The sequence below is a fragment of the Schistosoma haematobium genome, chromosome 2 (genome assembly GCF_000699445.3).
Source record: "Schistosoma haematobium chromosome 2, whole genome shotgun sequence".
Taxonomy (NCBI): Eukaryota; Metazoa; Platyhelminthes; class Trematoda; order Strigeidida; family Schistosomatidae; genus Schistosoma; species Schistosoma haematobium.
The window spans coordinates 16,112,758-16,219,795 of record NC_067197.1 but is presented as its reverse complement, the minus strand read 5'-3'; the positions used below and the strand labels follow the sequence as shown (position 1 = coordinate 16,219,795).

The 107,038-nt window shown below is 34.8% G+C and overlaps 4 protein-coding genes across 4 annotated transcripts; 2 read left to right on the top strand and 2 right to left on the bottom strand.

The window, feature by feature from the left end:
• Positions 1-434: 434 nt before the first annotated feature.
• On the top strand, positions 435-29,449 carry MS3_00010768 (uncharacterized protein; the record flags this gene model as incomplete). The annotated part of the gene is made up of 13 exons (XM_051219164.1): positions 435-447; positions 1,864-2,418; positions 4,468-4,536; positions 8,216-8,302; positions 10,175-10,293; positions 13,746-13,823; positions 14,943-15,039; positions 17,145-17,262; positions 19,268-19,375; positions 21,938-22,045; positions 24,354-24,487; positions 26,620-26,718; positions 29,337-29,449. The coding sequence occupies 13 exons, from the start codon at positions 435-437 to the stop codon at positions 29,447-29,449; spliced, it is 1,698 nt and encodes a 565-aa protein (XP_051067623.1).
• Positions 29,450-30,238: 789 nt separating this feature from the next.
• MS3_00006321 (uncharacterized protein) lies at positions 30,239-36,691 on the bottom strand. Its single transcript, XM_051214450.1, has 2 exons — positions 33,329-36,691; positions 30,239-33,289 (listed from the first exon to the last, which is right to left on the bottom strand). Exon 2 carries the CDS (start codon positions 31,901-31,903, stop codon positions 31,298-31,300), a length of 606 nt encoding a protein of 201 aa, XP_051067622.1. The 5' UTR covers positions 31,904-33,289; positions 33,329-36,691; the 3' UTR covers positions 30,239-31,297.
• Positions 36,692-41,035: 4,344 nt separating this feature from the next.
• PAST1 (Dynamin) lies at positions 41,036-70,947 on the top strand (the record flags this gene model as incomplete). Its single annotated transcript, XM_012937469.2, has 5 exons — positions 41,036-41,748; positions 47,898-48,188; positions 49,910-50,191; positions 65,982-66,140; positions 70,663-70,947. Exons 1-5 carry the CDS (start codon positions 41,131-41,133, stop codon positions 70,945-70,947), a joined length of 1,635 nt encoding a protein of 544 aa, XP_012792923.1. The 5' UTR covers positions 41,036-41,130.
• Positions 70,948-73,616: 2,669 nt separating this feature from the next.
• On the bottom strand, positions 73,617-93,792 carry TMX1 (Thioredoxin- transmembrane protein 1). Its single transcript, XM_051214449.1, has 7 exons — positions 93,631-93,792; positions 86,867-87,025; positions 81,005-81,133; positions 80,909-80,954; positions 80,759-80,857; positions 80,624-80,710; positions 73,617-77,949 (listed from the first exon to the last, which is right to left on the bottom strand). The coding sequence occupies exons 1-7, from the start codon at positions 93,750-93,752 to the stop codon at positions 77,821-77,823; spliced, it is 771 nt and encodes a 256-aa protein (XP_051067621.1). The 5' UTR covers positions 93,753-93,792; the 3' UTR covers positions 73,617-77,820.
• Positions 93,793-107,038: the final 13,246 nt, after the last annotated feature.

Genomic DNA, 107,038 nt, shown 5'->3' with positions numbered 1-107,038 from the left:
TACGTCAACAACAAAATTAAACAAGAGTGAAGAGGGTGGACAGCCATTAAGACTGTATCGAAGTGATACGCATATTATGCACATATATCAATAATAGACTGATCGATTGCAGTCCTAAACATCGATGGGAAATTTCAAACAAATAATACCAAGTGAATTTAATGTACGTATTGTTTTTTGCTCAATCAAATATCGTATTCCAACCAACAAATAAAGTATTCATTCTACTACATTCAGATGCTTGTATTTCTTTTTTTACATGAAATTATGTACATCAATGCTTTGTGTTTCTGCGTACAAATTAGGATTCCACATCAGTACTTTAATTTAGTACTTACAACATATAGAGTTGTTGTTTCGGTTTATTCAGCTGCAATTATTTTTATTTCAAATGTCAGTTTAATAAACTGAAAGGGGTCATAGTCGGTTTCCAGATGATTGATACATGTGAGTAAACAAATTACTGAGTAGCATTTGTTTGCACATCACTTCATAAGATTTCATCAAATCACAAAATGAACTTTTTTTCGAAATAATAGATGTGTTCAATAAAAAATTTAGTATCGTTGTCGGCTCAGTCATTCAATGTTGCAAAGTAAAAATGTGTTCATTCATGATGCTGTTTGTAGACAGACTAGGTTTGATGTAGTTGTAGTTGTAGTACATTTTTTCAAAAATCAAAATCGGTAGAGTCACAAAGCGAAGGAATTTGTTAACATAGTTGTCAAATGCTATTTGATCTTCGCTCTTTTGTTAACTTGAAATTAATTGTCATATATATTTTCACCCTAAAAAGGAAATCAAATTTGTTAGATTATAACCGACTGAGAATAAACTGTTAAAATACCATATAACCCTGTTTATTAAATAGCATTTGCAAATCATTTTCGAAATTTTAGTCTGTCATATTCTCATTCTTTAAACCAAACTGCTTGATTTTATGACAATAATGAGCTTTAAAGAACATCTCTTTCATAAGTTATAAAAGAATATTTATTTTTTAAAACTAAATTGTTGGGTTGATCCAGAAAATTGCTTGCAAAAGACAAGCAAGTATCAGGAAACAGTAAGAAACGTTTCATTCAATCGGCGTTCACTTGAAGTCTTAGCCAAAAATATCAAGGAAGCGAAACGTCACATTCAGAGGCTCTGATTGGTTGGCTGCTACACTGCTACTATGTTTAGTAACATTCCAGAATCTTCTAGCAACTCAAGAAAATTTAAAATATTATAAAAACCCTGTATTTTCTATATTAAAATGAACCTTGGAGTAAACTACTTCTCGCATACTTTGAATCTTCTCTCTCGTGTTTAGTTCCAGTTTGGGGGTTACAGAATAGCTTAGGAAACGAATATAGCGTTCAAATCCGCGAGACTTATCATAGATATTCAATACTTTTTTTGAGTAATATAAAAATTGGATTACTGATCTGTTTGAAATTCCATAATGAGGACAAAACAAACCGAGAATAATCATGTTTCAATTTTATTTGAGTGCCAAGGTTATTTATTATCATTGGATCAAATAATATAAATTCTTGCATAGAAATAATTTAGCTTTGTTATCAATTTCCTTTTATTCTTTTCCATATTCTTTTTTTGATAACGTTCCAATACTCTAATATTTATGTTAACTTTAAAACTACTAAATTTGACATTTGTCCTTTCATAAACAAACAACTGTTGACTTTGTACGAACCAATGAAAATCGAGTTGTCAATATAGATGACCTTAATTTGTTTTAAATTATACAAAGAAAAGAATGTGAAAGATTTGATTTTCATAAAATAGAAACAAAAAATAATCAAGGATATATTATTTGAAACGTATCATATTTATTTTGCATTTGTTCATACTTTATAGTTGTAATTGATACGTACATGTTAGTACCGAAATTGACTGACACTGATGAACTACAAATAAATCACCTTAGTAAAATTAAAAAATATAAAAGTGATAATATTTTCACATTGTTTCAATCACCTCATGAAAGAATATTTCCAACTGATTATGATTATTCTCCAAGAAGAAATATGAAAAAGTTTGTTCCAAAATATTTACAACAACGAGCTTATAATTCTAAAAATCAAAATCGACGTCGAACAAGACGTAAACATTTAAGGAAGACTGATTGTGACGAAGATATAGTTCATTATAATGATGACGAAAAGGAGTATGACTATGACGATGAAATTGAAGATGTTGATGATATTGATCGCAGCAGTGAAAATCTAAGTAAACATAATTTTGTCATCAAAGAACAAAATTATGTAAAGAAGAGATCTATCATGCCTTCACATAATTATGCAGATATAAAAGATATTTTAACTTATCAGAATACATCAGATAGTTGTATATTTTATTTAACGTTTAATTCCAATAAATTAATTGGACCATTTATATTTCATCCGTATTTGAGTAAGTTCATTTAGTTTCATTAAGTTTAAAAAAAGTATTACTTCGAACATTTATGTGAATTTCAATCTCATGACGGTTTTAACAATAAGCTTAAATATAAAATGTATGGATGAACAAATAACAGTAAACTATTCATACCTCTAAAAAAAGCTCATTGTTATTAAACATTTATATGATGATTACAATGTTTACAATTTTAAGCCATTGGACCAAACTATACCGTATATAAAATTTGAATTCAATAACTCTCGATATAACATATCAATTATACTGACTCCCGTTTGTCATCTCCTCAAAAGCACTCAAACCAAAAGATCATAGCTTTCAATTACCATTTCAAGGAATCTATTTCTTTTAAGCACATTCTACTAATCAGCATATTATCATTCAGGCAAATTATTGCGGTTACGTTCTCATTTTAAAATCGATTTAGGTATTAGCTAAGTAAAATTAAATAATTAATTAATTTGTGTTTAGTGATTTATTACCAAGTTTTAAATGGTTGAACGCAGACTGCTCCATTCAATCGAAAATCATTTATCACACAATAGTGTTGTGTAATCCACTCTAAACCCATCACATTTTAAAGGAAAAAAAATGACAAACTTTAAGCTGTACGATATTTTATCTTTTTTTTTTAAAAAGAATAAATGTAAATGAAAAGATCATATAATCTGAAAATGTTGTTTTTTGGCTCATAAACGTTATGTCATAATGAAGTCTCAATAGGGACTTGAAATATTAATGAAAAAGACATTGTTATTACTTCTCGCCAGATAAAACGACATGAAACGTTGGGATCTAGATATGGGTATGTACAACTCGACGCTAATAAAAAAATTTGGTCGGACGTCGATTTAATAACCATAATAATTCTATTGAATTGTCTACAGACTATTGTTTCCTTGTACTTGAGAATATTTTCAGGTCAAAACAATAAAAAAAATTAACATTTATTTCTTTATTTTTAATATATATATATATATATATATATATATATATATATATATATATATATATATATATAATACTCGTACAGTGGATTCTGGTTACTGATACATTAACTCAACGGGCAAAACAGGGAAAGAAGCTGCCGAATCGATGACTAATAAGAGCTGAACGTTAACTTAAAGTTATTAGTGCTGAAACAGATTCCGATATTAATGAGGGACAGTAAGTCGTAACAATAATTATCTCTCAAAATTAGCATAAGTATAATAAGTTATCGCTGTTTACATAGAAGGGTATTTGTAGTTTGGCATTTCAGATAAATCAGTTTCAATTCAACTTAGAAACGAATAAATAAAGACACAATTACTTCAAGCTTAAGTGTAGTGATTTGAAAAACCCTCTTATATTGCATATAGAATTCTGTATAAGTAACAACAATCACTTTAATGTACGAGCCACCAAAAATTAAAGCTTTGTTGATTATTTTTTAACACAAAGTGACATTATCTGAAAGAACAACAATGGGTAATTATTTCGTCATGATTTCAAACGCCTAATCAGTACGTAGTCATAGTTACATATGAAATTGAACATAAACCTTTCAGACATGGGAATAAATATGATATACTTAGATTAATGAGTCATGAAAACAATAATGAATATTTCTTCACATATCAATAAATACCCAGTTTTTAGAAGTAATATTAATGCTTCATAGAATCAATTTTTTCATAAGAACAAATTGTGACAAACTATGACAATAATTCTGGTGTATTTTTGACCTGAGTTTTTCGGTAAACTCTTAGAATTAAACTTTTTATTGTCATAACCTAGCACCAACAGTAAAGTATGATTTCTATTCAAAAAAATATAACCATAAAAGTAGCCAGTGATTATTAGATTTTGACCATAAATGTAAAAAAGAGAATTTACTGGAAAAATGCCTTTATTAAAATTGTTTTATGTTTTAGTCGAACTTTCAGTGCTTAGTATATCCACAAAATAATATTATAGTGTTTCATGATTTTACGTTTATGCTTTATTGATTAATTTTAATAATTCTATCATTTTGTTATATACTTTATTGTTTCTAATTAGATCAAGAACAAGATAAATACACAGATATATTTATACAAAGTGGAAAAATAAATGCCTTTAATCCTAAAGGTAAGTATTAGGATATATATATATATAGGTAGATAGATAGATAGATAGATAGATAGATAGATAGATAGATAGATAGATAGATAGATAGATAGATAGATAGATAGATAGATAGATAGATAGATAGATAGATAGATAGATAGATAGATAGATAGATAGATAGATAGATAGATAGATAGATAGATAGATAGATAGATAGATAGATAGATAGATAGATAGATAGATAGATAGATAGATAAAATATTAAAATGTACTCTTCTTTAAATTAGAAAAGTCCTTGCTTTCTACCCAAACATATCAGATATAAATAATATATAGTAATTCATAAGTCAGAATAATGGTAGTCTGACAGATGCTTCATTTATGGTAAGATGATTACTTCAATTTCATAATCGTTAGTATTGAAATAGTCACAATTTTGACAGAATTTATTATTTGTCGTAAATAGAAATGAACCTAAAGCGGGTACTTTTATGTGTTTATTTAATTACAATCTTTTTTACTAAATGTCACAAATCACATGATACTGGTTTATATGACTTGACGAAACGAAACAATTAACGGAAGATTATTTACACTACAAAATGAAAACACTTTAAGAATGACTAAAAACTAGGAGACCTTGAGAACTTGATTTGTTCTAATGTCGGACCTTCAGTAATGCTTACTCTTGAGATTGCATTGTATAACATAAGATTCTGAATAATATAGAGGAGAAAGTTAGTTTAACTTCATGCAACATTAGATACAACAGTTTGTATAAGTACTAAAATGTATTGTGTCACACATGATTCGAATCGATTAACCATATATTATTATTATTACTAATACCTTTATTTAGTATTATATTTTTTGGAACAATATACAATTGTCAGCACTGAGTATTTTAACAAGTCTTTTTACGAAATAAATAAATAAAAAAGAAAAAGAGGGAATAAGATCGATAACTGCATATACATCGACATAAATAGTGTAGATAAACTACTTGGAACATGTTTAAGAATACAAGTTGCTGGCTTGGTCGACTCTAAAGACCTGTTCGCCACAGTATATTTACTAGATAACGTATTTTAAAACTTTTATATATCTGCTTAATTGCATGAATTATACTATATTGACGTTCCGTTCTACTGGAAGATATACAAGGAGAAAAGTATGAACGAAGTGTATGGTTCTTATGTAATAAAATAACACCTGTTAGGAGTGTGCAAGATTTTAGATATCTATCCACAACCATACTAATAATAACCTCAAAAGATTTCTTACATACCCTGTTAACTGCCTTCAGCGCTCTCCACAATACAACAAAGTCTTCTCTTAAAAGCCCAGGGAAGAATAATGGAGAACAGTAAAAAATAATAGGTAATATTCGAGAATTAACAACTTGTAAGAGTAAACGTTGAGTAATCCTAAAAGCATGTAGCCAGTTTATGTAGTACGTCAGACGGAAAAAATTTACACCAAGTTAATTGACATTCGGCATTGTGTTTATCAAAGAATATCCGTTAGTACAAGCTTCCTGGTATTGCAACAGGGTATTTAGGTGCTGCACATGTACCAGGTTAAAGTTAAAAGATTGACATTTAGACAGGTTAATTGTGAGACCATTAACAACACACCACCATTCAATACGAGACAAGAACTCATTCATTTCAAGGGGAAGTAATGAGATAAAACTCGGCATACATACAGTAAAATCGTCCACATACTTAACAAAAGTGTTTTCTGTGGAAGATGGCAGTTCATGCAGAAAAAAAGAGAAGAGGACAAGAGGGAGGGCAGCCGTTTGTGGTACATCTTCATGAGACAGTAGAGATGTCACACAATTTCCTCCAAGCACAGTGTACTCATCTCTTCCAGTGAGGTAGGAACATAACCAATTGGTTATTCAGCTGTCGATGATGCCGCTGATTAACTTGATAAGTAAAATTTTTCTTGGAATAAGATCAAAAGCAGAAGTATAATCTAATAAAGCTCACCGAACATACTTCTTACCCTTTTCTAAGCTAAACATTATATTATTATGCAGAAAAATAGCAGTATCTAAGGTGCTTCTTTTTCATTTGTAAGCAAACTACACGGATAAATATGCTCTTTTATGGCGGGTTGAAGTGAGAGAAGTAATAGTTTTTCCGTTGTTTCAAGAAATAGTAAAGTTTTTGCTATGATTCTAAATATTATATTCTTATTGGCATCTTTTCCTCTGTTCTTGAATTTCAGTCATTGGCTTGCCTTCTTTGTCTTTAATCGGTCTCTCTAGCTTACTATATTTTCCTGCCAGCTTCTTCATCGTATCATTCAGTTGTCTGATATTTCTTTCTCTTGCAGCTTTATCCACTGTCTTATAAAAAACAGTCAGAGTTAATAAACGAATAAACACCAAGGTAGAAATGTTAATCAAAAAGAATGAGATAAACAACTACTCTTCAAACTTGTGGATAAAGGAAGCACGATATCGGATGACCGATGTACAAAGGACTTATTTAAGTCATATTCAGATGGTTATCGCTTTTACTATGTCTCTCACCTGTAAGCTCCTTAAATAGCTTCCACATACTTGAAAAGTTTGTACAAGATAGGAGCTTATGAGTAAACATTGACTTCAGACGTCTACTTTCTATGTTTAATAGACCATTTAACTTTCGAACTTCAAAGGAGTTTTTCCCCTTGTACATTATTTCTTTCACCCTCCGTAATCGGTTTAGTTGTGGAAATGTATGTCGATTAAAATGGTCACAGTGAGACAATAAATATTAAAACAGAATTTATAATAACTAATGATAACATCAACGGCGTTTTCCAACGAGTCATCTGTAAATCATCCCTAGTTAGTTGTGGAAAACATGTTTTTCAGACTTTGGATATTTTCTTCTGTGTAATTCCTGTAATTGACTTTCTTTGTCTTATGTGAGGGTGTACTCTTTCAAAAACCGTCGATTATGAAATATTTCAGTAGCAGAGAAAACCATAAAAAACATACTGTTTTTCTGATAATAGAAATAATATTATATGTATATAATTTCTTTTAATAACAATCCATCTAATCTTCAATTTATCCGTAATTATCAAGCCGAACATTGTTAACGGCACTTACTCTTTTTCTAGTGCTAATTAAATACTCAATGTCATCTATAATCACATTTTGAAAAATCTATCACAGAACTAACACATCTAGCCTGTTATGAAGTAGCTCTCACTTATTAATAACCTATTAGCTAAAAATTTCGGAAAAATTGTGATTTTGTCCTATTTTTGGATCTATTTTATTCTTTATATAGTACATCCTAAAAATATTTGAGCGTGACCCTGACAAACTTTGATTCAAATTTTGTGCCGTAAAAAAATCTACAATAGATTTCACTTGTTTTCAGATATATGGTCGTTAAACGATGATAGAGACAATGAGAAACATCCCTTTGGTAAACATTTCAAATTTCAAAACTCTTCTTTCGTGTTTATTATCATGAAGAACCATACTTTTGATAACCTTGATAATGTTCACTATACTTATATATTATACACTGACCTAATCACGACAACTGGTTTTGATAGAACGGATTCGATTTTCTATCATCTAAGTGAATTCACAATTGGTCTGCTTTTGAAAAAAAGTTATTTATATTTAAGATTCCCATATATATATATTTTTCCTTTTTCACTGTAACATCATCTATCTATTCAGATCTTTTAAACATGAGGAACCATCGTGAAATTCCGGTGAATAAAATACAAATTACTGATCAAATTCTTGATGCTGCTTATGATTTAGGTATGTGTAAATTAATTACTGATGATATAAAAATATACTCAAGGTATTGATGATCTAACATTGTTTTGTAAATATGTAATTGTTATGTATTAAACATAATACATATTCATTTTGGTATTTATTAATATTCAGTTACTAGCAGTTTAAAAATCCCAATAGTTAAATAGCCTTTTAGTTGCATATATATTCTAATATTCACCAATAGAATATATTCCAGTATGTGCTTGTGAAGGTTGTTGGTTTTCGTTGAAATCATGAATTGATCTAAATTAGGTAACCATTGAAAAATTAGAGCACTGGACGGCTATTTCGTTATAGTATGAGAGTCTTCAGAAGTGCATATCCACGACCGTACAATCAGGAATCGAAATCAGGACCTTCCGTCTTACGCGCGAAAGTTTAACGTTTAGACCACTAAAACGGGACCCAGTGGTACTCACATTTAACTCCAATCAGCACACGATATTGCGTAACCATCGTAAATTATCTTCGATGAGTATCTTCCCCACATTCAACACAACTGATCTCTACTAAGTATCTAGTGTTTTTTATCCTTAATAAAACCGTATGTGTTGAATTATCACTATGAAGCATATAATTCTTGGTAAGCGTGAAACAATCATTCCTAAATCCTGAAAGCGTTGAAAAACCTTAGACTAATATAATTTAAAATTAATGAAGATGAGTTAGTACGTACAATTAGAATTTAGCTGTTCTATGGTCTAATTATTTCTCTTAGCTCTTTAATAGAACAATTCTTTACATGATCATAAATGTTACAACGACTTAATGAAGATAAGCTAATGTGTTCCTGATAAAAGGTTTTACTGCATAAAAAAGGATAAATCCTTTTGTATAGTCCACAATGTAATTAATCATATCAAAATATTTCTAAGAAAAATAACATGGTGATTTTTAATGATTGATGGCTTAGTAAACATAAAAATCACGAAAGATAACTCAGTGCTGTTATTTATCATTTACATATTTCTAAAATATAATTAAACTAAATATTGTCTCAGTTTTAATTCATTTCAATAGTTGAGATCATGAGTCAGTTGAAGCAAGATCATCATGGAAAATCTGGAAGCACTGGATAGCAGTGCGCATCCACGACCCCGACTCGCGGGATTCGAACCCAGGACCTATCAGTCTTGCGCGCGAGCGTTTAACCACTTGACCACAAAACATTACTTTCATCTATTTAAAATGTAAAAGCAATAATATCTACTTGTAAATGGGGTATCAGTTAGAAGTATTCAATATACTTGAAAGATTTTTATTTTAATAACTATACTTTAACTAAAGTTTTCATTTAACTTAACTATAGTTGAAATCATTATGGTTTCAGAAAAAAATTTTTTAATACATTTTAATGGAATTACTTACATATCTGTTTGATATGATGGAAAGAAAAGTCAATTTTTGATTGAATTACTCATTATGAGTTTTATTCAACATGACATCCGTTTTGATTCAACGTGTGGATCATTCAGTGTAGTATTTGATTTGTTTTCCCAGGATGATATTTTCTTCTGTATAATAAACGATATTCTTGTATTCACTTGACATGAACTATGCTCAGCCTGTGACTTGTTATATATGTGATTTCATCCTAAATATTAACCAAAATGGGTGTACGATCAATATATAAATGAGTGTATTTTAGACTATTGTGATTCATTCATTATTATCATCATCATAGTGTTTTGGGACTAATAAATCTTCACTTATACCAGTCTTGTGTTCTTACTTTCGCATCGTGGGAATTGCCGAGGTCCCTCGTTCCGAGTATAAGTGATCAGTGTTTTTCCGGCATAGCAATCACCGACGACCGAATATAACACCGTTCTACTAATTTTCTACTTTCAGAACGTTTTATACTTGATGAAACTAGAAGAATTCATTATCCTATAAACCATCCTTATGTTGACCATAATTTAACACAAATAATCAATGATTTAATTGGTAATACACAATTTACTATTACAGTAAGTTATATAATGAAACTTTATTTTTGATTTTTTGATACATTGATATCTTATGAACTGATAAATATTGAGAAGTTAACAAAGTATTCTAGTAATTTATTGATGCCTACTGAGTTTTAATTGACCCTAACAATTAGCTATAGTACTTAAATAAGTCTAAGGTTATTGATAAGTAAATATCTGTGTTTTTCGCTTCTTTTTTTTCCTTTGTGCTTATCCTTCGATGGAAGCAATTTGTAAATATGGTCAAAATAATCCGAAAAAAGTAGTAACTTCATCTCTTCGATTCAAATTGTTCTAACTAATCTATTAAGAAAAGTGAAATCTCAAAAGAATTTTTATTTTTGGAAAAACTAACGAAATATAATTTTTCGATATTTTTATTTGTAACTAAGTTAACAGAGTGATATTAATAGTTGAGATCATGAGTCAATTGAAGCTAGACCAACGTATGCTTATTAGTGACTGGCTTCCAGAGGTATATCCTGGAATTCTAGTGGGAAGCAGTGACCAGTGGAGTTCAACCGGGTTTGTTGTGAGATAGTAACTCACTGATGACAATGGTGGATGTGTCGCTCAATTTCATGGATTAGTTGAAGTTAGACATTAACACCGTTGGATGTCGGCTCAGTGATCTAGTGGTTAAGCGCTCACGCGCAAGACTGATAGGTCCTGGGTTCGAATCCCGCGAGGCGGGGTAGTGGATGTGCACTGTTGAGGGGTCCAAAAATAAGACGAAATGGCCGTCCAGTGTTTCCATGTTTTTCATGGTGGTTTAGCTTCAACTGACTCATGATCTCAACTACTGAAATTACTACAGTCTCCACAAAACTCCTTCACATTGATATCAATAACTGACTCTAACTCAATTTATTGAGTTTGAAATTTGCAAGTTGAAGTCATGTTTACTTCATGATGACTAGAGTTTATTTGCTTAAGTCATGTAAATTGAAAATTCTGTCAAGTTCTTATTGTACTTTTCTGAGAGGCTTTGTCTGAGTGAAGCATAATAACAATGAAAAAAAATTACGTGTAATCAATTTATTAGTTGAATTTACTCAGTTACGTTTAGTCAATTACAAACGTAATATAACATGAGTTACCCAAAAAATAACCAAATTAAATTGTTGGTTGACGAGGTTTGTGAAGACTATTTGGGTTTGAAAATGATTTTCGTCAAACAGTCAAATCACTTGAAAAACTAGTCAAAACATGAGGGTAATAGACAGTTATTTTGCCAAAGATCTAACCTACGAAAGTCAAATTTATCCCGTTGTCTTTAGATAGATGTGTTGGATTTCAATGATCTACTTTTCCAACTTTAGTTAATTCATGATATAACGTATTAGCCTTCTAATCTCACATACAAGTGAATCCCTTACTTTTAAAATTGTTAAACTCCATTGTTAGCAACTTCTTACCAAAGCACGAAGAATCTATCTAGGAGCTAGTCTTTGGTAAGTGTATAATCCCCTGTTTGACTGACTTACACTGACTGTTCCAGTCCAGTCATAGTTTTCCTTATAGACTGACGTCAAATGAAGTATCCAAGCACGGTTGCAGGGATAATATAATGAATAATTCCAACTTGGGACAATATATCTGTCAAGTGCTTTGTGGTTTCCGGTGTCTCTGAAGCTGATATCAGTACACTGAGGAAATTATATTCTAATTAACAAGTATATATATATATATATATATATATATATATATATATATATATATATATATATATATATATATATATATATATATATACTAAACTGGAATAAAGCTAACGTTAAATTTCTCAAGTCTACTTAGATACCAATTGAAATAAAACCGATAACGAATGGATCATATTGAACTAAAGTACATAGATTATGAAATATTGGTAAAAAATAAGTTGTTTTTACGCTAGTCAATTCCGTTTCTTTGACCAACTGTATTTACTTTCATTTATATTTCACGTTAAAAAGTAATTTTATTGATTAACAGAACCGTTTCATTTCGAATGTCAGCATTAAAACTCATTAAGGTTCCTTCTGTCTGTTACAAACACTTTAATAAATAATTATGAAATTGATTTCAAATATTCAATAACACTGAGATTCAATAACACTAAAATAATAGTGATATAGACAAAAGAGCGTTGATAGTTTGAGTTTAAAATCTTCTAAAATAATAAACCGATGGAAATTTGTGTAAGATTAACATTCTTGTATAAAGTTTGGGCATCGAATTTACAAAAGAAGAATTACTTTTAGAAAATTATCATTCATAATTGAAATATAAGAATTTCCAAGTAAATAAACATTAGGATTAGTCGGTTAGATATTTTCTTCTAAAATAAAATTCGTTGAAGGTATACTATATTGCTAAATTGTGAAAAACACCAAAATGTAAAATTTTTATGCTCTTTATTACTCATTTGAGTTTACCAGCCATGCAAGAATTTGTCAGTAATGAGATTTGAATGGTTATTTCATGTACTTACTGACGTTTTCAGGGTTTTCATGTGATAGTCTGTTTTCGCAACAAATTTCATTCGTTCATTAGATTATGATTTCTCTGAGTACTTTGATGAATGATAAACATTGTTCTAAGCGATTTTCTAATGGTGTTCAATGATTTTATTCAAATTGTCTCAAAGGTCGACAAAATTGCATTATGTGACAATGATTTAAGAACTGTTTACATGAAAATACCGAACTCTTCAACGGATTTATACAGTATGAAAGTGCCTATTATTTTTTAAGTCAATGAAGGCATGGTTCAGTTGTAAGTTCACTAGAAAAAAAATAATAAAAAACGATAGATTCTGAATCAGGTGGAGTAAGCGATTTGTGCGATTTAGAGGTCGTGCCATATCATTCTCCCTGTAGGATAGCAAAAAAACATTTTCCTATCAATCCTAGACAACTACAGTTCAAAATGAAGGTATTTTGTTCTCATAGGTGTTCAAAAGATGGATGATAACTGCCAGTGTATTTCGAACTTCGCATAAAGAGAATAAAAGTTGCTATTTTGGCCCCGATTGACTCGGTGGTATATAATAATTTGACCGTAATTTTTCACCAATACACTCGTTCTGTTTCATATGGTAACGTGCCTCAGAAATATTTTTAATGGAGCAGGACCATTACCACTTTGTCTTCCTTTACATCCTAAGTATTTTTATTATTTCAAAATATTTTAAAATCCAGGAATCTATATTTTCTTCTTGAATCATATCTTTTACGCCTAATGTTTTCTGCGAACACTGATTCTTTTAAAGCTTATACCAATCCGATATATTTCTGTGCTGATATAGTGTGGCAATTTGAACTAATCCACATGTATCCTCGGTTCTATAATGTTAGTGGCTGAAGTGGAACAGGAAACTTATATCTTACTGCGTTGTTTCAACAAATGTTTTTTAAATATTTCTGTTATATTTCACATCACAAAGACTTCATTTATTGCATTTACAGGCTACACCAGTGGTACAAAACGAATTATTTGTAAAAAATTCAAAAAGTTATAAAAAGCAAATAACCAGTCTTTATCGTGTAGGTCCATATTAAAATAAATGATTTATCCTTTTATTTGAATTCTCATGATCAGTTTTTACATGAAAGAAATAAAGGTTTACAATAGTTAATGTCGTTGGTGCCTAATAGAGAAAACGATAGTGAAGATTTGCAGTTTTTAGTGTTACGCTTTATGATGTTCAACCTGGAAGTGTATTGTATGTAAAACTGTGCTATTTGATGTTGTTTTTCCTGTGTACAGTTCCATCCTAGGTCATTTAATTAAATTTGATTTTTCTGGTGCGTGTTTTACTATAAAGCTAGATATCTTTTTCAATACTGCATAGATTTTGGAATTAAAAGTATTTTCAAGTAATGTACAAGAGGTTCATTAAAACTGCTGAATTTGCTACCATTATCACTCATCAAAATAACAAATAATCTTCGTAGTTTACATTTATGCACATCAATAAAGATATACTCCCAACTGACGTATATACATGATTGTATCTGCATTGAAATTGATTGAATAACAAATAAAATTATTTTCCTACTATTACTCCAAATGATGACAAATACTTTTAGTCTTGGAAATATATTTTTACTGTAAATGGATCAGATATAATCGAATGTGATTAAAAATTAATGATATATGAGTTCGATTCGATCTTCATTTTAATTTTATAGAGAAGATATATCCAAATATAGCTAAATATTTTGACTTATTATCCAACAACATAGTCATTTTATGATTAACATCAAAGCTTAACTTATCAAACACGACAGGACTATAATTTGTGGACAATCCAATCAGATATAAGATAACGAGTCTTAGATTTTGGTGCGAAATTCATTCGTACATTTGGCTAAAAAGTGTTTTGCCATTTCAGCTGATGTCAATGTGTGATAAAAACGCTAAATTTAATCCCTAACACTAACCATCTACTGTAAATCATAATTCCAATTCCTTACACTGGTTTATAATCTTCATTTTGTCCTAGTGAGTAAGTGAACATTCTCAGGGTCATTTTAGCGTCGCTCAAAGGTCTTACATAAATTACCGTCTAGCCTCTTATTATTACAAATAATTTCTTTTAAGAATTGTGTTGAATTAATTTTTCTTGTGAAAAATATGTGCATAAAATTACTCTTGTTTAGGTTATAGATGAATTACGTGAACAAATAAATGAATTGAAGGAAGAGAATAAAAATTTACGTGCACAGTTAGAAGAATACAAAAATTGGGCTGATAAAAGTGTGTTCTCTATAATTTCAACTATTCGAATATAATTATTATTTTTTTGAAGGGGAAGGTGCATAATTCATTTCATGTAAATGTTTGTTGTGACACAATTTTATTATTAACTAGGATCCCTTAAAATTGATTAATTTCATATATTTCTGAAAAGAAAAGTAACGACTTTGAATATCGATTAAGCAGGTTTTGATCAGCTAATGATCTTTTAATATCAGATGGGTTTTGTGGATATTATAGTAATTGCAATGGTTAGGATCATGAGTCAATTGAAGCTAGACCACCATGGAAAACCTGAAAGCACTGGACGGCCGTTTCGTCCTATTGTGGGACTCCTCAGCAGTGAGCATCTTTTGTTAGACAATTATAACTGAATGTGTCACAATAAAACTGATTGTTATATTTGGTTACAAATATGAATCCTATAACCAAATGAACTAGAATTTGCAGACTTGGTATGGACTTCTGGTTGATATAAGTGAAATAGTAATATAGTTGACGAAATATAAATTTTGATAAAATTAGTTTTGTTATGTTCTGTCAAAATCACTGTTCTCCAATCGATAGGTTTAAAGTGTTATCTACGATAACATAAGTATGTAACTATGAATATTTTTCTCATTAATTAGAGATACTTTGATGACACAGATTAATTTTTGCTAATATTATAGTCATTGAATGGTGAGTTACAAGCATGTTCTCTTAATTTTAGTTCTATTATTTCTTTGTAAATTTTGTGTGAGATGACCATTCAATTTTTAATATTAAATAAGCCAGCGATGTTCGGGAGTTTCTGTTAATTGAATGGGCGGCTGTTGTGAATATTTGACACGATATGTGTACGCTGCGTGGGATGAGCTAAACTAGCATGTTCGTAAAAGATAGATTTGTATAATTTCAGATATTTGAAATAAAATTTTCAGTATGAATTGCACTCTTATACAACATTCGCTCACCAAATGAATGGAAGCTTCCCGAAAGTGTTTGGATATTGTGCATCTATTGGACACTAAAAACCAGACGGATAACCTAACATATAATTCCGCACTCAGATAACATTTGTTTGGTTTGATCAATCTTGAAAATAATAATCTTAACAGATGAATTCATGAGTCAAGTAAAGCTAGACCACCGTTGAAAATCTGGGAGCGCGGAACCGAAGGTTATGGATTCAAGTCCCGCGTCATGGATCGTGGATGCACTCGGTTGAAGAGACACACAGTAGGAAGAAACGGTCATTCAGTGCTTTCACGTTTTCAATGGTGGTCTAGCTTGGATCGGCTAACAAATTCAACGTTTTAAATCGCTACAATCTCCATAAATCTCCATCCTGAAAATACTAATCACTAAATTGGTCGGTATTTAAACTCAAATTCAATTATTCTCCCAAGTTTTTATCAATACATTTTCTTGGCAAGACTTCCGTTGGCAATGTAAAAACGTTTATGACTGTTTCATCTACATATTAGCTCGTGGATTACTTATGTCAACGTATTGTAGTTTATCAGTTATCCGATCAATATAGTTTGTATAGTTCCTCTTCTGTCATTAAAAGTCTTTCAATCGTTCGGCATTCGGAATTACTTTACGCTAATCAAAATACAACGTGACAATAAGCTGGGGCACAAGTATCCTTTACTCTCATCAAAGAGTGATACTTAGTTTTATTTTAAGTAACTAAATCAATAAAAGTTTATTAGACTTCAAAAATACGATTCAAAAAAGAACATTTGTCTTGGAATGCATTATATCTGTTTAAGTGTTCTATGAAAAATATATCCTATTTTATTTATTTCCTACACTTTGTCTTATTTTATGTGCTGATGTTATAATTCTTAATTCTAGTTGGTTTAGAACTTTCTCTATGAAAAATTTTAGTTTTACAGTCCATAGATAACAAGCAAACTATAGATATCTCTTAGTTCCCCGAACTTGGATCACTTCCACTAACATTTTTTACAAACATATTCATTATCTTTATCAAATTGCTGCTATATAACTTCAAGGAATTTGTAACTAAACTTAATAGAATGGACGTTATCTACTAGTCAATTTATAATGATATATATATAGTCATTCATTTAAGATTACAAATCTTGTTACAGACCGTGAAAACCAATATATTGAAGGTCCGGATGAAAAAGTCAATGAATCGACATTTACATGGCATGCAAAATTAAACGCTCTTTTAGATCAATATAGAGCAGAAAATGAAATTCTTAAGTAAGTTAGTTATTGATGTTTTACTTTTATCATCTCATTTTTACTATAGTTTAGTTAATAATTTTAATAACTATGATAATAGACTTTTCGTTCACTGAATCTATACACTAAATTAATAACTAAGTTTAGAAACTGATCTATATTAACATTATTATCCAAGAATCTGAGCTATGATAAAAGAGATTTATTTTATAGACACATTTTGTAGGGTGATGTATTCTTATCCTAATAGTGGAAAATATGTTAAACTTTACTTATTATATGATCTGTTAGGTAAACGTATCCAATATCTCTTATCCCATATATGTAAATAAATATATAGTTATGAATTGTTCTGAAGCAGCTAATCAGCACTGTTTTCAAAAATGAGATACTATCAAGTACTTGTTTACTTTTATTATAAATCATATTCAATTATTTACCAGAGTTCCTAAATATTTTAAGTGAAAGCGACAATATTAGTGAAACGTATTTGAATGTTTAAGTGTTGACTATCACATATAACTGAATGATTCGATTCATCCTGCTAATTACTACTATTAGCAACTGTATATTGACTAGTAAATCTTTTTGAACATTTATAGATGTTCAGTCAGTTATGGATAATAAGATAAGCTAAGTGCTCAACGTGACTATACTAATGATAAACTACATTTCGACAGAATTAGTATTCGACCTTTTTCATCAATCATTTTTTTAAAATGTTTGTCTTGTGTCGTAGAAATATGTAAAAACATATCTCTTATGATTCATTAGGACGATTACCTTGTGTTAAGGATGCAGAGGAATATACCAATAATTATCGTGTTAAGTCTAATGGTGACCTTGGACGTTAAATGGACATTTCCTATTGGTCGATATTTACTTCACTTGTCAAATATTGTTTTCTATTTTATGGTACGATGTGGTCTGGTTGGTTGGTATATAAATAGAGTGTGTCTGAAATATAGTGATTCATGTCTCAGAGGCTGTGACTTGTGTTCTGGATTCAACCGGCTGGGCTAGACAGGGAAGCAGGGCCAATCAGAACTGTAGGTCGTTCTTACGTGCTTTACGCGTCTTTGGCCCGGTCGATAATACGCTGCTCTCTAATCTTTCAGTCAATGACACAACAATTGGCACGGGGTATAGATCGATTCAAGTTCAAGTCACAACACCTTGTTATTAAGATTTTTTTGAATATAAGTTAAATTTATTTGAACAACTATTCTCAGGAACATAAAACAATTTAATTCGTATTCATTTGGATTATTCCGTTGTTGATACTTTGAGTGAATTCAATCAGTTCAAACCATCGTAAATCAAAATCCATATTTGATGCACAAGTGAATAGCTATTTGTACTTAATAAATAAGTTGATAATCCGTTAGTACTTGAAGCTGACGATAGCAAGTTCAAATCCTAGAGTGAATATCTACTCTAAGCTGCAAGTACATCTAACTGATGAGTCCAAAATAGAAATAAACACATATCTTCGATTACATTGCTAGACGAAATTTCATATAAGAAAGTTATGATATTTATTAAATCATCTGACAGTTAATTATTCAAGCAGAATATTTTAACTTTTTAATCAAGCTCTTCAGTGTACAAATCATTAGGTGGAAGTTTTGAAGTATGATTGATGATAAGTTCATATTAACTTTAAATGTACATTATAACCGTAAAGTAAGATCTTCATGATTATCACAATTTTCGATTAATTAATTATTAACAAGATCAATGAAATGTTTGTTCATTTCTTGAATTAACTTAATGGCGGCAAAATATTCGCTATCAATTTATTTAATAAATATTCTGTCTTATTATCTCAATGAAACGTATCAATTATTGTTGTTTTCTTTCCAACTGTCTGCTCACCAAACGAAAACAGATCGTTGGTTAATTTTATTTCATTGAAATTATTAAATTAAACCTTATAATTGTCTAAACGGATTAAACTAATTGTTTTTTCTTCTTGAATATCATAGAAACTTTATTCTTTTTTTTATTTTCTCATTCCAAGATCTCATAATTACACTCTTAATCAATCTCAGCAAGCATTATATCAAGACCAAGAGTTAATGCAACAACAGAACAATAAATTGAAACAACAAGTAGATGAACTTAAAAGGTATCTCTTTAATAAAGTGAATATTATAAAATAAGTTTAAGTTGAAGCATCTTTATCTTTATCTTTTAGTCTAGATAGTCAATGAGTATTTATATATTATAAAGCCTGTATATTATTAATACGATCTTTAAAAGTTTGCATTGGATGAATATAATGAAAGTTTTTTGAATGAATCGAAATAATTGTTCTTAAGCTTATTTATATTTTAATAATTGAATTCATGAGTCAATCTAAGCTAGACCACCACTGAAAACCTGAAAGTACTGGACGGACGTTTCGTCCTAATAAAGGATTCCTCAGTAGCGCACAACCACGATCAGCACGCGCGACTGGGACCCATAACTATCGGTCTCGTGCGCGAACACTTAATCTCTAGACCACATAGCTGCCATCGAACGGTATTATTGTCTAACTTCAATCGATCCATGATCTTGCGCGACCCTTCATCCATTGTTTGAAGCGTAAAACTGTCTCCACCAGGCACTCATTGGACTTCACTAATCACGACTTCTCACTAGGACTTCAGTTAATCCATCTTAACGCCATTCACCAGGGAGCACATGATTATCATCAGAATGGGGATTCGCGGATAGTGCATTGATCTTAGCAGTTGAATTCATGAGTCGATCTAATTTAGATCAACATTGAAAAACCGGAAACTCTGGACGGCTGAGGAGCCCTATACTAAGACTAAATCTGTACAAATCCCCATTCCTATTTATATTTGCGAGTAATGTAATGCATTTTAGAGAGTAGAGTATAAGACAAAACAATTTTGTATTGAGTATTATTCTATATGTATAACTGGAACCATAGACTGAAGGTAAATCTATCTTGAGCTTATCTAATGTGTTTATTTAAAAAGGGAAATATTCTATAAATTGTGTTGACTGATTTATCTCTTGAATTGATATGAATAGTGTGATCAATTGACTACTATCGACAAATTGAATCATTGTTACAATGCTCCACTGAACGGATGTCAAAAGATGGAATAACTTGTCAGCAAGAATTGAACCATTTTATTTAACAAAGTTATACACTTATACACAAAATATTTTATCAAGCTTACTAGTTATCCGCTATATCGTAAAGCAAGTACGAATGTACACAATTGGCCATGAACATGTGTCAGCTATAAAAGCATTGGGTTTACCTATACGATGACGTGATATTTTTTTCGATTTAACTGGTCATCATTAAATGAGACAATAAAAATTTAGATCATTTTAAATAAGAAATCAAATCAATTTTTGATCTTATTTCAGTAATACACTTTAACACTTGTAATACTGTTAAGATTCTTAATAACTTAATTGCAAGTCACTTTCGCGTTAATCCTTTGCCAATGATAATAAAATGAAACGTATGAATAAGTTTTACTTCAAAATTAAGTCATTCTTAATGATGAAACAAACGCTTCAGATTCTGTATCACAGAATTTTTTAAATGTATGCGGAGTTATCCATCGTTTGTCACATTTGATTTTTACAGATTATTTTCAGTTTCCATGATGGACATTTTTGTACATGATCTAAAGCATTCAGTTTTACTAGATCTCAGATGAAGTATGTTACTTATCCATACAGTTAGTACACTACTAAACAACATCTTGTAGGGACTGTGTGCTATTTTATGTTGCTCATGAACTAATATTGCAGAATATAGGAAGCTAAAACAATTCTAATCAACATTTCTCATAGTGAAATCTACATATATATTGGAAGAATTTATTCGAAATAAGAACCATAACATACGTATGAATAACAATAGATATCAAACTAGTAGTCTGAAATTATATTACACTAAATATAGTTTACTATAATCAGTTACAAAACAACTTAATAACTGAACGAATGTTAACTGTACACTATTTAAAGTTCTTTGTACTGAACCAAACTGATTAATAATTATTTTATCTGAGATGACTGATATTCACTTCCAATTATATTATAAGTTATATCCGATAAGCTAGCATTTCAACTTTGATAAAGAAGTACTAAAGTTTTAAATTATCTAATCACCATAAGCAATATTTGGAAAGAATAAAATTAAGTATGAATTTATTATTTATTTGAACACATAAATATTGGTACAAGAGGGCACCAAATATATATGCCCCACACCATATTTGTGTGTGTGGGCTGTGATACTGCCCGGGCGCCCAGACCGAAGCAGGTGGTTTTCTTAGGGGGTCACACCCGGAGCCTTTGACCTGAAGGTCTGATCCACAAGGCAGTGAAGCATCGTAAGGAGATGCAGTCCCATGGAAGCCAGTGACCAACGATTGGTTCATACGCCATTTGTTCCTTCAGGATACTGGAGCCCATGTGCACCATGAATTTATTAGAAATATTTTTTTAATGAAACATTCAAAAATATAGATAATCTACTCATCTTATCAAATAAATATTGGAATTATATCATCACATATATACTTCAATGATAATTACTAATTAAATAATGATAACAACATCGATGACATTATAGTTCATTATAAATAGTTTTGATAATATTTAATTATTTCATTCATTATTATGCATTTATTCGAATGAAATTCAGATCACAGAATCTTATCTTAGCCAGATCTCAGTCGGTATTACGTGAAGAAAGAGAACGTATGAATAGAGAACAAGAAGAACTTAGTCGAGAGTTAGCAAATGTAAAAAAGTAATTTGAAAACTAGTTCAGCTTGGTTATATATATGTATATATATATTTCTGTATATCATTAATAAACCATGATTTGTTTATTTAAACACATAAATATTGGTACAAGGAAGCACCATATACATATGCGCCACACAATAACAATGAGGTCAGTAGCAGTTATCATTAATTTGTGCGAGGGCTGTGATACTGCTCGGGTGCCCAAACCAAAGCAGGTGGTTTTCTTAGGAGGTCACACCCCGAACCTTTGACCAAAAGGTCTCATCCACAAGGCAGTGGAGCAATATCATGCAGTTCTATGGTAGTCAGTGATCAATAATTGGTTCATACACCATTTGTTCCCCTAGAATACTGGAGCCCATGTGCACCATTGGTTTTGAATCGGGGTTTTCCAACTCCCCTAGGTAAACTCTCCGTGTCCACCAACCCGGTTGAAGCGCAGGACATTCGCTTTTCGTCCTCTCAATTTCGTAAACAACACCCGTGGTGCTAGAAGGCAGAGAGTAGGACTTCCGTGGCAGTGGTTGTATGCAAGTGGTCATGTGAGAGCATTTCGAGAGGGAGAACGAACTTTCCCCACTCTCGGCCGTACCAGAGCATAAACCATGTACACTTGTTTGAAATTTTATCTCAAGGATATCAAGCAGAAAGCGAAAATCATATCGTCAAGACTTACTCAACATATAAGTACATTACATCAAGTTGTACCATCACTTCTTTCACGTTTAGAACAATAAAATCGGATGGCTTTACAAGATAGAGTTCGAGAAGCTAGTTAATATTCAACACTTGAAAAAAGGTATCAAACTCCACTGATGAATAGGTGCATCATTTTAATCTTCTCTATTCAAAATGTTTAAATAATGGAATTCTAATTGGTTTTATAAAAACAAAAATGTATTTTTAGTTGACTTAAGAAGTCTATCTTGATTGTCTTACTATAAATCGCTTTTAATTTCTCCCTTGGAAACGAAAAATTTAGTTTTCCAAACTCTATCAAGGTTATGCCTTTTGATTATCCTGTGGGATAATTAATTTATACATGGACGATGAAACTAACTAAATCCTCTAACGACTTTGTAAAGTAGAAGTTTTACACCGATCATCAGATAGACCACAAATCAGATTTTGAAATTGTCATTCACTCGGTAAAAACTAATATTCGTAAAGAATTTCATTTTTCTTAAGCAATCTAACTATACAACTTAAAAAGGACATTTACTTATAACTTAGAAATTTGTTCATAAAATTTAACAAAGTGAGATTATTTATTTCAGATCCAGTTCTACTCACGGGCATCGTGATTACTGATGACTGTGAGGGATAACGAAGATATATTTAAGTACGATTCAAAATGTGAATCGCTAGAAACCTAATTCATTGATTTAAATGTATCTTGCTAACAGCCGAACATGAAAGTCTCGGGTCTAAATCATTTACGTAATGTAGATCTGTACTAACGATAATTTCAAAACAAGCAGAAAACAGATGTAGAATTCTTAGTTTTCCGTGATTACCTACCTGAAGTAAGCTATCTTTAAACCGGAATGAAGTTTAAAATTTACGTGTTGTAAACAAACATTAGCGCTAAATTAGATGATTAGCCGCATACTTACCGATCCAGTATAGATTTTTAGATATTAATAAATAAGATCCATTTCTTTTTGTGATAAATGTCATTTTACTAACCAGCTTAAGCTTATGAAAAAGCAGTAAAGAATAAAGCCTAAAAGAATATTTGTACTCATAATTATAATGGTTTTGGCTATCTACACTTTGTCAGTCTTTTGATGGAGACTGATGGTATCCACTGAAAAACAGTACCTTTCTGACAGTTATTAGAATAAGCTATGCTGTTTACAAACTTACTAGCATACATCCATTCATATTTGTACACTGAAACAGGTTCTCTTAATTGAAATATTCATAACTTTTCTGTTTATCAAATACTTTAGAGTTTGGGTTTTAAAATATTTATCATGACGCCTTATATGGGGAACCATTATACACCAAATTTTTGCAAAGAATCTTATTTGCGAGTATTTATTTTAACTACTAAACAGTATATTAGCAAATGCATTATAACTGTTAACGAGGGCATAATACTGCGAATAACAACCGCACGTGTTTGCCAAAAAGTTTGACTAGGTAACAAATCCAAAAGCATCAAACAGGTATGTCCTTCGACTTTACATTTCATGCATCAAAAACGTAGTAACTGAACGGGTTGATCAAACTGTTCAATATTCTCAATATGAGACATTGGATTTTGTTAGTGGTTTTATCTGTCAACTCTTTTTTCTTTCTAGAAAACTGGCTCAGTCACCAACCCAATGTCCCATCCATCAAGGACATCGACGGTCCAATATACCAGTTCCAAACAATGATATTTATTCTGTTCATGATTGTCCAAAACATCCTATACTCAGCAAACAAGATGGAGGTATGTATATTCGTCTATAAACAAAAAGTCAGTTACCAATACATTATTAATCATGAGAAGTAGCCATTGACTATTTGAACTTATGCAAACTGCTACAACGTTTACTAGAATTACCTACCATAAAATTTAATGCTAAACTTTGTGGAAACCAACAAATTAGGGAATTTTAAATCCATATATTCTCCCTTATGTTTCCCAGCTACGTTGGATTTCTTTTGAAATTAAACCAATATTTTAACAGTGTTTAGATAAGTATTTTATGATAGGATGAAGCTGACAAGTTCGACCGACAATCCGGCAAATTAGGAATTTTTGAAACTTTTATTAACAATAGAAGACTGAGATAACATCCTACCTGAACATTTAGTCTTTTTCCAAGCAATATCCATTATACTGTACAGCTTAAAAGGCCAACACCAATTAGATATCGTTTACCCTGAATGGTTTCTTAGGAAATAATTTCTGATTACTATTAAAAAAGGCTGAATATTTTTTAAAATTGTAAAGTTCATATTTTCGAATATAATAGTCAACTTAGGCATACACAATGAGCTAAAACCTCTTACTATAACCTAGAAATGTACAATATTGTGTTTAGCATAGGAGTCAAAAATTAAACAATATACAATTAAAAATCGTATTTATACTTTTCTATATAAAGAATTATAAACTATATTTAGTATAATTCACTTGATATTGTTTTACTTGAATCTTCCCATTGATGTTTTAGGACTGAAATTGATCAGTCTCTTATTGGCATATGTGCATACTGTGCGTATGCCAATAAGAGACTGATCAATTTCAGTCCTAAAACATCAATGGGAAGATTCAAGTAAAACAATATCAAGTGAATTAAACTTCAACCCATTGCACAAGCAAGTGGCTATCAGGACTCAGTAGCTAAGTGGATAACGCGATGGCGTTTGAAGCGAACGGTACTGAGTTCGAGTCCCAGAGTGAACATCAACTCTGAGATGCAGGTACATCCAGCTGACGAGTCCCAAACGGGACGAAACGCGCGTCCTGGATTCCACTGCTAGCCACTATCCATCTTTGCTTATATTTAGTATAACCTATATTCTTCTACCCTACTAAGGCTAGTACCAAATGTGAATAGTTATCTGTACCATAATGTAGTTTTGGAAGAGAGAGGTAAACTAATGCCGAGGCTCAATAAAGATGGTATATCTCAATTCATTGACAGCCAGTTCATCAACAGCCAAATTTTGTTGAATAAAATGATACTGCATTTAAATCTCTGTTATTTATGAAACACAACTGTTGAAAGTGATTATTTATATGTGAAAAAGTTAATTAAGCGACTCCTAGCACCAAAACACCTGAAGGAACCTTCTTCATAAGATGAACATATTAAGTAAATAAGATTTTATGTTTAAAGATATAGTATAGATAAAATGAAATTAGGATGGTCGAATAAATACCAGGTGCTTGTAAAAACAAATAATGTCGAACGAATTGGTATAGGCAAATGTTGAACTTTCATGCTTATCCATTGCAAGATATTCATATGAAATGTTATATGATTTATCTAAAATTGCTGATCTGAATAATGGAATAAATAAGTTGGCAGTTTAATGATTATACTCATGGAATGGCCTCCGAAATCCCTGCAGAATAGACTTCAAAAGACAATCACTGACCAGTTCAGCTTTTGAATAAATAATGAAGACGTAAGGCCAGTATTAAGGTACAAAATATTCAGTCAAAAGATATTAATTGAGAGTTACGTGTCATTTGACAAATAAATTGCCAAAAATGAAAATAAACCTCACAAAGCAATCAATAACTGGTCAGTCAATCGTTGTGACACCTAAAAGTTTGGATGAAATCCTTAGTACTAAACTCACTGTTCAACTCAGTCATATTTATAATTAATTTAAATTTTAATAGAATTAGCAACTTCATTTTTTCTTACATTGTCGCCTGTTTGTACGAAATATAGAACTCAGATAAACAACACAACCTTGGTGAACATGAAATATTTTAGCAGACTGAAATTATCCACTCAATACAGTTCATGATTCCCATATGTTTCATTACAAAACCATAGTTTTTCAGTCATATAAAGGACTGTGGCTTTATCATTTTTTGTTTTACGCTTTTTCTTCCAGAACCAACCAGAATGAAAAGAGTTCGTATCTGTTCTGCTGCACATTCATCTAGATTACCAAGATTGAATATCCCTGGTCAGACAGTTAATGTACCAATAAGTAAGTAGAAGTTGCTTTAAACAGTCTTTTGAAAGGTATCGACTATTTCTTTTAGCATTGAGATCCTATGATCTCGTACATGGTTAGATCCACTAATTTCAGTGTTTTAAACATTTATTTTTAAATATTATGTTGTGAAGACGATTATCAAAAGTATATGCCCTGGTTAGAAATTAATCTCATTTCTTTATGTGAGGATTAAGTAGATCAAAAGAAAAAATCTTCAATCAAAAGTTTCTTGATATTTATATCGATGTTATCAAGGTAGTTTCACTGATATGTCTTTGAATACACAGCTCGAATTTTCCCGTGGTTTAGACTTCAACAGACCTTCCCATTTGCCCTAGATCACTTCTATACAAAAGGTTACAAAATCTGATCTTAAATCACTGAGATGACCCGTTACCATTAGATTTAGAAAGAGAAGGATGTGACCTGCACCTGATCTAATTAGACAGTTTGGAATTCATCGTTTTTTGAACCACTCAGACGCATGTTAAACCACCATTATTTGATCATTGTGTCTTTACTCTTCTCTATGTGCAATGTTGATACTGCTAGTGTTATGAATGTTTGTTACGAAATGAGACCAATATAATTCGATGCAAACAAAGATGAGGGACTGTATTCGGAGACTTCTTTTTGCACTAAACACTGAGCAGAATGATATCAAAATATACAATGTGGTATGTTATCTTAAAAGTTCGATCAATAAGTAAATCGAATTGATAGTACTTAACAGTAATTAGTCAATAATTTAATGTTAGAATGTAATTAAAAAGGATAACAGATTGCCTATCTCAACTAACAGATGTAAACAAATGTGAATCAATAACCACAACTGGTTGTAAATCGATCGATTACGTGTTATTTGGCTACTTATTGAAGTATGAATTTCGTTACTTTCAATAATGGTTATCTTGGCTTCATAACAAGTTCTACTGACAGCTTACTTAAGACTTTGTTCTAATGTAAAAGCCATTAGATCTACCTCTAAATATTATGATGTGATATCTTTCTAGTGTCTTTTATTTGGTTTATGGATTACAATAAATGTTCATAAATCAGTCTCCGACTGATTAGCTTTAATCCAATCCATAAATCAATTGTGCAAACATGGCCAACCCAGTTCAGTGTATGCACAATCAAATATCGTTTGCATTGAATAGTATGTGTAGTGGTTTTCCATACGAGCTAACTATAAATTCAGGGTTTGATCAAACGCTTCTCTTTTTTAACAGATAAGTACACTATCCTTATTTATTTTAACACATAAATATTGGTACAAGGAGGCACCATATACATATGCGCCACACAAATCTCATTCGATATGTGTGAGGGCTGTGATACTGCTCGGGTGCCCAAACCAAAGCAGGTGGTTTTCTTAGGAGGTCACACCCCGAACCTTTGACCAAAAGGTCTCATCCACAAGGCAGTGGAGCAATATCATGCAGTTCTATGGTAGTCAGTGATCAATAATTGGTTCATACACCATTTGTTCCCCTAGAATACTGGAGCCCATGTGCACCATTGGTTTTGAATCGGGGTTTTCCAACTCCCCTAGGTAAACTCTCCGTGTCCACCAACCCGGTTGAAGCGCAGGACATTCGCTTTTCGTCCTCTCAATTTCGTAAACAACACCCGTGGTGCTAGAAGGCAGAGAGTAGGACTTCCGTGGCAGTGGTTGTATGCAAGTGGTCATGTGAGAGCATTCCGAGAGGGAGAACGGACTCTCGCCACTCTCGGCCGTACCAGTGCATTTGGGAGCACACTATCCTAGTTTTCATATAAAAGACTAAGGGAATTTTGCTGACCAGTAAGTTATCCGGGTCTTCGGGTTTGGAACATCTAGTTATGAAGAATAGAAATTCCAAAAGACCCAGCATCAAAAATATTATTTCAAACTCATTAGCAGAGATGTCGGTTTTCAAGACAAGGATAAAAACAGTAAATCAAAAAAGTCCACTTAACTGGTTAGCAGAATCATCGAGACCGTGAATTATGCTTTCATAGCGTGAGTTAGCCAAACCACAAGATTTACTCAACTGAAATAGTCATTGAATGGTAACTACATAAACACTTGAGAGCCTGATCCATAACTCCAAGCCACAATCTTAAGAGAACTCAACTCTTTATCCCACCATTACTCTTCTGTTTTAATATATCGTTTTCTATATATTTTGTTATGACGCTATCCAAATTTGTCTCTAAATAGTATACAGGTTTTCAAATTGACTTTGCCATCTGCCGAATTACTGAGAACCAGACTAGACTAGACACCCAATTTTTTTTGAATTCCCAGCATTATAACTCCAAAATCCCACACATAAACTGGGTCAAGAGCTTCGGTTCTCAGATGAAAAATACATTGAGATATACGGAAAGTTTGAGTTGAAGATTTCTCTCGTTTCTGTTTCACATTATCCTCACAAACTATCTTACTGAATGTTTATATCTGTTTAGTCCTACAGCGTCATAAGATTGCGAAACATAGCCTAATAATTAGCCCACACTTTTTATCGAACCTATTTGGCAATGACAATCAACGTCTTATATTTGTACATACTGTCTACTAACCAAGATGTTTTCAACGTGATTACCATATGTTCTTTTTTTAGAGCGATCTAAGAAGCCAGAGACTCAAACAAATTATATTTTAAGAAGTGCAGCTTACGCAAAACAAAACGTGAACAGACAAACAATACATCAGACGACAAAACCATCAAAATAATTTGTTTCTGTTGTACTTTTCACATGATAATAAAACACATCACAGATGAATTCTCCATTTTTTTTAACCGTTAGAAGACAATTGACTAATCATTTTAATAGGTTTACCACAGGATAATATAAAGTGATTTATGCTTGAAATAGTAAACTGGATCTACAGGACAGTTATCAAATTGGTACATTATGACAGCAACGTAACAATCAGGTACATGCTTGAATATGATGCTTTAGGCTTCAGTTGCAAAGTCTTAATATGGATGTAGACTGAACAAGTTCGAATCACATAGTTCGATTATTAAGTAGGCAAATTGATGCTATTTTTAAGACTAAGATTATGTACTTACTAAATTAATTGTCTTAAGAAAAAACTGATGCCTAAACAAGCAAATATTAATAAACCGAACAACTAACTTGACCCCTGGCACAATGAAACAAGAGCACGGAAACAACTTCATTTCATGAAAGGAGTTGTAAGGCGAAGTCAGTGACTAACTTATGAATTTACCTTTAGAGTATCATGATTTATTTTTAGCGATAGTGAGACTATTATTTGTCACAATGAGATCAAGCAAGACAGTAAGAATACAAACCTTATTGGGTTCAGCAATTTCTGAGAAATCTCTCTTAAAGCTAAATAAATGTGATGTAATCCATCAGGTATAACTAGGGTGAAGCGACGTTGTTTGAAAACTCAATTATTAATAAACGGTAGGTAGATATTTACCGCCTATATATATATATATATATATATATATATATATATATATATATATATATATATATATATATATATATATATATATAATATGAAAGCGAAATTCCTCCTTTTTACGCATCATCATACTCTAGATTCAGAATGTCATAAATAAGAACACTTCATACAAACAAACTTAATGTCCACATGAAAGTTACCCTGCTTTTAAAAATATAATGCTGAAGAAACACTCAATAGACATGTGGTTTTCGTATAGCTTAAATACTCTTAACGTAAAACATGCTAAGCCCAACCCCGTCTTGCGTGCTTCCATAATACAGCCATATCACTAATGACCTAAAACAATGAGTCACAGGTCTGAACCCTACTTCTTTTCAAACCACATTTTATATTTAGGTTTTTACGGGCGTAAATGCTACTCCTTCGGCTATCCTGTAATACTACTTTTTTACGTTCTTTGCACTGTACTGATATACTATGGCTGGTGCTACGTTATTTTTAACTGATTGGGAAAAACTGACAGGATAGGTTGGTACTTACATTGAAAGGGTGAGTGGAAATCTAATAAGTGACGATAGTGTACAGAATCTGTGGCTTTGAACAAATTCACTTAATATTCATTTCATATTGATTACCCTGCATTTTCTCTCATAGAGACCAAATGGATGATTTGTTGACAAACTCTAATCCCTCTAACTTTGGATTAACTGGCAAACATCCGAATCATTTTATGAATGCGAAAAAGTATAGGGTTCCAATAGTTGAAGATTTTACATGACATGTCTCTTTTCGAACCATACCCTCCGTGTTTATTCTTCTCGATACAGTTGGTGTTTTTACTGTTTATCTTTTTTGCTATTTATGTTAGTAAGTTTTCAGTATGCTGATGGCCTCTTGGACCGAGGCACAATTGTACTACGTCCTATGTTCATGATCACTGACAGAAGGCCACACTGAATTTCACGATTAAAGATGCACTAAAAAAGATCACATACAGATCTTATCATCCTTCGAACAGACTAATTCAAAGAACACATCAAGTATTGTTATTTATTCCATAGCTATTTTTGTGCAAGGGCTTTACCACCACTAACATCTGCATCCAAATAAAAACTTATAGTTAGGTCGACAGCCTTATATCAAAAAATCTAGCAAGGTATTTAACTGTACAATAAAATCATTACACCAAGTACGTTTACTCAGAGAATTACTAGACAGAAAGTAATTGGTCCACTTGTCGTTAGTGTCAAATGAATCATCAAAAACTTGTTTAAAGTGGAATAATCTGATTGCATCGCACTCATCAGCCAACATATTTTTAAAGGAATTTATTACATTCAGGATGTTTTGAATTGAGACAACTTTAGGAAGGCGACTGTTTAGGACGTAATGGTTTATAACGGCTTCGGCAAATGAATTTAGAGCAGAAAATAGATGATCCGTTGAATGATTAAATTTGTCTCTGGCATCGAATGATTTTTCTTGGTATTTGCCAACAGCTAATTTCATGGAAATACTTAAGCGTGTTTCAATGAGTTCGTTTAGAATCGGAAACGAAAAACACGGTTGGACATCAACTAGCAGACTATTTTCTTTACGACTTTCATATAAGTGTTTGCAAGACTTCGTGAATGAAATAAATGCGGAATCCCATTCTTGAACAGCGTTGGATATAATTTGCATGTGATCAGCATATCCGCAGGAGTTATCTGAAGTACATAAAATCAATGTAAAGAACATGAAAAGCTCGAGAGACTATAATGGTATAAAAGTAGGCGATTGAGTCAAATAGTATAATATAAGAACTAAAAACCAATGTTATTTCCTTATTTGATCCTAAATTTTTGGATAAGTGGTTTCAGTAGTTGAAAATTACTAAGTGTAAATATTATTTAACCAAATGAGAGGTATGTAGTTTCTTGAGGTACTCAATATGAGGGAAGAATACGAAGAATTACTGATATTTACACATCATAGGGAAGCATAGGTCGCTTAAGAAATCGGCATTCTAGACTGAAAGGGAAGATAAGACCAAAAAAGAACACATGGACAGGAAAATTGAATGTTATAAATTGAGACTTTAAGCAAACCGAAATATTCAGTTACCATGGTTTGTAAGTGCTTGTATATATTGGTGTAAAATATGGCTTACTGTCCTAGGTACAATTTAATTTTGAGGGTTTACTCATCAGTTATTTTTTACAGTTAAATGGTAGCACTGGCATTAGAAGAAATTATTTTAAAAAAGCCAGGCTCTTCGGTGAGCTATGAATTTCGTAAAGAATATTTAACTTGTTCGAGTTACTTGACAGACATTTTATGTTTAACAAGTAGTTGTTTGCCAAAATACGATTATTCGAAACACATTTTTTGAGTAATTGTTACTTATCCCTAACCTAAAACTTAAGAACACCTCAAAAGCGTTTAAAAACCCCTAAAAACGTTTTCACATGCACAGATTTGTTCAGTGATTGAATTACAAACCATTGGAGCTCTCCAATATGCTACATTACGTTGGTTCTGTTTAATGATATATTGCAGTCTAAATTGGATTTCAATACTTCTACAAGAACCAAGGATCCATTGTTCAAGCCGATAAACACGGGACGGGATCAAGTATCGAAATTAACGGTAAATCAAACGAATTGTACAAAAATGATGTTACTTTTTGTCAGTATTCGTCAAATCCAAATACCTTAATATAATTTCTGCACTGCATGGTACTTTATATACTGTAATTAATATCCTGTTGACTTTCGGATCATATTCTTGACAAAAAAATTTAATACGATTCTCTTAAATAGAGAGTTATCAGCTAGATAGAATAGATACAAACCTTGAGGCATACGACTTGAAACATTCAGCCTTTGGTAGGTTTGTATCTAGCCTGAAGGTACCTTGTAAGCTGCGTGGGTGGGGAGCAGAGAATCTGGAAAATAAAATAACAACAGAAGTGAGTCGACAGCTCAGGAGGTATATAGCATGCACTTACACTTAACATTGAAAGCAATCGCTAACCATTAGAATTAATAAGCTGATAGTTGAAACTAGAGGTTGATAGCTGGAGGCTTCGAATGAGTTACAGAACTGCAGCGGTTTGCGTACAATCAGATGGTAGTATAGGTGCTAGGGGAGGATGCTAAATAGAACACAAAGTGCACTTACATCCAGTAAGAAAAGCAATAGACAGCAATCAGCAACTAAACAAGCTTTAAATTAAGACAATCTGGAAATCGAATTGGAACCAGATAATTTAATCTGCAACTTTAACATCAAACTGCAATCCAACCTTTGAAGACATTCAATGAACAAACCATCGTTTAGTGTTTATTGAGTTCCATTTTCTCAATTTGGCATTAAATAATATATTATAGTAAGTGAATAAATGAGTGTTTAGTGTTTACGGAGATGTTTTTAGTGCTTTTGAAAAAAAAAACAAGCATTTACCACTTACTAGGTTCTTTCAGGCTTTGTTACTAGACATAATTTATTACTTGCAACTCTTGTCACAACTTAGGAGCGGCCAAACCAAAAAGTAGCATCAGTCCTTAAAGGTCGCTAACTTCTGGCCTGAGCCATGTTGATAGATACAGACTTGGTTGGGGTCCGCGCGACCATAGTAACCAGACGTTAGAGACTGCATGACATGGATCAGAACCGATCACAATATCGTAGGTGTACACACTCTTTGTCTTCCCCTAAACCCGATCCCACTTGATGGAGAAACTCTCGAAGAATTAGAAACTTTTATGTACCTAGACATTACCATCGATGAACAAGAAGTTGATGCAGATGTAACGGCAAGAGTTGGCAGAGCAAAGGCCATTTTTCTACGGTTAAGATGAAACTCAAAACAACTGTTAACCAATATCAGTCACGGACCCGTAAACACACCATTCTAACAATAGCAAGTAATTCTTATATATTTTGTATAACTTCTTTGTGTTCTATTAACTCATCTTTGTATACGTTTAGGAGCATTAAATAAGTCAAGATATTCTCATATTTGTACTGGTCCGCCGCATATCGAATTGCAATACAGCTCAATAACAGGGATGTTGTTACGTATGTGGTAGGTCATTGGGTAATGAATTTTCGACTAGGACCTCTTTAGATAACTTATCTAAGCTTTTCTAGCAGGTTCAAGGGGCTGTCGTCTCATTCCAAAATATCATCGTAAATGGACAGACTGCATCTGCTGATCGTTTATGGAGATCACTATAACTTCCAACATCGAGGTTTTTTCTGACCAAGAAATGCCTTAAATGACAATAAATGACATTACGGATCTCTATAGAACTCTTAATCGTTTTCCCAACGTTAATCATGAAGGCAGATGCTCCGAAAATCCTCAAACAAACTCGTAACGAGAAAGGTCCTCATCGAGACCACGAGGAACAGATAATCCTGAGTGCATGTGCACCAAAATACCTATGGTAAATCCTCTAAACATTCTGAGAATTTCTGCAGTTTTGTCAACCCCAAACCTTCCGGGAAACATTTTAACCGCCACACGATAACAGCGGCTGTGACTGATGAATTTAGTCGTTTGCTATACATCACTGATGGGCTTTGTCATGAATAAACATTCAACCTATACTTTCAACACACACTCGATAAGTACCCTGAGCATTACAAAACACAACTGAAACTACCGTGTGTGATCATAAATGTTACATACCACTTCACGACTACAGGACCACCTGGATTTTCGAAAGCGCACGGACTAACTCCCAAAGTGCTAAGATTTGCAATAAACAAATTCGAGCATTTGGTAGACTTGTTAAGTACCTTATCATCAAACAGTCCATAGGCATCACCCTTGGATATAGTCCCTTGAAAAGACAAGTGATTAGCATCCAACTGGTGATTATCGGTGAATCAGAATGAGAACGACACTTATTCACAATTCCCTACCACTTATTCACGACCTCATAGCTAGCTTAAAACGTACGTCTGTCTTTTTGAAAATCGACTTGGTTTACGTCTCATCATATGGCTTATATTTAAGCACTTTACTAGTCGAACAGTCCATACTAGAATCGTAAATGTCGCTATGTTTTCTGGGTTTTTCTGTTGATTCCTTATCTTATTCGAAATTTTCTTATCTGTAGACTCATCTAAATCTTCAGAGTAACATATCGTCTGTGTATTCACATCACGCTGATGATAGACGTGTTTGATACTCTTCACAGTATTAGAGGTTGTCTCTAGTTGGTTATTTGCTATAACTCGATCATGTGATCCCAACTCTCCGTCTTCTTACACGACGCTGGCAAGGGTGTTGTCTCTGAGTGGCTCTTACGTTTTACATGGAATGAACGAACTAATATTTTCACTTGAATTTATTAACTGTTTAGCATCGTTACAACAGCTAAATTTAAACAAAAGGGAGCATGTTGACTCATCCAACTTTTTTCTATAGCGAACGAATTGGCAGCTGAAGTTCAGCACAGCACTTTCGAGGACTAATATTCCTTAGCTTGGTGGGGTGTGCGGTCAGTGCCATTGTAGGCGACCACATTGTAGGAAGACACTAGTCTTTTCGTTGCTTCGTCAGCCACGAACCGAATGATTCATTCGGTTTTAGTGAAATGTTTGGGGTTTTTATTATTATTTAAAGCCCGTATGTGCGTGGAGGATGCTAACTGATTAAGATTATTGTTAATTTCAGCAGGTGAGTTTCCTATCTGCCTTGTATCGCCACTATAGAAATCAGTATTTTGGTGTCAGAATATTAAACGCCGCAGTTTGTGAGATTTCTATTTTGTGAAATTTCGGGGAAATCCTCAAAGTCAAATGACCTTCACCCAGGTTAAAGGGAAATTTTGGGGTTTTGGTATCATTTCCACAAAAGTTTCTATAGCGGCTTCCCCGAAATTGGTCTTACTGTTGACCAAACGCACAAAAAGATGGACGGAATGCCACTCGAAAAATCGAGTAGTGATATCTGTAGATAAGAGGCACAGAGTTCAGAAGATGAATGTTTGACTTTGCCAAGTACTGATTCGTCAGATATAGGGACTACAGATTTCGACCTTTTGGTTGGTTCAGAAATCAGCGATATTTCCTATTTACTGGGGTTGTCAGCCATAATTAAAAGCTGGGCGAGTATAGAGTTTGTCTAAATAAACCGAATAAATGAGTACATAGTCGTCGTTAAGTATTAACTGGCTTAGTACTAAAATCAGTAACTGTGGTAAGCAGAGAGGCTTTAGAGACCGGAGGTTTAGATATTAAGTGATGTGTCTGATGTAAATTAAGTATTTGTATTTTAATTAGCCTGACCAGGAGATGAAAACTGACAAAGGTTAAATGATATGGTCTTTTATAGAATATTTACAAAGGTCAGTTCACGATAGATATGTATTAACTTCATGACAAAAGTTTCAGAAGGAAACTTAATCTGCTATACAATATAGTGTCATAACCTTAGTACAACACCCTCTAAAAATTGACTAGCCTTAAACATATCTGTATCACATAAGGTGTTCCCACTTACAGTGTTCGCGCCAGGTTATTAAGCACTTGAAGGTCAAACAGTCCAAATGGTTCAATTCTATCGACCGTGAAACGAAGTAGAATGCTTTAAATTTGACTGATTTTCTCAATCTTTTCATGCAAATATCACAAACCCGCTTATGTTCATATTCATTTAGAATATTTTGAAAATTACTCAGTATACTTGAAGGAATTGTGGTGGACCAAACAATATATGAACTCAAATGCTCAAAGCCCTGTAGTTTTCCAGGCTCCAAAACGTCGACATGAAAAATGTAACAAGAAATTTTCCAGTCGGCACATGTTGATGTCAACCGTAGCTGGCAAACATTGCCGTCTGCTTTATATCACCGATGTGGTGACGTAAGTTTGCTATTTCATCTACACTGACGAAACAGTAGGAGCTCTTCCCGCAATTTTTAACGACCACCTGCATGAACCAGTTATCAACTCAAAGGTGACAAACGGGAAGTTCATTGCTACATGCGGTAAACTATATGTTTATTTCAACATGTCTTTTCGCAAACTCATTCATTGGTTTTTCGTTGTTACGAGTGTTTCTATGTCAACGATTGGTATGGATCTACTACAACATCATAATCTACTCACCATTACGTAAAAATGAAGGTTAGTAGACAGCAATACGGCAATTATGTGTTTTTGGAAATTTATTTTCTGGCTGTTGGACATCTCCAGTCACTAATAAACACAAAGTCGACCCATTCTATCAACGGATGCTGGATAGGTATCCCGAACTACCAAAATCGCTGCGCGTAACCTGCAATCTTACAAATCACATCACCACAACAGGACTACCCGCATTTTTGAAGAACCGCTGAATATCTCTCGAAAAGCTATGGTAGGCCATTAAGGAATTTCATCACATAATAAACGCAAGAATTATTCGGCCACTGAACAGCCCAAGCGTGTCTCTATTCTATATGGCCCCCAAATGGACAGCAATGATTGTTGACCAACTAGTGTATATTGGTCACTGAATACGAAAACCATTCCACATAGTTTCTGTTCACTCCCAATTAAAGATTTGATAGCTATCTTTAAAGGCACAGCTGTTTTTCCGAAAGTTGATCTAGTTGGACCATATAACCGTACTCCTATGGCTTCATACGTTACCTTTAGAACCGTTATCGTCACTTTCTTCGGACTCACGAATTTTTGCGCATGCCTTCCGCTCAAATATGTGCTACAAAAACTTTCCAGAGATTCGTCGACGACGTCTTTAGAGGTTTCAACGTCGTACGTGCATATGTAGATGGCTACCTGATCAAAAGTCCGGACTGGGAGCCTCAGCACAAGCACCGGAACCCTGTTTTCGGACGACCCAAAAAAATACGACATTGATCCGAGCATCCAGATTGCAACTGACGTCATGGACATTTTCCGGCGTGCTAATGAAGCTCAAGATATCCACTTACTGCAAAGCAAAGCGGTGACCATTCTGGATTATCCTAAACCAGCCACAGTTAAGGAACTAAGTGTGTTCGTCGGCCAGTTGAGTTCTTTTCAACGGTTCACGTCAATTCGCGCGTCTAACATGAGACCCTTAAAAGATCATATTCGTGGAAATGCGAAATTCATCGATTCGAACGAAAGCATATGGGAGCATTCTTCACTTTTAAAGGAATTATCACAAAAGCAACGATGCTCCCACGCACTTCATCAAAGCATCTATTAGTGACGCTGTAGACACATCTGACTAGGCAATAGGAATATTCTTACAACAATAGGTGAACAACACCTGGCAACTTTTCACATTTTCCTGAAGACGATTACAAAACACTGGATCGATGGTTGGAACTTTTGTCACGGAACTCCTAGCCATGTGTTGTGCTGTACGACACTTTCAACACTCTGTGAAAGGCCGAAAATACGCTCTGTTTCCCGATCATAAATCTATTAGGCTTTCTCTTGACTCTTCCAACAAGTACTCTCCTCGAGAGTCTCGACACCTGGACCACGTTTCGCTGTTGACTGGAGGTACAACAGATTTCTGAGGCACATAATGTGCTGACAGATGCCTTGTCCAGTGCAATCTCCTTGAACAGTTTCCAAGTTTTTGAACTTCTTAAACTCGTCCAGCTTCAAGAGTAAGACGCTGAACATCAGCAAGAATTATCTTCAATCACACTTAAACTACTGATCGAACAGGTGGAAATGGATCAGGAAACTTTGCCATGTGACAGATTTACGAGTGAGGATTGCCCAATCGTGTCGAAGTATTATCGACGTAGCGTCTTCAATACTTTTCTTAGGTAAGCATCCAGCTCATCTAAGGACGATATTATTGTCCTGGGAATAATAAATAAACGAGGGAATGGGCACACTCCTGAATAAAGTGCCAAATCCTAAAGCGATTGGACAGAGCATGCATTCCTTAGGCTCTTTCACAACTCTGCATGCTCGTTTCAACTATGTTCATCCCGATGTCTTAGGACCCTCACTAAATTCAGATAGATACTCCTCTCTATTAGCGTGTGTGACCCATGAGCAGTACCCATCAAAGGCATAACCGCCGAAACATTAGCTAGCGCCGTCGTCGAACAATTGTTAGAAAACTTCTGTTACCCTACGACCACCACTACAGGCTATTGGTGCTAGATCGAATCTGAACTTTTTCGTTGTTTCACTACACTCCTAGAGATCGCAAGATTCCGAAAAACCTCCTATCACCCACGAGCTAACAGTGCAGTGGACAGGCTCTATTGACAGTAGAAAGACTCACTTCCGGATGTCAACGTACCACAATGATCTGACGCTCTCTCCACTGATACTCTCAAGGAAGTGAAAACCGGCGTTTGATATACTGCAGCACAAGTCGTCTACGGAATGACACTCAGCTTTTTCAATGATTTTGGGTTTAAGCTCTTACATGGCTAGGCTTCAAAACACTATACGTTCATTTAAGCCTGTTTCCACTCGACTGCGCCCAACTTACGTCTTCACCAACTTAACTCGCTAAAAAAGCACTAACATGATTGAATTTACTGTACATTATTAGTTTTGGGGTTGAGCCTTCGTAACCCTAAGTTATGTATAGATTTTCAAAAGCGGTTTTTCTTCAGTTCGCTTTTGGTATGACCGTTGTTCTTGTCTGTAATGTACCTGTTCTGTCATTCGAATGGAGAATATTTAAGTGAACCTTAGTCCAGTAGTTTATTCAGAGCAAAATACGCCTGACCATGTTTCTCCTCAAAATATCTCGTATCTTCCTTAGGCGACTATTATAACTGTCAGCCAGTTTCGTCTGACAACTCGTCCTTCACATCCGTTCAACTCCCAACCTCGACTATCCTCAGTCGCTTCAAAAATTTAAAGTTTCTCATTTACGATGACTTTTTATTTCTACCCTTGCAAACCTCATTTGATACGTTCAAAAAGATTTATACTGACTATGGAACGCATACTGAGTCATGGAAGTTCGATGAATATTAAGAAGGTCATTTTCACGACACTTTCAGACAATACTTGTCTACCATTGCGCTATATATCTTGAGAATATCTTGTTGCACTAAACACGCAATATTGAATGAAGTAAATACCATCTATCCATCAAATTAGTTATCTATCTACACTGTACACTTTAGAGATTCATTTTCTGTCCTATTTTGTGTAATTTGTGGACATTATTGGTACTCACCATATCTTATAATGACTTTATCCTTTTAGGGTTTCCTGTGATCTCGGTAGTTTTCTTTATTGTGGCCTTCATTCTGATGTTATTTAGGTCGGACGATGTTACCGACGGGCTCACCACTTTGGTTGCGCGAAATCCGATTCCACTTAAATCTCATGATTATCGTTATTGAAATATATATTGCCAATTCCCGTACATAATCATCGACTTAAATGTTGCTAGTGAATAACGGAATTATATAACCCAAATACGGGAATAGCTTTTTGAATATATATATTTTCTACACTCATTGATCTGGACAGATAGTCAGAGAGACGGAGCGAGGGTGGCAAAGAAAAGGAAGAGAAGCAAAACGACGCGCGGTGGAAAAGTTATATTAGCCAACTTGCTTTTTTTATCAAGCGTTAATCAATATTTATAGTCGCACAAAAATAAGCTACAGACATGTGATGGGTAGGATGAGACGTACACACACATGCACTTATATAAATACATTCAGGGTTGATAGGTGAATAACTAATAAGTTCAACACGTGACTCAACAAGAAAGGGTAAATTGACCTGTTCAGAAGCTGGAATAAGTTATGTGGACTTAACATAGTAACTGACTATACAGTTCAAACATATGTTTAAAATAGCCCTTAATCTGACACAGGATCAAGCCCTAGTACATAGTGTTAACGAATCCCATTAATGAGATCCAGTGGCTAGTTATGTTTAATCAAGATAGGTATCTAATTGTGGTTTCGTTTTTGTGTAGTGAATGACAACCTTGAGGCTCTCTGGAGTACGATCACCATTTAAATTCCGCGATGTTAAGCGCTTTAAAGAATTCCAGGCCGAAGGATCAAGAGGTTTATGCCAATGTGATTGACGGGCTTAGTAAATTGTACTTTAAAAAACTTCTTCCACTCGAAACCTTGTACAAATTCCATGATTTCCACTCACCTCCACTTGAAAAAAGCGATTTCGAGTCGAAGCCAATGGTTTTGCTTATTGGTCAGTATTCTACTGGAAAAACAACTTTTATACGTTACCTAATTGGTGAGGATTTCCCTGGCATCCGAATAGGTCCCGAACCAACTACAGATAGTTTCATAGCTGTCATGAACGATTCAAGAAGCGGGATTATTCCTGGGAATGCTCTTGTAATGGATTATTCAAAGCAATTTCGACCTCTTTCTAAATTTGGAAATGGTTTTTTAAATCGTTTTCAGTGTGCACACATGCCAAATGGTGTTTTGGATGGAATAACGTTTATTGATACACCTGGTATTTTGAGTGGCGAGAAGCAACGTGTCGATCGTGGTTACGACTTCTCAGGTGTTATTGAGTGGTTCGCAGAGCGCGCAGATAGAATCATCTTGCTTTTTGACGCTCATAAACTGGATATATCGGACGAATTCCGGCGGGTCATCGAAGTTTTAAAGGTATGGTTTTCTGATATTTTGGTAAAGCTAGCTTTTTTTGTCGTTGCACTTATACTCATGTATTATTCTTCCCGAAATCTCCCCAGAATCTTGCAGAACCAAAGTGGTCAGCTAAATACTTAATTTCGAGATAAGTGCTTGTTGTTCATGCTAGGATTTGTGTCCCCATTTTTATTCTGAACGACCGCTTTCAATGTTAAGTGGTCACTTTTTTAAAAAGTTACGAAATTCGCGAATATGTCAGAAGAGTGTACTTTGTTACATCGGATCTTACTCTACCAATAGGAACCCTTCATGAGTTACTTGTATGTATGTCAAAGTTAGGCTGTTGATATTAGAATAAAACTACTGTTTTCAATCCCTCAGTGAACAGTAGCGATGTGTGAGCCTTATGTGAAAATGGTTGTTACGGTGAAATCTGATTAGATTTGTAACATTTTGGAGTAAAAAGACATGAACCCCTAGTATTGTTGTTTTTGACTTTATGTTAGATTACGAGCACTCTACTCATATGACTTATGTATATATGAAATTTGATCATACGTAATCTTGATGCTCAAATCCAACTTTGAATTTCAAAAACCTTTAATTAGACATTATGGCGTCCCAGCTCCATAGTATGGTTTCCGTCTTGCTTACATCTTGTTGCTTTTAGTCACTTAGTTTTTGAATGCTAATTATATTAACTTGTGTTTTGAGAAAAAAACTAAGTTGGATACACTCACTTATGTATTTTTACATTTGTTTCTGTTTAGTTGGTAATGAAAAGCTTCATCGGGGCTACAAATTATCCAAAGCTAGTAGTTTGCAAGACAAATAAATTTTAGTCCACTTAACGTAGATGTATTCATTCCTCTATCTTTTTTAAAAAATTTAATGGTTTCAGCTTTAAAAAATTCAAACTGTTTTCGGAAATGCATGACTCTAAACTATCGATGTGTTTTTTATTTATCAATAAACTTTTATCTCTTGATCAGACTAGCTACGATAATATAACGATTATTTTTTAGCTAAAGACACAATTGTGTTCTGAGGCATTACTGTGCCTATCGCAAATAATTTAAACCACTACGCAGGATAATTATAATCTATAGCTAGGTGACGTTTGTTCTTAAAGTTTGAACCCGGAACGGGTCACTAGTTCATTTGTCTTCAAGTTTTACTCCTCTCTATTTTCATCTCTTCTAATTATTGATTACTTTTGGTTTTTTTCAACATTCTAGTATATAGTCCCCCTTCCGAGATTCCATATTTACTATTATTCATATGAGATATTTTTGAAACATCAAGTCATGTATTTAAAAGACCTTAATATGTACTATGTCCTTACGCAAGCGACTTTTAACGACGACCAACATACAGAGCATGGTATTACAACAAAGTTAATTCATCCTTTGATCACTGGTTATATAACCATGTTGTTTACAAACCGGAAACCCGGTTAAAATTGATGTGATCTTGTTTGGCCATCAGCACTTATTATAGTCTGTGAATGTGGGAATTCCGTGTTGATTTGACAGGTCTGGTATTAAACAACCAAAAGCGGTTGATATGAGATATATAATTCAAGTTATCGATAGTCAGTTGAATTTTTGCTCTTTTGCAAATGTTTATGAACTCAGACTTAAATTTCTCCGCTTCATTTTTAAGTACCTACGAATTTTTTCACTACTATAATTGTATGCTTTGTCGGAGAGTTCTAATGGCACCGAATATAAATATATTTTGGTTTAGATAACTTTACGGAATCTGTATCAACTAATATTGCATAAAATTCTCCACATTCTATGATAATAGCTTTAAACATACGTTATTTTATTGAAAAAAAGGTGTTACATAGAACTGAACATAATGAAGTGCACCATGCAAGCTGAAATAGCGATGCAGCGAATAGATGAGAAAAAATCATATAGAATAAGACAACCAGAATAAGAGCCGTTCGATAAATTAGCTTAGGATGCTAATAGTTTGGGAATCTTTCATGTCTTGAACTTTTTTTAAAAAATTCTGACCATCTGTTCCCATTTTCAATAAAGTGTTTTAGTTTTTCAGGTATTCATTTTAATTCATTCATGACCCAATAAATACACATAAAAAAACTTGTCTCGTTTTCCTGTCACTCTTTTCTCCCCTTCATTTACATTCTCTAACCATCTATTCAACGGTTTCAGAGTGAATTCATCCAGTGATTTTAATTCTTTTTGTACATCATTATTGACAGAAAATTTCATTTTGATTGAAGCACATTACGTCTAATTTGTTTATTTCTGATGATTCATTTTCTTTTACTTTTTTAAAGAAATGTTTTGACATTTAATATGTCGAGGGTTGGTTAGTTCAAAATAAATCAACATAATAAATAAAAGGAATTGATTTTTGTGCCTATTTGGTTACTGTTATTACCGACATGTATTTTATACGAATTAATTATATATTTCCATATATGTTGGTTAGTTATTCGAAATTAGTGTGTTTTAAGCGTTCATTTCATACGATCCTATTATTTCTAATCTAAATTTATCTTAACTCTTTTTTGGTTCGATCGAAAGTCCTCTCATTCTGGATCGAGTTACTGCTGAGTCCTAATGGTTGACGGTGGATTTATGGTGGATTGGTGGTTCAGGCTCCTCAACTTTCAGTCACCGATTCGGGTTAAAAAGCTGCTCCACTACATGCACATGTTTCTCATTTTGTTGATTTACTCTTACTGTCACAATTGATTGATCACTGGGTGATCAATGTCATGCTTGTCTAGTCCCTATTAGTGCAGATCGAATGCTATCGATCATGTTGCAATGTGGCCACCAGTCTAGGTGACTCGACACTGCGGGCACTATGTATTGAGATTAGATGGTGGTTGGAGGTAGTCAACAGGAAACCCTGGACCCGGGTTTCGTGCTACTTGGCACTCGTCAGCAAGGTGTATCTGTAATCTTGAGGGAACTGGTGCTCCCGGCGGATTCGACCTCGTGTCACCCAGCTTCACAATCAGAGACGTTACCACTGAGCTATCCGAGCCGCAACCGCACGAAAACCGAGTCCAGTGTTCCTGTTGACTACCTCCAACCACCATCTAAAATCTCAATACATAGTGCCCGCAGTGTCGAGTCACCTAGACTAGTGGCCACATTGCAGCATGATCGATAGCATTCGATCTGCACTAATGAGGACTAGACAAGCATGACATTGATCACCACGCAGTGATCAATCAATTGTGATTACATCTCAGTCCTACAGGAGGTCAGTCGCGGCTCGGATAGCTCAGTGGTAACGTCTCTGACTGTGAAGCTGGGTGACACGAGGTCGAATCCGCCGGGGAGCACCAGTTCCCTCAAGATTACAGATACATCTTGCTGACGAGTGCCAAGTAGCACGAAACCCGGGTCCAGGGTTTCCTGTTGACTACCTCCAACCACCATCTAAAATTACTCTTACTGTGCTAATACGAAAGGTAGTAACTTCAATCTATGCCCATTCATGTCAGTAATAACTGGCTTTAGCAGTTCGCTTCATCCTACTTTATGAGTGTGAAACATGGTCATTAAGAATAGAGGATATTCGTGGGTTAATAGTGTTCGATCATAGGCTTTTTCGGAGCACTGCCCGTGTATTTTAGAACCACCGAGTAGGCAGTATCTGGTTTAGAAATAAGGCATTAGGTAAGGATGGCAAATCGGTTGGTAGGGTATTAAATCTTCGTCAACTTAGATGGTTGTGACATGCATTACGTATGCCCACCTACCGCCTACCTCGGTTGTCGACGTTGTCTTTGGAGGCGGTCAAACCAAAACATGCTATCAATCTTTGAATTCATTGACAATTAAACTGAACCATGTTAATAGGTGTAAAATACCTAGTTGTGGTCTATGTAATTACCTTAACCAATGGTTAGAAGCCTTGAATGACATGGCTCAAAATCTTTGCAGTTGCTCAGGTTCATCCATTCTTTGTCTTACCCCGAATTCTCAGCTTTTGGATCTATTATAACTTTTTTCTGTGTTTTTATTTCACTAACTTATATTTCAATGAATCGTATTTTTGACCCTTAGTCTTTCCATTCACTACTCATACTCAGTCAGCTACAACGTAGGACCAGGCACATACATGCATCGGTCCAAGTTGCCATACCGCACTAGCACAGCAAGATGAACACAAGATTCATGGAAGTAATTAATTCAGAGGTGGTAATATATAAAGGAAAGATTACAATAAGGATATAGTACAGGAAGAAAGAATTAGTTCGTAGAAAGAAAGATATGAAGCGATTTTAATCTCATAGTTTAAGGAAAGACAGAGAGTGTATACACCGACGCCATTGTGATCGATTCTGAGCCACGTCACCCAGAGTCTGCAACCATTGGTTACGAAAGTCACGCGGACCCCGACCAAGTAGTCTGCATCTCCCAGCATGACTCAGACTAGAAGTTAGTGACTTCAGGGACTGATGCCACGTTTTGGTTTGGCCGCTCCTCATTTTCTTCCAACCATCTCCAACACCGGTTAGCATTGGACGTCGTGGTAATCGGTGTTCAGACATACGTAACACGTGACCCAACCATCTCAGTCGATGAAGATTCACAACCTCATCAACTGATTTACCATCATTCCTTAATATTTTATTTTATTTTAACACATAGATATTGGTACAAAGAGGCACCAAATATATATGCGCTACACGAATCTCATTCGATATGTGTGAGGGCTGTGATACTGCCCGGGTGCCCAAACCAAAGCAGGCGGTTTTCTTAGGGGGCCACTCCCCGAGCCTTCGACCTGAATGTCTGATCCACAAGGCAGTGGAGCATCGTGAGGAGATGCAGTCCCATGGTAGCCGGTGACTAACAATTGGTTCATACGCCATTTGTTCTCGCAGGATACTGGAGCCCATGTGCACCATTGGTTTGGAATCCGGTTAAAGCGCAGGACATTCGCTTTCCGTTCTCTCATTTTCGTAAGCAACACCCGTGGTGCGAGAAAGCAGTGAGTAGGACTTCCCTGGGAGATGCTATATACGCGTGGCCATGTGAGAGCATTTCGAGAGGGAGAGCGGACTTTTCCCACTCTCGGCTATACCAGGGCATTTAGGGGCTCTCACTATTACTTACCCGGTGATCCCAGCAGACGCCAGCAATATTTCTAAGGCATTTGTGGTCAAATACTAGTAGCTTATGAGTATCTTCTTATCTTAATAGCCATGTTTCGCTGCCGTAAATTAAAACAGAACGGACTGCCGCGCAGTATACTCGTCCTTTTGTTGATAGACAGATATCTCGCCTTCGTCATAGGTGACGTTAATACCTCTACTATTATGGGACCTAATGTGACAATTTTATCTCTCTGGTATTGTAACTTGGACTGATGCACATACGTACCGGGCTGCACATCGCGTCTAACTACCTGAATAAGTAACTGACTTAAGTTATTTTATTGGTTTGAAGTGAAGTTAATGTCGTACAAATCGTACACTCATTTTTTATCACACTGTTTATGTGTTAAATTACCAGTGTTTATGTAGTTTCTTCAAGAGCCGTGTATGAATTTTTGTGTTAATTTAGAGTTTTTCCACACGGTGTGATTGAGAATTTTATTTTGTCAAAATATTATCTCAATATACAGAAGTTCATTAAGTAAATTTTAAACAGTACTCAAGTGTTACCACGTTAGTTACTAAACAATCAGTCAGAAAACCAACTTATTATTCCTGTCTTATACGGTCTGACTGGATATGTTCGGATACTAAGATTCATCTATAAGGATATAGTACAGGGAGAAAGAATTAGTTCGTAGAAAGAAAGATATGAAGCGATTTTAATCTCTTAGTTTAAGGGAAGACAGAGAGTGTATACATCAACGCCATTGCGATCGATTCTGAGCCATATCACCCAGAGTCTCCAACCATTGGTTATATATATATATATAGTACACATCTAAATCTGATCCTAGACTGGTCTATAAAACAGAAAATCCCAGTCATAGGGTCTAATAAGCGATTATTATGGGTGCATAAACTTTCTTTGTTATCTGTAGTCGTTGAATGCATATTAAAAATAAATAAAATACCTGATGTTTCTGTTTAAAATACTCTTCAGTAATATAGTGCAATACGTATACTTTAAAAAAATCTTCATCTGTTGTTTTTTTGTATTTAGTCGAACGAAGACAAAATACGTATTGTTTTAAATAAGGCAGATACAATTGATTCTCAACAACTTATGAGAGTGTATGGTGCTTTAATGTGGAGTTTAGGAAAAATATTAAATACACCTGAAGTAGCACGTGTATATATTGGTAGTTTTTGGGACCGTCAGTTAGTATTTGATACCAATAGAAAGTTGTTTGAATTAGAGAAAATGGATTTGTTTCGTGATTTGGCTACTCTACCTGCAAATGGTACTCTGAGAAAATTGAATGATTTCATTAGACGTGCTCGTCTTGCCAAAGTAAGTATTTTGTTGTCATTTGTGCAAATTATCACTTTTGAACTTTCATCTTACTGTGGTTTCGTTGCAGATAGATCAAAACTTATGTTTTGAGGATCCCTGATTATCATGTACCGGATCACCAATCAGGATCCTAATTCTAATTTAGTCTGCTATTTATTCTATAGTATAGTATCTCTGATTTGGGCAATAACAAACCCGACCAGCGCTATTGAACTTAGGCAGGTAGCTAGGCTCCTGTTGACTCATTATTCGCAAGCTCTTCTTTAGCCTCCGCCTTGAGGTTAGAAATAACAGCCGACCTCCACTATATTTATTTTTCAGGCAGATGTGATTAATATACGGACATACCGAACTACATCACACCATAAACTGAAAAAATAATCACACATAAACAAACCAAAAGCGGATGTGAATAGGGTAGACTGTAAATAGTAGACTGGGAACAAATTAGGAATATAAGTAGTATAACAGTAGTTAATGGGTTAACCGAAAGCTTGTGATTAAAGAAATTCATGTGGCTAATATTCTAGTTACTCAGTAATCGTACAGCGAAATTATAATCAGTAGTAATCCTGAAATCCAGTTCCAACTTTTACAATATTCTTTCCGTTACAACAAAATGCCAAGTTTTTTCCCAATCATCGTATCTGAACGTTTTCCCAATATATTTTCTTTATCGTATGGGTATGGAGTATTAAGATTTCTAATATTAGGAGGCATAATAATTGAATAAATGAAAGTATGTTTATCACTGAGATTGATTTTGAACCACAAAAGCTAAAGCCTTTCGTCATCAGCTTTATAGAATAATGGCTTTACTAGTCATAATACCTTAGTATTCTATATTTTCCGACCCCTCATCTCGTATGGCAAGATCTTGACAACACACTCATGAACATGAGTTGTAAATTTGTAGCGTTGATTGAAGTCATGAAAATATTGATAAAGTTTTGTACCAATCATTATGGTTCGTTAATTAATTCACGTCAGTCTGTCTGTGATGTATCTCACCAAGTATAGATTAGTGTAATTTGCTTCCAGCCACACTGTATGTAGTGCTACCCGGCTTCTGTAATCGAATTAGGATGTATGGGACTCAACTTCAGTTAGGCAAAATTGTTATTAATAGACCTATGGTCGATGTATACGTTAATTAGAAAAAAACTATAACTTGAAAGTAATCTCAAAGGCCAGAGTCTGTATTTTATCTTTATTGGGACTTACTTGAATGATTCATTCTGAGCACACTCATATTCCTAAATTTCTAAGATCATTTTTCTAGCCAAGTCAATTGAGGTTTTCTTAAAAAAGAATTCCTAAGAACGCTTTCTATCCCATTGATACCTAACATATATAATATAATATTAGTACTAATGACTATCTTGTTACTACTATAGAAATCCCATATTTAGTTATGAAAGTGATTAAATTATAAATCCTATCTGTATGTTAACTCTTACATATTGGTTAGCACTAGAAATGTCATGTATACTACATCCTTCATGAGTAATGTGTCATATATCTCCAATCCCAATAATTAAATGAGCTGGGTAATCTTTCTAGAGGGCATTGATTATGTTTTCTATGGATTCATACAAAATCTTCAATTTCTAGAATACTAAACCATACTAAATCTTGTATATTATTAGATACTGTTTATATTGGATATGTCAAATGTTTGTTAAATGCTCTCATTTACTATTTTCTCCTTACTTTAGGTTCATGCTTATGTTATTTCGCATTTGAAAAAAGAAATGCCAACAATCGTTGGTAAAGATGCTAAGAAAAAGGAGCTTATCAATAATTTATCCAAAGTATACGACATCATATCACGTACACAACATATATCAATTGGTGATTTCCCTAACATTAACAGAATGCAAGAATCTTTAGAAGTACATGATTTTAGAACATTTCCTGCACTACAACCAAAATTAATCAAAGCTGTTGATGAAATGTTATCGAGTGAAGTAGCAAAATTAGTACAAATGATTCCAATGGTAAGTCTATTGCTTTGATGTTGTTGGAAATATCTTGAATTCCAGTCGTAAATATGTGTTTTTAATATTTGATTGCTTCAGTTTACATAAGTGAAGCTTTCCAATGCAGACTAGACATGTTTAAAGCAGGATATGTAGATATTATTACTATTTGGTTTCTGGTTTGCAAAGTTATTTTAACAACTTTATTTGTCTGGAAAACTTCCCGATACACAACATTTAATTCAAACTAGAAAATGTAATTTTATATATTCTTGATTAATTTAACTCAACTGTAAGGTAATTAATTGTTGGCCGGTCAGAAATTAGCCAGATCATACGTGGACATGATCGGTCAAGATATGACTTACATTTCCTCAGAATGAAATACCGTCGGTTGTATAATTTTCTAGAGGGCATTATATATATCACAACACATACTTGAGTACATTCAGTGGTTTTCACTTAACACAATTTAAGTTGAATCTTTTTTGTTGTTTGGTAGAACTTTAACTCCCCAATAGGTATGATAAAAATTTGATGTAAAATATATTTTAAGTATCTGGAAGGCCCTGATTCATTCATATTGTATGATCATTATGCTAAACAGACTGAATTGAAAATTAATTGATTGTCTGTTATGTTATAGATTGGGAAACAAAACTAACATGCCATCATATTTTTTGCCACATTGCGTAAAATGTACTATGATATTTTATTCTAATAGTAGTTATTTACAACTAACTAACAAGATTCCTTCAAAGTTTTACTTAAAACAAATAATGTATTTCTAAAGGAATAAACTACCATCGTTTCAAGTAGCACAAATAATATGATCTACAAGTATTTCAATGTTAATAATTTATTCAGTGAGTAAAGTATATGAAATGCGAAGTTTGTAATTACACGTTAAAACGGTTATAATGTATAAAGCCAACTCAGGGATGATGAAAAACTCATCTCCAAGCTGTTAGTAAAATATTTAGTGTACACTTCAGTCGTTTAGTGATTCTTATTTCGAACAAGTGGTGTTTTACATTACGTTTGACTGAATAACTGTAAGTAGATTTCAGAATTACGAAAAAATTAGTGTGTGTATAAACCTACTTTTGCGTTTGGCAGTTACTTTGCAATAAATCTTTTGATTGTGCCTCAATAATTTGTAGACTAGATTTCGTAAGTCGAATACAGTGAAGTAGTACCATCAAAGCACCATATACTTCATTTTGCACATTTGTACAGCCCTGTTTCTATATTATTCCAATCATATTTTCAGTCAGCCAGCTACAACGTAGGACCAGGCACATACATGCATCGGTCCAAGTTGCCATACCGCACTAGCACAGCAAGATGAACACAAGATTCATGGAAGTAATTAATTCAGAGGTGGTAATATATAAAGGAAAGATTACAATAAGGATATAGTACAGGAAGAAAGAATTAGTTCGTAGAAAGAAAGATATGAAGCGATTTTAATCTCATAGTTTAAGGAAAGACAGAGAGTGTATACACCGACGCCATTGTGATCGATTCTGAGCCACGTCACCCAGAGTCTGCAACCATTGGTTACGAAAGTCACGCGGACCCCGACCAAGTAGTCTGCGTCTACCAACATGACTCAGACCAGAAGTTAGTGACTTCAGGGACTGATGCCACGTTTTGGTTTGGCCGCCCCTCACTTTCTTCCAACCATCTCCAACACCGGTCAGCATTGGACGTCGTGGTAATTGGTGTTCATGCATACGTAACACGTGACCCAACCATCTCAGTCGATGAAGATTCACAACCTCATCAACTGACTTACCATCATTCCCTAATACCTTTGCGTCCAACCTCACTATTAATTAGCTGGTGATCACAGCAGATGCGAGCATCTGTGGTCAAAACAGAACGAACTTCCGCGCAGTATACTCGTCCTTTCATTGATAGACGGATATCTCTCCTTCGCCATAGGTGATGTTAGTTGACAAAAACCGAAGCTTTTCGAATCTGTGCTGCGATTTCGTCAGACACGAACCCAATATGGCTGATCAGACTTCCAATATAAGTGAAGTTGTCGACGCGTTCGACTACTTCACTCCCTATCCTTAGTTCAGGTGTTGACGTAGCCCAGTCCTGAAGCAACAACTTGCATTTCGAGGGAGAGAAGCGCATTCCAAACATTCTGGCATTGTTGCTCAGTGCTACCAAAAGACTCTGCATTTTGTCAGCGTCTTCACCAAACACGACTATATTGTCTGCGTATTCTAATTCGATAAGTGGACCTCCTGGTATGAGATCATTGCCCGAGAACTCAGTCGACGAGAGCGTTATTTCCATCAGTATTGTTATGACCTTGATGTCTGGCTTTCTATCACGCGACTTATCGACCAGTCAGAATACGACTTATACAATTTTGCACTATGCCAAACCAATGACGTTCAACCGGTATGAGCAGTTTAGCGTCCTGATTGGTCCTATGTCCTTCTAGCCCTTCCACTTGAGTCTAGAACGCAATACCAGCTTCTGTAGTATGAATCGAATAGGAGCAAATAGTTTATTTCAGACATACTCGGTTTATATATCAATCAGGCTGACCACAACGTACCATAAAATGGAAAATAACATGTGTACACAAATAAGCCAAAAAGTGGCTGTGAACGAGGGGGACAGTAATTAATAGACTGAGCATAGCTTAAGAATCGTAAATCGTACAATAATAAAATATAGGTCAAAATAAAGCTTATAATAAGAGGAATATAAATATGCATAATCTAATTATTCAATAGTTTTACAATAAGAATATTTATAGAATATTAGTCCGTTAATAGGCCTCAGGAGTTACCTGTAATTTATTCTTCACTGGGTTATAACAAGTATGTCTATGATGAAGTTGAACAAAAATGGAGAAAGTGGACAGCCCTGACGGATACCACCTGAGGTCGCAAAATCAGATGACAGTTCATGATATGCTCTGACTCGACTAGTGGTGTTCGAGTAAAAAGCCTTCACAAGGTTTGTGTACTTCTGCAGGACGCCTTTCAATGACAGACACTGCCACAGAATCTCGTGGTCTACCGAGTCAAATGCTGCTTATAAGTCAAGAAAGACCACCATTGTCGGGCGCCGATAAGTATGCCTATGTTCTAGAACCTGACGAATGGTGAATATGTGGTTGATGCAGCCACGACCAAGTCTGAAGCCAGCTTGATTCTCTCGTGTTTGCAGTTCACGAGTCTTAGTGAGGTGACCGATAATTATTGACTCTAGTAATTTAGATGCTATGTTACTCAAACTAATCCCTCTATTGTTGTCACAGGGTGATTTTAACCCTCCCTTATATATTGGGATGATAAGTGATTGTGACCAGTTAGATGGAATTACGTCCAACTCCCAGATTTTAGCTAAATTATTAGTCAACCTGATCACTAAAATTGGACCACCATCCTTAAAGACCTCTAAAGCCAATCCATCTGGACCAGTTACCCTTCCTCGTTTCAGATTAACTATAGCCTTTTGAACTTCAGCTAGATTTGGGGGACCTACTTCAATGTTCCATTCACACTGTCTGGGAATGATGGGTAGTTGTAGAGTAGCTGAAGGCCAGCTAAACTGTTCTCTAAAATGTTCCGCCCATCGTTCTAAACGTCTGGACTTGGAGCAGATGAGTGTCGTCTTTTTCCGAGATAGTCTCACTTACACTTGACTTTTTAGTTCCAGTTTCTTTTATGAGTCTTTTTTGTGTGATGCATTCATATTTGGTTCTCATTTATACCAATTTTTATGTGTTCAAATAAACAAATAATGATCGACTGATTAGCCACTAAAAAGCAATCTTGTTTAATTGAGATTAAGTTATCTACAGTTATTCTTTAATGGAAAGATATTCTAATAATTATATCACAATCAATGTTCATCCACGTTTTCTAAAGATAAAAATAACTTGCTAATTTTTTTACAACCCATAACACAGAACTCTGACGATATCTCACATAAATGTTTATACTTCACTCGACAGCCGAGCTACTGCCTGGGTGCTGGTATAGATTATTTAGTATGACTAGTGTTATAAAATTAACACCTTTTCTGTCATCATCTTCTGATTAACATAAAGTAGTATTTAAACTTGGATTAATTTTAATTTGGTTATTTATTTTCTGAAAAAGTGACTTACTTTAAGGCACGAAACGTCAGAAAATCCTATTTTTCTACTCATTGGGATATTACAAATATATTATTTATTTATAAAGTAGTAGGTTTAAACCTAATTTTTCTTGATATTTTATAATTTATTTTCTTTCCTTGTGAAGTTAGTTTAATTTTAATTCTCATATGGATTTCTTAATCTCAAGTACACTTACATAAGTTGAAATCAAGTTTCTATTGACAGTTGACTTTCAAATTTCTCAAAATGTGTAAAGTAAATTGTAAGTTACACTTTGATTATTGCTTAAATAAAAAAAACTATCTCATATCTGTTACAAACACGTCACTCCTATTCATTATAAGTTTATGTTAGAAAATTAGAGGTACATCAGCAAAATTCAGACCAAATATACAAAAATAGTTTTAATAATAACAATTAAATAAAGACAATAAAAAGATTGAAATCATGAGTCAGTTGAAGCTAGACCACCATTGAAAACCTGGAAGCACTGGACGGCCGTTTCGTCCTAGTATGGGACTCCTCAGCAGTGCGCATCCACGATCCCGCACCACGCGGGGCTCGAACCCAGGACCTACTGGCTTCGCGCGCGGGCACTTAACCATTAGAACACTGAGCCGGCATCCAACGGTGTTAATGTCTAACTTCAACCAATCCACGAAGTTGCGCCACCATATACCATTGCCTTCAGTGAGCTGATATCTCACAACAGACCTGGTTGTACTCCACTGGTAACGGCTTCCCACCGTTGGATGCCGGCTCAGTGTTCTAATGGTTAAGAGCCCGCGCGCGAAGCCAGTAGGTCCTGGGTTCGAGCCCCGCGTGGTGCGGGATCGTGGATGCGCACTGCTGAGGAGTCCCATACTAGGACGAAACGGCCGTCCAGTGCTTCCAGGTTTTCAATGGTGGTCTAGCTTCAACTGACTCATGATTTCAATCTGTGAAAATTCCTAAAAATCTCCACAAACCCCTTCTGACAATAAAAAGAGATCTCATTTTAAAAAAATTGGAAATCCTAATTCCATAGTATACTGTATACAGTTCAAACTAATATTTTCAAATTTGGTAAGTTGATAGGATTTCTTCAGTTGATTTTTGTAAGACTATTTTAATTCTATTTCTAATTTATTTTGTGTTTTATCTGACCAAACCGTATAATACCTTGGTATGTTCAGTACAAACAGAAATAAAATCTTCAATTAGTTCATGTCTGAATCGATCAAATTAAACCATACTCATGACTGGCAAAAGTGAAGCAGTCTCTCAATATTGAATGGTGACTTAATGTTTAGGACATTTGATTTCCAGTCATTAAGTTCTAAAATCGAACCATTCCCCTCCCCACCTATTTTTGTTTGGACAAGCACAGCCACATTTAGAGTGTGGTTAATATCCGAGTGTTTAATTATTTACTTCCGTTTTAATAATTACGATTGAATACTGTTAGGTTTGAGATACTCTCTATCGTTTACTTATTGTAAATAATTGAAATCATTTAATTTTACGTTACTACTGTTAAACTAGCTTGATTTCAGATGTTCATTGTGCAGAAATTTTTGTAATTCATTAGACTATATATATATATCCTTATATTACAACTGATATACATTTATATGTAAAAAATTGATATTCAACAATAAAAAAAGCATATAAACTAATATTTCAGACCTAGTTACTGTGACACTAAATATTAGACATTTCAAGAATAATAAAAGACCACCTGTGCTCTGTTATGTTCACTAACCAGAATATGTTACATTTGCATATATATATATATATATATATATATATATATATATATATATATATATATATATATATATATATATATATATATTGCTCAGCTGTTACACAGATTGTAAATTTTTTAATGATCATCTCCACACTTAATAAGGTAAAGATCGAATACTGCAATTTGTACAAAAGATGGAACAACAACGTTTCAGCTGTTCGTAACACACTCATCATGTAAAAAGAAAATTGTTAGTCTTTTGAAAGGATTCTTTTTTTACTGCAAGATAAGCTTGTTTAACCGCACAAATTGTATGTATGGAGACCTTGTAAAATATTTTCGGAAATAGGGTTATAGTTGTGTGTTATAATATAGATCTTAGATCCACGAAAACGTTCCAGGGTACAAAAGAAGGAATTCAAACCGAGAAACTAAATGATCAAATACTAGGGTATTCCATCAGCGTTCTTTGTAAGTGTTCACGCAATTCGGAAATGTATGATGCAGATTTTGGCTCAGCTCAGTAGGTGATTTCTAGAGTCGAGAAGAAATCTTAATCAGGAAAGTATGCTATTGATTGATAGAGTTAAGTATTTTTCGTAGTTTTACTGGAAAAACAATGCACTGCAAAATCCATTGTTAATGTTTCTCTAGAAACTCTTACTCTTCGGGGAACAAGAGTTATAGATAGTTGTTGGATGACTTTGAAGTATTCGACGTCAAAGTATTGTAGTCTCTTCTGATAATTTGTCTTATTTATTTCTTTGAACCCATAAATATTGATACAAGGGGCACCATATATATATATATATATATATATATATATATATATATATATATATATATATATATATGCGCCACACAAAACAATGAGAACGAGAAGAGAAAAAGAATGTAAGGTGCATATAAGAAAAAAAAGAAGAAGAAGGAGAACAATAACGATCACAGATTAGTGTATGGTAGTGAAATAACAATAATAATAGTGGGGGAAACGGAAAGGTACAACCAGAAATAATTCTTTCAGTTAAATAAGATACAATCACTTTTTACGAAGAAAGTAAAAAAAGGTTACAGCAGGATCGCCACTGGCTTCTATTCTGAGCCATATCTGATAACGTCTCTAGCCACTGTGTTGCACCATCTCTCGGACCCTAACCAGGGAGTCGTGAAGGACCAACACAAGCCAGCTCTTTTCAGCTTTCTTTCATACCACGACACCATGTCATACACTGACCACCTCTCCACTTTTTCCAACCAGTCCCAGAGTCGGCAAATAATGCACGACGTGGAATTCTCTGGGACGACATTCGTAGAACATGTCCAAGCCACTGAAGTCGATGTTTCAAGATGGCGACACCAATTGGATTATCGTCTCTGTGCAAGAACACACGATGCCGAACCTCTGCATTACTAACATGGTGTTGCCACTGGATGTCAGCAATCCTTCGGAGACAGCAGTGATCAAACACAAAGTCGTTTAACATCCTCAACCTGGAGAGGCCAAGTTTCACAAGCATAGAGCAAAACTGCTCTCACCGACGCGTTGTAGATCCGATCTTTTACAGCCAGACTAACATCACGAAGGCGTCAAAGATGGCCCAGATTGGCATAAGCCCCTCCGGCTTTCACTATACGTGCATTGATCTCATCACTCACGCCACCACCGGCACGTATGCAGCTACCTAGATACACAAACTTCCCGACGACTTCTATCTGGTCACCATCCAGGGTTAGTACAGGATCAGGGTCGTGCCAGTCTTGTAAAAGTACTTTGCACTTCGAAGGTTCAAAGCACATACCGTACCTACGGACACTGATTGCCAACTGATTAAGTGCTGATTGCATGCCTTGGGCATTGTCGCACAGTAAGACAATATCATCCGCATACTCGAGGTCGAGAAGTCTTTCTCCAGGCAACAGATCCACACCGCCATTACTTACATCCATCAGAGCTGTTTCCAGAATGTCATCGATGGCAAAGTTGAAGAGGAATGGTGAGATTGGGCAACCCTGCCTAACCCCACTGCTCGAATAGAACAATGGAGAGAGGTGGTTGTATGCCCTCACTCTGTCTGAGGTGTTTGTATATAGTGCCATTAGGATGTTAATAAACTTCTCAGGCACACCCTTCAATAGACAATCCTAGAGAACAGTCCTATCCGACGAATCGAAGACACTCTGATGTCAAGAAACACTACGATTGTTGGCCTTTGATAAGTATGACGGTGTTCTAACATTTGGCGGAGGGTGAAGATATGATCAGTACGTCCTCGACCGGAACGAAAACCGGTCTGCTCCTCACGAGTCAATCTTTCTCGGGTTTTGAACAACCTACAAAGTGTGACAGAATCCAATAGCTTGGACGTAATCGGAAGTAGACTTATCCCCCGGTGGTTGTTACAGGAACGACGTGAACCCTTTTTAAATATAGGGACAACTATCGACTCATTCCATGACGTTGGTACACTCTCTAGTTCCCAGACCTTTGTAAACAACGTTGTCAGTTCCTTAACTAGAATGTCGATCAATCTGTTGCCTGTGCATATGTTTTTACTATCTTTCAGTACAAGCACAAGTACCACTGAATATAAGCAAAACCTTATTTTGATATATTTTCTGTCAAAAGTAGAAAATAGGTCACATTTTTGTTAAATTATGGAACATAAAACAGTCTAGTTGTATTTTCATATTTGATTGAGTTTTCCAAATATTATATTTATGGTCCAATATTCTATCATTTTAGTCTGCATCATATTCTCACATTGCTCACTTTATCTATCAATTCGTTTAATGGTTTTATTTTGATGTATAATTTCTGTCGAGGATTTATGCATTAATTATTCACCATCCATACAACAGTTTCACTAGTTTTTCTCTTTAAACTATGATTTCTTCAAATAGTTTTTCAAAACAGTTTTTGTTCCAGAGATAATAACATAAGGTCTGTACTACAGAGAAATTACTTAAAACCTCGTTTGTTAGCCATATATTTTATATAAGCTTCTATAAAAGATCTCTACAGTTGATACAATATTCAAACCAATAATTAACTTTCAAAGTTAAAGGCTGAAACCGATGAGCCACAGTTCCTTATCATAAAAATATTCGATAGTTGTAAGTCTTAATAAAATGTCATAGACGTATTAAGTTTTTCCGTGTTTTGATTACTACATATTTTCTTGTTCTTAATATATTTATTCTTTATTTCTTTGTACAATTTCATACCTTTTTTAATCCTTAAATTTAAGTATCCAATAGGTGAGTATTGTCAACTATCACACATTATTTCTTTACAGTAACTTCTTCGACTAGTATGCCGGTGGTTAATTATTTAAAGTCTTGGTCGTATTTTGCAAATTAAAGTTTTATAAAATTAAAATCACGCTTTATTACATAAAGTACCTTGAATTCTTAATTTTGAAGACTTAAACATTCTTTTAATTTCCATTTACTTGTCTTCCTCTTTGAACTTTTTCTGACCAGAATTTTTGTCTAGTTTCTAGTTCCTTTCTCATCGTTCATTACACAAAATATTTGCAATACAAGTTTCGGTTTATACACTTTCAGTCAATTAACTGGTGTTAATGATTAATAGGTTTTTTATCCCTTTTTCTGTTATATTTTGTAGTAGTAATATGAAAGCTTGATCAGTTGGTATGTTTATATGTGCATGTACTGTGTACGCACCCGGCTTTTAATGTTTCTTACTATGTCTTTACGTTAACTATGCCGTTTTGTATTTTCCACATAAAAAAAAACTAATCTCATTAAACTCGAATTTTTATTCATCAGAGTAATTTGAAATGTCAATGTGAAAAATGCACTCAGATTGAGAGAGAAAAAATATTTTCTAATGTACTACCTTTCATTCTTTTGCCACTGTTTAAACTCAACATACCATCGAAATATGGATTATCTTTGCTATTTTTACTGTATTGTATAATAGTAACAATAATAATGATCCGACAGTTATTTATATTAAATTTTGGACGTAGCCCATGTAGACAAGAGGCTTATTTTGCTTCTATTATCTAAATTTATTCTGTACTATGTCCTTATATGCAATCTTTCTTTTATATATTACCACCTCTGAATTAACTGCTTTTATGAATTCGGTGTCCATCTTGTTGTGTTAATGAGGTATGGCAACTTGGGCCGATGCATATATGTTCCTGGTCTTACGTTGTAGCTGACTGACTGACTGTTAAATCATTGATTAGTCATTTTTAATAAACTATAGATTAATATTCTTTCTAAAAAATGATTTATGCGAACAGTCTCGTTATTCTGTTTTTCTTTTACCCTTCAATCTCTTTTTACATTTATGGATAACTTTTTCCAACTTAACTGATGTGATCGTCTATATTTATATCAAACAACAATGGATACAATTAATATAAATGATATTTTATCATAGATAGACCCGTCGATCAGATTTTCAGCACAAACTTTTAAAATATGTTGTCTTATGGATGAATGGAAAAGATACAACTAGGACAGAAGAAAGTAATTTTGTTCGTGAAATTTCTTTTTTGACACAATAATTTATGGTGATTCACTTATAAATCTGTGTGTACGCATACATATACGTGTAAAAATGTATTCTATCTATTTTGTAATACCGAACCCTAGATGAATCATTAATAAACTGTCTTAACAGATAGTTCAAATATAGTTCATATATATTTTTAGGCAAAATAATTTAGCTAGATATATTTCTTTTCTTTATTTGTTGCTACATATTACACCAGATATGTATATGTGTGTTTGTGAAGGGTGAGGTTTATTGCCATTTTTATAACCCTGAACCTCCGTTTTTATTGCCCTTTTTGGTACATTAATTGATTTGTAAAATTATTTCCCTGTTACCCAATGCCAAACTGTTTGAATACATTGTAGTCATTTAGAGAAAATGAAATGATATTGCTTACTGTTCACTACCATAGATTTTGGCAGCTATGAGTAACGAAGAGAGAAGAATTTCAGTAGAAAAATGGATTTTTTCTAAAGGAAGAGTGTACTCAACATATTGATAAGGGTACAAGTGAATAGTTAGAAAAAAGACTGGGTCATTTGAAACAGGGAGAGCAACAGTCATGGAACGACATTACAAACAACAAAAATTTTAAACAAAGTCGGAAGAGTAACATTAGTTGCGTTGTATCCTTGCCCGTTTTATAGATATTATTTTTGTCGGCTTATTTCTTCTTATGATCAGTTGTCGTCAAATCGGTTTAAGGTTTAGTGAGTCTTTTTGCAAATAACCGTTTAGTGATTTGGATAGCCTTGATCTCATAAAATACTAGGTTTAATTGTCGTTGTCTACTCAAATTGTTCAATGATATATGAACGTACGTGTAATTTCTTTTAATAAGAATAAAATCTAACAGTCAGCCTTTTATATTGATTGTTTGTAATTTGATAAGGGCTGTTTATTCCAATTTATATATCTCAGTAGATAACAATCTGAGAATTGAAGCATCATGACTTTCATTCGTATATCAGAAATTGTGTCAAAACTGTTAGTTATAATTAGATCCAGTTAATATTATGTAAATCAGTTTAAAGATCCTAGATTCCACTGGGCCGCAAGACTAAAAAGTTTTATGATCTAATTAAACAACTTTACTGAGTTCAATACACAAAGAATCTCTATGATTGATAATGGCTCGCAAGAATAGTCTTGTGAATAAATTGAATTATAAATTTCTAAGCGTGAATTCATCTATATGGTTTACAAATAGCAAGTGTTTTTGGTAGGCTAATACATAATAATTTAGTATACAACCAACATGTATAATAGTTATATTTCTACTAATCGGTTAGATTTATCAGAAAAAATATATCAAGTTAAATCGATTTACTTTAGTGACCCTAAAATAACAACTGGACTAAAAACCATATTAAATGTTTTATTATTAATATCAGATGGGTTTTGTAGATATTATGGTAATTTCATTGGTTAAGATCATGTTTTATTATTGTTGATTAAAATTTGCAATATTTGTTCTATGATTTAAAATGCCTAACAGATTTAGATAAATAGTGTTATTACTACTACGACTACTACTACTAATAATAATAATGTGCTTTCACCATATATATACTGATATCTCTAATAATACTTCTTACATGATTTGAATAAATGATTTCATCTCTGTAACCATTAATAATCTAAGGCCTATTTGTCTTTTAAGATACAAATTCTCGATCATATGATATTTTTTCAATAGTTATAGAACTTTCAACAGTTGAGATCATGAGTCAATTGAAGTTAGACTGCTATGGAGAACCTGGAAGCACTGGATGGCCGTTTCGTCCTATCGTGGGACCCCCAACAGTGCACATCCACGATCCTGCGCCGCGGGATTCGAACCAAGGACCTATCGGTCTCGCGCGTGGACGCTTAACCAACTAGACCACTGAGCTGGCCGGCATCCAACTATGTTAATGTCTAACTTCAACTAATCCACGAAATTGAGCGACACATCCACCATTGTCATCAGTGAGTTACTACCTCACAACAAACCCGGTTGAACTCCACTGGTCACTGCTTCTAACTAGAACTCCAGGATATATCTCTTGAAGCCAGTCACTAGTGAGCGTATGTTGATTAGTATCAGAAGGGGTTTTGTGGATTAGTTGAAGTTAGACATTAACACCGTTGGATGCCGGCTCAGTGGTCTAGTTGGTTAAGCACTTGGAGGGATACTGATACGTCCTAGGTTCGAATCCCGCGAGGCAGGGTCGTGGATGCTCACTGCTGAGGAGCCCCACAATAAGACGAAACGGCCGTCCAGTGCTTCCAGGTTTTCCATGGTGGTCTAGCTTCAATTGACTCATGATCTCAACTGTTGAAATTACTACAATCTCCACAAAACCCCTTCTGAGTTATAGAACTGTTGAATCAGTGCGTCGATTCACTACTCGGATATATTTACATCTCAATAAATTTTAGTTTGTTTCTATTTTTGACGAGAAAATATAATAGCGATTCAAATGAAAAAATCTACGTTTCTGCCAAGTTGAAATGATGATGAAATTATAACACAGAGATAAAACCTTTCAGAAATGTGTATTTATTTGATTTTTCCATAATGAAGTGAGATCGACATGATCTATAGGATGATGTTACCATTAGTTAGAAACTAAAGAAAGAGGTTCTAGAATAATGAGTCTACTGCAGTAAGTGTCATCAAACTGAAGAAAATACAGAATGTATACATTATCTGCATTACAAACATTTTTACATTATATAATCTATTCTCCGACAATAGATCATAATTATCTTACGTACCCAACTAGGAAATTCGCACATCCCTACACAATTCAAACTAACTGTTAATGATTTCACGAAGTGATACTATATCTTGATATCATCAGGGTTTTTACCTCTTTCCAGTCTGCTCCTATTCTAGTCAATACGAGTAGTGATGAGTGGTAGCTGGCTATATACAATAAACAGCTTGGTCACCTAAATGGTAGAAGGTTTACAACTCCATCAACCGACTTATCGTCTTAAATTTGCGCTTTATGTCTTAGTAGATTTCATTATACGCAAAGATTACCTCAAAAATGTTTTTCGCAGGATACTAATAACCTATTCAGATCTTTTGCTCTACATGACTGTTATTTACCGACTTGGAATGATGCGAAGTGAAATAGCTCACAATATACTCTACTTCTGATCGACATGTTTCCTACCATACATGTCTTACGAATTGATGTCAGTTAGAATAGATTCATTGTCCCTCCAGATATTTTGTTCTTCAATAAACCAGAAGAATAGATCAAATATATATGAAATAGTCAAGACGGTTGATTTCTTCACTCTCTCCAAAGTGAACATCAATTTAGACCACATATTGGGCATCATCGTAAATTTCTTTCACGTGAATCGTATTCTGAAAATCCCTTGGATTTATTCGGATCATACCTTTTGAATAAATTGTGGTCACATTTGGTCTAATCTTTTTTCATCTTTACATAACACTCTTTTATTCCATTATGTGTAAGAATTTCTTGTGAAAATATACGGTTTTAGATAATATTTCTCATAAAAACCGATTGTTTCAAATATCTCTTTATTCACACCACCAATATTCGTTATAACATTGTTTATTCAGGAAATTTATGGCCTTTATAGTTTTTGAATACTTAGACAAAAAAAACTCCGGATACTTTAATGGAGTTCGCGGTGTATATATATATATTTAGGTCCTTTTTTGCTAACATGTGTCCTAATAGCTAGAAACATACCAGTTACGAACTATTTATGCCTGGATGCATTTCAAACGATCCTTTTTTTTATCTAAAGGGCTTTTTAAAAAAAGCAAATACACGAATAATATCATTATAAGGATTTGTGGAGATTGTAGTATTTTGACAGTTAAATTCAAGGGTCGATTTTAGATAGACCATCATTAAGAACCATTCACTGCTTCTAAGTTCTTAATGGTGGTCTAGCTTAGATCGCCGCGTGAATTCAACTGTTAAAATACGTATCCACGAATCTTAACCTACCCATTTAACTATGGGTTGTAAGAGGCGAGTCATGATGTGTTTGACGGCATCGGTAATGCAAAATTTTGACAATTCCGAAAATGTAAACTAAGGTTCATTAGTTATTGTCAATACTTTTGGTTATTGAAAACAACTAGATATTTGTCTCAGCTTATTCAGTGTAGCTTTGATTGAGATAAATTTCATGTAGGGAACTTCTTAAGTCGATCCTCTTCAAACCCACTCCCGTCTAATATTTCTCTTTAGTTTGTTTCGACATTTCTCATTACTTTCCTTTTTTTATGTTATTGAGAGCAGTGTTAATTATAGTTTATACACTATAGAGTGCGAAGTTCTATTCCACTCAGTTCATTCATCAATTAACAACCTGTCTTTACACGGTCATTATCAATGATAAATTGTTAATTATCCAGTAAATATGCACATAATTAATTGTAACTGATTGTTATTATTATTTTTATCAGTTGATCATTTCAATCCATTGATTTAGATACAAATTGTTGAACACAGATAACAACATACATAAACATGTCTGATGTTTGTTTGTTTTTGATATTTTTAACATTTAAAAGGTTGAATTACTATTATTAAAATAGTGATTCAGAGTCAAACATATGTAGCATATTTTTTTCGACATTAAATACTAATACATATGTCCGATATTGATTGTTTACAATATCAGCAATACTATACCCTTGATTTCACTTCTTAAGATAAATTCAAAGAACTATGGACATTTACTTCGCTCTAGTTTGTCATTTCTTAGATTGATATTTCATAATTCTCATTCATTTCTATGAGTGCAAAATTATCCAGTAATTTGGGTCAGAATTTCATGATCCATGTTTCCCAACTTCAGTCATCCCATGATTTGACATCATTACTGTCTTGATTGTGGTGTTCTCGACCTGTATCATAAAGTCTGGTCGATTGGCATCGATTTCCAGTCTGAATTTCCACCCTACAAGTTACATTGCAATACTAGATCTAGGAAATTTTCCCATATTAAAAGGAATCCCTATTGATCAATGAATTATCATTCAAATAATTAGATACAGATGGCAGCCCTAAAAATTATTAGAAATACTTCTCTGTAATAGTTTATGCATTTAGTTTGGCAAACAGGTGTAGGTCAACACATTTGTTAATGATTTTCCTCCTAAGAAATCAATAATTACATACCAAACTAGTAATTTGTTTTGGCTTCCGTTTTATGGAATTATAATAAAAATTTTGTTTCCGTTACACTGACTATCATGTTGTTTTTCAATTGTTTTTATATTTAATGATGACAGTCATTTGAACTTTCTTTGGTCAAAAAATACTATTTTTATGCCTGTTACAGAGTAAACAGTTTTATTGAATAAATTTAAATTGACGTTCTTCCTATGTAACGGTTTGTTTTTTAATAGGAACGTGATGCAATCGTAGAAACACATGGTCCAGCTGTTACAGGTGGTGCATTCGATACTTCTGGTACACCATTCAGTTTTCATGCTGGTGAAGGATTTGAAGAGGGTCGCTTTGAAAAGGATTGGATTGTTGATCGTTTTAGAGAACCGTGGGATAAAGTAAGTAGAAATATAAAATATGCAAAAGATTGTAATACGTTTTCTAGAAGAGTATCAGTCAGTTAGTCATGTACAATGTAGAACCGACACATACGTTTCGGCTGCAACACCACATTAGCACAACAATTTGCCAAATTAGTATAAACAGTAACAGTATCAGCGGTAATAGCAAAAATCAGGCTTGAAACTAAGAGTTTGCGGAGTTAAAAATATTTTTCAGATAATTACGAAGCTTAGGATATATGAAAAGATAAGGAGGGAATATATTTGTGTCATTGCGAGCTATTCTGAACCGTGTCCCCAAAAGTCTCTTACCATTGGTGACGTTTATTGCACCGTTCCGAAATAGGTAGTCTGCACTTGCGTACGCAGCTCAGTCCAACAGTCAATGATTGCATGGACTGATACCATTAGTTAGTTTTGTCTCTTTTATCTTTCTTCCAACCTACTCAACCAGCCGTAATCGCATGTAGGTTATGGTCGGGCATAAGTAATACATGTTCTGACAGTCCCAGTTGATGAAGATTCACTACCTCATCAACAGATTTGCTATCTTCTTTATATACCCTACATCTAACCTCAATGTTGCTCACTCGGTGGTCCTAAAATACGCTTACGATGCATCGAAATAATCTGTGGTCAAACACTAGCAACTTACGAATATCATCTGTTCTTAATCTCCACGCTTCACACCTATAATGTAGAATAAAGTGAACTGCTGAACACTGAACTCACCCTTTGGTTGATATATGGATATCTTGCCACAAGCCAGCTCAGCTTTCTGAATTTGTACCAAGGTTTCGTCAGACACCAAATGCATCAGGGTTGATCAGACTTCATAATTACAAACCTATAACAGATTAGTGATGCAGCGTTGAACCTGACGGTGTACATCAGTTCAAACTGTTAAATTTGCCAGCAACATCTGAAAGCTAAAGTCAGAAACGTAAAACTTACTAAAGTGAATGAGAAATATCGCAATGTTCTCTCTACCTAGACATAGGGATGAGGCTTGGATATCATGATAACCCAACCGAGCTAATATTGGGCGGAACACTCGTCTCTTCAGATCAGATAGACTTGTTGGGGAATGATGACAGTAAAAACAGCGACCCTGTGATTCGAGGGCAAGTTTGTACTCCCAACTGTATGACAGTGCGACAGCATTAAAGTGTTACATTCAAACAACCCGCATCTGCAGCGATGCTAATTTCCGACAACGGATGAAGAGGATTAAGAAAGGTCGACCCTAAAATCAACAGACCTCACTATGTTCCAAGTATTCCCGTGTCCACTGTTGAGGGTTTACATGTACGGAGCTATCTAATTTAAAACTACGCGAAAAAAAGCTGTGACCGGCTGTGACCGTCAAATTTGAAGTCACTCTTCCATGTCGTTGAAATCCCAATCATATTCACACATAAGCTCAAATGATTAAAATATCTTCCTCAATAACATTCATTTGGTTATTTAGTAACGTGTATTTTGCGAGAAAATTGTTGTTTTTATTATACTAACATATCTATTGAGTAAATCAAACTAAAATTATTCATATTCGCATAATATACTAGGGTTAAGCTTTATTGAATGACTGAATTCTTTCAAATTTCAATTCACCGCATTTATGTTATTTGAGTTATTCAGACTATCCTTTCAGTCTTCATATTTCTTTTCATGATGATATGGTCATTTGTGATCCAAATTGCACTTTTAGTGTAAAGGATTCTACACGAAGCTTGTGACATAATTGTTTAAATACCTGGTTGTTAATCCTTATTGGTTCATATGTCTCTTGTCCTACTGCTATTATATATATATATATATATATATATATATATATATATATATATATATATATATGTATATATATATATATATATATAGTTTTAACGCTTGCATGATCGTGTAGTTGAAAGCATAACACATTTACACTGATTTGCTGACGAGTTAATCTTCTTACATGTACTAAGAAAAAAATAGAAACTATAATATTTAAACCAGAATTATTGCATAATCATATTGAATTTGATCTCGGGTTTTGCTGTTATTTTCAAAATAACTGACCCAATGTTGTTGTACTTAATTACACTGACAGTTAATCAAAATAAAATTGAATAAAAAATATCTGCTGGTAATTATTACACAAGAATTATGTTTTAATAAAGTCAGTTGTAATAATAATAATAATAGTAATATTACTAGGATTTACATTCAGCTTTAGTCAATCACATATCGTCCTAATACCGTATGTAAAAATGAATAAGTTCACTAACATTAGTACAAATACTTGTACCCGCTTATATATATATATATATATATATATAAATTATTATTATTACTTCACTGGTTGTACGTATTCAGTTTCTATGCCTCTTCTCTACTATCTGTAGACAATTATAGCAATGATTAAAATTGTAAATAAAAAGTTGTTTATACCATTTAAAAGGAAATATTGTGTCCAGAAAAAGATACTTTAAAGAAAGTTTGAAATCTGTATCTAATATGAAATAAATCCATTTGAAATTTATCATTGAAATAAATTTGACAATTACGTCAATTGTATCATCTATGTGACATATTTAGTTTTGCTCTAAAATTGTAAAAGCAACAGTATAATTTAAAGACATTAGTTCTATTTTAGATTGTATCAACATGTACTTATAAAAAGGTTGTTTCTTATGGATCGTTATAATAGCTGTTTGCAAGAAAACATACGTATAAATCCTTTTTAGTGATACTAATTTTGAACTATTTTCTAGTCCATATTTCTCATACTGATTGAACACTACCCAGAAATAGGATGTTTTGATAGGATTCACAAAGAAAATTCCTGCTCTCTCTATATATATCCTTCAATGTAACTTCTTATTTCCTATATTTCACGAATACATTTCGAAGCAAAGCAGATAGTAACTGAGGCACTGAAATTTCACACCTTAATGGAGTATTAAAATGATCATAAGTAACGCATTTTGGTTACGTAATCCCAGATCATCTACATGACTCTAAGTTACGCATTTAATGCCAGTATTAGTTGTATTACTTAGCTGTCCAAATCAAAAGTTAGTCACGTGTAGTTTAAACTGGTAACTTTTAAGAATACTGCTCTATTGCTCTAACCATTAAGTTGCCATTCATCATCTAATTATTAATGTGTGCATAAATGTGTATTTAATTTTGTGCCCTGATATCCATGACTTTTAATTAACTGCAAAATTCATATGCTTTTCAGTCATGTTTCAATTTTATTAAATCAATTATTGTGCTTGAATATCAATTCTTACTAGAAGTGCGTCGGAATATTTAGCATTAATTAATTATCACATTTTTAAGACAGTATAAAAATTCACAGTATCAATTCTATATATGACCCTTTAAAGTATTGATCTCTTTCGAATTTTGTGTTAATCAATATGACATTCGTTTTTACCACTGTCACCAGTTAATTTGCAGTTATATTCAAAAAGTAAAACCAACTGTTCACCATATAGAAAACCTTCGTCTAATTCAGGTACACAAATAAATGAAAATGTAATAATAAGTTTAGGAAAACCATGGTGATTATTAAATTTCATGGTTCATATCACAACCTAACCTTAGCTAAACAACCATTGAAAACCAGGAAGCAATTGTCAAGAAGGACTTGTCAGCTGTGAACACTGCCACTGAGAATCAAGACCAGGACTTGCGGATTGTGCGGCTATTGTTTAATCTTTAGACTTTGATATAAACTATGAAACTTAACAATCTCCACAAACATACTGAAAATTACCATGTATGCTCTTTACTAACTAGTTTCGATAGGTAATTCTCGGAGTCCTGTTAAGAAACTGTAATCAGGGGAGTCCAGCCATGTTTGATATGAGGCAGTTACCTACAGATTACATTGTAATATGGATGTGCTACATCATAGAAATATTGCACTTTGACATGAAGACCAAAGGATGCCGCCGCAGTGGTCCAAAGGTCATGCTCTGGACATGAGAACTGAAGATCCGAAGTTCAATTCCTGGTGATGTTTTGAGTGTCCACTTCTGAGTTCTGTGCTAGGACAAAACTGCTGTCAAGCGCTGCTTAGTTTCGAATAGTTATCTGATTACGGTCACTTCGTAATGCAAGCCATTAAAAAATATAACAACTGTGTTGTACAAGCACGAAAGTTGTGAATACAACTTATGTATTAGTCTAGTACAATTTTTACCAGAATTTTCGAGTTGTAATACAACTATCAATGTTTATAAATATATTTAACTTAAGTCTATTCTTTTATGACTTGAAGATCAATCATTTTTAAAAACTTATCAGTTGGAGCACTTCAATCATTCCATTTTTAACAAATAACAGTTTTTAATAATTTTGAAATATTATTAATTGGTATAAGTCTAGAGTGAACATGGGATCCAGTTACTCATCAGGGCTTACTCCTAACCTTATGAAATTGATAATTTCCAGGTTTCAATGAATTTTTTTGTATATTGATAATAATATTATATAATTTCTATACATTTTTTTCATTCCAAAGGAGTTTGACAAACTAAATCCTGTGGATGGTAAAATCAGTGGTGAAGCTTCACGTAGTCATATGGTCAAATCCAATTTACCTTATAGTGCATTGAAAAATATTTGGATACTAGGTGATATTGATCGTGATGGTTGTCTAGATGCTGATGAATTCGCTTTAGTCTGTTATATAATGAAATTAAAACTAGAAGGCTACGAATTACCGCCTACACTTCCTGACCATTTAGTACCGCCATCTAAAAGAAATTCTGAACAAGCACTTCGTAATGGTTACCATAAAGAATAATGCTCGCGGCAAAAGTTTTTATTTATTGACTAAGAAGAACACACAAACCCCACGCCAAAAAAGGGACAAAGAACTACTGTCAGCTTATCTTGGGTTTTTTTGTCGCTGCCATTAATTATAACATTTGCTTCCCACTTTTTTTTCAGACGGATAATCTAGTCTAAAAATTCTATCACATAGTAATAATCTTATGTTTTGGAAAATTTTCTTGCAATTTCAGCATGCCAGTTAATCTCTACAAACAGTTTTGGTAATACTTTGTATACCATTATTACTAACGAAATAGTATATTTCAGTTCTGTATAAAAAGATATAAGAAGGAGGTTATGATAATTTTCTTACACTGGATAGTTATCATACTCCTTTTGTTTTTCATGTGCCTTTTCAATTTGTTTGTTTGCTCTTGTTTGGATATTGTTTTTGTTTTGTTTTGATTTTACAAATCTCATATACAACAGATCTCTAATAGTCTTTTTAAGTTTTTCCATCCTTATTACTACTAATGTTATCCTTATATTATAGTTGTTTATGCTAGTTTGTTGTTTTTTTTTAAGGAAAGAGGTAAATGAATAAAATTGGCCAGAACATTAAACAATTTTTTGTTTGTTTGTAAAGTTTCAAAGTAGTACATTAACATATGTAAGAATATAAATGGTTATATATTCACTAGGATTATTACAAATACCTTTCCCTTTTATTCTGTTCTATGAATATTCATTTAATACATGAAATTTGTGATAAAAAGTATAAAATCATATATTGTTTCCGATTATAAATCATTGTTTACGCTAATAATATCTGATATTGTTTGTTTTATTCACATATAATAATTTTTCTAATAACGATAAATCCTTATAATTATGACTGGTAAGAATGATGTTATGATTAAATTGTTGTTTTTCAGAAGGGAGTAATTAATATCTTACATGGTAGTTTCATTACTTGCTATCATGGTTTACATTGGTTTGATCCTAAATAAAATAATGTGACGGAGAAAAAGTAATGATTAACACCTACTTATTTATGACTGATGAAATTTTAATGTGGTTGAATTATAAGCAATTGTATAATGGTTTAGCTTTAATTAAACGCCTTTTAGCGCTGATCATCATGACTCTTAGTTCAAATTGACGTTTTTTCGTTGGTGCGATCAGAGGAAACTTATTCTTCCGGTTTGTTTGAACGTTTCTATATTTGTTTTTCATTTTGTAATTAGTCGGTATTCATTGAATGAAGACTATTCTGTTTGAAGAATTTATTTTACAAGTGATTCTTATTAGCGAATTCTTCTAAATTATTTTACATACCTGTATTTGAACCCATTATTATAAGAATTCACGGTTCAGCTCCACGCATTGTGAGTATAGAAAAACATAAGCCTCAACATTTTACTACATATTTTAATTTGTACCAATGATAAAATTCCTAAATGAACGTTCCTATATTGAATTATTTATTTGCTTACCAATTACTTCATTCGCTTATGTATACAAATCCAAAAGTATGCTGTCACTTTAACCTCTTCAGTACAATTCACAACCATGTAATTTTAATTGGATTTTTCCTCTTATTGATTGGATTTATCTTTTTTTTGTCTGGATGTATGAAAAAATATATACACATTTTTCCTGTTAAAAAATTTAAATTTCTGCCTAATTTTCACCAGGGTCCAGTTTAGTCATTACAGCATTTAATGTTCAACTATTGGGTTTCATTTTCGAATTCCACTTTTGTTTTTACCAGCTAGTGAGTTTCATACATAAATAATTAGTCAGAGCTGTTGTATTTCTCGTTTACGCAAATAACACCAACTTTTTAAAGCAATTAGTCCCTTTGATAAATTTCGATAGTGTAATAATAAGATGAAGATTATCAGAACTATGTGATATATTAGCGCAATACATTTCGAACAATCTGATCACATATACTTGTTAAGAAAATTTATACATAAAAATCACCATTTAGAGGTGATTCAAATAGCCTTTTATTGAAATAAAAGGATTAAATCAGTCATCAAAAAAACGTATTGTGCAGCGAAGGTCATTACCAAAGAAAGAACAAGGTTCATGCTTCATCCAGAACCTAAACGACATGAGAATGATTGTGTCACACCCCACTGTGTTTACCATTACGTAACAGGCCCTAAGATTGAACTTAGCTCGGCTTTTGTGGTGTTGTATAAAAGGGCGTATACTGAGTTTTATTGAAACCTTAGCCATCCGAAAATCTAAACTCCCTTTGTGTATTTAAAAACACTGTTCTCATCTTAAACCTACCCTGGTAATATTAGCTTATTATCCAGAGTGATTAAGTTTCATATTACTATTACTTTTATTATCCTTGTCTCCTCTTATCTATTTCTTGTCTAGTTGACCATTTATTTTTATACATAAATGTTCTTAACAAGTATATGTGTGATCAGATTGTTCGAAGTGTATTGCGCTAATATACCACATAGTTCTGATAATCTTCATCTTCTTATTACACTATCGAAACTAACTTTTTAGCTCTGCTAAGTTATATACATACACCGATTTGGCCACACAAATGTCCACCAGTCTCTAACCATCAATCAAAATACTAGCAAGCTAGTACAGTATCTTGTATTATTATTAAACTCACGTGATCTCATATGTAGTAAAATTGTATAATTTATGAATGGAAAAATGTATGGCAACAGTTAATGCGTCAAACGGAAGCTCATAATTAGGAAAATAATACCATAAATAAATTGTTTAATAAACATACACCTAAATATGTATGAGCTGATTCACCAGAGGAAAGATTTCAAAGTTCTCTATTTCCATTTATTTTCACTTATAAATAAAGTAAGAATAACAACTGTAGCTGAATAATTAGAATTAATTTATTTCGTGGTTTCTTGTCAGCCGCTTACAGTCTAGAAACAGTAGTATTAATCATTTTGAAAAAAAAATACGAGTGTACATATTTCAAATGAAAAGTTTTAATTACAGTTGGGTCTGATATGTAGATTAATAAATAAAAATACAATTGTGAAAGAATCATCTAGATGACTGTTTATTCATTTATAAATTAAATATTCTAGAAGAGGAAACTATAAAGAGCACGAAGAAAAAATTCTCCGAAATCGGAGATTCCTGTCATTGTTTATATAATAGTTAAAAAATGACCAATCCATTGAAGCTCAACAGATTCGATTTTTTTTGTTTATTGGTTATTTTAAAGAGTTTTGAATTATCAACATCATATCCATTGTAAATGACAAGCGCTTACACTACTGAAAATATTATTCGTTTATTTTGTGGAACATGTTCAGAGATGCGGATGCAAAACGTACTTTTTTTTAATTTATGTACTTTGGCACGTAAGTGTAAACTACTAGGCCCAGTAGAGGGTTACATAAGTCGGGCACTTACCCATAGTTGACCGTTGCGATGACATTTTCGTTTAGTACAAAGAGACCAGCACGGGGGCTGATAGGACCTTTCTCAGTACAACTTTTGGTCTAAAAATCAATCCTTGAAGCCATCTCACTACCCCTGAGGTCATGTTGTAGGTTGACAGGCTTCCCCAACCATAGCATGATTTGTTTCCTTTTTTCTGGCTCCCGCATACTTAATTTTTTCCTTGCTAATAACTGTTATGTGTTTTAGTTGAAACGCTATTTAACCGGGAAAGTAGGTAATTGTCAGAAAATAATTAACCTTAGCCGAATATTTTTTAAGCCTGATATCATAATTCCTTATAATGTGACTGAAGCTATCGAATCAAGTCATCATAAGATGGTTTTGAAAACAAAAGTAAATTTGTCAATACTTTGTTTACAACAATCTACTGAACTTTGTTATTACTTTGCAATAAGTGCTTGTTAGCATTCACTTCTAGAGAAACTTGTATTTGATACTTTTGGATTATCGCCGGATATGATGATTCACGCCTATATGGAATGATTATTTCCCTATTTTGTTTAGGGTCTTAATCTTGTGTATATGTTTATTTGGTATATGGTAATGACCAAATTTATTTGTTTACTATATCACTATTTTGTCTACATAGCACTGTGCAGAAATATGTACTTTTGAGAAAAAAATCCAATATTTAAAGAATCTAATTAAATTCATGGCTACGTAATGTTTGATTTTTTGAAAGTGATAAATTGTGTAGAGCATATTTTAGATTGATTGGGGCTGATCAGTCTTCATCACCATATAAGGCCTGTAGCAGATGTGTATGAGCTCAAGTTGTTGCCTCGTCGTACATCAGCACAGCGAAAGAGTACTGGTTTCTACTAAATACCTTTAATAAAACCTGCAATAAGACTCGATAAAATAAGTAAGAAATGTTTAATGCTGCGTTCAGCGTGCAGTTGTATCTACCATAGAAAGAAAAAAAATAATGACAACTGATACCTAGGTATATATTAAAATTGAGTAACTGAAATCAAATATAATTTCATTAAGTAAAATGACATATTTCTTCTATAGTTGTTTGGCAAGATTCATATTTTGCGCATTTTTAGTATACGTTATCTGGTAAACTTAATGTTCCTTAAACATAAAACATAACATCGCCAAACAACACTCATTGATAATGTATGATTCCTGAATGCTTATGGTACTTATTTTTAGTGACAAAACGACAGTTCTTGTTACCTTAACGCATTCTGAGTAGAACATTTAGGGTAACGTCAGTTTATGAGCATCATCTAATTTAGTCTACAATGCTTAATAAAAATTCCCAAATTATGTGAAGGAAGAGTCCCATTGGGAAGGAAGAATAAATAATTCGCTTTTTCCTTCTTGATTCCTCAGTCCATTTGACCGGTTCTATTAATTTCGATTAAAGTTAGAACAGATCAGACACAACAGAGATTATGCTATTTAATTGGTGCGACCTGTACATTACGGTTGATTTAATTTCGGAATTTAAACTCTAAACAGCCTAACTATTCATCGCCACATTCAGTGAACGATCCCCGTATTCATGTACAAATAATTGGAGCGGTTCTCGTTACAGTAAACGGTTTACATCATACGAGAAATCCACCATCAATAATACTCGTGACAGGAAGTATGTTTATTAGGTATTGCTATTTCAAGCTGTCAACTGATAACATAAAAGTTCCCTGTACTTCAGATATACATTTCTGCTAGATTAGAATTATTTGCATTGTGATCTCAAAATTTTCGCAGTCCAGTAAGATAAGAGGCAATGAGGTAGCAAGCGTACTTGTCATTTGGGCCTATCGCTTTGTACTTCAGTAATTCAATGTCCTGTCAAGCATTTCATGATATTTACATTCGGCAGTTGGCCAAATTGTAAGCTTGCTTTATAGGGTCTTTCCGTGATGTCTAATTTCCTGATCACTGTGACCACGAACACTTCGGCTTTTCAAAGACTCATCTTTCCTTATTGATTACTATGTAAACATGTTTACAGCATAATGCACTGCTATTATCTGATAAGTTGTGAAACAGTATCGTTACGAAACCTTTTACAGTCGATTTTGTAAAATGCAAATAACTATTTTTTTCGTATAACAGAAAATGATTTACATTTGTGGAATAAACTTATTTCGCCATGTTATTCGTCTGTAGTGATGAATTCAGCTTGTGGTATACTTGGACTTCCAGTGAAATATCACCGTCATCCATTTTCATAGCTATTGTTTTGAGATGATGAACTGTTTCCAGGCTTTGATGTGTCAGAGAAACTGGTGTTTATGAGAAACATCAGATTATGAGAGTATAAATTATTGATTTCTTTCATTTGACAATTCTAAGAGTCATCTGTGTTTTCGTCCATTATTTTATTTTAATTATTAGCATTCTTGTGATAGCTTTGGTTATCTACTACGAGAAGTCTTGTAACTTACTTCTTTGTTTCCCTATTCTATTACTGCTCTGATTTGAGGCGTGACAAAACATTGGATGTAATAACTTTCGGATTTTACTCTATATTTATTGGGGTGGTTGTTTAGCGTACTTCACTCAATATTGCAATAAACATCCGTAAATATCAACAACGTTACGTTATATAATAATATTAGAAGAAAAGTAGGACATGAAGAAACTTACTAATAGAACTTAAAATATATGCTTTTTAAGGCAGATTGGATCGTTCCAAAACAAGCATTAATCTTGTTTTTTCCCCAACTATTTATTAACAGAATTTTTAAATTAATTTATAAACTAATAAGCTGTTTTTAGAATATCTCTCTTCAACCTGACGAGATGCAAGTTGTTTTCCACATTTTATGAATTGCTTATTTGCGTTTGCTACATTTTGAAAGTCAATTACCTAATACACTCAAAATATTGACATCAGCATGATCTTTATACGGTGTCAACTATATTAACAAAACGATGAATCATAACTAAGATTTCTGCAAGCGCGATTTACCCCCTGTCCAGTATTCCGTAAATGAGAATTTTCATGTGGTCAGAGATATTTAAGGTAGCTGTTCCAATCCACTAATATGTCAAATTTTCTGTAGATTATAGGAAATGATATTTCCGAACACAAAAAGAAAGAAAACTCGTTGGAAGCTATACAACAGTACCATAACTGGAAAACCGCTCATTTTACCATTTCTTATACTTGTGTAATTTAAACATACAGCAAGTTGTTTACAATTTGACCAAGTTACTTTAAATATATTATTAGTAAGCCATTATACCCGTATGTGCTAATATTCACATTTAGTTAACTCTTACAATTTACATACTAAGGCATGAATAACCGCATTAGATCAAAACGGTCGAATTCGATAACCAATCGAGTATGTAAAAGTTGTCTAGAGTAGTTCGGAAACCAAAACAATTGAAAAAAATGAAACAGTGATATTAGAAAGAAACTAAGCATATGTAAATATCTGTGCAATACATGAGATTATGAATCATGAACTTCATTATTATCGACCTTCCTTTGACGGGTTTCCGTAATCTCATCATCTACATTTTCCTCTGATACATCGTCATCGTGAACATTAGACCTGGATTTTTCTGTTTCATACTGTAACTAAAAACATGAGAAAGTTATTTTAAAATATCTAAAGAACATATTAAATTTTAAAAAAATACAATGGTACTCTCTGAATGAGATTCTATCACATACGAAAATATGTCATGTCTTGAAAAAACGATTATGTCTCGGGGTTTCTGGTTTGCCTAAGACACCTATGAATTAAAAATTGAGTTATACTAATACGAACGGTCCTATTTCGGACTCTATAACGGCAGTTGGGCACATAACAATTAACCGCAAACACAGAAAACAGAAAGGTAAGGAAAACATGGCATTCGGGCAGTCTAAAATAGTACAACTCAGTAACATGAACATGACTTCTGAGCACACAGCAAATAAGTGAACTAAAAGTAGTGACAAGCAATCGGGAAAGGGTAAAGGTCACGCAAAAAATTGGATTGAGAAAGAAGCATTAGTAGTAACGGTTACTAGTATGACTTAAAACCACTGATAAAGATTGAGTAATCCTATGTTTGCCTTAGCAGTATATTATGTTAAATTGTGAGAATATGTAAAATAAACAGCGGTAAAATTTAGATTTTCAATTTACTCTACGTAAATAACTAACTTCATATCACCTGTAACTCCGTCTGAATGGATATACTATGCAATTCATCAACAGATATTATTCAGAGACCAACAAAAAATTCGATAATCAAAATTCCTAAAAGTAACAGGTATTCCTAAAACTAGTTCTTAAATACCAATACACTTTAAGTGGTGTCCGTCAAGGCTGTCCACTTTCTCCATTTTTGTTTAACTTCATCATAGACCTATTGATAGAAATAACATTCTCGTCGACTGAATTCTCGGGTGTTGATTTCCTACCAGGAGGTCCACTTATCGACTTAGAATACGCAGATGACATAGTCCTGTTTGGTGAAGACGCTGACAAAATGCAGTCTTCTGGTAGCACTAAGCAACAATGCCAGAATGTTTGGAATGCGCTTCTCTCCCTCGAAATGCAAGTTGTTGCTTCAGGACTGGGCTGCGTCAACACCTGAACTAAGGATAGAGAGTGAAGTAGTCGAACGCGTCGACAACTTCCCTTATCTTGGAAGTCTGATCAGCTCTAATGGGTTCATGTCTGACGAAATCGCAGCACGGATTCGAATAGCTCGCTTGGCTTTTGCCAACTTACGTCACCTTTGGCGAAGGCGAGATATCCGTCTATCAATAAAAGGATGAGTATACTGCGCGGAAGTTCGTTCTGTTTTGACCACAGATGCTCGCATCTGCTGTGATCACCAGCTAAGTAATGACGTAGTGAGGTTAGACGCAAGGGTATTAGGGAATGATGATAAATCAGTTGATGAGGTTGTGTATGTTCATCGACTGAGATGGTTGGGCCACGTGTTACGTATGTCTGAACACCGATTACCACGACGTTCAATGCTAACCGGTGTTGGAGATGGTTGGAAGAAAGTGAGGGGCGGCCAAACCAAAACGTGGCATCAGTCCCTGAAGTCACTAACTTCTAGTCTGAGCCATTTCGGGAGATGCAAACTACTTGGTTGGGGTCCGCGTGACTATCGTAACCAATGGTTGAAGACTTTGGGTGATATGGTTCAGAATTGATCACAATGGTGTCAGTGTATACACTCTCTGTCTTCCCTTAAACTATGAGATTAAAATCGCTTCATATCTTTCCTACTACGTACAAATTCTTTCTTCCTGTACTATATCCTTATTGCAATCTTTCTTTTATATATTACTATCATTGGATTAGCTACTTCTCTGAATCTGGTGTTCATCTTGCTGTGTTAATGTGGTATGGTAACTTGAACCGATGCATATATGTGCCTGGTCCTACGTTGCAGCTGACTAAAGGACTGACTTTATTAGGTATCTGTTCACAGTAAGTTGTGAGTATCCTTTAACTCATCTCCAATTATTTGATCAAAATAAATAGGCTTGTCGCGATATGTTAGAGTTTTTACCAGGTGCAAGATAAGTATGCTGACTAGTTGATGTTAATTTCCTGTGCATAGCTTCTTTCGATGTTCCATTTGATCTCTTTATTAACAAGACACTTAAAAAAGTGATATCATAATTAAATTCTTAACCTAGGGTGAACGTGATAGACGGATGAGTGCTGTTCGATTTGTCATCTTACTAGTATGTACTACGAAATTGTCCGTGTAATGAAAACAAGATGACGGTCGACTAATTTAGCCGTTACCTGAAATATACTCATATCCATCTTAAGAAACCAAATGAATGGCTTCGCAAGGAATTTTTAAAACTGCTCTTCCCATAGTGGTCATCAATAAAGTCGACGCTCAATTTTCCTTTGTTGTTTCCCCCTGACGTAATTGTTAAATTCCTTTACCAACTTTACGTAACTACCATTAATATTCGACTCCTTATAATAATTTTCTTTGATTCCCATGCTAGCTATTATGTGTTCTAGCGTTAAATCAAAAAATTATGGTTGGTCAGTAATGAAAACATAACAATGTGATCCGTTCACCAAGTACGAATTTATGTACTCCACTTTGAACAATACTATTTATATGAGGGCTAGTGATACTCTGCTCGACTATCCAAACTGAATTAAGGACTGAGTTAGGACCAACATCCTACTGACTGGAAATCAGTGAGCCGTTATTTATGCAAAACAAACTAAATGAATAATTAAATCATGGCAAAAAAGAACAAGACTTACAGATTCTTCCACCTTTTTAGGTTTCCTAATGAATCTTAGGATTTGTGGACGCGGTGGGAAAAAACAATCAAAAATCAATACAAGTATCTAAAAGAAAAAAATTACAAATAGATATTCTTGTTTTGGAAAACCTACAATTCCAATGAATAGTCCGGAAAATATAGTCGATAGACCAATGATCAAAAATGACATCCAATTACTATAACCAGCATCTAAAAATGCTTGATGAGTATTCTATAAATAAACCAGGTTAATGAACAATTAAATGTAATTATAAATACAAACCGTAATGAAAATGCCAAGATCCATGAAACGTATGAAAATATGCATACTATGTAATTTATAGAAGGAAAATATTATAAATAACAGGTAAAAATTTACTGAAAAGATGCTGGTGAGTAATACCATGGTAAAGGTGTTTCAGTTTCATATTTTTCAGATTTCACATAAACTCTGAGATCATCAAGAGTTCTTGCCCCGTCGTATATTCTGAATAGGCCATTTTTTACACTGAAATACAAAGATATGCACTTGATGAATTATTTACAGTCAGGTTAAAGTATATTTTATATTAAGCAAAGAATAATAAAATATATATTAAACTTTATCGTAATTAAATTACTGATCATATAAGCAAACTTAATTACTTTTATGATTTCGTGTTTTAAAATCAGTCATACGTAACCAATTAAGGCGTTTTGTAAAAATTTAATTTGATATAACTTAATAAGCGAATGAAGATTAATACACTAGGCTTCGAGTCAATTTATGTGTGTGAAGGCTAGTGATTCCACTATGCTTTCCAAGATGACGTAAGTGGATCATAGTTTTTGATCTTGTGACTTAATGGGTGGAAGTATGGTCATTCAATGTCAAAGTCACTTCTCTATAAAGACACCAAGTTTGAATTTGTATTTTTTTTGTCTGTATACATACTTTTCACTGATAATGCTATGGTCAAAAGCTATCTTTAAGTTTTCCTACGGTGCTAAATTGACATGAACATACGGCTAAAGGGATCGTGACATTAATAACTAACTCATTCAGCTTCAAACTTCAAAAATCGCAGCAAACGTTTTCGAACTGTCAAGGATTACACTGAAATCAAAATATGCACAAGGAAGTCATGTATTAATTTCTATTCGTTTTCACCACCTCAATTTTCTTATACACATATTTGAGAAACGGACAACTTAGATTAAAACAACATAACAAATTTGCCCGTTTGCAATGAGTTGCGTTTCTAGTTCCCAGAATCAATTAGTTCTATTTTATACTAATGATTTATAAGCTGTAGTTTATTGAATTTGTTTCAGGCCATGTTTACTGCTCAAGAATTATTTTCTCTGGAATATTATTTTGGCAGAGATTACTCCACTACTTGTAAGTAGTCCGAGTAGATTTTACAAAGTATTTTCTAATCTTTCAGATTTTTTTTTACCATGTTTGGTATGAGCGAATGAACAAACAGACGAATTACGAGCAGTAAAACAGAACATTTATTAATATAATACTGTGATTGTGTATCGAGAAATAAATTCATAGTATCTGACGAAGAGTTCTAGAAACATAAGATAGGATCAGCGAACCTAGTGGAATAATATAAATTCATCTATTTTTTAAATTCTCTTCTTAATATAACCTAAGAAGAACGATATTAATTATTTAAGATCAGCGTATATACTTTATATCACATTGATGAATTTTAGTAAAGTAACGGTTATTAATATGGAAAAATCATGAAAATGTACTAATAGTTGAATAATGAACATAATTCTCCCACATTTATTGCCAACTACGCCTGTAGCTTTTCTGGGGTTACTACCGGTCTCAAGCCCGGACAAAGGCGGAGGGTTTGATACGGGGTCAAAAATCCTGTCCCGTAGAAAATAACCTTAACCAGAACAAACAAACTACTGGGAGAAATGAACGGAGATCGTGAAAGATTTGCAAATTTATGTGCGTTCAACAAAATGGTTATGGGCGGCACAATATTCTCCCCACAAACTTATACACAAAGCTACATGAGTCGTACTGGATCACACTGCGGAAAACTAAATAGGTCATACTGGCATCACTAAAAAATTCAAAAAGTCAATGGGAGACGTGAAAATTAGGAGAGGAAGTGACATAGCTTCAGGTTATCAACTGGTGGTAGCCAAGATGAAACTGTAGCTAAAGTAGCAATGGACAAGTGGAGAAACAGCATTACAAAGGTCTAAATCGGCCTTTCTTAGAAATACTGACAAACTCAACGAATTCAAGATAACTCTCAACAACAGGTGCAAAGCCTTAAAAGATCTACTCAAAGAAGAAGAAACTACGACGGAGGACAACGGGAAAGGGATAAAAGAAGCACTAACTTCAATATGTCAGGAGTTGCTGGACCGCAAGAAGCATCATCATAAGGAATGGATCTCTATAGAAACACTGGAAAAGATTCAAGAAAGGAAGAACAAAAATACGGCAATTAACAACAGCCGAACAAGATCGGAGAAAGTTAAGGCACAAGCTGAATACACAGAAGCAAACACGTAAGTGAAGAAGAGCATTAGAGCTGACAAGCGGAAATACGTGGGAGGGCTAGCAACGACAGTGGAAAGAGCTGCAAGAGGAAATATGAGACAACTATATGACGCAACGAAGAAACTAGCAGACAGATATAGCAAACCAGAGAGACCGGTCAAGGACAAAGAAGGCAAGACAATCACCGAGATTCAAGAACCGAGGAAGAGATGGGTAGAATACTACGAAAAATTCTTGGATGGACTAGCCACACTAAACCCACCGGACATCGAAGCAGCACGCCCAGACCTTGCTATAGATGTCACTCCACCAACGGTCGGGTAAATCAGGTAAATCAAGAGTTGGAAAGCAACAGGACCTGACAGCATACCAGAAGAAGCACTGAAGTCAGACATACAGATAACTGCAAACATGCTACACATTCTATTCAGGAAGATTTGGGAGCAGAAACAGGTGCCGACAGATTGGAAAGAAGGATAGCTCATCAAGATACCAAGGAAAGGAGGTCTGATTAAGTGTGAGAACTCAGCTACAGAGGCATCACACTAGTCAGTACCAGGAAAGGTTTTCAACAGTATTGCTGAATCAGATGAAACATGCAGTAGACGCCCAACTTCGAGATCAACAAACCGGATTCCGTAAGGATCGGTTGTGAACAGACCAAATCCCAACACTAAGGATCGACACTGAACAATAAAATGAATGGATTTAGTCACTATACACCCGCCCTGATTATGAGAAAATATTTGACAGTGTGGATAGGTGGACCTTTTGGAATTTCATCCTTCACTATGGTGTACTGTAGAACATCGTCAACCCCATACGAAATTCATACGACAGACTACACTACAAAGTCATGCATGGAGGACAGCTCACAGACGCATTTCAAGTGAGGACCCGAGTCAGACAAGGCTGCTCACTCTCCGCCTTTGTGTTTCCGGGATGAGTATAAGTATTTGAATCATTGTACGAACTAGGAATCCCAGAAATGACGCAATTTATACCAAAAAGAACTAGACGAGCACGAACGAACGTAACGTATTTGGAATTTGAAATCAGGAGGAGGAATAATTAGTTTATAGAAACATCACAGTTACTTCTGGCGGTTGACTGGATTATGAGGACCTCCACATCTAAGGGTAAGCACGAAACATAATCGACAGCTTACATGCGACTAGAAGATTCGGACTTCGCAGATGATCTGGTCCTTCTATCTCATACACACCAACAAATGCAAGTCAAGACAACCAATGCAGCAACAGCCTCTGAACTGGCAGGCTTCAACATACACAAGAGAAAAACCAAAATCCGCAAATACAACACAATGAACATCAACCAATCTAATCACTTACTTACACCGGTTACTCCTCATGAAGGAACATAGGCCACTCACCAGCATTCTCCATTCAACCCTGTCCTGGACAATCCTTTTCAGCTCTTTCCAGTTGTTATTCATCCTTTTCATATCTGCTTCTATTTCCCGACGTAATGTGTTCTTTGGCCTTCCTCTTTTCCCCTTCCCTTCAGGATCCCATGTTAGGGCTTGCCTCGTGATGCAGTTCGACGATTTGCGTAATGTATGTCCTATCCATTTCCATCGTCTTTTCCTAATTTCCTCTTCAGCTGGAAGCTGGTTTGTTCTCTCCCACAGAAGGCTGTTGCTGATGGTATCCGGCCAATGGGTGTTGAGTATCTTGCGTAGACAACCATTTATAAATACTTGTACCTTCTTGATGATGGTTGTAGTAGTTCTCGAAGTTTCAGCTCCGTACAGTAGAACCGCCTTGACGTTCGTATTGAAGATCCTGACTTTGATATTGGTTGAAAGTTGTTTTGAGTTCCATATGTTCTTCAATTAAAGGAATGCGGCCCTTGCTTTGCCAATCCTTGCCTTTACGTCTGCATCTGAACCTCCTTATTCATCGATGATGCTTCTCAGGTATGTGAAGGATTCTACATCTTCCAGAGTTTTGCCATCAGGAGTGATTGGATTGCTGTTCCCCGTGTTGTATTTGAGGACCTTGGTTTTCCCCTTGTGTATGTTGAGGCCTATTGACGCAGAGACTGCTGCTACACTGGCTGTCTTTATCTGCATTTGTTCGTGTGTATGCGATAGGAGGGCTAGGTCATCTGTGAAGTCCAAATCGTCTAATTGGTTCTGAGCTGTCCATTGTATGCCGTGTTTTCCCTCAGATGTCGAGGTTTTCATAATCCAGTCGACCACCAGAATAAAAATGAAGGGAGCGTAGACAGCCTTGTCTGACTCCGGTCCTTACTTGGAATGCGTCTATCAGCTGTCCTCCATGCACTACTTTGCACTGTAGTCCGTCGTATGAGTTCCGGATAATGTTGACAGTCTTCTCAGGAACTCCATAGTGTGGAAGACGTTTCCATAACGTTCTCTATCTACACTGTCAAATGCTTTTTCATAATCAATGAAGTTTATGTACAGTGACGAGTTCCACTTAATTGATTGTTCGACGATGATCCGTAGTGTTGCAATTTGGTCTGTGCATGACCGATCCACTTAGTGGAAAAGTTCTAGAAGAGGTGAAAAATCCCACGTACCTGGACAGCATCATCGATGAACAAGGAGGATTGTACGCAGACGAAAAGGCAAAAGGAAAAGAGGAAAACCAAAGAACATACTGATTCGGGAATTGGGAGCATACATGAAAAGAATGAATAGCAACTGGAAAGAATTTTACAAGACGAGGTTCGATGGATAATGCTGGTGTGAGGCCCATACTTCTCCATGAAGGGTAAGTACATTTATTACTGTTAAGTTATTAATCCACATTGAGATGATGTAAAGTATGTACATTAGTTTTAAAGAATTAGTACCATTGTTCCTAGTTTGTTAGCAGTTGAACAGAAACCATAAAATTGATTTTGTGTTATACTGCTACATTCACTATTCTTGCTTTTCTCAAATGTGTCAAAATAGTGAAGACTGTAGGCAACTCTAAAAATCACTAGGAATAATTTGTGAAAACGCTACACTTACTAACAAACCATAATGGAACAGTAATATGAAACATTAGAAATGCAAGTGAAAAACAGACGATAAAAACAGCAATAATTTTATAGAGTTAGAATGATATGGTTAACAAATTCATTAAGTTTAACTAAAGATCAATAAGTTACTCCAATTTTATACGATGGTTAGAAATCTAATGATATGAAACTAAGAAGCGGGTAATTTACAACTTCATTGACGGTGATAAACATTGAGCTGTACTTTTGTTTTTAAAAGCATCCAAAGTTGTTATCATCAATCAATTACATGAACCTTCAAGAGTGACAAAGCTTGAATCACTTGACGAAAGAGGCATAGCTGCAAATGAGATCGATGAAAAATGGATCAAACACACCGAGTATTTACCGTGTCTACTACATTGTTACGTTACAATTTCTTAAACAGTGAAGTATGAATGCTCTTACCGGTCTCTGAATGTTCAAGAATGTTCTGCGTATATGTGATTAATACAAAAAATAGCATGAGTACTAAGTTAAATGGCGCATCAAACTAGTAACAATTTCACCTGTCTGTTTGATTCATTAAACTGTTTGTAAAACTAGTCTCCCGGAGCTGTTTTCAACAAATTATCCAGTGACAAAACAAAGAATTACAAACTGATAATATCTCAAAGGAAACTCGTAACTTTAATCTACGTACTGAGTTATGGAAATAATTCTACTTAAAATCAAACTTACTGGTAGACAGTTGGTAATCGCTTGACAAAAAATATGAAACTAAGGACAGGACTTTCTGTTACATCAACATCTGCGACAAAAGCATTGATTGAACTATCATCAGAGAGTTGTTGCCAAATTGGTGAAAACTGTCGACAAGCTGGACACCAAGGAGCATGGCTATTTCAAAGTCAAAACAAAACCAGAAAATTCTCTAGATATTACTAGTTAATACAATACAGTTGTCTATGTGAAAATGAACGATACATTTGGAAACTTATGACAATACTATAAAACAGTTCAGATATACATAGCTTCCCCAGTCAACTTGGTTTCATTAATCCTGTGTGCAGAGCTTCCAAGAAAAAGACGCACTAATCTGTTTAAGAATGTTTAACATATTTTCCATAAAGGGCGAATGCACAAATATGTATTTGTTTAGTTTGTTATATCAACACTTTGTTATTGGAATCTGTGATAAAAATTACTATGTAGCACGCGTAAACTTTGGTACAGCAGAGAACCAAAACACGTGCGCTACACAAATGGAGACATTGTGAAAAATTAAGAGATGAACGGAGAGTACAATCAAAAGGATACTAGTTTATCATATGAAGTAGTCCAGTCAACAATACACAGAGAGACTTTAGCTAAGAAGGTTCCGATCAATTTTGTACAGGATGTCACAGAAGGCTACGGCAAGACCACCACTAAACCTTAATCCGAGCTCCTGAAAACTTTAAGTACAGGCAAGAGTGAAACGAGTCCATTCCCGCCTCAATGTTTTCATACGACCATGTGTTGGTAGTCTTTTCCGTGAAATTCCTGTCCAGTGTTTTCACGTGGTGGTTTCTACGAAACTTAGAGGACAAGAAGCGAAAAACCGCTACTTAAACAAGGTTGATAAAGACGGGTCTACCTAGGTGAGTTGGTAAACTGTAATGCCAAACCAATAGTGTACATAGGCTTTTGAACCCTGAATGGTGGATGAGAAAAAGAACTAAATTTGCCCCCAACTAATATGAGTGCGTCTTCCGAAATTGCTTCATACCCTTTAGAATTAAAACTCATGGTCTAAGACTCGGGAATTAGTCTCCTGAGGTAACCAACTGCCTCCCTATGGCCCCCTGGTAGTATTTCAGAACATACTCATCAGCGAATTATTATGTATTATTCTATTAGCACCGCTTAGCTACCAACTCAAACAATACTAACAATGACTGATACAAACGAATTCGTCTTGCTCTGTGATAACTTCCTATTTCGCTTTATTTTCATTATATGTATACTTTTATTCTCTAGTGCACTCATTACCTCATCTCTGCTGAAAGTTCTGTCCTGTCATAAATAATGTCAAGTTGCTAAATTGCCAAACTTACAAATGCTTCCACGTAATACGAAACCTAATACAGCTTTCCTAAAGCTACAGGAAACACCTAAATTGGCCACTTCTGGCGCTGGCAATATTGATGCAGATCATAAAACAGAGAGGTATGACTATAACTTTGGAAAATCTTAATATCAAGGTATGCTGTATTTCTGATGCCCGTATTGAAAGCCAGTGAAGTACTACAAATTTTTCCATTTATGCTCAGGTTTTTTCTTTAGATTAGAAAGGAATAAATATTATATCGATGCCTCTCATATATTTATAACTCCACAAACTTTTGCCTTTAATTCGTTATATTAATTTCCACAGTTCCTCCTAAATAAAATGGATTTTCGTTCATACACTGAGTTTTGATTCACTTTACTGCTTTACAAACATATCTGACATGAAATTTTACTTCAAATCAAACGAGAAATTTTTCGGTGTTTTTGGAACTCCATATCCACATAAAAGTTAGTTTTAATTGGTTGTTTGGTACAAACATATGGTGACGGATGAAGAGATGTGTAATTGCAACGGCCCACGAGTAGAGTGGAACCAGCCGGAACAAAAATTGTATGGTGAGACAGCTAATATATATTCAGAATATGTAATGACATCCTTTTTTACATAAAGATACGTCTAGTGAAGCACAGAGCTATCGCTTTTGTCTGTATGACTGACCACTCTTCAGTAGAAAATTTTAATCCATCAAGTACTATTTCAATAACTAAGGTCCCGACCGTTGTTGCTACCTTGACGTGGTGGTCGGGCTTGCCTATCGTGATGAAGCAACTGAGCTATACTGGCTGGAACAACCGTTCCTCAAGGTCCTACCATGTCAGACAGATCGGTTGAAGAACCGTAAGACTAAAAGCAACAAACCCAAGGTCCGAAGGCGAAGTCGTACTGCTGACTGTACAGAGGTGTGACCGCAGTAAGGTGTTTCCTTCAGACAACCAGCATGACAGCGATGCTGCCTTCCCACAAGGACGGGTGGGGTTAGAAAAGGTCGACCCTAAAAATGCACACCTCGCCTTATCCCACAGATATCCGTCTCCGGCGGTAAGGTCTCAACAAGTACGGAGCTAACACAAAAATCACCCATAAAAAAGTCGTGTGTGACCGACCTCAAGCAGTTGTCCCTTGGGCACTGCGGTCACGCTCTCAGGTCACTAAGACCACCTCTAATCTGATTTCCTTTTCAGGTACCTCCAGAAGAACCCTTCCACGGTGTGGGCAACCGGGAAGTGATAACCGCCCTCATACCTCTAACAGCACTCAAGACCACTGTATTCATAATCAACCTCCCTCTTCAATTCCTATTATTCCTCCTAAATCGACTTTCAACTCTAAATTTTCTCTTTCGGCTTCCTCCTCAAGTGTCACAAATTTTAAGCATAAGGAGAGACATTGTCTAACATGGCGACCCCCTACACCAAACCAACGATGGACTCAAATAGACCATATTGCCATCAGTCATCGTTGGAGAGGGTCGGTAGAAGATTGCCGCTCATTCTGGAGTACCTGCTTGGACTCCGACCATGCCCTAATACGGGCACGCATCTGCTTGCGCCTCACTGGACGCAAAAAAGCCACATTTAAAAGACCCATTAGAACTGAGTTGAGTAACCAGAAAACCAAAAGTAGGTTCCAGGAACAACTCAGGTCACACTTAGGTAGTTCTGAAAACGAGGCTGACCCTGATGTTGCTTGGAAAGATATACAAACAGCTGTGGAAACAGCAATGAAATCTGTTAGTGACTTAAACCACAGAGTTACAAAGAACCAGTGGATTTCTTCAAGGTCTATCACACTGATGGATTCTCGCAAACTCGTCCCATCAGGCTCTGAAGACGATGAAGAGCGTAAGCAAATCAGATCTAGCTTAAGAAAATGTCTAAGGAACAACCGTGAGCAGTGGTGGGTAACGAAAGCAAGAGATGGAAAAGGCAGCGACTATAGGGAACACAAGACAGCTTTATAGACTAATAAAAGAAACTGGAATTAATAAGTCAAGTGTAAGTGAGACTATCTCGGAAAAAGACGACACTCATCTGCTCCAAGTCCAGACGTTTAGAACGATGGGAGGAACATTTCAGAGAACAGTTCAACTGGCCTTCAGCTACTCTACAACTACCCTCCATTCCCAGACAATGTGAATAGAACATTGAAGTAGGTCCCCCAACTCTTGCTGAAGTTGAGAAGGCTATCGTTAATCTGAAACGAGGAAAGGCAGCTGGTCCAGATGGATTGGCTCCAGAAGTCTTTAAGGATGGTGGTCCAATTTTAGTGATCAGGTTGACTAATATTTTAGCTAAGATCTGGGAGTCAGACGTTATCCCATCTGACTGGTCGCAATCACTTATCGTCCCAATATATAAGAAAAGGTCAAAATCATCCTGTGACAACCACAAAGGGATTAGTTTAACAAATATAGTATCTAAAATACTAGCCTCGATAATTATCAGACGCCTAACTAAGACTCGTGAACTGCGAACACGAGAGAACCAAGCTGGATTCAGACCTGGTCGTGGCTGCATTGACCACATATTCACCATTCGTCAGGTTCTAGAACATAGGCATACTTATCGGCGTCCGACAATGGTGGTCTTTCTCGACTTAAAAGCAGCATTTGACTCTGTAGACCGCGAGATTCTGTGGCAGTGTCTGTCATTGAAAGGCGTACCCCAGAAGTAAATAAACCTTGTAAAGGCTCTTTACTCGAACACTACTAGTCGAGTCAGGGCTTATGGCGAACTGTCATCTACTTTTGCAACCTCAGATGGTGTCCGTCAAGGCTGTCCACTTTCTCCATTTTTGTTTAACTTCATCATAGACCTATTGATAGAAATAACATTCTCGTCGACTGAATTCTCGGGTGTTGATTTCCTACCAGGAGGTCCACTTATCGACTTAGAATACGCAGATGACATAGTCCTGTTTGGTGAAGACGCTGACAAAATGCAGTCTTCTGGTAGCACTAAGCAACAATGCCAGAATGTTTGGAATGCGCTTCTCTCCCTCGAAATGCAAGTTGTTGCTTCAGGACTGGGCTGCGTCAACACCTGAACTAAGGATAGAGAGTGAAGTAGTCGAACGCGTCGACAACTTCCCTTATCTTGGAAGTCTGATCAGCTCTAATGGGTTCATGTCTGACGAAATCGCAGCACGGATTCGAATAGCTCGCTTGGCTTTTGCCAACTTACGTCACCTTTGGCGAAGGCGAGATATCCGTCTATCAATAAAAGGATGAGTATACTGCGCGGAAGTTCGTTCTGTTTTGACCACAGATGCTCGCATCTGCTGTGATCACCAGCTAAGTAATGACGTAGTGAGGTTAGACGCAAGGGTATTAGGGAATGATGATAAATCAGTTGATGAGGTTGTGTATGTTCATCGACTGAGATGGTTGGGCCACGTGTTACGTATGTCTGAACACCGATTACCACGACGTTCAATGCTAACCGGTGTTGGAGATGGTTGGAAGAAAGTGAGGGGCGGCCAAACCAAAACGTGGCATCAGTCCCTGAAGTCACTAACTCCTAGTCTGAGCCATTTCGGGAGATGCAAACTACTTGGTTGGGGTCCGCGTGACTATCGTAACCAATGGTTGAAGACTCTGGGTGATATGGTTCAGAATTGATCACAATGGTGTCAGTGTATACACTCTCTGTCTTCCCTTAAACTATGAGATTAAAATCGCTTCATATCTTTCTTACTACGTACAAATTCTTTCTTCCTGTACTATATCCTTATTGCAATCTTTCTTTTATATATTACCACCTCTGAATTAACTACTTATATGAATCCGGTGTCCATCTTGTGTTAATGAGGTATGGCAACTTGGACCGATGCATATATGTGCCTGGTCCTACGTTGTAGCTGACTGACTGACTGACAATAACTAAGGTTCGAAGGAAAAAGTTCGTAATAAACGAAGATTTTCTCCTTAGTACTTCAGCTGACAGGAAAGGTTAAGCTATTGATAACTAACTGTCTTCTGTTGTAGATAATATGCACTTTGAATTCAGTCAACCATATTACAGCCAAGTTATAGGAACTTATTGGTCAAGCTTATATTTTAGCTCTAAAAAAATGTGATGACAAGCGAATTATTGTCGTACATTGATATTACATGTCTTATTTTAGAACCATATTAAAAAGTCCCAGTTTTTAATACCAGTAATTTATAATTAATAAATATGCATCAGCCCAGATTGAATACGAACAGTGAAGCAAATGACAAGGAGTGAATTGCAATACTATTGTTTTTGAAGACTAAAGTGTAGTAATGAACGAGTTTATACTTCTGAAAAACATTTATATTACAGACTTACTAAAACACTTCGTTAATGCGGTTGGTGTTTTCACTAAACATCAACCTAAAAATAAACGCTACCCAGTAGTCAGTAAGACTATCAACTAATTACTAATCTGTTTTTTTAACCAGTCGATTATAAGCAACACAAAACCTGCTGTATGAACCCGAACCGTTTTAACATTCAGAGAACAAGGGAATAAACTATCGGTCGGGGATAATCCGAGTGAACTAATATACTACTAGCCTTATTTTATCTTATTCCTTAAAATATATCTGGAAATAACCCAGGATATGGAATCTATTAAAATAGGTCAATATAAAGTGTTTAACTTTGACTTCACAGAGCAACTATTATAGTCTAAAAACAATAAAATAAAAAACTGGCAAATCATGTTGCGCATCCATATTTATTATTGATTGGTATTCAGAGAGCCAATATTATATTACCGTTATGTGGCACGAAACTTGATTATTAATTACCAGAGGCACGATTCCACAACTTGGAGAATTTCTGAGTAAAGAAATGAAGAATGTGTGATTCTGTATCTTAGATTACCCTCTAATATGATTATGCTACCTCATATGGCGAAATTTTAGAAACACATGGAACTACAACAATGATGGTCAGAACAACACGGTAGATTGACTAGACTCAGATTTGTGTAGTAAGGACAGAAGGCCTACAGCCTATGTTATTCCTTTTCTAGTATGCTTCTGTGAGTGTCCAGTCTTCTCTTGAAAGAGTCAACTGAAGGTGCGGACTAGCTAGTGCTTCTTCGTAGTAGAATAGTAGCCTGAAGACAAACAACAAAACGTCGGATTAAATTCTGAATACCTGCGAGCCTTCTTATTATTTCATGAATTTTGGAATTAAGTCGATTTGTGAAATTCTATAAATCTACTGTTATTCTTTTTAGAAAAATCATTTGATTTTACACAGAAAATTATGGCAACTACCGCACAAGTGTATTTAAAAAAATACAAGTGTAACATTTGCAACAACTACCTTACATTTTATTTTAAGGAAGCAATTAAAATACCAAATGGAAAACTGTTATATATCGAGATATCGAATCTTTAAAACTTCCTTACAATTTTACAAGCCATTCACCATCTAACATTTGTTTCCAATTTGTTGAATTCAATTGAATAACATAAGGTGAACAGAACTTTAAGAAAACCAAAAACCCCAAAACGTGTTTAAGGATTTCCATTCTAGCGCATTACAGCCAACTGGCCTAGATTTGTTCGAGGTTCAACATAAAATGAAGAAAACAGCTTTAACAAAGTATCTGACTAAATAAAGCTATCATCTGACACCATTAAAAATTACTTTTACTACTGGAATATTAAACTTTGAGTTGTTCACGGACCTAGAAACTTGCTTACGGTTATTACATTTCCCTACAAATTATCAATACAATCATTTGGATTATATTCTCTTGGATTGTTGTGGCCAACAAATTAAGTATCCCTGTTCTTGATCAACACAAGGTGTTGGGGAGGTTGACTAAGGATCCTAGACTTCGTGTAACTTTCGGATTTATTCCTCCAGTTTCACTTTAATGAGTGCAATCGATCCACATTACCTCCATTTGTATATAGTGGTAGATAAATCCCTCAAATAGCTAGCTCGATAAGTTTTCGACGTTGATGCTAACCTTATTGGTTTCAATGGACACGGCCCCAGTTGAAGAAGTCTGGTCAAATATCCGGATCATATCACGGCTGGGGAAACTGGTTGCACATCTATAACAAGTAATCTGCTAAGAATACACACACTCATATATTAACATTTGCTCAAATATGCCTTCCCATCCATTTATTACTGACCTCTGATTTCGTCAGCCCTGGAATCTATATAGAGAGAGAAATTTAAGACAAGATATTTGTCAGACCCTGCATATTTCTAATCAATAAGCCTCGACTTTATCTGGCACACTAAACGGTTATCTGTGTCTGTTTCTTGCTGTGTTGTTCTAAATAAATATTATTGTGCATTGTGATATATTCTATGTCCTCTAAACCTTTTCACAGTTATATTACTATTATTATGTCTGAACATACGCGATGTCACTTTGGAGAATATTTTGAATATTACTCAGTATATCTGAAGGAATGAACTGATATTCACTTTTATAGACTATATTTATTTAACATGTATACTGTGAAACAATAAACGTTGTAATTTATAGATAATGCCCGTAAAAATGGCATGTACCTGCCATTGTAGAAATATATATTGTCATTATAAAATCATTGGGATTAAGCGTTCTTCGTCCCCCCATGTTATAATTGAAGCCTTACTCTGATGTCAAGAAGTTGACTTCTACGAGTATGGCGTAAGTGACACCGGCGCAGTTATTCTCAGTAGTCAAAAGACCAGCATGTCAGTTAAACAGTCACCTTACACCTTATATATGTATTAGAGATGTTTTAGAAATTAAAGGAACTCTGAAAAAGGCTGTCTTTAAAAGTGAAGTTCTAACCATTTAGCAAGGTGCAGACTAACTCATGGAACGAAAATAAGTCAGATTCAATGGAAGAATGTGGGTAGTGTTGTTTTAAATGTAAAATGCTTTTAATCGTCCAGAATGGGTTCACGTTTATTGATTTATAAACGTCAGTAGTTAAAAAATGTGTTGAATAACGCCAATGAATCTATGTTACCTGATTACATTACAATTCATATTATAAAAATATACGTCAGTTTAGTGCATAATCTTTATAAACATGTAAAAATGACAGTGAGAACCACTAACAAGTATCGAACAATTAATTGATCTAAAATGCTTCGTCTACAAACCATCTTTCCATAGTATTTTATTGCCATATGAAACCACTGAATGGATCTTATAGAGAAAATAAGTTTGTAGGTGATGTTTCAATGATGAACCAAATATACGTTACTAGCCTAAATGACTATAACATGCTGCACGTTTTAAAGTACTATCAACATAAAAGATCCTTTACTGAACTAAAGAAAAGCTCCAGGATTGTCTTCGGAATTCGTCGTTATTGCGAGTGTAACAGAAAGAGAACGATGAAAATCCCTCGGCAGCTTTTTTGTTGAGCAGTACTGTCATTTATTTGTTTCTTCTCCCTGTCGTGTATTTTAACCTTTGTTCAGATGTCACCTATCCACACCTTTTCTTATTTAGTCTTCCTCGTCTGTGCGTTTATTATGTGATTTTTTTAAAGACTTATGTTTTGTTATCTAATTTTCTGTCGCATGTTGCCGGAGTATTGCCGGTAAGGTCGTGTTTGACTAAGCTCAAGGTCGCGGCGTGGTTCAGTGTGTTGCTGTTAACCTTTTGACTGTTTGCTTGGGAGAATTGCCGGAATCCCTGAAAATAGATATTTGATCCTATCTTGTTGCGAATATTTTTATTGATTCTCAGGTATCAAACCCTTTGGTATTATATATTTCTTTTATTGTTTAGCGTGCTACTTTGCGTTGGAGATACCTTCGACTGTATATCACGGGCTGTACCGTTTGAGGTATTTTGTATTTTTGATATAATTTTTTATATTTCCTAAATTAGAATCGTTTAAATTGAGCACAGAGTTTTTGTTTTGATATAATTTAATACGAGTATCTCAAAAACGCTTATTTCGCTAAACAGAAGAACGTGGTCTGGTCTAATCGAATAAATTTTGGTTCGTCAGTCCTGCGTTCAAATCGAATACTCACAGCTCGGTCGTTACAGCGAGGGTTCATTGTTTGGGCCTTAAGCAAGTATCCACAAGGATTTTGTTCATCACTTCAATCCGACTTTCCGCTGTCTTCCGTTATCGGTAGAAAAACCTAGAAAAAATTACTAGTTTCACAGGTGTAGACTTCTAACAATACTCACCTCAGTTGAAGATTCATCACTTCGTTGTGAAATATCCCTGCTGATATGGCATTTCCCATTTTATTTCTCGGTGGATTGTTCATGGCCCAATCACATATGTACTTGGCATAAAAAGTGAATATATATCAAAACGGACTGTTGACATAGCTTCTACTCCTTAGGAGTTGTCAAGTGCCGGAATTCTCTGCCGGCTGAGCTATGTGAGTTTCTTTGAGATAACTTTGTATGGACCATTGAATGGTTGGCAAAGTGGTGCTTTTGCTTTGTCATATCTTACCAATTTCTTCGGTCCTTGGGTGCATATATAGAATTATGGTCCACTTCGTTATTAGTACCGCTCCATAAATAGACTTAATCCCAAAATTGTAGATTTGTCACTATGTAATTACCTAATCTATAAGATCTTACGTGGAAGTCACATCATTATCTACACCAACTCACAGCATCGTAACAATCATCAATATATGGTGAAGAATACCCTCAAGCTAGAGATAGGACAATATATATTTCATATGAATAAAAGGTATATAACAGCACTAAACAAGGACCATGCCTGCAAGGCTAAGCCATGCCATCTGATCAATTCTGGTACGGGAAAAAGTCAGACTATTTCAAAGCTGTCCGCCGTTTTGTTTAAACGACCTTGAATGGCCTGACAATAGGCGGTCATTCCGTATTTCAATTGCCGTGGGTTTATTGGGTTGAACGAGTATTAGGCTTTTTTATATTTAAGTAGCCTTTCGCTGCATTAATAAGCACAAAATAACTGCCAAAAGCATTAATTTAGCATTCTGTGTTTTGTAGTGTACTCGTTAGCTCTATTGTTGCCTCGTACCTTGATTTGTCATCGCAACTACTGTAGTAAACCTGAACGCCTTTGTATAATTTTTTGATAAGGTCCAGAAAACAACGTAACAAAGATGAGATAAACTTAAAATTATAGATACCTGAAATTTGTTTGAATCGCTGTTAAACGCAAAAGTTCAAACGAAATGTCAAGTCACCGGCAAATCTTAAATATTTGAAGTACTTTCTTTAGTTATTATTTTTTCAAGAAATAACTTTTTTTAAATTAATGGCTGCTTTTTTGTAGTGCTTCATGTTCAAGTGACATTTCAGTCGACGTAAGCGATACTTTTCAACGTATTATACTGAACAAGCGTTTTGCAAGCTGGATTGACTTTGATAACGCGCCAAAGGAGTTCCAACTAGTATGGAAGGATAATTTTATCCCATCTCAGACTACTCATACACATAATCTTCACACAGAAAGCAGATAGCTGAATGATGTGAGATTATAATACTTATTTGTGACGTTTCACTACACATTTGGTCATAAGCGTATATCAGAAGGTCAGAAAATGAATCAAAGACCGTGAGTATTTTAACTAATACGGGACGTTTAATGTCTAAGTTTCTGGAATGCCAATCACGCTTCCGTGTAAGATTGGAAGATGAAGGATATGTCATCAAATCACACACGATGCTTCACAATGACCCTTGTAGTAGTTCATGGGTGGTTTATATCCATGGGCCAGGAGATTGTCGTCAGAATAAAAAGAAAATTTGAAGCCTGTTATATTGCCGTCCCAATCAACAAATGAAGTAATAGAATGTATCAAGGATAGAACTGGTATGCTGGTCACTTCTGCTGATGTGAAGACTATGAAAGCTCAACTCTACACAGGTAAGTGTATAGAAGTATATTTCAGGTTGTTTTACGCGAAAGCAAGTGATCGTTATGTTGCGACAGAAGGGTGAATGAATGAACATGGCAGTGAGCAATATGAAACACAGTTTTCGTAAACTTGTAAACTGTTTCTTCACATGATCTACAATCATAAGTTCCACAAGTAGTTCACCGGTTTAGACTTTATTAGAAAGCTTTCAGGACCTTCAAAGATTCATGAAATGCTGAAAAAAGGCGAATCAGTCGTGAAACAGACAACTTAACTATCAGTATCAAATTCAATAATTCAACCAAATTGCAGGTAATAGAATGTACCTATAAGTGTCTTACTAGTAAACAGTGCTCTTCATTTTCTGACCCTCCTAAAATTTAACATAGTCATTTGATATTAACAAAGAAACTGCAAGCACTAAATGAACGGATCCAAAAACTAATTACTTAGATGAAATATAAGATAAATCCAATTACGTTGTTCATAGTACTATTAAAAATTCCGTGTTCACATATAATCATGACACAATTGGTAAACACTATTCAAATATCACTCGGCAATATTCATGAAAACGTTGTTTAAAATTTGGTCAGTGATTTCGGATTCCGTTAAGAGAAATCTATTTGTTATCCATATAACAGACATCATAAATTAGTGTTGAATACAACTTCGTTTAGTTATCTTGCTCAAAACAAACACGCATCGTTCGACTTATGAAGAAAATGTGATTGATTAATGTGGTACTTATAGTATTGTTGTACACAGTTCCTTGCTTTGACCTACATTTTACAAACAGCTATCAAAATCTAAGTTCAACGCCACCATAATTGAGGGGTTGAATGAGATGCAGATTGTTCCACAGCTCATTTTTGCTTAAAACTCTATTTACAGTCTATTTTTGACTTGGTATATGGTGAATTTCACTAGCCTGACTAAGCAATCTTACAAATGACCACATCAAGCTTCCTCAACATTCACACAGGTTGTCAGCAACAAATATGTCAAACTGCTAATAAACCAAAATAGATGTCGTGTAACGAGCACAAACATTACGAGAACTGACGTGAAACGAAAAAGAGCTGGTGATACCTATGCGCGAAAACCCACTGTGCAACGGCATGACTGTGCCATCAATTCCAATTACTTCCAGCCTTCTCCATCGTTGGGTTCTCCTCCGCGTCGAATGACGAGTGTCCGCTCTTTCAGCATGGTGAACCTTCCCTTTTTGCTGATGACCTAAAAGTAGTTTATTCATTTTCTTCTTCCATCAAAGAAAGCTATATTTTAGCTGTAATCCAGAAGAAATAAACAAGTTATACGAATAAACTGTTTCGTGGGATTTGCCACTTAATGTTGACAAAAGTGGATTTATTCACATTGGCCGCTGCCTTGGCCTATACACAAACATACATTGAAGCCTCTCAACACTATACGTGACTTGGGTTTAAGATATGGCAACAGTCTGAACTTTTTCGAGAACATTGCATATCAAGTATCCAAAACTAGGAAGCTCATTAATGATAAACTTCAAAAATACCGAATCGAGATTATTATTATACAGAAAATGCATCTTACCCATTCTTGAATTGGGTATTTTAGTTTACAGCAATTGCATGCATAATGACCTGATTAAAATTGAAGGTGTTCGAAGAAGGTTCACCAAAGCTGTTTTGGGGTATTTCAACAACAAAGAATATCACCAAAGATGTCAACAACTCAAGTATGAACCTCTCTGGATCAGACGTATCAAATTAAACCATGTCTTTATCTATCGGCTTATTAACAGCATTTACTACTCTTCGGTTTCCACCCCTTCATACTCTATGATGTCACTCCACAATCTACACAATAACGAGAATATTCTAGTGATTCCAAGAACCCACACAAATTTACACCAGAATTTTTTCGTTATTCCCTACCCAACCATGTGGAGCAGACTGCCAGTGGACCTCCGTTGCAGTGAAACTACAGCCCCGTTCAGAAGTCTCGTTGGTGATTTTCTTTCCGAAATTGGATTATGTCACCTAATGGATATCAAAGTATTTAATCATGATTTATGCAAACAAGATCCGTCATCCATCTAATTGACTGAAAAGCGAAATGTAACCTTTGAAACTTTTCACGTCTATTTTATTTTATTTATATTCATACTAATATATGAAGTCTGCTTATGTTCGTAACTATAATTATTGCTATAAATAAAAATAATATATTTGTAATATCCCAATGAGTAGAAAATCCAATTTTCTACTCATTGGGATATTACAAATATATTATTTTTATTTATAACAATCAACCCAATGCTCAATTTATTCGAAATTATCAAATCAAACCTTGGTAATGACATCTATATAATTATTGCTGTTATTAATATCGTTATTGATCTTCCGACACACTAGATATTCTTCTCATCTCTCCTTATCCTTCCAAACATATTGAATTCCTGATTGTCGTATGAAATTAATTCTGACCTTCATAGCATCATTCTTAATTGTTATTGCACAAATGTTCATACTAATATCCGGTTTCACTTTGTATACTATTACATAAATCTACATGTATTTATCCGAGCGCACTAAAGGATTTATTTTATTTTTCTAAATTGTTGGTTTACTTTAGAGGTCTATATTCATTACACAATTACTATTATTATCATGGTTTAACCCTTCCACTAGGTGTCCATTTCTTTTCTCTCTTTTTTCCTTCTAAATAAATATTATTCTTAAGATTACGAAGATTGTAATTAAGGCAATAACTTGTGTTACATGTAAATTAGCTTCTCAGACTCGTTTTATCTTCACAACGCATATATGACTCACACATATTGATTTTTTATCCTTTTTACTTAATTGAGACTTCCATAACATCACTCCAAACGATGACTGCACAAACATTTGTTCTAGCGTCGTCTCTTACTGCAATAATAAGTTATTTTTTCTTAATTATTTTCTATTTTATTTTTGTTATTAATTTGACGATACATACATGTTCGATTATTCTTGTTCTGTGTTCATAAACACGCCTATTAATCTATTTGCGTATTTCACGTGATGATGTCACAGGTATTCAGTGTTTGACAACGCTTCTACCAGTAACACCTTCTAATATATTTCGTTCCCACCAAGAGAAATCAAAAGACAGAGTCGAGGAGATCGGAAGAGTATATTTGGCGATGACCAATATATCGGAATTCTCTGATCTAATCTGGCTAGCGATTGCGGTTGATGTTGAGCACGGCGTTACCACACGTGATCTGGTGCGGATGCCTGACCGAGCGCCTTCAGCTAGATGAGTCCACTAAAACATATGGTCAGCATCCAATGTCGAAAACTTAGTGCTATTTATTTTGGGGATTTATTTACCGCTACAGATCACTCCCCCCCTAGTGGGGCAGTGACGACCCTAAGACGTGGCCAGCCAGAAGTTTAAACCCAACGAGTTTGTCGTTGGTAAACACTCTTCTGATAGCTTACTAAATTTAGCAGCGTCTGGTCGTCTTTCCTTACTATATGGGACGGAGGTACAACATAGTAAAAAAAGAAAATGTACAATGAAAATTTCGGATCCTCATAAACGTCATCGTTCATTTCCAGCCGTCCTGGAAAAGAAAAAAGAAAATGTAAGTGCATGTCGAAAATACACTCGTATGTGCGTAAAATAACAATGTCGGCGGAAAAAAAAATGGAAAATAAACTCATGAACACGTAATAGCGTTAAAAAAATTGTTTTTTTTGTTTTGTTTTTTTTAAATAGAAATAAAAATATATAAGCATATTAAAATTGTTTTTTTTTTAAAAAAAATATAAAATTTCGAGAAGTGCCTTACGTGCAATAGTCGTTTAAATGTTCTGGAAATCTCACCCTTCTTCCAGAACGCGTCTTTTCAAGTTTATTTTCGGATACTGTCGAAGTATCATCGTGTGTGTTGGTTGTCGGATGAGGTATTATAAGTGTCGGAGTCGTGTCGTTCGATTGTACCGAAGGAAAATCGACGTGGATAGGATTTCCTTCTAAATACGCTGCTTTTAAGCGATCGATGCTGATGCTATCGTTTGTTCCGTTCTTATCGACTATATAGTACTTAGATTCACGTTGAAGAACTTTGAAGGGTCCTTCGTATGCTGATTCGAATGGTCGTCGATGCGAGTCTCGACGAATGAAAACGTGTGTACTATATCGTAAGCCAGGTTGAACGAAAACATCAGTTGATTGAGGTCGAGTGAAAGCAGGTTTAACTGAACGCATTGCGTTTGTAAGCCTGTTCGTGTAGGAGGTTAGATCCATGTTCATTGAAGAGGATGAAGGATCCACGAATTCTCCTGGAAGTCGAAGTGTCGTTCCATAAACGAGTTGAGACGCAGTGTATCCAATGTCAGCTTTCACTGCATTGCGGATACCTAGTAAGACGAGTGGAAGAGCGTCGGTCCATTGTGAAACGTTTGCAGCTGATAGCGAAGCTTTCAGTTGTCGGTGAAAACGTTCTACCAACCCGTTTGCTTGTGGATGGTAGGCGGTCGTTCGGAAGCGAGTGATTCCTAAAAGTGTGGTCAGACGACGGAAAAGATCAGATTCAAACTGACGTCCGCGGTCTGTAGTGATGGTTGAAGGGCAACCGAAGTTTGCTACCCATCGTTCGACGAAGGTGCGGGCCACTGTTTCAGCAGTGATGTCCTTAATAGGTACTGCTTCTGGCCATCGAGTGAAACGGTCAACGCAGGTTAAGAGATAAGAGTATCCATTTGAATCTGGTAAAGGTCCTACCAAATCCAGATGAACATGGTCGAAACGGGCATCAGGAGTTTTAAACGAGCCTAAGGGACATTTATTGTGTCTGATAACCTTAGATTTTTGGCAGCTTACACAGGAGCGTGCCCACTCCCTCACGTCTTTATTCATTCCAGGCCAGCAAAACCTTTCTGCTATAAGCTTGATGGTTGCACGAACACCTGGATGCGAAAGTTTGTGCAATGTGTTGAAGACATTGCGTCGATAATGTTTCGGCACGATTGGGCGATCCCTACCTGTAGATGTGTCACAAAGTAAGGTTTCTTTACCTGTTCCCATCTGTTTGATGCGTAGTTTAAGTGTTGTGGACGATAACTCGTGCTGAAGATCACTGTCTTCTTTTTGAAGCTCGGCGAGTTTAAGAAGGTCAATTCCTTGGAAACTGTTCAAGGAAGTTATACGAGATAAAGCGTCTGCAACTACATTGTTTGCTCCAAAGATGTGTTGAATATCTGAAGTAAACTGCGAAATGTAGTCCAGTTGTCGAGACTCACGGGAGAGTACTTGTCAGAAGGAGAGCTTAACGAGAAAGTGAGCGGTTTATGGTCCGTGAAAAGAGTGAATTCACGGCCTTCGATATAGTGTTGGAAATGCCGTACAGCACAATACATAGCTAGGAGTTCCCTACCGAATGTGCTGTACCTAGATTCGGTGTCTAGCAACCTTCTAGAGAAAATGCCAAGGGTTGCCAGGAGTTGTTAACCCATTGTTGTAAGACTCCTCCGATTGCTGAGTCGGATGCGTCTACTGCGATGCTAATGGGTGCTCGGGTGTCCTGATGTGCGAGCATTGTTGCTTTAGCGATCAGTTCCTTGACTGTGGAGAATGCTTTTCGTGCGGTGTCGTCCAAATTAATGGATTTCGCATTTCCACGAAGTTGGTCGGTCAGAGGTTTCATAAGTAATGCGCATTTGGGTATGAAACGTCTATAGAAACTTACCAGGCCGTTGAACGTGCGTAATTGCTTGACGGTGGTCGGTTCTGGGTAATCCAGAATGGCCGCCACTTTGGTCCTAAGAGGTCGAATGCCTTGAGCATCGATAGTGTGTCCCAGAAAGTCTAACGAGTCGGTTCCGAATTGGCATTTCTGAACGTTTACAGTAATGCCATGTTTTTGAAGTCGTTCGAAAACAAGATCCAGATGCTTGAGATGTGTTTCTCTGTCCGGACTTGCGATTAGACAGTCATCAACATACGCGTGTACGAAGTTGAGACCTCGAAAAACGTCGTCTATGAATCTTTGGAATGTTTGAGCAGCATTCCTTAGACCGAAAGGCATTCGCAAAAATTCATAGAGTCCGAAAGGAGTTATGATAGCTGTTTTCGGTATGTCGTCAGTAGCCATAGGGATTTGGTTATACGCTTTAACCAAGTCGATTTTCGAAAAGACAGTTGTACCTTTCAAGGTAGCTGTCAAATCGTGAATGTGAGGCAACGGGTAACGATCGGGAATGGTTTTCGCGTTCAATCGCCGATAGTCACCAGTTGGACGCCAATCGTTGCTGTCCTTTTTAGGGACCATGTGCAACGGAGATGCATGTGGGCTACTTGACGGTCGTATGATTCCTAAGTCCATCATGTGATCGAATTCGTTTTTCGCTAACCTTAGCTTTTCAGGAGCTAGTCGTCGTGCTTTAGAGAATACAGGTGGTCCTGTAGTCGTGATGTGATGTGTAACGTTGCTGGTTACACACGGTAGTTTCGGTTGAGTTTGTTGTATCCCAGGGTACTTATCGAGTAGTGGTTGATAGAGTGGGTCTATCATATGTTTAACTGTGACTGGGGATACTCTACAACCAGTAAAAGAAGTTACGCAAACGGACAAATTAGTGTTCCCGTCTACTAGCCTCCGTTTGCGCGTATCGATGATCAGATTGTGGTGTTGTAGAAGGTCCATACCAATGATTGGCATAGAAACATCTGCAACAACGAAAATCCAGTGTATGGGTTTGCGTAAACCCACGTTAAGGTAAACGTACCTTTTACCATATGTAGCGATCGGTTTTCCGTTTGCCGCCTGTAAGTTTAGGGTCGATTCGTGTAGTCGGTCGTTAGGATTTGCTGGGAGAACGCTAACTTCTGCGCCAGTGTCGACGAGGTAGCGAACTCTCGTTGTCACATCTGTGACGAATAACAGACGGCTTTGTTCGCCGGCTACGGTTGCCGTTAACGCGTGCCGGCTTGGAAGTTTCCCGAATTGTTTTTCGAATCAGTCGGTTTCGTGTTGGGAAAATTGCAGGGTTTTCTGCAATTTCTGGAAAGCTTTCCATACTGGTTATGATACCAGCACCAGTCGGGGTTATCTGTCTCTCGTGGTCTAGAGACAGATCGCTTACGAGAAATGCTTCTACGTGGTGTGCGTGATCTCTTACGGTCGGTACGAAGACTAAGATAACGCGTGAGTGTGTGACATAAGTCGGTTATATCATTCTGAGTCGTGTGAGGCTTTTCTTTGACTGAAAATACCTCGGTAGTAGAAGACTTCGTAATTTCTAGAATGCGGTCGGCAGATGCAGCTAGCTCGTCTAAGCCGTTGTTCTGGAACGAGACCAGAACTGCTTGCACCTGTTGGGGAAGTTTTGACAAGAAGAGTTGTTTGAATAGACCTTCGTCGAAAGTTCTTAGGCCTATAACCTCTCTCATCCGTTGCAACATGTCGAAAACTTAGTGCTATTTATTTTGGGGATTTATTTACCGCTACACACGTCTCCTTTATTTCTATTCCCTTATTTTTTTCTTAACTTCTTTAAGCTCAATTCAATATTTCTCTCAATTACACAGAATGTGAGTTATTATTATTATTCAATTATTATTACTCTCTTTTTTCAAATATGGCGAATATAATGCTAACATTATTGAAACTTGTGTATTATTGCATTTTTGAAGAAACTTGAAATGGTTTCTTCACAACACTTATGTACCTATAAGATGTTTGTGAATAACAATAATAATAATATCTATTTCCACAGTTGTCTCCTGTTCAGCTTCGAGGTTTATGTGGTTAGGGTCCAATACAACTACACATATTTACTTGCTATTGTTCACGAGCATTAATTAGTTTGAATGTGAACATTTGGTCCCATTGTTGTTACACGTAACTTTCTAAGTCAAGCTCTTTCTTTGAGTACGAGGATCAACAAACTCGCCTGGTAGTCTTTGAGTCGTTCCGAAGACTAGTTTCGCTGATGAATCAGTATTGACAGTTGTTCCTATTCCCAACATAAGAAATTCTATCCACTGATTGGCGTTTGAGCGTAGGGTTAGAGTAGCCTCCAAATGACGATGTAAATGTTCTACCATCCCATTATCTTGAGGATGATATGAAGTGCTGCGTATTCGCTTGAAACTTGGAAGTTGTTGAATAACTCAAATGCACATTGGGCTCATCTGTCAGTCGTTATTGTAATAAATGCACCAAAAATGGTTACTCAATTCTGAGTGAAAACTTTAGCCATTGTTTCAGCTGTGATGTTTGCTGTCAGTTTTGGCTATTGGAAACTCTGTGAATCTGTCTACGCGTGTAAATAGATAACTAAAACCATTGGAACGCAAGGAAGAACCTACCAAACTGATATGAACATGGTCAAAACGTGCATCTGACCGTGAAAAAACAACGATGGCGTCACCGCCGTCACCGACGCCTTAACTACATTTAGGTTTACTTTGAAGGAGTCTGATAAGTGCGGAGAAGTCATCATTAGGTTCGATAACACGTTTTACCCGCACGAGTAATGTTGTGTACGCATTGCTTCTGTCTGGACACATTTTTGTTATCGTAACTAATGAGGAAAGATCATTAAGGTTGTGGACTCGAGTACAATGTCTTTGAAGACGTCTTCGCATAGAGACCGGCATATACAGATCTTTGGAAAACTTCGGTTTCCGATTTTCTAAAGGTGCAATTTTGTTGAAGATACTTATGATGTTTTGATCGGATATTTTAGTTAGTGTGTCGGTATTGTTTAGTGTAAAGAAGGTTCCCCAATCAGTGCTTCTTAGTTAATTTTGTAAGTTTTTTCAATCGCTATTGTGATAGATTCTACGAAGTGTTACAGTTTTGTGTCTACTGGTTGTGGTTTTCATATTAATGCTACATACAACAATGTTAAGATTACTACATGAAAACGTTTTTAGGAGTGAGGCCACTGGTTAAATCTAAGTAAAAACTAAGTATGC

Bases quoted from the DNA above. Each gene is read 5' to 3' on its own strand.
- TMX1 (XM_051214449.1), bottom strand. From the start codon at position 93,752: ATGGAAATCCTTAAACACGTTTTGGGGTTTTTGGTTTTCTTAAAGTTC. The intron at 80,955-81,004 runs GTAAATTTTTAC...TAAATTACATAG, and splicing joins TACTCACCAGCATCTTTTCA to TATGCATATTTTCATACGTT. The intron at 80,858-80,908 runs GTTTGTATTTAT...GTTTATTTATAG, and splicing joins ATCTTGGCATTTTCATTACG to AATACTCATCAAGCATTTTT.
- MS3_00006321 (XM_051214450.1), bottom strand. From the start codon at position 31,903: ATGTTCTTTACATTGATTTTATGTACTTCAGATAACTCCTGCGGATAT.